Genomic DNA, 126,060 nt, shown 5'->3' on the forward strand with positions numbered 1-126,060 from the left:
TGTTTTTTCCTTTGAAGCATTAACATTTGGCACCTGAGAGAACAGCCCCGTTTCAACTCTCAGATAGTTCAGGGGAAGCACTGAACTCGGTCTCAAAACTGTAGGGTACAGCTGACAAGCTCTCTTGCACCACTTCACCTCCTGCTCTCAGAACAGCAATCAAGTGAGCCAGAGGGCAACTTTAGGAAAATATTTTCCTCTAGTAGCAGTAACATCTGTCTCCTTGGCAGCCTGCACTGGCAGTTGTGTTGGAAGCTGTGGGTTTGCCCCTGGCCCTGCCATGTATTTACATTGCTGAGAGGTTATCCTGAGCTCTGCTGGATCCTGTTACCTGATTTTCTTTTGTTCTGTCATTTTCCCTCCCTGATGCTTTGGCTGCTTAACTCTTTGTGGGTACATGTAAAGTGAAAATTACGTGTGCAATATGAGATCAAAGGTATTAATTAGGAAGTATTAAGCAGTACATTTCTCTTTGATTAGAGATTCAGCTTTTCTAAACTGTTTTAGCTGTATTTACTTGGCTTCAGCCTAGGAAATGTCACCATTGCTGTCTGAGCTTTTCAAGATCTTCTCTATCTACACTTGTGTCTTCCACATGTATCAAATCCTCTTTAGTGCTCATATTTCTCCTGCATTTTACTCTCCTCTTCTGAATAACTGATTTTTGACTGATACTTCATTTCAGTGAAATGATGGTATTATAAAGAAAATTATAAAGTAATCAGCACGGGCATATCAATATTTATTGAAATACTGAAAAAAATAATCCCATTGGTGATGAGAAACTCTTGGCAAGAACTGACATGACAATATGTATTTCACTGATACAGTAAGAGAACTTCAACTTCAACAAGTAACTCACTGCACATTCTAAGAGTTGCATGGATTTAAATCCAAGGCAGCTGCAGAACATCTGTAATACAAATAATCATACTTTACAGATTGTCTGTTTACAAACACAGAACAACTATAATAAACCAGCCAAAGCTAAACCTTTTGAATTTTAGTCTGCTTTTACTAATATATCCTGTAATCAATAAGGCAGTCAGAAGAAAATGCTTGGTTACAAAGTAGTTAACAATTAACGTGAGTGGGTTCTTTTTGTGGTTTGTTTTGGTTTGTTCGTGTACTTCGGGCAATACGATGGGATTCTTGGAACCCCAGATGTGGGCAAATATATGTTCGATTATCTGAAACCATTTTCATGAACCTAAATTGTTCCTTTCTTCTACATTCTTATTTTAATTCTTCTGTCATGTATATGGATAATGGTGCTATGAATAGTTAGCAGTATTTTTTTAGCTTTTTCCTTAATATTCAGTGAAGTTCACTGTAGCATTTCAATAGGAAAAAAAAAGAAAATACAGAATGCGAACACTTGAAATAATGCTTCACTTTTCTTTCTGAAAGGAAAGAGTGACCACACTTATCTTGTTCATGTATTTCACAGCCACCATCAATGGCACCTGCACTTTACTGTTAATTTTGTTTGTTTGAGGGAGGGCATTGGTATTTAAATAATGCTTCTGTCTGCCCTGGGGGATGCTGAGGGGCTGTGCGCGGTTTGCTCGCTGTCTGTAGGGCAGTACATGTGTGCTGTGGTACACGACAGGCATGTAGGAGTTGCAGACACTTGGCTTTGCTGTGTTGGTACCCTATGCATGGACAGAATATTAGAGCTGATTAATACAGGCAATTGAAATAGTGTGCTTCGTACTAATGCAGATGCAATAACTGATGTCTTTGGTATACAATATATGAATGGTTGGACAAAAGTGAGAGAAATGCACCTTTTCAAGTTCACATGAAACAGAAAAAGTTACAACTCACATAATTTACAATAGATTTAAATAAACTACATTTAGGATTATGAAGATTTACAGACATTTAATCAAGTGAATGATTTTAATTTGTAAAGACCCTTCTGTGTCCCTGAACTATGTTCCACTAACTTGAAGACATGCTACAGTAAACACATATATTTGGCTTCTTCATTCTGGCTATATCTTATATAAAGATGAAACCAAAGAACAATAAATTAGCATTATAATTGTCTACAGTGAAAACTATCATATACAATATAAATAAACTATTCAAAAGCCAGCAATCTTCATGAAAAAAATTAAAGTATTAGGATTTTATACAGTTTCTACAAGTGATTGTGCAGCCGATAATCTCAAAAATTAAAGTAAAAATGAAATACCCCTATTGATTTTAGTGTCTCACGACATACAGTAATTAAGTACTGGTAAAATAATTACCAATTTAAAAGAAATAATAAGGAAATCACTGCTCTGCAATTTTATCACAGTTTTTTCCCCACAGGACCTAAAGAATGTAAACACTATGTTTTTGTTAATGCTAGAGATTAATACTTTATTTTGAAATGTATCTTGATCTACACCTGCGCAGTTACCTTTAAGGGTAATGAAATAAGGCAAGACTTATAAATGTGGCACTACATGTTAATACTGATATCTTAATTTGGACAGAGAGAGAAGTGTTTGTTCTTTTCTAATATTTGTTCTGCAGCAGACTTTGGCCTACACAGACACAGCAGTATCACTCTTCTTTCTTTGTGTAAAATAGGTATATTACCTAACTTTGAAAACAGGAAGTTTCATTAGATATTGGATGTTTGAGTTGAAATTTAGTTTCCAAATTACTGGCAATTTTAAAGATTATTTCTTAATAAGCTCCATAGCGTCATCCAGTTGTACAGTTCACTTGTCACTTCTTTTATCACAAAATTATTATTATTTTGTTTTTTAGTTTTTTAACACCAGTATTTGGTGTTCTAATTTCTATTTTCTTGTCAAAGAAAGTATTGTTTGGGATGGCTGAAATATCTCTATTTTCTTAATTTGTAAACAGCCATGAATAAATAGTGGAGTCATCTTTTAGCAGCTGGTTGGTAAGCAGTTGAATTAGCTAATTTATTTTGGAGTATTTCCTTAGCTGCTTAACAGCTATCTGATAGGAGCAGTAGAAGAGGGATACTGCCTGGTAGAACAACATGAACACGTGACAAAACAAACTTCAGAACACAGTTAAGAATGCCAAGCTAACTGGATAAAGATTTCCTAGGAGCCTCGGAGGGTTTGGTGGCCACAGCACACAGCAGTGCCTAGGCCAGCTCTCTCTTACAGCTTGTTCAATGGATGCCACATCATTTAGCACAAAGTAAGTGTTGGGTCCCTGCAAGGATGACAGAAGATGCTGTAGATGCAGGTTTGCATCTGTTGTAACTGTTTTACGAGTCCTATGCAGTGAAGGAATTTAGTGCACTCAAATTCCCCACCATCTTAGCTCAATAATACAGATCAGGTTTTTTTTTTCACCTAGGTTTCTTCATGTTGGCAATCAGCAGAGTTAAATATACAACGATCATTCTGTCCTTTTTCTTGTTGACATTGGTGATGGTATCCACTTGGTAAGTTCACTCCAGTATAAAGTCCTATATAGATTCCTCTGGGGATGTGGAGCATATGATTCACAGTTTGCAATACAAATACCCTGATACATCACTTATTTACTATTAGTATTTGATTATTATACCATTTTGCAAAGTCTTAAAACCACGTTTTAATTAGTGTTGCTTGGAGCAGTTCAGAATAATTTCTTTTCCTTGAAAGCAGAAGCTCTAATGGGTATAATTTATGCTCTCTTTGCATGCAGCATCTCAATGAGAAGGTTATTACAGGGCACATCCCCGTTCAGGTGTTTGTAATAGAGGTATTCTTCGGCCTGCATACTGATGGCCCGGATTTCTGGCAGTCGCAGGAGAAGCTGCCCAAATTTGTCTGTTTGCTGTGGGTAATTACACATGGTGTAGTCCAGCAGAGCAGCATTCACTTGTTCCTGAACACCTTCCACAAGCTGGAAGTTCTCGAGATTTTTGACATCTGAATGATAATAATAAAAAAAAAACAGGTAACAATTCAGTTGCATTTTAATTCCTATTTATGAAGTCAGTGTTTCACTAAATGGATGGAGCTTTTTTTGCCTCCTGACAAAAGCATACTTTACAAGCTGCTGAATATTCAGTGAACCCTTTTGCCAACTTTCCTGGGAAAATGATCACAAAAGAGCTTTAGTGGAGTGTCTTGTTGAAATTCTGCATATACCTCAAATCAATTAGACACCAATGGAGTCTGAGCAAGGTCAGCTCTTTTCATAGCTAACAAAAAGAAAGGTTGAGGATTCCTAAAGTAGAAGACCATAATATATTGCTAGCAAATGAGTCCCAAGAGGAAGCCCTATCTTTAACCTACTATGTTACACAATTCATATAATTCTGTATTAATTTTTCTGACCCAAGGTGAAATCTGTGTCCAGGGTATGATGTAGTTAATTCTAATAAAAAGTGACAGTGCTCTTGTTTCTGTTTGACATTTTCAAAATGATTCTGAAAGCCTTTGACTTGTCTAGCCTATGTTAATGAACCATCTGGTACACTCCAGTGACTGCCAAAATAATATTCCCTACTAGAAACTCTCTAAAATATATATTTCACTGACTAATGATCTTTATAAAATGAAATCATTGTCCTTTGGGTGGAATACTAGATAAGAATGGTGCCCTTTAACCTGCATATGGTTTCTGAAATCCAACACTGATTTTTTTTTTCTGGTATTGGACAACGGGGCATTTACATCAGCACCCCAGGTACAGTTTGTTCACTCTGCCTCTATTTGATTATCTTCTGTTCCTATACAGCAAGTTCAAGCTCAGAAATGCTGGTCAGAGATAAATGCCAGTATATTATCTCCTCATTGTTTGCTCCCCTGTATAAAAAACACTCAGATGAAATTGTCTTTTAACATGTCTGGTGAATGCAGAAGTTATTCTAAAGCTTGTAAATTAGAGTGCTGCTCTAATGCAGGAAGAGGGAGCTGATTAGAGAGCACTTGCTGGGAGAGCTTGTTTTGGTTGTGTTTGATCATTTTTACCATTAGTAGAGTACTGTAGCACTTTCTTGTAAGGCTGAAGCGTGGTGCTACTGGGCACAACTATGCTGCTTATTGACTTTGTATAAAGACAAATCTGTTCATCTGTGGATATTCTTGGAGCCCAAGAGATGGAGAATTTTGCGGAATTTGGTTCATTGTAAATGCCAGCCTTTGATTGTGGGGAAATGAGTGTTTTCCTTTGCAAAACAGGAACACACGTTGGTCACCCGATCAGGAGCCTGGGAGGCTGTGTCAATTGAGTCTCACTGCAGCTTTTCCTACAAATGCTCTAAACAGAGCAAATACTGGCTTCTGCAATAACTTTGTGCTGGAACATGAGGGAAACGGTTGGAGGAGGACAACATTGTCTTTAGAGCAAGAGGGTAGGAAAAATGCCTAGATCCTGGTGGCAGCTGTGGCAGTGCGCACGGCCTCCAGAGCCTGAGTTCCAGGCTTTGAGCAGGAGCCCCTCTGGAATGTGCTGGCTGCCAGCTGCTCGTTGGATTCCCTCTTGCATGAACCGGGGCCAGTGTTTCCTGCTGGGGTTGTTATTGCCTGCCTCTTTCCTGTCCCAGTTTCACTGTGGAAATGAAGTGAGTGACTCCTGGATTTGTGCTGCTTGTTTGGGAACGGGGGATGTAACATCCACCAGAATTTTGCTAGTTGACTTAAGGAGCTTGCCAGTAATACAGAAATTGTGATGGCTGCCCAACAAGAATCATCTGAACTTTACATTATCCCAAGTGAAGAGGAAACTTCAAAGCTGCTACGCTTGGTCCCTTAGTTATTCAAACTCATTTATCCAAAGTCTTTTTGCCAGTGTCTCTGGAGATCTTTGGATAATCATGTTTTCCTGTATTACACTGGACATTTTCTTATACAAAATATAGCTGTTGATAATTTTATGTACCTACAGAAAACTCCCAAGATATTTTGTATCTAGTGTAACCTGGTTTAAAAATTGGGCATTCTAAGCATATTTTTATAGTTAAAAAAGAAACGGTATCACCTATCACAATTAGCTTAAATAGGTTGTTTCAGATGCAAAATATAAGCATGAATGAATTGCTAGAATACAAAAACTCCCACAGAAAACAGGGACTGTGCTGGAGATTAAACTGTTAAACAGCAAGGTAAAATGTATGATGATTTCAGAATCAGTATTTGGAACTTCTTCCCTCTGTAAAAATAACTTTAAAAGTCAGGAAGTTTTACAAACTGTTAGCTGATTCAACCCCTTTCAAATTCAAAGGGCATCTTTCTGTTGCTCTTGTCTATTTTGAGCCACAGTGTGTATGAGATTGTGCTGGCTTCTTGGAAAACCAGGTTCATTATTATTTTTACCCCCTGTTTAAATGTTATTGTATGGGTTATACATTTATTGAAAAATCACAAGATAAATTTTTACAGAGATAAAAAAGAAACAAAATCTGATAATTGCAAAATTTAAATATATTTCTACAAAAGTGGCAAATTTAATATGTGTTTTAGAGTCACATATTCTTCTGTTTTAGCTGTATTGATGCCATACTTCAAGTCAAGAGGAGGCATAATATTTTATGTATTATGTGTTAGCCCCAAACAGATGATCAGTGGATTCTGGTAGTGGGTTCACCAGTGCAGTGTGAGCATTGCAGAACTGCAGGGGAAGGTCTGCACTCTTTTCTTTCCTCATCTCAAGAGACAGTGATTTCAATACTCACATGTGGCAACATAAGCACTGCAGCCAGGATGTAAAAACAAGTCCAGTTGATACTAACAGTAAACAAAAAGTAGTTCTGGGCTCCTATGCCACATTCAGCCTGGGGAAATACTTTTAATGTCTTTCCTCTAAACAAATTCTTGCTATTTGGGGTGAAGCTCAGTGCTTGTAAACAAGATGTTATTAGTTAACCAGTGACAATATGTAGCTTTTCCTTACTTTCTATACTGAATCAGAGACAGTCCAAGTAATCACAGTTTAGGTCATCACTACACAATTTGTTTGTGTGTAGATCTCTTCAGGACTGCAATTACAATAGTAGGGATGTAGAGGCAACCTGATTTGGGATGAATCTCTGTGAAGTGATCAAGATCTCTGCATATGACTTTTGATATGTGTTCTTATCTCATATACATTAACAGTGAATGTTGCAGTGAAGCAAATGAGACAATCTGAACAGAGAGAAGTCAAAGGATATCTGCTGAGAGCACTGTGTAAAACTCCACTGTCACTCCACTGTCATGTCTAAGCTTTCCTGAGATACTTATATATAATCAAAAATAGGTTTGCTGAACACATAATTGCAATTAAAAAATACATGGGTTTTTTTGAGAGAGAATCATAAACTGTAGCTCTGGTTGCGATGAGTAATAACAAAGGAAACCTTGTGACTATTAAGTTATTTCCAGTAACTTCAAGTTATGTATGTAGAACAACATGGTACAGCTTTCACTGGTGGTACTTAGTGTTGGTTGGTAGTGAAAAAAATGAGATTAAATAATAACTTTGGGGTTTAAGTAGATGGTTTTCCTGTGGTTTGAGTTTGGTTTTGTGTTTGGTATTTATTATGTAACTCTGGCTAAACAGATTTAGTTTTACAAGTATTTCCTTTGACTGCTAAGGAGTTAACTTGGTGAGACACCAAGCAATGCTGGTGTAACTGCTGAAGGCAGTCGTGTACAATGAGCGTGAAATCTGCTACTGATGTGTACAGCACAACATCCCTTATGCTTTCACATAATTCCTCATTCCTGTTATTTTTTTTTTTAAACTGGAATGTCTCCTATCGATCTTTACATCGGTTAGTAACAATTTGAAGTACACATGTTTAAGCTTAATGCAAGAAATCATTTTCTGAAGTTTAGATGCTTGTAAATTAAATGAGTAGGAGTAGGTCCCCCCCTCCCACCCACACACCCTTTAAATCCTTAGCAGCTAGAAAATGTGTTTTGTGTTGCTACAGTAAGTATCAGTCTCTTAGCTCTTCTACTTTATTCACTCAGGGACTAATTACCAACTTTTTACATGAAACAGCCTTACTGTGAGCTCACAGTGGGGCGCGCATCTTTTTCTGTCCTTATTGAAAAGTAAACCCTTAGGTCTTCTGGAATATATTATATGTTTTACAAGAAATAGCAATTGCTTTTCTGTCAAACAAAGAATTTTTGTTCTCTATAGCTTACTTTTGACGATTAAGACAAAAACAGTATTATAGTGTGTCAGGATCTGCTCTGCAGTCACAGTAAAGATCTGCCAGTATTCCCAGATATCCCCCCATTTTGATTATTTTCCACAGCTGCCATAAAACCGTGCATTAAGCTGAAACTGCATACCACATTCAGCCCAAGGAAAACACTTTTGCATATTTTCCCCCAAAATGGGTCTGGTCTTTAGAGGGGAAAAATATTTAGGTTTCAGAGAGATTTTTCTCCCTCTCATATTCCAAACATGAAATACTGAAAATTTGGGGGTGTATTAATCTATAGAGAGTTCCCTTTGGTCTGGGAATTTTAAAAAGAAAAATGAAACAGAATGAGAGATTTAACTTTGAAAAACAGTAACTCCTTGGGAGCACTAAGTATTTCCCAGAGAAAGCTGGTTAAATTTTACTGCTCATATCTTTTATTTGATGCTATTTCTACATGAAGCAATGAAGAGGTGTGAACACAGCTCAGTTGCCTCTTTGCATTTTGCACCATTGCAAGGACAAAATAAGATTTCGGGCCTCTCCATGGGAAAGAGGATTTCTCCCTTTCACAAGGCTGCTTCCAGTCTCATGGATACTCTAGGCACCAGGGCTTGTTCCAGCCCTGGCCTGAGCTTCCTCACCCGAGGGGGCTGATGAGCCCCATCATTTAAGGCCTTTATTGAAACCCAATGTCTCTAACATTTAGCAGCTCTTTGGAAAGATTGATTAGCTCATTGATAAACTGTTCAACCTTCCAAACTCTGCTGAGGCTGGTTTGGCCAGGATGGCCTTCAGGCTTGCCCTCTGAGAGGTTTGCCTGGTTCTTTGCAGCCATGCTGCATGGCTTGAGAAGCAGCACTGCCTCTGCCTAGAAACATTCTGTTTTATCAGGGAAAGCAGCAACCTCACATGGCTGGGGTTCTCATCAGGGGCTTTAGTATGAAGGCAATTCCCATTTGAGCTTGAAGATAGAATATGTTAGATGAAGTTTTTTACCCCAAAATAGTTCAGAGAAGGGAAATTAAGCAGGACTGAGGTGATGTTACCGAACCTTCCTCTACTTGAACAGTTTTGTGCTATTTCCTACTTTCTGCTAGCACTACAAATTCTGTACATTACAGGACTTAAAACATGGGTAGATTTTTGACATGGGGCAAAAATTTTTTTGAAGGCAAGTATACTAATGGTTGATAAAGTGCCAGTCTCTGAAAATTACCCACAATTCTCCTTCATTGAAACTAAGGGCAACAGCAGCAGTTCCATATAGCACATCTGTCATGAAGGCAGATGCATGCCATTCTATAGCTAAGCCTTCTTGACAGACAAAATGCTATAATGAAGGAAGATTTATGGTAAAGATAAGCTCCTTACTGCAAAATTCCCCTCAATTTTATTACAGTAGGACTGTGCTGAATATTATTCACTTAGAAGTCATGGGAAACAATTCTTGATAGATGTTTTTCCAAACCTTGAAAAACCTCTACACTGTAAGAACAAAAAAAGCACTTTTAATTCTTAAGGCTCCCAAGTCCAAACTGAATGTGTAGAAAACATTTCCTGTCTTTGGGATTCTTTTTTGTCAGTGGTTAAGCTGTCTGTAACAGTGCAACAGTCGATCTCTGACTATTTATTAGGGTCATAATGTAATTTTCATTTTCAGTTGAACGTAACATCTGATAAAGGGCACATTGTTTTGAAAATATTAATTAAATTTTTTTATAGCAGATTGTTTTATTCATGCCCAAGTATTGGGCAAGACTATATATTTTTAAAGTGAGAAAAAGGTACTTAGGAGAACAAGTTGTAATTTCTAGTCTTGATCCTATTTCACTCCCTCAGTTTGCAATCTTGGTGGACTTCTGGTTTATTTCAGAAGAAGTATGGCTCAACTAAAACTTTTTTATATTGCTTTATAGTGGTAGGCTTCTTTCTAATGCTATTTAAAATATCGAAGCCTATTTTTCTGTTGTAAAAAAATTGTGAAATGATGGATTCTTACTGAGAAGCTCCTGATGTCTATTAAAAACCATGCTTATTGATTTTGTGAGTAATTTTAGAATTGCTTTTGCCACTGTTAGCTCTGCAATGGGAAGAGAGACATGGGGAAAAAAGGTGACTCCTCTCTGTGTGCAACTGTGGAAGTAGGTTACTACATTTCAGTTGTTTCTTTTCTTACAGTCCCAGTAAAGAGAAAGGGCAAAGCTTAATTCGATTTCTTGAATCTTTATGACTGGTGTAATTACTGAGTCATCACTCAGGAAAATAAAACAGCTTGACTTTCAGCAGCTCAGGCTACATTTACTCTCTTGGAAGTTAAGCAAACAAAATCTCCACTCACTTCTTGTCCTGACACCCCAGGAGCCAACATCCTTATTACTTGCACATGAGGCATACGTGATACGGTGGTCATTGAAACTCAATAAAACAAGATCTTGCTAGGCATCTGATGGAAGAGTTGCTCACAGATCCTGTCCCAAATTCCACAGCCAGTTACACCCTTAAATACAAAGTCCAGCATTTCTCAGTGCAGCTTGGGAGGGAAAAATACGTCCAGGTACAGCCACAAAGCCAGGGGTGGTAGATCCACACAGCCAGGGGTCTGGGGAGCCAGTGGGGATAAAACTATGCCCCAGCCCAGAAGATGTGGGGACAGACCACAGCCCCAAGCAGTGGTTTCACTGCTGGCATTTCAGCTTTGCTGTGATTAAACTCTACTACCACCTCACTTTCTTTCAGTTAGTGAAGCTCCCTCCCTGCCTGCAGTTCTTGCCCAGTTGAAGCCCCAGCCTGGCTCCTGCCCTGTGGGTCAGCAGTGAGACATGTTTGGTGTCTCTTGCTCATCTGGGACTGAGGGCAGCCCATCCATGGCCCAAAGGTTTAATCTGTAGGTATTTTAGTCCGTGCTTAAGCATTCACTGATAGGATTATGTTCCATATAAAAGAGTAGCTGCTGCTTTCTTTGAAGATGTGACAGAGGAACAAGAATTTAGAGAGCAGTTGCTGTGTTGAGTCTTCAAGGAAATTCCCCAAACAACTGGAGTCTCTCACCCTTCTAATGGGTGGTCTCTATAGCTATTGCTTGCTACAGGCTGTTCTCAGTGAAAATGTGCTTCAGGCTTCAGGCTGAAGCTCTGCTGGTGCATTGGAAAAATAAACCCAATGTGATTAAGCCCAAATTTACTGCCTGCCTTTGCAGGCTGGTAGAAAGGGAACCTGCCTGGGCTGATGTGGCTTTCTGGTTCCTGCTTCTAGGCTTGTTTGTGTGTTTGATCCAGTGACCGACCGCTTAAGGTAAGCAACAGATGAATTCTAGAAAAAAAGTCTCAATCTAAGTCTCTCTTTTCTAGGAAGAAAATCTGTAACCACTGTCTTCTGGAGGTGTGGTCATAGTTGTATGTGAGCACATGTTAGTAAACTAGGGCAGAAATGATTTAGGGAAGGTCTCACAGATAAACCATGAAAGAAAGAGTGTCAAAACTAATTTTTTTTTTCTGAACTCCTCAGCTCATCCCAGGGCCATAATATATGTTTTGGCAATATGTTTGTCTTTGAATATTCAGTTAGAATGAGCATTGGTAACAAAACTATTGTGCTAATTATCATACTATCACCAAGCTTTTATATATATATATATATATATATTCTTATATGTAGGCAAATCTGCCAGAGCAGTAGGATCACAGTATCAAATTTCATAAAGGCAGAAATTAGGCTTCTGATAAGTTAAAAATGAGTCTAAATAGGAAATTTATTGGACCAAAGAGTTTCCTCAGTTATTTTCTGCAACATCATTTTAATCGTCAATAGCACACAGAGTTGTTTGTGTTTTAAGGGAATTATCTGTCAATGCCTGCAATTTGTAGGGTGTGAATAGTTTAAGATGTTATAAATATTTATGAAGTTCCTGGGAATGGTGATAGGACATCATACAAAGTCCTTGAAGTTACGAACTGAGGCAGAAAAGGTGTCATATGCAAATTACAATAATAGTGTGGTATAGTTTTAAGAGGAGCAAAAACCAATGTATTATTTAGGTGGGAAGAAGCTGAATATTTAAAAAATAAGGAATAAATTTTTTTGAGAGATTTGCTTTTACCTAGAAAAATTTTGCTCTGCTTTTACCTAGACATTTGTAACTTTTTTGAATGTTTGCCTTTACTGGTCTCATGAGAAGCTGCATGTTATCTACTCTTTCCCTTTCTCTCCCTCTCTTGCTATTCAAGTACCATTTAAAGTAGGAATAATGGAACAGATTAATTTTGGGGGTATTTCTAGTGCTGCCACTAGAAGTTGACTGAGGGGTGATATAGTCCAAAAAGAAGAAATATAAATATTTTCTGGAAAAATATAGGCTATAAATTTCTACTGAGGTTAAAACACAGAAATGCAGCTGCCACTAAAACCCTTTTGAGTATCAGGCTCTATCCTTTTATAAAGCCCATCTGTCTCTGCAGATTATAAAAAATGCATGATCATAAAAAGCAGTACTCCTTAGGGGAAAAATCTCTCTGTACTAATCTTGTAGTCACTTCACAAAACAGTTTTTAATCCCAAATTTGCATTTGATTTTCAGTCAGGAACTTTTGTGGTTTTTGCAAAGTTTTCTTATTCCATTAGAATAAGATATTAGGTACAGTTTGTTCAGGTGGCAAGTCCAGACTATGAATAAACCAACGTTATCATATGAAAGAGAATTAAACAGGCAGATCCAAGTGGGGATATATTAGGCCAAATTTAAGCTCCAGTAGTTGAATTTAGCCTGTACTAGATGTCTGGTTTGCCTCAGGATATATTCAGCTTTCCAGCTAATCGACTGAGGAAAACTGCCTCAGGTATGATAAAATTTACAAGAGAGCTCAGTCGAATAGCTCTTGTTATAAATACTAGCTTAAAGGCATTCTTCTGGTCTTTGGGATCAGAACTGTATTTGCATTTAATTATTATATTTCAAACTTTTTCAACTTGGTTAAAAATATTAGACCAGCCAGTTTGGATTGTATCATTAAAGTGCTTTCCAGATAATGGTTGAACTTCATACCAGATTTTTATTACTGGAAGAATATTGTTTGGCTTTATTCTTTTGTTAAATCCAAATTCCCACAGGAGCAAAAATTATTATAATATATTCTCATTGAGAGAAGGAGAATTAAGCAAAGGTGTTTTAGTGATGTGCCAATCTAAGAGGTACAGCTCTCCACTATGATTTTCTGTCAACATAATTGACAAATAATTCAGAGTTTTAAGCCTCTTGCACTATTTTCAGACAAGGCTTAGTGTGAGAACTAATTGTCTTTTAGTAATTGATTTCAAACCCCTTTTTTTACCCTTTTCTGAGGCTTTTCAAGACATGGTTTTACTAGTTCTATGTGCCAATATTTGCACTAACAGTTTGAGGTTTTTTTTTCACTGAACCAAGCTGCATCAGTGGAAGCTGATTTTAGTTTAGAAAGAACATGAGAAAGACAATCACCTCTGCCTGTGTAACATATGAGAAGTGGAAATCAGTAACAGAACTATTTTCTTTTATAATTGGGCTGAAATAACATACAATTAAATGCTTTCATTTATTTGCTCAGTACTTAAAGCACTACAGTAGAAACAAATACATTATGCCTGTTTTCCAAACACTTGAATTCTACTATTTATTAAGAGGTTGACTCTACTTTAGGCAGTTACATTTATTTTCTGTGTAAATGTAGCTGCAGATGGCTCACAAGACGTTGATGGTACACTAAAGCTGGTGCTGTTTCAATCCCCTATCAAATAAGAACTGACAAAAAACCACACTGGCTTAGATGAAAGGAGCCAACAAGTTTGGTAATGTCATATACAGGAGTCACCAGATCACTGCCACACTTGACTGCAGCAGCCCATGAATTTGCTTAAATGTGCAAAGGAGTACTGCCAGTATTGCCTTCGTGGACAATGAACACAACTAAGGGAGATCATTTTCTGCTGCAGTATTTCAGAACATATTGTTTCTGACATTTGATCTGAGTGGGAGTTGCAAATTTCACTTTTTGCTGTCCCAGGTGTTTGAGCTTAGTTGTGGAAATGGTTTGGCAAATGGGATGACAGAAGCCCAAACAGGGACACCTACAACTACATTGCAAGTGTCAGTGCTGCCTGTAGGAAACACTGGAGAGGCACCCAGTGTGTGTCAAAGCAGCCTTTGGACTATTTTTCCAAAGACTTGGCTGTGTTCTTCATCCTTATTCCTTAAACTTTTAAGCATACAGATATGAAAGCTTAAGAAAAGCCCATTTTAAAGTCCCTCTGGCAGCATGGTTACTCGTCAATCAAACAGGGTAGGGAAGTGAGGAATAGAGCAAATATTCTTACACCTGCATTTCAGACATGCAGCTCTTAGGAGAGAGTTTTATTTTTCAGCTGCCTCTGATTTTGTGACAGGAAGTCCTGGTCAGAAGAGACTGGACACTCTCAGTAAGGTACTGCCTCAGCACATTTTTAACATTTCAATTGCTCAGTCAGGAACAGCAGCAGGAAAACTCCAGATTTGTGCTCACTGCTCAGCTCAGACTGCAATATTTTGTTCAGATATGGATGAGATGTTTCCATAGACAACACAGTCACAGGCTTAACAGAGGAGCATGAATTATGGGGCTCCAGATCCCCACTAGCCAAGAAATTGTGCTTTCCTGTAGCCTTGGAGCCACAGCAGACAGTGGGATAAGCATTTGGCAGGATACAATTAATGTGCATACACATGTGCATCCTCATGCTTTAGTTTCATGGAAATCCACAGGCTTTCATTTTAATTTTTCATCATAAAAATGAAAATTTTATATAATTTTTTTATAATATAAGGCTTTCAAATCTAAGATACTGAGCATCAACCACTGCATTTACAGCTGTAAATCACCAGTCTCAAAATGCCAAAGTTACCACTAATTCTGGCAGCAGAGTTGCCCACCTGCCCTGCAGGGACTCCTGCCCAGTTGCTGGGGAAATGACCTGAAACGCTGAATGGCCTGGGCTCCTTCAAGGCAATGCACTCACATGCTTACTCTTCTTGCCTTTCTTCATTTACATTCACTAATTGGAAGTTAATTTGTTCCCAGAGGCAGGCAAATATTTTTAAACCAAAAACTACACTGTTTTTTTCCAAAACTTGTGTTGAAAAGCAACTCAGTGCTTTTCCTAGTGCACAGTCCTAGGAGCACCTGTGAGTGTGTGGTAACACTGTACTGCCTCTTTCAGCTCTATCCTATTTGTGTTTAACACAGAGATTATTGGTCTCTTCACTAATCATCTTGCTTTGACTAATAAGATAGACTAGTTCAACAAAGATTAACACAATTCTTACTGTTCCTGTCCAATCAAGCACAGGCCAGAAATTTATTTTGGTATTAATTTCCTCTGTCAGCCTTATATTAAAAAAATGCACAGGTAAGAGTACAGAAAGTACAAATCAAGCCTGACACTTTAGGGAAAAAAATCTTATACTGGAAAACTTGATGTAGAATCCAGTGGTGTCAAAAATCTTAGATATTTGTTGTTTTCAATTCAGACAGTCTTCATTTAGACCAAAATAACAGATATCTGTAGTGTACCTTACTGCTGGTGACTATTTAAGAAGTAGGTGCTCTCACAGCATGGTACTCTTTATGTGCACAGTAATGAAAGTTCACTATTGATTTTTCTGTAGCTGCTTGTAACTATTATAGTTGATACATCAATAGAAAAGGAAAGCACAATGTTTCACAGGAGGCAGAAAATCAGAGAATACATGATGCTGTAACAGTAAATCATGGCATAATCTCAAGAATTGATAGATGGTTACTGCTAACTTGAAACCCATGGCTTTCTCTGAAAAGACTAACCTATAATCGTCCAATATGTTCTAACAGACTGACTGCCCATAATAGTGGTAAAGGACACAACACAATGTTTCATTTCCAGAAAAATGGTTTCCCAAACCAGGTTGTTGTGGTGGAATTAGTTTTGTGTGTTACCACAAAGGAGGGAGAAAGAGTGGTGGGAATGCCATTTAGACTAATAGTTACAGGTTGTAGGAAAAAGACATTTTTTTTCAGAAAACAGCACAGAAGGGTTTTGTTTAAAAAAATAAAAGAGGAAGAGAAGTTGTCATTAATTTTTAACTTGCAAAAGTCTGCAGTTAGTTGAAAAGGAAATGCAAAAAAGCTGATTATTCTTGGGATCAAAATATTGGAGGTGTTTTGTCAAGAAAGGCAAATGCAGAGAAAATACATTTACTGTAGCTGTTTCCAGTTCCACAGTATCCTGAAAGGGAGCCAAAGGCACGTAAGTAATGAAAGCTCTTTTAAGTGTCTGCTTCTCTCTGCTGTATTTTTGAGGGGAATAACAATCTCTGAATTTTACAGTATGCCTAGTGAATTTTTAACAGGAAAGTTCTTAATTGCTTTGTTCCCTCTTTACTCCCTGGTTCATCTCTGGTAGCTTCATCTATGGTTTTAATTAATTGTGAGGGTCTTTTTTCCTGTCTCAAAACAGAAAGCGGGGAAGTGCTGCCGGTAAGAGGCGGCCAGCTGGAGCACAGTGTGCAGTCTGGATGACACTGCTCCCACAGTCACCTCTCACAATGTTCCTCTCTGGAAGAGATTTTCATTGTGCAGCATTGTTTTCCAGCACCTGTTTAGGGCATGTAAGTTTGATACCTGCCTTTTTCATCTTTGCTGGTGACTCCATTCTCTAAAGACAAATGTGTCCCAAATAGGATGGTCCTGGACAAGAGGAGAGGACTTTCTCAGGCTACCACCCATCCAACCTGCCTCAACCAGGCCTGAAGGACACTTGTCCTACTTAGGCTGTAGGTTTTCCCCTGGTGAAGGACTGGATAATGTCGTCTGTCTTAACCTGAGCAGTTTGCTGATCTCTGTTTCCATTTTTGGCCTTGGGGAGGAAAGATGTTGTTTAGTCTCCTTCCCCATTCCGTTGTTGAAATCTTTCTCTTTCCTGAGAAGAGACTTTCCTTTACCTGGCAAGCAGAGTTGTTATATGTTTATATAGGTGTTATATGTAATATAATACTCATCAAATCCTCCCTGTACTGAAGATTATATTAAATACAGGATTTTCCTTAATAATCTTTGAATAACCTTATAAAGAAGACTCTTAAACTACCCTTAGGATGATGTGTAAATTAAAATTTTGCAAGCCACATGGACTGTTTTGGGGTTTACTCTTTCAGTTTGTTCCATGATAAATGGCTCTGAACAGGACCAGGCAATACTAGGAACTCCTGCTCTGAAAGGTTCATCCAATCTTGGTAGCAGCATTGCCAGAACCTAAGGAATTGCAATTTTCCACCCCTTTCCTGCCAGCAGAAATAATGTGGGACATGCTCCAAGCCACAAGCTTGGGAAAGAGTGTTTCTGCACAGTCCCCTTCTGTCACCCAGTTCAAGATTCCAGCTGTGTTCAAGGCTGGGCCATAAAGTTTGTTTCTGAATGTTCCTTCATTGTTTCATTCCTGTTTGGTTCTGTTTCCTCCCTTTCCACCTCTGGCTTGGCTTTGATCGCACTCCCATGGTTTCTCTTTCCTTCCTGGCCTTTTCCCCCTATTTTCATGACTCCTATCTCAAGCCCTCCAGTCTCTCTCTGTTCCTCTGATCTACACCATTGCTGTCCCTTGTTTTCATCAATCACTCCTGGTTCTTGATCTGCCCAGATATCCTCTTCTCTGCCACTCTTCTCCCATCTTTCTTGCAGAACCTTTTTTTCACCTGTGATTTCTTTTCATTGTTCCTTTGCAGCATTTCCCCTCTCTATTTTAATTCCCTTGTTCCTTTAGAGATTTCACCTCTCTATTTTAATTCCCTCAGAGGCAGACTTTGCTTTTGTTTCTCATTCAATGCTCAATCTTGCACAAGCAGCAAAGGGGTAGGAGAAAGAGGGAAATTTGCCATAGTCTACAGTGCATCTCCAATAAATGGCCAACACTACCCATGTATAAACTTTCAGGTAAGAGCCTCTGCAATGTGTTTTTTTAACCAGAAATACATGAGGCAGTTTTCAGGCTATGTATTTGAGTTTTAAAAGTATTTAATAAGTTGTCTGTTACTACTGCAAAGTTAATCTCATTCAGTGAAACATTTAAGATTATATTCAAATTAAGACTATATGGTAGTATACTGGCTCCAAGATTTAGGATATTCATTCATTATCTTTATTTTAATAGATAACTATTTTTTCCCATGTTATGCTAAGTACTTGATTAACAAAAGGAGTCACTGATGTTAAAGATTTCTGCCAACAGCAGCTGAAAAGATTCTGTGTAATACTGTATTTCCTTTGTTAACTATATAATACATTTAAACTTGCAGCTTAAGCATCTAAAATGGTAAGGAATTGTAGAAGGATTCCAAAAGTAGAGACACCTATAAATGTGGGTTACGTGCAGGTAATTTTTCCCTCTTACAGGAGATGTTTAAAAGCCATCCTTACTAGTATTCGATAAACATAATGGGAAAAAGTGCAGAGCATACTGATTGGGTTATTCTGAAATCCCCACTGTCTCCACACAAAGGCAACAGTACAGAATACAAATGTTGCCTGATACCCATGTTTCTAATTACTTGCAAGATTTGTATCTAACAAATATATGACCTAATTTTCTCTCAAGCATGTAATCCTATTGTTATTTCAAAACCTTGTTAAATATGCATTTTAGAAAAAAAAGGACATGAAAAGGAAAAGTACTTGCAGAAGACGGTTAATCTTTTTTCCATGGCTTGCAGCTGTCAGACAAGCAGACAACATAACCAAGTAATGAACAGATTGAATCAAATTCATGCCTCAAATAATGCCATTGTACTCAACAGTTACATGAGGTATGAATTTGCAGCATTCGTTGCATTTAATGAAATAAAATCAGGAACAAATCAACAGGAATTATTAACTTTCCTCTATAATTATGTGTAGTTTATTCAAAAAACTCAATCAGCCATGAAACAGAAGGCTTTCTCTGGATTCCTGGAAGAATTTTATCATTCACTACTCCTACGTACATGACTGAGATGAATGATTAAAATTTTATTTATTAAAAAACATTGGTTTAATTTTGAATTGTTCCTCATAACCCCATAATTTGTATTTCATTCCTTTTATATTACATGCTTTTTTTCACAAAAATATTAATTGTAGATTTCATTCAGACAGATACCTGGAAGATAGACACTGTCCTACTTTCTTTCGTGCTGCCTGCACTTGTGTGCAACCTGCAGAGGAGGATGGACTAAAACCTGTCAGCATACTGAAATAATGTTCTTAGGAGTGAAATATTGTCAAAGTCATGACTCTACATATCATTTAATGTCTTAAAGAAATGTAAGGATCGATTTTTAATTGTTTGGCTTTTCTATGGATTTTGACAGGTAAGAGAAATTAATATGTTTTTGTTTTTGTTTTTCCATAATGAAATAAAAACCAGGGCAAAAAAAGTCCAATTTTTCCTGCATGTGCTAAATACACTTCTAAAATAGTCCCTCAAAAGATGAATTGTCAAAGTTTTAGACCCTGAAAATGCATCAAGGAACTACTAAGTGATTTATAAAGGTAAGGATCAAATTTTCTCAAAATTTAATCAAGATATTGTAAATCAGATTAATTTAAAAATGTTGTTTGTTATAGAATCTGTTGAGATTTCAATCTGTGTTGTATCTTCACAACACAGTATCTTTACAAAGTATCTTTAATACTCTGGATTTCACCACTGTTTACAAAGATAGAAAACTATTCCTTTTGTTTACCAGATTGCATATAGTTGAGATATTATTTTAGGGACTTCAAAGTAATGAAGTGAGAAGCAGAATTAGAGACAAAAGGGTTGATTTCTCTGTTGAGCAATGCTGTATCCATGAAAGGAGAACATCCCTCATGAGATTATTCTGAAATGAGGTTTTGTCCATATTCATTTGCTTTACTTTCCCAGAGGGTTAAAGTAGAAAAGTGGAATAGCTCTTCTAGTAGCAGAGTGGAGTAGCCTGGCTGCTTTGCCTGAGATCCAGAGAAGAGTTAAATGTTCCAGGAGTAGACTGGCTGTTTAACTGTCCTGCTGGCCCTCATAATCTCTGGTAAGAAATGGATCCCTGATTTCCAGGGCAGTGTGGAACACCCAGCAGTGAGGGACTATGTGAGATTGCTGATAACTCTTCGCATGAAAAGCTACCAAATTTGAATTTTTCAAATGCAGAGATATTAGTAAAACTGAAATTAGAAGGCATGATAAATTTCAACTGATTGACTATTTTGGGACAAGAAAGGACCCCTATAATCATAATTGTTACCTCTTTCAGTCTTCTGCACACTGCAAGCCATAAGTTTCCATCCAATGGTTGGGCATCAAGTCTGTAACTTTGGACTGAGCTTTCTGTCATAATAATTTAGAGAAGCACCATCTTGACTTCATATTTAAAGAAGCAGAGTTTTCATTATATCCAGAGATGATATCTTCCAAAAGACAATGATCCTCACCTTGAAATTTGTGTATTCCGAATGCAGTTTATCCCAAACTGATATTAGAGAGTTAATCCTGCAAATGTATTCTCACTGACTTCCATGGGATGTGCTCAGGGGACATTGTTTAGTTGATTAAATTTTTAACAGACACACGTTGCTTCAGCAGATCACATCTCAGTGCCCCAGCATTTCATCCTTTGGCAGTGGCAAACGGTACTGCTAAGGTACCCTTCCTATTCATTGCTTCCCTGTCTTGGCAACTTTCCTTTCCCTGCCACATTCCTTTCTCTGCCACGTTCACTTTCAAGGCCTTGTGGCTGTTCCTGCCTTACCTGTCATCTGTCATTCAGTGTCACAAGGTCACCTTCTGCCCTGGACTTCCCTGGAATGCCATCTCCATTTCCCACCCACCACATTTCCAGACCAATTTCTTTTCCACTTTCTCCTTTCTGCCTCTCATGCTTAATATGCCAGGTCTATTTATCTACCTTCTTCATTCTCTTTCAAAATTTTTACAGTGACATCTGAAGGAAGCCTGGGCTGGGTGTGCTGGGACTATGCCTGTGATCCCTGCTTTGTCTGCCAGTCAATACCTGTTCATCAGCACATCTGGAAACTGTGTATTTTAAAGGAGCATTTTAAAATGTCACCTTTCATTAAGGATTCTTCATCATAAAATTAGGATATGTTCCTATTGGTAAGTTTGTCACAGTGAAAGGATGATCCTAGCTAGACGTCTCGTTCTCCAATTTTTTGGGTTCACTCCCAGGTACTTTGCATATGAGACAATAATTTCAAAAAGTCTATTTGAAATGATGCAAAAAACCACTCAGAATCCAAGAGAGCAATTTTTGTGTCAGAAATTGGTATGTGAAAGGTACTTAAATCTTGATTTTATTTATTATTAGCTGTCAGCTAATAATAAATTATGTTTAGTTCTTCCCTTGTTATAAATACATATTGATTAGTTTTAAACTCTGAACTTCAGAATGAGTTATAGATGGTCATTGCTAAACTGCTCTCTTCACTAAGAAAAATATCCCCAACACCTATTATACTGCACTTAATTAAGACAAGCATCAGCTTTATGTACCTTTATTTGCTTCTGCCAAGTCTCTCTGGTATAAATATTGAGCAGTTGCAACTCTTGAATACTAATCGGTCCTTCCTGAATTCCAAATTATTACACAAAGTTTAGGAAGTGTTTCTTTGCCAGTATTAGACTCCAGTACATACTTGGGGTGGACGTTAGGGTTGAGACAGCCTGAATCAGACACGTATGCAGTAAGTATTTTTCTAAATTCAGATGTAATGTCCTGAAAGCTGTGCCAGAGTACTTCCAGAACCCCTGGACTGCTGGTTTAGTGGTGTTTACTAGGTGCATTTGTACAGACATCCTTGGGTAACAGAATGGGTAATCTAAGAAAACTGCCAATGGTTAAAATAAAACCACCTCGTTATGACAGCCCAACTAAAACTAAACACGTGTGTTATAAACAACACATAAATAACAAGACCTATTGAGGTCTAACAAGACCTAACTATTTAGCTAAAAATAGCTGTATATTTACAAACTCCCAAAAGTAAAAACAGCGAGAGTGACCACTTTGAAGAAGGCATTAAACCCTAAGTACTGTTTGTCTCCGTGAGTGAGAAGTCATTTGTAATGACAAGTCCATGCCTGGATAAGCTCTCCACTAGTGACTTACACTGGCTTGCCAAGGAAGGCTGTCATGTAATGCTTCTCACTTCAAATTCACAGCAACTACTTCATCTTTATCTGTAATCAAGACTTACATGCAAAATTTGCCAGGTTATATCTTTATATATGTAGCACACTTAGTTAGCTGTAACTCTGCATGAATTGATTCTTGTCTAAGTTTCTGGTCTTCTTTCCTGTTTTTTCCCTTTTGTTTGATAAAACCCCTGCCTCACTAATTCCCTCATTTCATTCTCCTATTATATTTGTTTGTATGCTCTTAACTATCTTAATTAGTACAAAAATTTAGTCAACATTCCCTGTTATATTACCTCCAGCTGATGCTTATACTCTTATTTTCCTGTCTGTATAAGTATGATACTAAACCCTCAGCAAAAGTTACGGAAGTGAAGGTAAGAAAAAAAAAAAAAAATTCTGTGTATTTAGACTGCAAGCTCCCTGAGGCAGAGATTCTGCTGGTCTGTAAATCTAATAGAACAATTACTAGAACAACAGTATTACATAAAGTACATTAAAAAGTGCAATAGCTATTTTTTTCAGTGGTAAATTGTTGTGTAACTGCATTGATGTGAGTTACTGCACCAGGTGGAATGGAGCACAGGCAGGCTTTGTGCTTCTGTTCCCTGAGTGTGCATTTGAAGGGAACACCTTCTAGTCTTGTGAGCGCTGGGGGTAGAGTCTGCCTTGAATATGCTTCATTTCAGCCTTTTTCATCTGCATTAGGATCTTAACAGGCACATTTATTTTCTATATTTGCAGATGGTAGGGGCTAGGACTTCAAATACCTCCTCCCATCTCAGCTCTGAGACTAAAAGCTTTATGGAGGCTAAAAGCAAGCAAAGATTCCTTTTCTAATATTCCTCTTAACCTGCTAATATTCCTCTCATTTTAACAGAAATGAGAATGGAGTGTTGCAGATCTAGATGAACTTCTGCTGAATTTTCTGCTTAAGTAAGACTGTGGTTTGTTTAAAAGCTGAGTTCTTTTTTGCTAGTTTTATTTTTTTTCCCTGTTGCTTAAGCAAGAACCCATTGTTTGATGTCTACCACAATTAAATGTTTATTATTTTTACTGGACCCTCTTGTCTGACGTTAAGTGGGATGTGAGATCAATAGTTGCTCTGCAGTTATTTATCCATTGATAAAGCCCTCATTTCTCAAATGAAGTACATTTGTCTGCATCCTGACAGTGATAAGGGAGCAGTACCAGTCAGCTGCTCCCTAGTCCAGCATTTAGCTCTGCAGCCAACAAGTGCCTGGACATGGGTCAAACCATGTCTAACTTTTTATTGCTGTCATTTCACTTTACAAAGTGCTCTGATGGGAGTTTGAAAAATCATCCTTGCTGAGTTCACATAATAAAAACTAGCAGCACAAATGGGAAGTTTTTGTAAAGAGAAAACAATGACTGATTTCAGGTTAAATGATCAGCCCGTAAAGCTACTGGATGGTAAAATGAAGATGACAGAAAAGATCCCATTTAAGGCACTCACTTGGTTCTTTAAGCATCATTTAAATTTAGTCATTTGTCAAATTTAATTGATGAAAATTTCTTTTGAATTTTGTTTTGTGATAGGGAAACAAATTTTGACTCCAATAAAAAAAGAGTAAAGTTCTCTTGGCTTTAGCGAGGTCAAAATTGCATCTCCCAGTGGAGCATATAAATCTATTTCAGCCCCAGAATTAGACAATTCAACAGCACATGTGGGGCAATTTGTTGGTTTTGTTTATTTGTTTTATTTCTAATTCTGATTTATGACAAGGAAAGAGTTTCCCAGCTAATGTCAAATTGGTAATGAAAATTCAAAGAGCTTTATAAACTGACACATTTGCTTTTTCTATCCGTAATGTTTCTTGATTCAAGCCAGCAGTTATTAAAGACAAATAATTTGTATTTAGTTTCTGGTCTTCTTTTTGATAATGAGTACAGTGGGCTGTATTGGTTATAGGCTATAGAAAAATCCGGTGTATTTTTACTCTGGGATTAGGGCAAAGAATTCATATTATCCTCAATTTAGCCAACTTTGAGAAAGCTAGAAATGTTTATTGTATTTAGGGGTGAATCTGATAAACAGTTGCAGAACTGTGTGATCATCATCTTTCTCAGATGTTCACATTCCATGTGTTGGACATGAGCTCATCAAATACTATTTAAAGTAGGTTTAACACTCAAGTTGGTCAAAGATTGCTTTATTTTTTCCTATTTTTGCCTGGCCACTAACTTCCCATCAATGGTGTGACTACAGTTGCTGCATTATCATATCCATGTTGGTTCTTCTTCATTGGAGGAAACCTGTCAAATGCAACTAAGAAGTTGAGCTTTGTTTTGTTTGTTTGTTTTTTAATCCACCTATCTTTAGATTGCAAAAAAAATTGGCTGACATACCTGAATTAAATTGTGGTTTGACATATTGATTACTTCACTCTCTAAGGTGGAATTAAGGGGAGAAAATCTCCATATGTGAAATCAAAAAAATGATGCCCCAGAAAACAGACTTTCTTTGGGCTTTGCAAATATAATTTAAAAATCAGTCAAAGAAGGGTTGGCAAGGGGAACTGCAATGAAAAAATTTTATGTACAGAGAGGTAAGAACTAGCTACCTGTAAAGATACTTGCTTTTTACAACTGAGAGACGGAATTAAAAAATTATGTCGTTCTACATATTTAACTTTTCTATAGCACTGAACTAAAGAGCTATCACAGCTAAGAGACTATTTACCAAACTATTCTGGCTTATTGAACAATTGCTGAATCAACAGTACTATTATGTGGTTGGCAGTATTGGTCAGAGGGTCCCAGCCAGAGCAGGTGGCCCTGGAGGAAGGACTGGAGCTCCTGTGCCTGGGGTCCCGCTCAGCAGGATGGGGCTGTGCAGTGTGGCTGCAGGAGGAGTTGTGCACTGTCAGCCACAACAGCCCCACTTAATATGCATCTTGCTAAGACTCAGCAGCATCTTCTTTGATGCTGCCAAAAATCAAAAAGATTTTACTGTATAAACCCTTTAGAACTCCTTGCGAGTAGATAATGAACAATTACCTCTTTAATTTAAAATCTTGCAAGCAAAACTGATATAGTTCTATTTTGAAAAATTACTTTGGGTTTTGAACGTGGCTTTACTGTTAGTTTACTAAGATAATCACTTCTGAAATGTTAAGAAAAAAGGCAGAGACCAGATTCTTTGCCCTAAAGGAGATAGCTGTCTTTTAGAGAAACAGACAGGATGATACAGCCATGAATAACAAACAGCTTTACAAGGCAGTCTCATATCTATACAGTTATAAAAAAGCAAACACCTTCTTCTCAATAAATTAATTATGTGGATTAATGACTTCATATTGCCTTTGAGAGGCTTTATGGTAAACATTTATTTTTCAATCAAGTACTGGACTAAAGAACAAAAGTAAAAGGTTCCAATGGCTTGGTTAACACTCATATGAACAGCCTCAGGAACGTAAAAAGGCTATGTTATGAAGCACTTTTTATTCCATTAAACATTACAGGGCCAGATTGTCAACAGCTGAGGTTTTTGAAAAATATTTTTTATTAAGTGATACATTATTGGCATTAAGACCAGTTTTCTGTAGAGATGCCTAGGAGATGTAGGTATGTGCTAAATGAACCTAGATACTTAGGTAGAATAATTGCTCCTAGTTATTTATGTAGAATTTGATGCTTAGCTACTTCTGACAGCCCTGTTGAATGCCTACCAGCATTGTTAGACACTTCAATGTCTTCTAAATCTGACTTGCTCTTAGGCTGTGAGGTGTCTTATTAATTTCAGCTACATGATTCATTTGTTCTTTTGGGCAGAAACTTAAGTACTAAGCTGGAAAGGGTATCTGTGTTTTTCATTTCAATCTTGTAATTTCAATCATTTTAATTAAGTATTTGCCTCTCTCCTGTGGGTCAAGTGTAACGTCTTTACATTTTACTCTTTGCAGAGTAACATCTAGCTCTGACTACTAGTAAATGGAATTCTGCAGTATGCTAAATAATGAACGAATAGATTTCAAAGGTGTTGGACGGGTCTTAGCTACATCACTTTTACATGCAAGTGATGTGAATACAAGATTCCTATTAGCAGCAAAATTAGCTTGTTTTATAGTAGCATAAATGAGAGAAAAACTGGCTAACTTGGCTTGGTACAAGTTTGCAGGCTATTCCTACCCAAGTGCTTCAGAAGTTGAGCATAGTACCTGGCACAAATAGAAGAGCTAGAGGTGTGAGAATGATTCCTAAATCAGTGAAAAGTACCAGAACAGCTGATGAAAATCATTAAATAAAAACCCTCCTAAATGTGAGAATTTTCCAAATGCATTTCATTTATTCAGCTAATTTAAAATGTTTCTGAACTGACATGAATTTGCTAAATATTTTATAAGAAGAAAGCTACAGGCTTTATTTGTGCCACTGTATAATGACTGAAAAATCTACTTATGAGGAATTAGGAGATATAAATTCTTGTTATCCATCAGATTAATTAATAAAACATAATTTCTGCAACAGATGGTTTGCTTTCACTTCTCTGAATTTAAGATATTCAAGCAATGAAGCCCTGAATACAAAATGTTAATAGTTACCAAGGAAATCCATCATCTCTTTCTAGGATTCAAAATGGACATACCTCAGAATGATCTATTCCATTAGCATCATTCTAATTTCATTATAATTTGTAAAATCTTTTCTACATTCTTCGTGTTCTGTCCCCTATACCTCTGAAGTATTGGTCTTTTATCTTCCCTACATTTAAAGGGAGCTTTATCTAAAATTTTCTCAAGCAGGTTCAAATTCTGTAACACCTAGGAGGGATATATTTAAGACTGTAATTAAGACCTACAGTGTGAACAAAGTGTCTCTTTTAGTCTACTTGCAATTGTATCACAATAATTTATTTTTAGAACTTAATTTACAGAATTTTTTAAAAACTGAAAATGAAAGGAAAGCATTACTAAATGTCATCACTGCTGGTATCTTTCATTGTGTCCTTGGCTCACCTGATGTCTTTGTAGACAAAAACACCTTTTCAGTAAAACAGGAGGTTTTGCTATGGAGGCATGGCTGGGTCTGCCCTTATTTATAAGTTTCTCCTTTCAGCGGTCTGCCAGAAAAAAGCCACTCACTTGGGCAAAGTTCATTTAGACCAACTTTACAACAAAGTGCAAACCTGAGACAGAGGACAGGTAGAAAAATCTCTTCCCATGAAGTCAATAGGAATCCATCTCCCTAAGATCTTTTTTATTCTTGGCACCAGTGATTTTTCTCAACTGATTTATTGGAGGGCACTGGTTTAACTAATTTGTCTTGCATAGGTATCTTTCCCATTCTGTCCTCTCCACTAGTACAAAACAATCTTCCCTTTAAAGGTTATTTCCTAGCCAGATCTGTCCTAAAGCTATTATCATTAATTTGCACTTCAGGAGTTCCTTTCACTTTTAAAAAACTATGAGATACATTCCTGATTTATGGGTTACAGTGTGACAGCCATCATATGCAAAGAAGATTGTTTATACTTACCACAGATGCCCTTGAATAAGAGGAAAATTTCAACCATATCCCCACTCCATGTGCTTTACATAACTGTATTTGATATCCCAGAAGAACATGGCAATCTCTATTTTCCACTGTTCTCTAGGATGTCTAGTAGAATTTTATCCTTGTTCTGGAAAATTCAGTATTAACATACCAAAATACAGAAGGTTTATAATACTCCATAAAATTTTGTGGGTTTTAGGAGTAATTTCCATGGAATCACACTTTTAATCCTTATACAAAATTTTCCTGCAGCTGATAATTAAAACATTATTCTCAGATTACTGCGAACGTCATTAAACATATTTCAAAATCATGTGTTTCACAAAAAATTGAAGAAAAGCAAAATATTTTCAATGCTTTTTAGAAAAAACAATCAGTATGAAGATTAATGAGAGTGTACCTACCTAAACTAAACAGCACCAGGAATTTGAGACAGACAAATTCTCGTAGGTCAAACTGCAGCGAACGAAGCTTTGCTACCAGTTCTTGTGCATGGCTCATAAGATTGTTGAGGGTGGCTCCAGCTTGAGATGCTATTACAGAATAATCCACCTGTAAAAGAGAATTGTATTCCTATCTGGTTGTCATGCCCACACTTTGGGATGTTTCAAGCAATAACATACAACCAGGATACTCCTGAATATAGAAATCACTCTTAATTTAATTATGTTACCAAGTCTAGATGATTTTATATATAAACCAATTTTAACACAATGGTATATATTGAAAATAACATTAAGCCATCTATCTTAATGGTATATGACATCACAGTGCTGGTTTGTCTGTATTAGCTTTTTTTTAGAAGCTTTAAATAGCTATATATGACACTGGTAGCTGTCCACATCTAAGTTTTATTCACTTGGTGTCCCCTATTCTCATTGTAATAGTATGATCCTGCAGAGAACGACTGATGGAGTGAGCTTTGTGCCTACCCTGGCTGTACTGCTGCAGAGGGGCACGATGATATTCATGGGAAACAGTCCGTGTCCAGAACTTGGCCAGAAACATCTATTCAGGCCCTGAAATGTCGGTGTATTCCTACAGGAAACAGGTATTGTGTGGGTGGTTGCTGTTCTCAGCTACACAAAATCACTTGTTCAGGCAAGTGCTGCCCTGCAGGGAAGGAGGGGTGGCAGGTGTGTGACAGCCCAGCTGCCCTTGCACTGTCCCCAGCAGTGACCACAGTGCACAGAGCTCCTTCCCCTGGGCTAGGGACACTGGTGGTGCTGCTCTGGGCTCTGCTGCCTGTCGTGCTGCCCAATGTTCTCGGGGCAGGCTGACCTGCCTGGGAGCTTTCCTTGTATGCAGAGATCCAATGGAAAGCTGGAGTTAATAACACTTAATCAAACAGGGAAAATTCACAAGCACCGGAGACTTAAGGCCTGCCGTTGCTGACTCATCCTGGGGTGATCCTTGAACCTTGGGCAACCTCCCCAAGCCCAGCATGCTGAAACTGTTCTGGCTAATGCCAGCCCATTGCAGGGATGCTTCCATGCAGGAGACTGCCCCAGCCCTTGCCACTCTGAAGGTGTGCCTGCTTTGTCATGGGATGGTGACCAGTGGGGAAGGGCACAGCCTGTGGGAACGCTGTGATGGGAAGGTGAAAGGAGGTCTGGGGTGGGCTGGCTCCAGGACAGGGCAATGGCTTGGTGTGGAGCAGGGTGTAACTGCTGTATCAGAACTGAAGTGACCTGAACAGCAGCTTCAGCTTCAGTGCTCAGCCCACTTTTCATCAGAGTGCTCCACATCCCCTGCAAGTGCCACTGTGCCATGGACATGGCCTGCTGTGCTGCTTGCTGCCCACAGAACCACTCCTGGACAACTGGCTGAAACCTCAATGGGTCAGTGGCACATTTTCAAAATTACCATCACCTTTCTTTTGTAGGAGCCTCCAGAACAACAGGGAAATTGCTAATCATACTTCATCTAAGTGAAGTCTAGCTGTAAATTACGACTAACCAACACGGTAAGTACTTGCTTTGGATTAGTAATTTGTTTAATGGAATCAATGCTCTCAGCCTATCTCTAAGGTTTCCCATAATAAAGTATTTAATAAAGGAGATGTATCACGACAAGAAACAAGCCAATACTGCAAAATTTTGTTTTTCCAGGTTCTGATGCCTTAAAATCCTGTTTTAAAAAAAACTGTATTAAGTAACATGTATTTAGATTTTTAATTTTTTAAAAATTACTTTACTTTAAAACTACTGAATTGATTTCACTCAAGTATAAACAGCAATAAAACAAGAAAAAACCCCATACTTTTAACCTGACAAAATTTCAGCAAGGAAAGATAGAAAGATGATAAAATAAATGAAAATTAACTTTTCGTGGTAATGACCTTAATATAATTAATTAGTTACAGACTTTTAATAAGAGATTGTGTTTATACTACTCTTATTGCTCCCTATAAACTGGAGGTAACTGCACAAGAAAAATGAGGTTACACTTTTTGAATGGAGGTTAAGAATAACAACACTTTGCAGTGTTGGAGCAGTTAGAGTTGAGTTGATGCTTCAATTAAATCAGTGGATTATGCTGAAGAATCCTGTGAGGTAGATTATTGCTGTCTTTTACACCTGGGGAAACTTGAAGAAGTGAAGTTAAATTGCTTACTCAGGGCCAAAGAAATCTGTGGCAAAACTATGATCTGATCTTTAGAAACCCCAGTTTATCCATCTTTCAAAAAGTACTTGCTAGTTCATCTCTTATTTATCACTCTTTCTATAGATGCATTTAGGCATATTTCTTTATGTATATATATCTATATAATATGATATATATATATATATATATATATATATATATGAGATATATATATATATCTATATAATACCTCAAATATATTTTACTCAAAGATCAGTTTAATGTATTGCTATGGTTCAACTACTTTGTATTGAGAAACTGGTCACATATAAATATGAAATTTCATAACTTAATATCTCTTTTGTAATTGTTAAGAGGGAGGCAAAAAGCTCCAAATCCCTTACTGAGCTTCCAATTTGTGGGGAAAATATGCTACTCACTTCATAAGAAGAAGTTAAGATGTCTGAATGTCAAGAATATCAGTGGCCTTAGTGCATATGCCGATTATGCCATAATGGAAAAACCCAGTAGATGCCTGGATCTCCCAGCATCCCTCTACTGGAGAGCTCTCAGGCAACCTGCTCCTCTTTCAGGTGCATTTAATATTTGCAGCACCAGCAAATTTGTCTGGGAGGCAAGTCCTCATCTGCCACTCACCAGGAACAGGCTGTATTAAATTTTTATATTTATTGACATTTCATTACCATAATTGACTGCAGTTGGTTCTCTAGTAGAAGGCACAGGGCTGCCTCCTAAGCAGGAGAATTGGTCCCTTGAGTAGGATTTGCAATTAAAAACAACGCAGAATGGATTTTTTTTTTAATTGTGTAAATATGATGAGTTGAATTTTCAGCTTTAACTAGAGAATAGTAGGTGTGCAGAAGGCTTTTTTCAAGAGTGAGCAAAATTATGAGTCAGTGGAAAGACGACCCCCAAAGGTGTCAATCAGTTTATACAAAAGCAACTGTGCATGAAAAAGCCTCAGTTAATGTCTATTCTGAAAAAGTGGTCACATTAAAGACTACACTGTTCTGCTTGCTTGGTCCTTTATACAGAAATTGATACTAAAATGTGTATTAATTCTTTTACCTTCTGACATGATTAAAAGCAATTTTAAAATACAAAGATTAAACCAGCTCGGATTTTGTGCAAAATGCTTAATTGCATAATGAAGTCTTAGCATTTACTTTATATTGTACATTTTACTTCATATTGTATATTGATTTCATTTAATAAAATCAAATCCATTACTAAAATAGTCTTGCATCCCAATTAATACTACTACATTTCACATTGATTTTGATGTTGAGGTTGTTATTTGGCTTTTTTGAAAACGGCAGCTTTGTCAGAGCTTCCACATAACCTAATTTGGAAGTACAACAATGGGCTGAAGTTATGGCTGAACAAACAGAAGTGGGAATTCCTCCTGTACCCTGGGCTAAATAAATGCTGTGGCTGAAGGCCAAAAATAAAGGGAGCACCTGTGGTTTTTTGTTTTGCAAATGATGTTTCATGGTAATTAAAGAAGTTTGAAGACAAATTACTGGGCTCAGTAATTTTTCTGGTGGAATCAGGTGGTGGCTTCAGGTATCACCTCTGTGCTTGTAAAACAGTCGAAAGTTAATGGTGGAATAAAGTTCCCTTTTTCTTCTAAAATTAAGGAGTGTTTGATTTCTAGAATATGACTGTGGTATCATGGGGAAATATTGTGTGGAACTGCACCATCCCTTTCAATGCTTCAACAAGCTTGAAATTATATCCAGAATATGATTAGAGTGATTTTACTTTTTCATGGTGGTGCCAGGTGCTAAGTACCCCTGAATGCCATTCCTTTCAGCCAGATAGGAATTGCACAAGTAAAGAATAAAGCCCCTGCTGTAGCTCTATTCAGTATAACCTAGCAGACTAAGGCAGTCCAAGTTAATAAAAGATTGATTTCATATTGGATTTAGTAAATTAGACTACTGTGAGCTTGGGGTCCGAAGGCAGAGGCAGTGGGTGCCCAGGGGCAGCAAAGGGAGCGTCCTGCTCCTCCTGGTCTACAGGGTGCAACCCTGGCCAGCACCTCTGGCTGCTGGGAGCTGCTCCCCCAGTGCCCCCGCCTTGGCTGGCCCACACTGACCTGCCCTGGGTCCCTGAGCCCTGACCCTGCTCCAGTGGATGCTCAGTGGGTGGATGAGTCTCTTCTCAGAAGCATACAAGCAAACATACAGCAAACAAGCTCATTTGCTATTGCAACCGTTCCATTGTTTCCTGAGAGACAGGTTTCACTGGAAACTGCTGTGGTTATTAAACTCATTTTTAACATTTCAAATAATTCTTCCATTAAAAACAACATTTCTGTTACATTTCTAAGCAAATAAGCATGGAAAACACTTTGAAGAGGTGCCTACATACAAAAATTGAGAAGGTTTCAGAATGGACAAAACCCACAGATATGTGTGTATCTGCTGGTTATCAGGTTTGGATATATTAATTAAAATTTTGTTGACTTATGCAGCATAAGATGCTTGTCATTTTAATGTGAGACACAATAATAGAAGATAATGAATTAAGTTGCCAGTGGCTCTTTCCCCTAGGATGATATGGTGCTTGATAATTAACTATAATATGCAAATAGTAACACTCCAAAGTACTGCAGAGTAAAGTAGAATCCATTTCTTAACCAAAGTGTTATAATATACTTTTATGGTTTTTTTTTAAATATTGAGATGACAGAAAAATCACTGCTGTGTTTGATATTCTGTAAAGTTTATCAGAAGACAGAGAACCACTGGAAAAATTTTTGTGAATGTCTGGGTAACATCTCACAAGGCTGTGTTAACTCAAACTGCTTCTTCAGGATCTTTGAAACATGTAAATCAATTCTCCCTTCAAGACCCTCTTATTTTACCCAAATTTCTGCTCTATTGTTTTAAATCCTTTCCCACCTATGTGTAGTCAAGGCTGGATATGCTCACCTTGGATCCCATCACTATCACTACTCCAGTAGGCAGTTGGGACAGACTCATGTGCTGCTTTCTTCAAATAGATTTTCTGAACAACTTTGTCTTTCATGCTGGGCAAGCTTAAAATCAGCTATGGGATTTTACATGAGTTTGTTTTGACAGATTAGTTCACTAGCATGGGACTGGTTTGAAGAACTAACAGGCTTGAAGAAATGCTGCCAGATTCCAGGCAAATAACTTTAGTTTTCTTTCCTGCAGATGGGACCCATGTGTATGAAATACAAAAGAAATGTGTTTCCCATGAAGACAACAGAGTTAGCGTGTGGAAAATGGAAGAGTTCTGGTGTTCAAGGATTTGTGTCAGGTGCTCTCTCCATGAACTTTTACTGGAACAGGGATTTTAGATTAAAGATGTAGTGCTATGATGGTTTCATGGAAACACAGCAAAGTACATGTGAATTAGGATCAGGTTGTTCATAGGTATGTTCACAGCTACATGAAAGGCTCAAAATATGTAACAAATATTCGGAAAAACATGAATTCAGGGCCTTTCATGGTTATAAATGAATTTTGATGTGTTTTACCCAGTTTAACTGAGCACATCTAGTTCATCCCTAAGGAGCAGCCAGCATAATATCTTCATATCTTCATAAGGCCATTTTAGCAACTACCACAACCTTACTTTCCTTTAGGCAGAAACCACTAGAATAAGGAACTGTGAAAAAAAGCTAATACTATACTGAATAGTGAAATAATGATTGTTTGACCTCATTTGTATCCTCCTTGAATCAAATCCTGTGTTTATTTACTGATGTAAGTACTTCTAGATTTGGCCCTCAAATGCCAATACCTCTTTTGTGCTCGCCACAACTATGAAGCCTCACTGACCACAACACAAATTGAATGGGAAAAAGATACTAATTTCCAAAAATATAAGAAGTAATAGGTTTCCACTAGGTATCCATGAGCTTTCTATACCTATGACTTGTGGATGTCCTTTGCAGCCACTCCTCTAACACTCTTGTGCTTTTGTACTTCAGTGATACTTCTGCAAGGGTGATCTTTCTTGACAACACCAGCAAGATCTCATGCTCTTTCTCTGATGCTATGCTTTAGAATAGAAATCCAGATGTAAAGATGCGTTTGTGTGATGACTTCAACTAAATCAATAGTTTCAACAATCTCAAAAATGTCTGAGATTTAGACACATGATTGGATGGCCTTTTTAATTGGAAAGGCTTTGGCCAAGCTCAGCAGAGAGAATATTTGGCAACCGTGAGCAGAGTTTAGGTATGAACAAAGGGAGCAGATGAGGCTACAATTCATGTGTTGTGCATTGACTGTTGCAGGAAGGTGCACAAGCAACAATATTCTGTGCAGAGCTTTAGCTTATGTGTGCTGGGTCTTGGAAGCTGGCAGTGTATTGCACATGTAGAAGACACAAGGAGAAAGTGCTCAAGTTGGAGGAATTAGAATTCTATAATTAGAAATGGTCTGTTAAAATTACATGCTACATGGCAAGCCTACAAAACTCAGCATGTGGAGAGCATATTGGCAATGATTTACAATTAACCACCACATTGCAAATCACTCCTTAGCTGTTTTCTATTATGAAATTTTGAGAGTTGTAAAATGCATTTGTGCTACTTTATTTCCTTTTGAAATGGTAATTGCTACTGCTGAGGGGCAGTACTTAGTGCAGAAAATGAAGTGTGCAGCACAGGGAGGAACTTGTTTCTGACGAACTGCTGAGGAATTGTAATGATCTGAAAAAAGTGCTTTCTTGAAACACATACAGACAAAAGAGCTTCATTTATGAAACCCCAAATAAATAACAAAATACAATAAAAAAACCCACAGTCTCTTTTTATGCAAGGGCCAGAGCTTACTAGTTTGTTGCTGACTGCACCTTTTCCCCATCAAAGTGGGAACAGTGGATTGACACTGAGTAAAACCCATAAGTCAGTGGCTTGAAGGAAATGCAGATATATGGAAATGTGATAGGAGTGCCCTAAAGTAATGGGTTTTGAGCCAGTGTGTTTGAAAATTATCAAGTGTTCTTCTAACTACTAGCCCCTTTTAGATACCTAGTACAGCACTGACAGTGGTACCACCCTGGGGACCTGGATAAAGTTTGGCTTTTGTGTCTGAGGAACAGAGGCTGTGCAGTCTATAAGTGGAGAGAGCAGGTATATTCTAATTAAGTGATGGCAAGTTCCCCCTTTACAGCTTCCACCTTGATGGTGATTTGTAAAGAGGACAGTGTTTATGAGTAGCTTTTATGGTGGGATATATTAAAGAAAGCAAGGAGTGAGGCTTCTCAGGTCTTAAATTTGCTAACTTGTGTCAATAATCTTGATCTCTCAGGTAATAAAGTTGGCAATCTAGCTCAGGTCCTCAGTTTAAAGTTATTATCTTTGAAAGCCAGGTGATTGACTGTAATTTTGCTCATAGTGCTTTGCTGGTAGCAGAAATAAAAACATCTACAGCACTTTTCATCAGAAGTGTCAGAGTGCTTTCCACACCTTAATCAACTAATTTTTATGAAATGGTGGCATGATTTTTCCCTGTCTCTTCTGTGGGAACTGAAAGGATCAGGACAGTAATCAGAAAGTATGCAGGAATGGTGCACTAGCAAAGACTCATAATGCCCAGGTCTGGAAGGGTGGCTTCCCAGAATTATTTTACAGTTGTTACAGAGTATACAGACACAGTTGTAATTGTCCTTTCATAAATACATTTGAACAGATGTTGTGTCTAAGAGTGCAACAGTCTGAGTCAATGCTTCCAAGATGGACCACCTTGATAGTTAGGAAAAGAGACAGTTGTGTTGGATCAACTTGTCTTAAAAAGTAACTCACTACTGAACAGGGATGTGCAAAAGCAGAGCACAGCAGCTGAAGCTGAAGGAATGGCTCAGGATGGGTGATGTAGAAGTACCGTCCATGTCTACTGCCACGGAGTGATAATGTTAAAAAGGGGTTAAAGCTGTAGTTGAAGCTTGCAAGGAATGTTAAATTGCTATTCTGGGATAAACCAGGAAAATGTGGTACTGCAGCTGCATTCAGATGGTGGTTTTGTGGCAGCAAGCACAGACCAGGCTGAGGTTCTCAGTGCCCCCTTTACCTCAGTCTGTCCTAACAAGATCTCCTGGGATCTGCATTGCATCAGGGCTCAAGGAAGAGGAGAGTTATAAGCACTGGGTGTAAGTTGGGAAAAAAAAAAAAACCAACAAAAAAACCAAAAACTTCATAGGAGAACTAAGGAAAAAGGAAAAACTTTCTCCCCATGGAGATTGTCAGGCAGTGGTACTGGCTGCACACAAAATTTTCACAAAATTTTGCAGTTTCCATTCTTGGATGTTTTCAAAGCCCAACTGGGCAAAACCCTGAGAAACCTGGTTTGAGTAGGGGTTTGGACTGGGGACTCCTTAAAATTCCTTCCAGTCTGGATTATCCTATGATTTTAAGATTTGTAGCTTTGGCAATTCTAGATATTTTAAAACTTCTGGTTAGCTCACCCAGCCTTGTCCATAAAAGAGTTTCTTCAAGGAATGATTTTTACCCATGAAAATAATTTGAAAAGATGCTGGTTTGAAGTAAGTGCTTTTGATGCAGAAATTGCCTACAAGTCATGTAGTGGCACAACACTGGCACTGCTGCAGCACCTCGATTGCCAGCAGCCTTTGTGTGAAGCACATGCCATGCACAGCCCAGCAGGGCAGGTGCTGCTCCTGGAAACAATCTGCCTTTGCACCGAGGATCCACTGCAGCCAGAGCTGAGTGACACTGGGACAGAACAGGGGCATTACAGGGAGATTTCAGAAACAGCGGCCAGACTCTGTAATTCAGGTCTAGTGTCTCCCTGTTTCTCAAAGAGAATCTGTGATACATCCATGGCAGTATGTTCTGCAGCTGTTAGGAGTTGTGAAATGGGAAAAAGGACTGACTGTAGAGTTCTTGTTGCTGTTGTAATCATACTACTCCTGCTCTTAGCCTAAGTGCAAAGAGGAAAGTAAAGAGGGTGTTAGGAGACTCTGGGGGTGCTTGCACCAACTTCAAAAGGACAAATTTTGACATAGGAAAGGGAAGCTGGATTCAAAGAAGGATGTATTAAGACTAGTTTACAAAAATGGGAAAAATTAATGCAGTCATTCCAATATAGGCAGGTTTTAACCTAGTTGGAGACTGCCTGGAAATGCACAGCTTCCCAGTTCAGCTGCTGATTTGCAAGCAGTACATTTAATAAGCATCCTGCTACCTGTTGTCCAACAGTGAAGAAACATTCTGCTTTGCCTTGAGATCATGTGCAGCTGGGGTTTTTATTTTCAAGAAAAGATAAAAGTGGCTAATGAGGTAAAAATTACTACTGTGGGAAAATGGGGACAATGGCTGGAATTTAAGGGTAGTTAGATACCTCTAATGATTTCAGTGGGACTTAGGCACTCAGTACCTTTAAAACAGTGCTAATCACATAACAAAGGAGACACTAATTTAGCAGTTCTCTCAGGAACAGAAACCTGTCAATGTACTTATAGCTTTATAAACAAGCAACCTATGTGGTAAATGAAATAATTTCCAGTAAAATTGTCTGTCTTGCAAAGCATGAATTGGAAAGGGAATCAGTCATCATCTCAATTGCACTAATAGAAATCAAGAGTAATGCAACTAAACTAACTTTTGCTGATGCTGATATTTGAGATAGGTTAGTGTCTTTCCATGAAATGCAGGAGTCAGTTCTATAGACAGAATTTGAGTTTTCCCAATTCCTTTCTTTAACAAGTGAGTAATTTCTCCCTTCTACTGTAGACTTCTTAATCACAAATGCAAACAGGAGAATCAGAATCCTTCTGATTCTTACAAGTATTTCTTCTTAGTGTTGAGAAATAGCTGTAGCTTTAAAATTGTAGCTAAAGCTGTAAGCAGATTCCACAACATGCAGACACAAATGGTGTAGCATAGGAAAAGAAGCTCTTTCCCATGTGTGTATAAATTGAGGCAGTTAAGTTTGCAGCTACTTAAATACCAAAGAGACATAATTTGTTTTCACTTCAAGACAGAAACATAATGTACAGGCACACTTTGATTTTCTTTGATACTCTCTCTTATTTTTTCTTTGTGTTAAAAGCAGAATAACAATCTGAGGAATAAGGTTCTTGTTTTACTGTTAAGATTGTTGTGCTTTGGAAAGCATAGTGGAGACAAAACTTTCTATTTCTTTTGTATTTTCTCACAATTTCCCTAATATTTACTACATTATAGCTCTTGCATTTTGGGAGATCCTTGTATCTGACACATGAAGAAAATTATCCCTTGATAGCTGTGCAGAAACTGCACACTGCATACCCTGAGACAGTTTCTTAGACACTATCTGCTTTTATAGCCTATGGACAGAATAATTTTCCTGTGATTAGATATCTCAGCAGTCCAGTTTCTCACACGTCTCTAAAATCAAGGTATTTCTGAGGTAGTAAGCAGCAGGTTCTCTAGATTTCTGACCCAGCCAGTGCTTCTTTTCAGTAAGTCACAATTCTGAAGGGAAGAAAACAATACATGCTTAAACCTAAAGCATTAGGTTTGGCAGGGTTGTTGTCAGAAACCATTTAGCCCTACTACTTCTTGAGAAACACAATTACTGAAGTATTTGAAAAGCAAAGTGCTGATGATTATATCTGCTTTTTTACATTTATCTGTGATCAGCAGACTAGAAACAGAGTGCACAACTGATTTTACCTACACTACTTATGAAGGATCTCTGAGAACACAGTAGTGCTTCTGACCTAGTGAAACTCCTGCTGTTTTGCAAATGATTATAAAAACAAGACATGGCTATTTCTGTCTGACCACACACTCACTTGTTGCCCGGTAACCAGAAGGATGGAGCCTTCTTTCCCATGTACCACTTGCCGGTAAATGTGATCCAGAATTAAGAGCTCGCTCCAGCAGTTCTGAAGCAACTTCATTTGGTCATCAACCTGTAAAGAAAACAAACACAAACATTGGTGACATGGGAGTCAGTGGTGACTCTGGGAGCAAGTCTGACATCACACTAGGGAGGCACCTCTCCACACAGCTGGCTGACATCAGGAGAATAGAGATGCTGTCTAGAACTATTCATGCCCAAAATTGCTGTTTGCAGTCAAATAAACAGAGCACTGCTGTAGCCTTTACCTGTGAAATGTACAGAATGCTTACTCCTGATTAGATTCTAGGAAAGCAAAACTAGAAATTAGATTCTAGGAAAGCAGAATTTTGCATTGTTATGCCAAGTAGTAATAACTGTATATTTATGGCAATGGGTTTTTATTTCTACCCAAAACAAGAACAGCAAGAAATAATGCTGATGTGAACTTTCTCCTATTCCTCATTTTAAACCTTAGCTTCTGGAAATAATAAGGAATCTGCAGATTCACAAGTGTTATTGCTTCCAGAGGCCCAAGTCAGAGACCAGTCCCTTGCAAATTAAAATGTGAAGAGAGGTTAAAAAACTCTCTACAAATGGCTCTGGTGCTATGAAAAGAGAACATTTCTTAATGAACAGAAGCTGAGCAGCTTTGGATGTCACTCGTAGGGCAAGAAAGGGCAACGCACAAGTCAGTGGTGAGCAGCAAGACACATGTGTGAGTGGATTTCGAAACAGAAGGAACATACTGGGCACCCAGCACAAGGAACCTACATTAAGATTTTCTGTAATTATTTGGGATCTATGTCTTAGAGGACAAAGAAATTTATCACTAAACTGACTCTAAATGCAACTAGATTGCATTCAGTCTTCTTCACTTAAAGACTGAAAAAAATTTAGGATTTCCAAGGAAGTGGGAGGAAAAAAAAATCACAAATTATTGGAAGATAGACTATGAAATTAAGTCATGGTAGACATCAATATCCTCTGAACCTATTCTTACTGAGCTTCCTGATTTCTTTTAAAAATCGAAATTTTTGACTTTAAATGGGTGCCCTGAAAGGGTTGATAGGTGCATACATTAGCCTTGCTACAATTCAGAGTGGTAATAGCACCTATGCAGTTGAAAGGACTCTTAAGAACCTGCACAGATAGTAATTGCTGAACAAATGAAAAATGCTGTAGATGCTATAAATCTAGTTTTAATTGCTCTAGAACTAGATTTTGTCATACACAGGAAACCACACTACAAGGAGTAATCCTGCATGAGCTGGATTAGATAATGCACTAGATGTTTTCAAGTTTTATCAAATATGACCAAATGAAATTTAGAACTTTATTCTTTCAGGCTTGTTTTCTAGTTGTGTAGTAGAGAAGGAAGTAACTTTTCTTCGTAATAGATTTTTGTAATGTCACCTTGAAAGTTACCTACTATTGTCTCTCTCTTTCCAGTCATTTGCCACATAGCTCAGACTTTAACATCTGAAACATTGAAATCTTTACTTCTTCCATTTGTCTTCCCTTTCAAAGGCACAAGAGGCTGTGTGCTGCCGTTCATGTTTTCCACACAGATACAGAGCAAGGCTGATTTGGTATTAAAAATCTCTTGTTCTGCCTACAACATGTATTTGACTACAAAACTATTTCAACTAAATGATTTGTTGGCTCAAGAGAGGACAGTAAATCACCACATGAATACACTTGGGCCAGGTTTAAATTATTTGAAAAATATATTTGAAATATACAGATTCTGTTAATCTTGCTTTTTACATGAAACAATTATTTGATCATTTTCTCCTCTGAACAAAAAGGAGTTGAAAAAAATCACAAAAATCAAAGATATCATGATAACAGGATAATTTAACCCAAATTACCATTTCACACAAAGCTATCACAGATTACATCCAAAGAAACCAAATTTTGAGAGACTTTAAACCTTCAGCATCCATATTGTAACACCTAATACCTGAGTAAGAGGTCAAGCACTTGACTGTACCATAAATGACTCTGTATTTCCCATGTAAGCCAGCTGTCTCAGCCACAGGCTTTTGAAAACAAACTACACTTTACAGGTCTGCCTTTCTGAAGATCCTAACAGCAGCTACTCCACAATCAAAGCTTACCTCCCAAGCTTTATCCTGTCATTATCGAGCCAGTGCTGTGAGAACAGTGCGAGATGGCAAAATCACAAAAAATTATTTTGCACATAGTCTGTTCCTGCTGTTTTACAAGCCTCACAAAACTAGCACAGTGAACATCTGCTAGTGGTTCAGAAAGTCTGCTCCTCTGTATTCACTGTAATTTAACCAGTGAAAGCCCATAAAATGGATAGCATAACCAGCTCTATACACAACCCAAACACCGTGTTGCCTGCAGAAGATTTTTAGATGCAGCTACTATTTCCATTTTAAGAAAGATGGTGGGGCAGCAGATGCTACCAGTTTGCACTAGGAAGAAAGAAACATGACTTTAATGAGGATTGTGTATAACTAAAAGGTAACACAAATGACCAGTTCCAGCCTACTTCTGAAAGACATGTAGATGAGGAAAAGCATTTAGATCACATTGAACAAAACCAGTAATGCACCACTTCTTATGTTGGAAGGAGCTGGTAAAGTTTATGACATGTGTAAGTGCAGCAGAACACAAACACCATTGTGTTTCCATGGCACGTCAAGAAATGTGTTGCAGAAGCATGTTATCTGTCAAAATGAGAAAATCAGCCTTTGACCAAAACAATTATGTGCCTTAAACTGAATGTGGCTGAAACTAATCCCGAAGGCAAAGACACACAAGTTTGCTTCTGAAGAGGAAGATCCTCCCACAGGAGAATGCCCTTATTGACTTCAGTCTTCTGACTCCAAAGCTGGAGAAGGCTGCTCTGCCATTAGCAGTGTAAGCAGGAGAAAAGGTAAGATTCTGTCACCAAAACACTTAAGTCCAGTCTGGGACTACACCTAATCAACAACATTTTCAATTGTGGTATAAAATAAATTAAAACAAGCTCACAAGCTTTTACTGCTGGCTAAGTTTTGAGGGTTTTTTCAGTTTGTGGGGATCTTTAAGAGTATTATCAATGTTTTAACAACAAGAAAAAGCTCCTGTTGTCCTAACTACTAGGAATGCTTATAAATAAAAGCTAAACATCATGTGGCCAACACCTCCCTGCTGCAAGAGCATTCCCCAAATCTGCTGCTGTCATAACAGAACACTGACATGAGGATAATGTAACCTGGGTCTTACCTAATCAAGTTGTCAAATGAGAAGCCCATTTGACAGCTATCAAGCCTCAAGCAAAAGTGTCAGTGAATACTGTGCCCAGATGGTTACATTTCAGCCCTCTCTGGCCAGTGGCACTCAGATAAAGACACACCAGTGGGGATAGCATAACTGTAAATTGTTGCTGAAGAAATAGCTTTTAAAAATAGATGTGGAAAAAGGTAAAGAGAGCTCTGTGACTTAAAAGAAGTAGGAGATCATTTCCAGCAGGCAGGGTGGCAGTAAAGAGGAATAATGTTACAAGTATGAAATGAGTAAAACATCACACATGCAAAACTGCTCTTAAGTGACAAGAGAAGCAACAGGAGTGCTTAGGAGGCTGCTTCAAAGGAAGAGAGAAGGTTGTGGGAGAAGAAGAGGGGAGCTGTATATTGGGTAAAACCTTGAAGGTGAGGAGGACAAGCTGCAGACTAAAAGGGTTTGTGTGACTGCAAGGGATGCTGCTGGGGCAGAGAAGGAGCAAGTTCTGTTTGTTAGAGAAGCAGAGAATGGTGGTTGACAACAGTACAGGTGTAGTATTGTTCATCTGCACAGTGAACTCAATTCTGTCAAATGTCTGAATACAGGTTTGAAGACAGAACTCTCTGGTGGCATGTCAGAGTTCTACGCTGCCAGCTGGAATTATAACGTGACTTTAAAGAATTTTTTTTCTGAATTTTCCACTAACAAGGATTGGAAAACAGGCATGCCTGAGAATACATTTAGATGCGTCTATTAGTCTGCATAATTTATCTTGTCAGTATAATGCAAGTTACATAGAGTATTTCCAGGAGTGGAGGAAATTAATTCTCAATTTGAAGAGGAAAGGTCTAACCCTGAGCACAGTGGTGACACATTATCTCTTGAGAGGAGAAGAAGATAGGAATGGGAGTGTCACATCTGCCTGCTAAACCCTGGCCTTTCCTCTGCTGGGCCCTGAGCTTTTGATATGGGATTCAATGGAAGTTTGTAAGTCTCTCTGAGGCCTCTGTTGACACTGAAATACACAATCACACCTTATCAATTATAGTTAAAGGGAGGACTTATCTCAGAAATGCTGGTTACTCATCTGAAAAACTATTTGTGCTGATGTTATAGATGAGGAAAGCTAGTGTGACACAAGAGTAGTATTGTTGTAGAGTGTATGCTTCCCACAGCACAGAATGTTAATCATTATAAACTTTTGTTTTTTCTGAAGAACAACGCTGAAATAGCCAAATAGTAGAATGAAGAATAATGTGTATGCTTTGCTGAAATTCACCTTAATCTTATCAAAACCACACTGTGTCTTTCTTTTAGGGAAGTGTTTCACAATATTTTGCACTGTAACAAACAACTGCAGATTCATTGCAATTTTTCTTCTGAAGAGATATTTTCAGCTTGAAACTTGATGAATTACCTGTTAAAAATTTCAGGGTCATGGGTTTTTTGTGTTGTTCTAAGTTAAATATTTTCCTTATAATTATTGCTGCAGATTCAGTTAAACAATGTGCTCACCTTTTACCCAGTTTACACCTGCTTTTCTCAGAAGCTGAAGAATCCTTTTTCATCTCTGTTCATTTACATCAACTTGCCACAGTAGCTTTGGGCTTTTCTGCTACTAAAAATTTAAAAGGGAATCTAATGATTTCAAAAAAACACAGTAATTGAAATTTATGTGATAAAACTGTGCTGGATTCAGCTGAATTATTTTTACTTATGATTCTAAGAGGGAATGCAAATATGGAATAACATGAAGCATTCATCTCATAGTGCCACTTTTAAATTCTATGGCCATTGAATAGCCATTTCCTAGTGAATATGAAGTGATTAAACATCTGTCTGAACTGTTCAGCTTGAAGCACATCGGTTCAAGGAATGGTTGAACTTTCTTTCAAATGCAGTTAGGAGATCACTCACAAGTCATTGCAGACATATAGTTTGAGTTGTTACTCCATTTTCTTATGCTATAGTGGTGCAAATCACCCCAAATCAAAGTTTTATAAGACAAGTGCACTCCAGAGACTATTTTTTACTCCTGAATGCACGCATGGTTTCCAAATCATTATACAGGTAAGGAAGGATTTGGACTCTCCAGATGGCTTGCTGCTAACAGTGGGAAACCTCCTGTGCAAGGTTGCTGTCAAAAAGCAGCACGTAACAGCCAATATGATTTTAGAAGTGAATGCACATAACTTTCAGAATCAGTGAATGCCCTAATAAAATCTGATTGCTGCCTATAACCTCAGTAATAAAATGCTACAAAGTTCAAGAAGAAATGATTTAATATTAACTATGATTGTTCCACCTCTTTACTAGAAAACTGTGGGTTATAAAAATTTCTAGGTGAAGGCAGGGAGAGATCTTTACAAGTCTGTGTTTGGTTAAATTACTGTCCTGTTTCCATCGAGCTCTAGCATGAAGGGAGTAAAAATCTATTCAAGTTTGGTACCGCTTTACATTTGTCTTGTTTTAAAAATGAAAAGAAATACAGAAATACTTCAGTGTGTGCCTTTTCCTGCTCCTTTACAGCCTGTACAGAGGCTGTTACACAAGTGCAGTTGTAATTGGAATGTACCTCTGTGTCTATGTGTAACTGTTTCTCTAGTAACTTCTGAATCCACCAGTCAGAGTCAGAATATTTCAACAGGAAGTTTTTCTATTCAAGATACTAAGTTTCTATATGCTTTGTTTGAATCAGTGTCCACACAGAGGAAAGTAAATGCTGAATACCATGCTGAAAGAAAGGTTAATGTGCCCATCCTTTATTCAACGGCAGGGAAGTGAGAAAGAGGAAGAGAGAAGGACTAAAATGCTTCATTAACTCCTTGCTCATGGAACCATTAATATTTGGAATATCAAACTACTTTGGAATTTTTTAAAGGACATAGATAAGGAATTTATAGCACAAAGCAGCATTTGAAAAGTCCCATGCTTTTTCACCCTTCCAAGCTGTGGAGGAGGGGTGCATGTGTGGTGCCCATGCTCCGGAAGGCATGTGGTGTTTCCAGCTTAGGAAATGCAGGCAGGGAGAGCAATGGCTTTGCCACAGCTTCTCCACTCACATGCCCCTGGACAGCTCCCTGTGAGATCACTGGGAAAGAGGGGATGAAGGCAGCACTGCCCAGCCATTTTCGTTTCTGTGCTGATCTTCCAGAGAGTCAAAATACTTCAACAAAGCAGCCTTGAGCATCAGTTCACACTCATCCTGTTTTCTTGCAGGAATAGAGCACAGGGTACCTGAGTCTGGGGGCCTCAGATTGCTGAAGGAGTAGGGGCAGGCAGCAGATGGTCATCCTACTAAAGAATAAGATCTCTCTTATGGATCTTTGGGCTCCATTTAGGAATTATTCCCATCTGTTAAGGAGAAGGTAAATGATCAATCTCATTTCTACAAGCATCAGGTGAAAAGGCTGTTAGAATAAGTTTTCTGTGTATATAAATCTATTATATAGGGCATCAAATGCGACAAATAGCACTCCTATTTCTTCTCCTTTTCCTCACATCTATCTCTGTGCAAACTGCATGAAAATGACTTGGTGTTTCACAGTCAGCATTATTTCTGATGAATTATGAATGTGTTTTTCTTAGGTTCTCTTTTGGGTGGTTGTGGGTTTGTGTTTTTTATTTTATTTAACTGAAAATAAGAGAAGTATTTCTTTATAGTCCCAACTGAAAATTTTGCTTACAATGCAGTGTTTCTTGCCTCTCAAAGTGAATAGAAAGATAAGGAAAAGGGAAAATTAATTATTTTTGCCATCTGTTTCACAGAGTGGAGGTACCTTCTTTAGTACTGGACCCATAGAATTTACTTTCAAAATTCTACTCCTGTATAGATGTTAGTTCAGCCTAAGCTTATGCATGGTTGGGTCTAGAATTTTAAAATAATTAGATAAAGCTATGTAGTTTATGTAACAATTTTGGTACTAGAGCTTTGTGATCCCTTGAATTTCTCTGGAAATACACCTATTTTTTTCTGATGTCAAAAAACTAACTACAAAATTGTGTTGGACCATATTCTTAACTCTTAACTTGTGTGGATATAATTTCATTGACTTGCAATAAAATCTGAATTAGCCCCACCTGATGAACTGTTAGCCTTGCAGGTCTGATCTGCTTTTTAGGCTGCACAGTGATGTCCCTCAGGGAATTAGAAGATAAAACTGAGTCCAGGAAACTTTGTGGTACTGCTGGTGGATTAATTCTTAATATATTCAATCAGCAGTTTCACTCTATTGTAGAGCAGCCTGTGATTAAAGTTTTTGTGATCTTCTCCAAGTCACATCTTTTCTGAGAGGATTTCTAATGTCTATATAATGTTTCATGTCTAATTTGTATATATTGTTCCTTTCCTGTCTGGTGATGAATTGGTTAAATTATGTTTTTATTTTTCTTCTAATTAGTGTATTGCTCCAGATGAAACTTATTCTGAGTCTGCAAGTAAACTCCAATATTAGCTCTCATTTTTAAAATTCTAGATATCACAAACATCAAATCTCAACAGAGATCAACACAATATATAGGGTACATTATTAAAATTAAAAGACAAAGTTCTAATAAGAACTAATGTTATTTTTGACAAAATAAATACTCTATTAAAATTCAATCAAGTAGGCATCGTATAGAAAATGTTTTTAACTTGTGACTAAAGACACATGCTAATTTCAGAAAGCAATCTTTAATATGGTAACAGGCAATCAGAGTAATTTCTCAACACACTTTGTGTCCCATTCTTTCAAGGGCTGCATGCCCCAGAACACTGTTTTTTGGCATGAGTTTTTAACAAGAGTTACTTAAATCTGCTCTTATTTAAATTACACTATGTGGTTATTCTTCTGTTTAACAGGGTTAGCATTTATTTCCAGTACAGCTGTTAAGTGGGTGTGGAGTATGGGAAAAAGGCAAGTCATATGTGAAGAATAATCTTACTGCCTTTTAACAGGTGACACCTACAAATGCTGGTTTGTTTACACTGTGGGACTGTATTCATGATTACACCAATGGGAATATGCAAATAATCTTCTGAAGTCATGGCTAAAAAGAAGTTACTTTAATGGTAGAGCACCATAAATGAGAGAAGGACAATTTGCCAGGTGAGTTTTAGTGACAGTCAGGGTTGGACACTGACAAACCACACCAAGAATCCAATATATCTAATGTTTCATACCATTTGTAGTTATCAGCAAATCAGTAGTTCTTTATTTTAAAATAAACTTTATCTTTTGATTGCAGGGCACTGCAATATTTCTCCGGAATTAAAGTATGTTGGTTTATATTTTACATTTCAAAGTCCTCTTAAAACTTTTGGCAGACATCCAACTACAGAAAGGTAAGTATTTCCTTCTGCCCATACTTGAATCAGGGAAACATAAGGATGTAGAGTCTCCAGACTGAGAGCTGGCCACAGAGTCACCTGTAATACACTATGGCAGTAGAGGCTGGTGTTACTGCACTTGCCACACAAATATATTCCACTATGTTTTCCTCTGATTTGTAGTAGAACAGCCAGAAAAAGCCACAGCAAAAGCAGTAAGAAATCATGAGAAACGGTATCTTCAGTCAAGATGTGAAAGGAGATGGTATACTGATGAAGAAAAAATACAGAAATGTTGTCTTACATCCTGAGAGCTGTAGCAGTAACAGTAAGTCACTGGGGCAGAGATTAAATGAGGAAGAAGACCGAATGCTAACGGAGAAAATGAAAGAAAAATCAGCCTTATGAATGGGTGTTGTCATGTATTAAACCAGTATCCATCTGACTTGATAGAAACAATTGCTTAAAAACACCGCCAAAGGAAGCTGAAGCCATACAAGAAGGTTGTGGAGGTGTAGTGATGCATGATCCAACAAGGTACACAGCAATGATCTGTAAAACTTACTACTTCTCTTTTTATCTTAAAAGCATTGCAGGAGGCTCTCAGCATGCAGCTACTACCATCTAGCTAAATCCTTTCAACTAGGAACATCGTCTTCAAAATATTTCCTCCTTTCCCAACACAGTCAAGTGTGAAAGAGCAGACAGAGAGCCATGTTATTAAAAATCACAGGAAGTCCTGATTGAATGAATGTTTAGGGAACAGGCAAGTGTGTATTAAAATGTTTTTTTTTTTCCATTCATCCTTTCATTTGGCTTTGTTTCATTTATTCCTACTTCCTGTTTCCTGTAGTCTAATTTGGAAATCTCTGAAGCATCATTAAAATACAATTGTCGCAGCTCTGCTCAGGTCCCATATTGTCATTAGCTCTGCAATTAAGATTAATATTAATTTTAAAAAATACCTTTGAATATGTTGATGAGAGGAACTTTTGCAGTACGGAACACAGAATGAGTAGGAACCTTATAGGCAAAAATGAAGGTAGACTGTCACACAAATCAGTCAGCCTCTGACTTTCGCTGCTGTCACAGCTGGACAGAGGTCTTTGAGTCTCTCAATTGGGTTCCTACATGTCTGCATGCAATAGAAGATTAGCTGGGTGTTTAGGAAAAATGGAGAGAGTATGTACATCTAACTTACTGGGTTGTTCTTAGCTTGTTTCTGAATGACAGTGATTAGATGCCCAAAATGATGAACAACAAAATCAGGATGCTCTAATTACTTCCTGTTCACCCATGAGTGCACCACACACCTCAACTGCAGGAGCTGAGTTTCAGACTGGTAGAGACATAGCCAATGGGCAACAGCTTCCAATAAAATGGAAACATTCTCTTCAAAAAATAATTTTTTGCATTTCTTACGTGCAAGTATCTGGCAATCTACTACGAATCTAGGCCTAAGAACCAATTACTTTGGTTTGTAATGAGGTTTAATATTAATTTTATTACTGAAGGTTTGACATGACTAAAAGATTACCATAACACCCAAATGTAAGAAGTTTTGTTGTTTAATCCGAGGTTTATCCTTTTTTTACCAAAGTAGAGTTCATGATGACTCTGCCTCTAATGAGTTTTTTTGAGCTGTATTAAAACTTTTTAAAATATGGCTACTTAAATCTATATCAGGTAATTTTCCTGATACATAGAATAGCTTGAATGATGCTATTTGCAAAATTATGCAAATATTCAGCATTGTGTCACTGACAGGTAATAGACTGAATTCTGTCTTTGGCTAATCTGCCTGAGAGTCTGTTTCTTTTAGAGTATAAGGTCTTTAGGGATGGACTGACTATTACTGTCTTTGGGCAGTATCTATCTATGTTACCATAAATCAAATAGCAGAAAAAGGTTGCCTGACTGCATAGAGCATACATGGACACTTCTCTTTAAATGAAATTATCAGTCTTTCAATCTAAACTGCCAGCCTGCTAAACAAACACAGAATGTCCAGTTAAATAATACAACAAGATATTACTGGTGAAACTCACTGACTCCTTACATAAATATGACCATCAGCTTGGCAACACCATGAGAATATTTTGCTCAGTAATTTTTGCACTGCAACATAATCATTTAACCTGACATCCCATGTAACCATGAAATACCAACAGTTGTGGCATTATACAGAATCCTGATCTTGGATGGTGCACAAGAAATTCTTACATTAGGAATGTCTTCAAGACTGATTATACAATTCATATGCAGACAGAAATACAAAAATGCCTGGGTTTCAACAAAAGGCTTCAAGGAGCCGGTCCGTACTTTAATTGCTTTGTATCTGTAAAGCCTTTGATAATGCACACGTTTTTAAAGTACACCCTAACATAAGCCAACTTCTAAATTCAGCTTCATGAGACAGGTCCTTTTGAATTTCCTCTTGCATGAGCACACACTGCACCAAAATCCAATATACTATATCAAATTTATTCATTTTGCAAATATATGACTATTTGATAAATGGAGTTGAATGTGGGGTGGTTTTTTTCTTACTTTTAGCAAATGAAGAATGTGCCTAGTTTAGTTTGTAGCTAACATGTTGCATTCAAATTTCTTCTTTCTACAGTGCATTCTGCACTGCAATGAAGTTCTCTGAGATGTCTGAACTAGATTCACTGTAAGTACTTATCCAGAATATGCAATTAAAATGTAATTCATTTCTAGATATCATCAATATTCTGTCATTGCATAAGGGGAATGGACTAGGTGACCCATGAAGTCTATTCCTACCCTCATATCTGTTATGATTACTTTATATTAGTAAAATTGTTTTTTAAGGTCACTTTTATGTCATGGTTCCCCTTACACAAATATTTGGTACATTTAGCCACTTACGTGTATTTTTTCCAGTTCTGCTTTAGAATGGATTCAGTACAGGCAGATCACCAAATGAAGGAAAAACATGATATTTTGTTGTAAATAATTCATAAAACAACGTTATGACCCTTATTCCTCATGAGGCACCCAGATAATGAGCCACCCAAATGAAGCAGTGAAAACATGCACTTCCCCTGCCATGGGTGTGCCCCTGACAGACTCCTCAGGGTCACAAACCCATCAATCTCTTTTCACACATGAGCTAATCAATTCAAAGAGGGAAGTGCCAATGAGCTATTAGATCAATATGGTGAAGTATGGAGATTGATCTTATCCCAGAGTGACTACATTAACAGACTCGTCAGTGTGACCTCTGCCCTGCGGCGCACATTATACAGGATTGCAAGTCTGAGATCTGAATGAAGACCTCAGGTCATTGCTTTTAATAATCTGCTTTGCTGAAAGAATTAAAAGTAAATCTGTAAAGGGATGACTAATGAAAATATGAAGAGATTTCTGCTCCTCTAGTCTTGGTATGCTTGCAGAAATCACACCAGCTTTTCACAGCAGCCTGCAGCATCGGCTGTCTCCCACAGGCACCTGCTCGGCCGTGCCGGGCTATTGGCACTTGAGAGAACAGTTTAATACAGCCACTGAGAGAGCGTGCTCTCCAGAAACCAAATACAAAATGATAAGAAGTACTAGCTCTGTCAAAATCACTTAAAGTCTTGGCTGAGCTGCCAGACTGAGAGCTGGACTGGAGTCCTGGTGGTCTGAATTATTTAGCTGGTGTAAGTGGGATGGCAGGAGCTGCGGCTGCTGTGGAAGTTGCTCAGAGTGCTGCCATGCACTGAGTGTTCCTTCACCAAGCAAAATGTTCCCCATACTTGCATTAACTCAAGGTCCAGCCCTGGGAGCCAGTCCGCTTTCAGTTAGGCCAGAGGCCAGTGACTTTGGGGAGAATTGATCTGATCAGAGGAGCCTGGTTCACAGAATTTATAAGCAATATGTGCATGCATTCTATAATGCTCTGCTGTCCCTCAATCAACCTGTGCTGGTAAACATCACCAACTCTGCAGGAAGTCTGTACATGAAGTGACCACATGTAATACTATAAGCAACCATTTCAGGCATCTAATTTTAAAGACTCATTCTTTTAATATATAATTTCAGAGATGCTGAAAAAAGGGTACACTTTTTTGTCTCAGAGCATATTAGTATTGTTAATATTTTTAAACTCTGAATAATTTCACTGCAATGAAATATTTATGTATATAACACACTTTTAATACTGTATTTTTATTATACCAAACATTTTTATTGTTCATTGTATAATTGAATCAATGAATTAGGAAAAGGTTACTAAAAAAGGATTAATGCATTTTTAATGAAACTAAATGATATAACTTCTGTTAGTCACTGAGAATAATGGCAGATCTATCAGGTTTATACAGATAAGAGCTTTGTGAGTTTATCTGAAAGCCCACATAATGGCCCTCATTTAGCTGTAACCTAGAAAAACAGCTCTAGCAATCCTATTCAGGATTTTAATTCATTGTTTATGTATATGATCTCTCTTCCGCCTTGTGATCAGAACACCTGTCTAATGATGCAAATATGAATCTCTTTAGCAGACGCATCTATTTCCACTTGTAAAACACTTACTGAAAACAATGCTCTTTCAAAGTCTAAATGGAAGAACCAAGCAATGCAATACCACTGGGAAATGTTTCTGAACTCAGGGTAACAGACAGGGAAACCAGTGAGACCTCTGCACATTAATAGTGAGAATGTGAACATTTCAATACTCACATACCTCAAATCCTTAAATTAGTAGACCAGTCTAAATTATAAACACTTTGCAGGTAGAAACTACTATGCTTAAAGATACTCCAGTAGAAAATCCTTATATTGGTATAACACTGATTGAAATGTGAACACTGTACAAATGTCATGTAGAAAACTGTACAGCAGTTGCAAAGTTGATTTTGACTCCTACAGAGACACTAAATATGTGATCTTTGCAACCTAGCATTTAATTTTTGATTTTTTTGGAATGGATATAAAAATAGATAACAGAAGGTTATATTAGTACAGGATGTACTGAAGAGGAGGGACTTTATAATGACACCCTTAGAAATATATTTGCATTTTTTCAATTGGAGGTATGTAACCAAACCTCAAAAGAATGATTTTGGTACTTTTCTACCTTCCAATAGAAACTTAGAATATGCAGAACATGTATGGTGCACAAGATGCTGCAGTATTCCTCAAGAACTCGTCTGAATTCTGTGAGACCACATAATTCATAGTGGTGAGGCACAGTTACATAAATCTCACAACCAAAATGGGCATATTTTTTCCTACCACTAAACTGTGGTTTTTACATCATGTCCTTTCCAAACAAACTAAAATCTATTCTATAATAGAAGTGTTTTAGATCTAGAAGGGGTTTAAAATTCTGATATTATATTTGTACATTTCCACTTATAACGCAAGGAACCTAATACACATCCAAGAGTACAGGTCTCAGAAGGATTTTGATTCAGGAAAGTTCTTGTCCTTACCTCACTGATGGGAAGCTGGTGATTAAATATTTTCACTAAGATGAGGGTGGTTCTCCTGAACAGGGCCAAGGGCAAGTAAGGTTATAGCATATACAGAATAAAAACACCTTTTTGAGAAATAATAGTAACACTATCTTTTTAAGACTCAGTGCCTCACACTCAACAAGTGCTAGAAGTAAATGCTGCCTCCCAATGGAAATATATAGTTTGTTTCCCAATAAAACAACCATAGAATTTCTGATCTGATTGTTTTAACCTACCTCTAGTAAGAAAATAACAATTTTCATTCTAGATTTCACAATCAGATGTTTTGGTTTATGAATTTCATACCAATGGGCTCACAGTGTACTTCTGGAGTAAGGCTATGTCTTTTCCCTTTAAAAATAACCACTTGAAAACTGATCAGAAATATGAGGAAGCAAAACTGGAATAGTGGTTGAGTTCAAACAAGGTCATGAAGTTAATGAGAAATATATTTTATCTTATGATCCTGCCATTTACCATACAGCCTCACAACTCATAATTGCAATATCACTGTCACACTTGTGCTATCAACAGATGCCCCTGTCTGGTCACAGAATCTGTAGCTGCATTAGGAATATCTGCTAGTAGCATCTATTTAGATGCTTATTATGTATCTGAGTGCAAATAAATAATACACATAATGTTACAGTCAGCAAGACATGTCACTAAGTTCTTTGTAACACAGGAATGGATTTTAAAAAAACAACTCAAATTTCCACTGTAAGCAAGAGCTTATAGGCAGAGAACATTTCTGAAAACTTTCAGAACAGAAAAATAATCTTCTGGGGAAGTTACAATAGATTCTAAATACATGTCTAGAATCTAAATGATTCCTTAGCCTCGATAGAATAAATAATGCTTTCTAGGTAAGTACTGCAGCTCTTTTGATAACATATATATTAATAAATTAAAAATGTCTGTAGATTGACAAGTGCTTTGTGGGCTTATACTGAAAAGCCAATAGCTAATTATGAAAGCCTGACTTGACTAATTAATTATTCAGATGAACATTAGGTGCCTATTATATGCGTAAACATGGGAATTATATTTCCCCTAAGTAACTTTCTAAAATAACAAACCCAAAACATGTAAATTTGAAACAGACAGAAATGGCACTATTATGCCCTTATTGCACATGCAGAACTCCCACTGAATTATTCAGGGAACAGTGAATCGGGAGCCTCGATCTTCTGACTCTGAGCAGCACAGCAATAGCAGCACATGCCATGTAGTATTTGTTATGCATGTAATATTGATTTAGCTCATTCTTGCTGGTCATGTTTCAAATTCATTTCATGTTTGGAAGATAGGAAAAAGGAGTAGCATCAATCTCTGGATTGATATTTGCAATATATTTTTATGCCTGTTGAACACAAGATTATCTGATAAATTAGTAACACCATGTCTTTTGATTGCAGGAAGAACAAGCCTTTGAAAATGAGCACCAGTGAGATAATGAATTGTGCTTTGGAAAGGTTTATACTTGCTATGTTCCCCACCTCCTGTACGTAAAGACTGGGAGAGCGCTCGTACTACGGAATGGATTAGCTTATGTTTCTTTAAGGCACAAACCACAACAAAGTAATGCATAATTGTCCTTTGCATTTAAAAAAGACCATGCTCTTAAACAGGATACAGCAACAGGGAAACCAGAAATAGATGTGACCAGACACCTGCTGACAAACAGTGACAAATCCCACTGACACTGCAATGACCCCCAGTTAGTCAAGATTTAATTAAAGAGTATAATTAAGTCAGTGGAACAGAACTCTAATGAGTGGTGTTTTTTTATATGGGTAATTACACATAAGAATACAAAGTAAGCTAGACCCTGACATATATCATTAAAATGAACAGTATAGAAGGACAACCAGGGCTTAAATATTTTTGATTTTCTCCACAATAATGCAGGTTGTAACACCGCATCTTGCCAAGCGTATGTAACATGCTAACAAATGCCCCTGGCCCAGCAAAGCATGTGTCTAAGCATGATGGTAACATGACCTTGGTGGCACAATGCACATCACCAGGGCTACACATGCATGGGTCTGCCAGGCTTTGTCTGTCACTGTGTTTGCCTGTGTTTGTTCTGGGCAGGGGTCACTTGGGCTCCTTTTCTAACAAATGACATTCTGTTGCTATTCTCTTACAAGTAACATAGCCTCTGGATTTCATTTATCACGAGTGTTGATTACAAGAAAGACATAGGTTACAAATTGTTCCTATGATTATCTGCATGTTTGGCACAATATACCTTTACAATCAAATGACAGAGATTTTTTACAGCACATCGAGATCCAGTTCTCTGGAATTTATTCTGGGAATCTTCAGGCAGTTGAATGAAATAGCTGAAATATCTCTGACTACGTGGTATTTGCTGATATTTGCTTATATTTCAAACATAAAAGTATTGTAAGGTAGATTTACTAGACCAACATTTTAAATTAGGGTAGAAAACATCATCATGAATAATGATGACAATGGTAGGGGAAAAATAACTTTCCTATGGTCTTGAAGATTTAAAAGAATGCTTGTGTAGTTTGGGGCCAGTCCTCTGCTGGGATTACTCTATCTGCTCCCAGCTGGTAGCCTGCAGTTCATGACAGCCTTTTATCCGTTATCAAAGCAACAAGTGGAAAAGCAGATCCTCCTGCCTGCTAACACTCTGTTCTGTTCTCTCTGTAGAATTTCTGCTTCTAAATCTTTCCTTTTAACAACTCAGATTTCCTTCCTATGGCTGCAGGAGACACTAAATATCTCTCAAGTTTCTAGCTCACTTGTCTAACTTAAACTCTGCAGAACACTAAAGGAAGAAAGAATAATTGCACTGCACCAACAAGTTTTCTACAGGAACTGACTGAAATGCAGAATGAGCCCGATCTTCTCACACTGGAGAGTTTAGCAACTGAATTCAGTGACAGCAAAAGAAGAACCTAATTACGCAAACAACATGGTACTAATATAATGCTTTAAAATTTATGTTAGTACAAGTTTTACTGTTGCAAAAACAAAGCAATCAAACTGCATTGAAACTTTTGTCATATATCCTGCATTTACTTTGCATTTTTAGTAGCATAGGAAAAATAAAAAAAGGTAGAACTATGAGATATTTAAGTATATTTAATGCAAATTCTTTCAAGCAAAATTTGTCCACTGAAACGGAACAGTTATTTGTTATTAAAGCAAATATAAATTAATATATTTTATATTGTAAAAATATATATCCCACTTTCCTTAAAATCATGCTGCCATGAAGTAATAGGCCTTAGATACACAATCCTGTAACAGTAACTACAATCAGGTAAAAATTAAGAGAATTTACTAAGCTGTTATGTAAGCTATGTTAAACAAAAATATACATTAAGATTTTGGGGGCTTTTGCTAAACACTTTGGTTTTCAAACAGATTTTCCCACAATTTATGACAGTCATGCAATGACAGAAGATGCCATGGGAATGCCATCGTGGCAGTAAATTTGGCTTCCTCTCTGGACCCAGGCCTTTGCCACCAGGCTCCTCTGTGCATGCCAAGGTGCCCCTCTGTGCTGGCCACAAGTGATGGGGCAGGGCCAGGTCCCAAAAGCACTGTGCCCTGCCCACAGCACAGTCCTGTCATACTGAGGAGAACCAGCCCTGGGGCCTCTGGTGCTTTGCTGAGATGTGGGCATAGCATCTCATTTTCATGAGGTGCCTGAGGTAAACATTCTGGAGAAGGACACAAAAATTTTAAGATAAGAAATTTCTATCCTAGTTTTATTCCCGTAAGCTGAAGCACATGCAAAAATCCTATGCAAAAACAAACCCAAAAAACTTTAATACAATAAAACAAGGGAAGTAATGAAAATTATGCAAATTATTTCCCCATTTTCATTTTTCTGCAGGCATGTGCCAGAATAAAATAGGGGTCAGCAGGAGTGACTTCTGCATGGGCTGCAGACACACGAGTGCATAATGGGTCCCTGACGTCGTCTTCTGCCCCATGTGTGTCCCCGCGAGGCTGCCCCTGCCCGGCCGCGTATGAATGAACAGAAGTGCCTTTCATCCCCCACTTGCCTGGCGCTTCAAAAGGAATTACAAAAATAGCAGCAACAAAAATCCAGCTGCCTGCCAAAAGGCCCGCACACGTCCCATTCTCACAGGCATGCGAAAGGTTGGAGAGCTCAGCAGAATTTTTATGTACGGGAGCAGGCCCAAGGAAAACTCACACGCCATAACCAATTGTGGACAGAGGATCATCTATCAGCAGACAAATGCAGGAACTCCAGAATGTCTCTCCTCAAATGAAATAATATATCTTTGAAAGCCAATGCCCGTTTTAGGCCTGAGGCCCATATATCAAGCCTGAGAGGCTTGTGGATACGCTCCAGGGCCATTAACCTTCCACCTGTTTCCCCTTGTCCTTCAGGATGAGACCCTGCCCTTGATTTTACTCCCTTCCCCTGTTCATCTTCCGACAGAGTGTAAATGTAAAGCAGAGGGCCTGCGAAATAATTCAAAGGCAATGGACCAGGGACATGGTTACAAATCTCTGCCACTGGCACTGTGACTTATGCAGGCAGTTTGTCACACATGAGCCAGGTGACCTCTGTGACATAACAGAGAAAAATATCGCCGGAGATCAAAAGATGAGATTCAGAGCAGTCTAAGTAACTCTGGTGTACACAACCACGCTATGCAGTGGCCAAGGGTTTCCTCTCCTCCCAGTGCTGCTCGCTCTACTCACTAGTGGGTGAGACACACTGCTGCTAATTTCAGTAACCTCTTTTTCTCTCATCTCTTTGGAAATTTTTCCTATAACCTGAACATCAACATTTGTCTCCTTCTGAAGCCTCTCTTTTTCAAAAAAGATAATTAGTTTGACAAAGAGGGACAGCAAAGTGTTGTTCAGCAGATAAAAATTAATGAAAAAAATGCATCATGATTGAAAAGGGTGGATTAGTCACCTTTGTAAACATGTCTATTTTAATAAAGTAATTTTTGAAATTTTAAGTAATATGAGCTCTACTATATATCTAGTATATGTCTCTAGTATTGCAATAAAAAGTGTTCAAAGTTCAAAGTTTTATTGGGATTCAACCCTCGTGATGGGAAAAATGAGAGTAGAGTTAGTATTAAAAATGATGTAATAGACCCAGATAGCACACTTCTGTACCTATTAATATTTTACAAAGAGATATACTACAGAATCAGAATAACAGTCACTTGAAATAAACCAAATCAGATTAAATTTTAAAAAATCTTGAATTCATTTTTCAAGCTGTGTGCTACATAGGAAGTTTCCCAGCTGTTTTGTACATTCAGAACTCTGCTGGGTGCAGACAAAAGAGTAAGGACTAATGCAGTGCTTCTCTTTCACTCCCTGTAACCTAATGGTATGTCTGGTATGGACATTTAATTTTGTCTATTTCATAAATTAAAGAAACCTCACAACTGTCACAGTATCCCTGGCATGATGATGAAATGAGAAATACAACTGTAGCTAAATCAGCCTAAATCCCATTCTAATCCTAAATCACTTTGGCACTTGCCAACATCTACTTGATGAAAAACTCAGTTTAACCCATGAATGTATCTAAAAATATACTTGCACAGACACACACACACACAGAGAAATTCAGCACATTGATTACAAGTGTGCTAAGTGTTACCTTATCAGCTATTTCATCCTGCTTCGTCTCATGCTGACTTGGAAAATTTTGCAATGTTCAAGCTCTTTCTCAAAATCACCTCGTGTTCCACTATGGAAATATATCTAAATTCACTACATCTAAAAGCATAAAAAAACTGGGCAATAGATAGGTTTTGAGGCTAAATCGTGCAGCAGTTACAAAGAAATGCACAGCTGAAAATCATTTCATGTTTCCCGTTGACTAAAACCTGATGTACAGCATAAACCACTCTGTTGCAGAATGCTGCAACGGTAAACACAGTAAATGCAAAATTAGTATTACAAAAAGATTACTGTGAAGTGTTGCCACATGCATTTGTAAAAATAAGACAGCTGTTTGATTTTATAGTGCTAAAATCTTTTGCTTTTGTTCAGGCCATATGATTAAACACACATTTTCTTCTTTTTAGTATCTCTAAAAAAGTCTGTCAGAGACACAACAGTCAGCAATTACAGGTCACTTTTGTCACCAGTTTCAACTGAACTCCAAGTCAAATTCCAGATGTCTTCATTTTTGAAAATATCTAGTGTTCCTTTTCATGTAAAATATAGGTGTTATAACCAAATTTTTGGCAATCAGATCTTTAGCTCTTTTGCACTCCTACAGAATATATTAATTAATTTTTATTTCATTTTGGTTTTGCTTAGGCTTTCTGCATTTTTTCATATATTTGATGTATCGCTGAAAAAAAATTAATATTTAATTTCAAAAGCACCTAACCCAATCCATTTCCTTTTACAGTAAGTATGATCTAGTGCATCTGCTTTTGTAATATTCATGAAATCTGGAAATCAAGGCTAGGCATCATATGCTACCATCATATGCTAATAGAGGGTTTTGCTCATTTGAGTGTTTGATCTGTTTTGAATGCCCAAATGGCCTATTAGAATTTCCAAGACATAAACTACTGTAAATGTTATTATATGTATAAAAATACTATTATGTGGATATAATAAATTTTAATTTTTATAGATACACACTCAGATTCACATGAAATAATTTGTCGTTTACCTCCTGCCATGTGTTTTTTGTGTAAATAGCTGCTGAGCTATTTTATAAAACTGAATGTTAAATTATGCTGATTCTAAAGAAGAGAATTTGACTCTTGGTTATAATATAACACAATATTTTGTCTTGAGGAAAAAAGCCTTAAAATAATTGGACTACATAGTACACGCATGCTACAAGCCCAGTTAATTGTATTTTTGAGTGGATATGCCTCTCTAATTCAGGCATTTGAAACAAAATAAAGCAAGGAGTATTTATCATTAGCAGTAATATAAAAAATAGTAATAATTTGGGGCATGAATCATTCCTTACATTCCTTTCCAACTACAGACAATTTCTGTTGGGAAAAGTGCCATATAGTATCGACAGTGACAACAAATTGTATTGTCCGCTGAACATCTGTTTCCGACTCCCACACTGATATTGCAGGTTGGCTACTTCTGATTTAGTCTTCACAGGCTGCCCAGCCACAGAGGAACTGGAAATTACTGGTACATTCAACTTTTATTATTGGAACACAGGAAAACTTTATCATCATGCTGGGAAGGTCTATGTCTTTTGAAATATTGGAAGGAGGATTATGTGAGCACAGAAAGTCACATGCGACAATTCTTAGGAAGAAGAAGAAAAGTGACTCCTGTTTATTGTGTCTGTCCATACACACGGGTATGAATGTCTGAGATTAAAATCTCAAAATGGAACAGCATTTCTATTTGCAAGATGTGATGTTTAATGGCAAGGGTTTGATGGGGCCTGTTTATTCTTAATAAAACCAGCAGCATTGCAAAAAAGGACTGGGTTCTCCCAGTCTTCTCCCAGGTAGCAGTGCCCCTATACAAAAGACCTCTGGAGCTCAAAGCAGTTTCTGAGGTTTAGTTTGAATTGCAGGCTCTAGCCCCAGAGAACTGAGCTGTTCTAATTTGCGTTTACTGCACCAATTTACCATGACGGCAATTGAAAAGGTAAGGCTGTGTTAACTAGCTGAAAATACACCTGTTAAAAAAATCAAAGCCAATACTAAGCAATTTTATCAAAACTAAGGGGAGTTTGTTAGAATCATCAATGTCATTTTTCTCATAGTTACGCCACCATTGTTAGAAAAATGTTAAGTTCCACTTTGGCTGGGGAAAAGAAAAGAAGATACATTCTTGATAGGCACTGTGTATCAGTTTGATAAAGCTCCAACACCTGATCTGTAAACTCTTTTGCAGAGAAAGAAGAGCAAGAAACTCCACTGAACTCCTGTTAACACTAATTAGAGTTGCCAGCATGCAGCGGAATCAAAGGCAAAACATGTGGAGCTCCCACTGAAGTCAAGAGGAGAAGGGTATGACTTAAAGGAGAGGCATGCAAATTAAAAATAAATGTGGTTTAACTTTACCAAATGAGCTACTCATGTAAATACACACTTTGAGGTCTAACCCTTCCTATTGGGAACACTCTCCCTGCAAGTTCATTCCTAATCAGGAGACAGTATTGTCCTTGACCACACTTGCCAAATAAGAACCTATCTTGTAAATGATGGGTCCAAGCCATGGACCAAGCAAAGCAATTGCCATGTGTTTCTTTCTCTTTGAAATTGTTACTGTTGTTGCTGTTGTTAATATTCTTGTTGTTTATTCACTGTATTATAAATAAGAACTATTAGTTTCCAAGCCCTGCCACCAGAAAGGTAGTGCTACTTTTTACAGCAATTTTAGATTTCTCAGACTTGAAATTCTAGGTAAAATCTTAGCAATATGGCAAATATTCCAAATAGTGTTAGGACAACCCACATCTTGGCCTCAGATGCAGAAAATTGCCTGTTCTTGTTTTTCATGAGTATGATATGTACTAACCAAAACAACAATCAGTAGAATTTGTTTGTGAGCAGCTGTGTTTCTATGTCCTGCTCTTCTCTCCATGTGTAGATTAAAGATACCTCAGTGACTGTGGGGTTGTCAAAAAAGAAAATGAAACTGTTTTATGCTATAGTGACCTGGGTACAAGCTACACATTAGTTTTGGTTCCACTTGCACATCAGACTTATTTGCACCACCTAATTTAGTCTCATGTCTCCTAGCAGCCACTCTGATACATCCCTGCCATTTCCCACAGTTCTAAGGACAGGGTTGTTATTGCCCTAAAACCACTCCACAGACAGGAGCAGAAACAGAAACGTTGGGCAATTGTCATCTGTTATTCTTTCTACATGTTTTAGCTGTTACATGAAGGAAAGATAATACTTAGGATTAAATAACTTTGTGGTCTTATTGTGATTTTTACTGAGCTCTAGAAAGATCAATATGATGACTGCTGGCCTTTATGATCCACATACCATGAAACTTTTTCTCAAATATTTCCACCTTTTCCAAAAAGGGTACACAAAGATTTTGAGGGCTTGTCAATGAAACCACTGACTGATTGAAGCAATGTCAGTGGAACCCAAAGCCACAAATAATTGCAGTTACTGCTGCCTATGTAGTGGCCATGGCACTAGCACAATTTCCAAGAAAGAGAAAGGAAAAGAAGATAAAGTAGATAACAAGGAATTTAGAAGTAGCATGTGGCAAATGAAACTTAAATGCTTGACACAGGCAGCTTTACAGAAGAAAACAGAAAACTGGCACATGCTATGAGTGAAAATGGAAATACAGTATTCAAGATCTTAACTTGCACTTTTTATTTGGACAAAATTCTCATTGGTTACAGTAAAGATTTTTCTGATATGCAGTACCAGACTGGGTCCATAAGCACAGCCTGACTTGCTCTGAAAAATTCCATATACAAGGCTGATTTGTTCAGCTCTCTATTTAGGAGAGCAAGCAGTTACAGGCACATATTTATTTTTTTACACAGTGAATTCTGGCCATAGCATGGAGATGAGGAAGGTTCCCATCACTGTTAGTCTTTTCTGCCCATACCTTGGAGAGGGATGAAGCAGATGAGCGTGTGATCAGACAGCCCTGTCTCTTCCTCCCCTGAAGTGCTGGATCATCCCTCAGACTAATCAGTTGCCTAAGAGATGCAGAAAGCTGCTTCTTGAGTGGTGAGGGATTATGACTCAGCACCACCAGTGTGCTCATTACTCAGGATAAACTGAGAGACTGCAGTAAGCATTCCCCAATAAATACCAAAAGGTCTCCAGATGAAACAAAAAAGAGACAGTATTGACTGTAACATCAGAATAAAGATACAATTCTTCCTCACATTCAGTGTCACTTAGTCAGGATGATGTTTCCTGTACTCAGTGAACACGCCAGTAAAAGAATTTCCTTGGCATAGAGACAACATGGAAATGTCCTTTTAAAATCAGTTAATACCAATAGAACTCATGAGCTAGCTGGAAGCATTTCCTATGCTATGGAAAGAACACTCAAATAAGGTTAACCAAGACATTTCACCCTCCCAGCCTCCCCCCCCCCCCATCTATTTCTGGATGTCTTCTTTTGTTCACCCTTTGCTAATTATAGTGGCCTTGCTTAGGTGATATTTATAGTCTTAAAAGAGTTGCCTGACTTTTAGAACACTTTATTCATGTATATTTCCTGTGTTTATTGTTGCCTTAACTAATTTTTTAAAATTAATTTTACTTGATCCAAGATTTTATTTAGCAACAAAAATCAAAGTAACTTTTCTTTCAACAAATGCAAGAGCTGTATTTAGATGTGAAAAGCATTTTTCTATTTCTGAATTTCCGAACACAGATTTTAGTTTCTTTCCCTCTCCAAATGATGATTATGACAGAAACCTCCAGAATCAGATAAAATGAAATTTCTTTTTTCACTGCAGTATGGTTACTTGGTATTTTATTTTACTAATTTATGCTTTTTTGTCAGTATGGTTGCTTTAATGAGGGGTGTTTTCAAGACACGGTGGTTTTTTTTTTGGTTTTTTTTTTTTTTTTTTTTTTTTTTTTTTTTTTTTGTGGACTACCCTAATGTTTTCCTAATCACCTGTAACTGAAATTCCACAGGTTACAGAAGTGGAAAAAAGTCACTGAGAACATCTACATGAAATTACATCTTCACTTTCCCACCTCCACCATATTTCATCACTTTTGTAGTTTTTCTTCATTCCTTCTTAAATCTGCCCTTTTGTTTCTTCTGCGGTTGCACTGAAAATGTGCCTGTAGTGATGCCAATAGCAACAACTTTCAGTCCCTATTTCAAAACAGCAAATAAAGAACATTTTAGGGAAAATTTTGATGCGCGCCTTTCAGCTTTCTTGAGAGCAGTTGGATTTGGGGAATGTCAGAGCCAAACCGGTGTCTCCCCTTTCAGCCGAAAGGCTCTCCCGTCCCCGGCCGCGGCCGCGCAGTCGGCGCGGGCGGCCGAGGCGAGGCGGCGGCGCTGCGGAGCGCGCCCGTGGGCGCGTCCCGCCTCACGGGGAGCCCTGCCCGGGCTGCAGCCGCTCGGGGCCACAGGGAAGCGAGCGGCCCCTTCCCTGCGAGCCCTGCCCGGGCTGCAGCCGCTCGGGGCCACAGGGAAGCGAGCGGCCCCTTCCCTGCGAGCCCTGCCCGGGCTGCAGCCGCTCGGGGCCACAGGGAAGCGAGCGGCCCCTTCCCTGCGAGCCCTGCCCGGGCTGCAGCCGCTCGGGGGCACAGGGAAGCGAGCGGCCCCTTCCCTGGGAGCCCTGCCCGGGCTGCAGCCGCTCGGGGGCACAGGGAAGCGAGCGGCCCCTTCCCCGGGAGCCCTGCCCGGGCTGCAGCCGCTCGGGGGCACAGGGAAGCGAGCGGCCCCTTCCCCGGGAGCCCTGCCCGGGCTGCAGCCGCTCGGGGGCACAGGGAAGCGAGCGGCCCCTTCCCCGGGAGCCCGCGGGAGCCCCTCGAGGCTGGAGCCCGGGCTGGGCACGGACCCCGCCACAAGCCCGGCCCGGCCCTCACCTGCCAGCGGGCGGCACCTCGGGCTGCCAGCCCCGACCCTCCACTCGGTCCAGAGGCAGCCCCAGAGAAGCAGAGCCGTGGCTCGAGTTAGCCGCTTCCTTTCGGCTTTTCTCCCGTGTTTTTTGCTGGGCACAGCCCCTCGCCTCGGCTGCCAGCCCCAGCACCCTCACGGCCCCGCCTGGGCGTCCCCCCGGCGCCGCTCAAGCTCCGGCCTGGCCCCGGGCTCCTCGCTGCCGGTACGTGTCCTGGTCTCGTCCCTTCCAATGCTGCCACGTCCCTGGGGCCCCCAAGGCTCCCTGTGAGGGAGGAGGGCTGGGATAGTCCTGTGGGGATGGCGGCTCTGCCCCTCAGTGAGGCTGGGGTGATGCTGCTGCTCTGCCCCGCGGTTTCTGTGGCACACGGAGAGCGAATGTTTCAAACCCATTTTGCCATGGGCTAAGATGGTGTGTTGTGATTTACCCGACATTAGCTCTAAAACTGTGCTGGGATGGAAAATACTTAAATCCTTTAGTATGTTCCTGTGCTGAATAAGGTGTCCAGCCTGTTCTGAGTGATCCTACAATTTGCAGCACAGTTTGGAAGCTCTCAGCTTTAGGCCTTCTCTCCAATAATGAGTCTGACGACTCAGTGCTGTGAAAAATGTATTTGTGGTGCTACTAGAGACAGCACCAGTAACATTCATGATGAGGAGCTACACAGTTTCTCACTCTCCTAGGTATGTTGTGTTCAGATGTTGTACTTCTACAAGGCTGTATAGAACATCCATTTATACGATGCAGCTTCAGCAGGGCTTAATAGGAAGTCTGTAAGTGACTTCAGTATGGCTGGGATTTCATCCTTACTGCATGTAATCTAAAGGCTACAGGTTGATAGAAAAACATCCTTAAATCTGACTAGTTTTGATAAATTTATAGAGGCAAACTTCCACTGTAACTGGGAGCCATTCCATAGATCAGAAATATGATACAGATATTGTATACAAGTGCTAGTTCTGAATGACACAGATACCATGCAAAAATTTTGGATTAGAATGAAATAAGCTCTCTTCCTGCTCTAAGATCTACAGCTGGTTATACAAAATAACTTACAGATGAAAAAACAGGTCTTTTTGGGATTTGTTTTTTGGGCAAAAACTTGCAAAAACTGGAGATCTTTGCAAATGAGGCTCTGTCATTCTGACAATAAAAATGTGACGTTACTAAGTGAAATCACACAATATATCTATTTTTCCAAGAGATTGGAATTGTTTCATTTTCAATGTGTAAATTTCTCCATCATTTGGCAAATGATCAGGCCTTCACAGCAGAAAGCAACAGCTAAAAATTGTGTGAAAATACAACAGATTGTCAACATGGCTAAGCATTCCCTGTTCAGTTTCTTAGTACAAGAGTTATTGTTGGAGTTAACTTTAACATGCCTTTGGACTACTCAGCATGCAAGATCTAAAGAGCACTGGTTTTTCATCTCGCCCTACAGCAATGTGATACACATTTGCTAACACACCCAAGTAATCTTTCTATGTCACTGCTGGCAATTGTCAAACTTGGAAGCTTACATTTTGAAGGAAAACAATTAAACTGTAATATTAAACTTCTGTTTTGTGTAACCAATACCTCAAACTCAGATTAACTCAGTGTCTGCTTCAGGACTTGTAGCAGGGGTGGCTGTAGCTATGCAACTCAGTGTGTCCATAAATCAGTCTGTTACTTCTCTACTTAGGGGCTGGCAGCTTTTTGGATTGTTACTTGCTCAAATTTTCTCTGTAAGTAACAAAACTTTGTTAGTGCACCACGGCTGTTCACGGTTACTTTGCTGGTGAAGTGCTGCGGGCAGGTGCACTCAGGTGCAGAAGTGGCAGTGCTTCCAAAAACACCTACACAGAACATGGTTCTTAGTCACAGCATGATGCTTAACTGGGTATTAGATAGAAAATTACTGAATCCAGAGAGACTAAACTCAGTCTCTTGCTATCAGGGGTGATAACATCCTACACCAGAGTGAAACTAAAGTACCAGCTCTGGCATGGAAGGGCATAAGAGAATGCCATCTTTCTCTTTATGCCTAAAAAATGTGCCAGCACTGAAGAAACTTTATAGAAAGGCTGCAGAATCACTATGCCCTCATGCTGAAACACAGTGTTTAATTTGCCTTTGTCCAGAGAAGAGCCAGATCATAATGAAATTTATTCTAACAATGTGTTCCTCTACATTTTTAAGTGTTTGAAGAATATTTTTCTTAGCTCCAGATACACTGAAACTGATCAGACTAAAAATCAACAGTTACACATGATAACATATTAACTAATCTGATTACTGATATCAAGTGTATTCCTGCACCTCAGTTTCTGGCAGCTTCTGTGACTGAAAGAACACTGCAGAAATTTTATTTCATCCGCTATGTGAGTTGCATTTCCTGTCCTGATAAACACACACTACAAAGTCCAAAGGCACTTCAAGTTATCAAATTTCACTTGATTACTTAAATCTTAATCATATATCAATCTTTCATAATCCTGAAGATTTTTAAGGTATTTCACTGCTGATCTTTTTCTCAAAAAACAAAACCCCAGCAGAAGCCAAAACTATTTTTTGCTGTTCTGTCCTAATTCCATTAAATTATTTAATTTCTGTTGTATAATTCATTACTTTCTATGCATTCATTGATTCTCAACCACATGTGGACTGAAATTTGAAATTAAAGCTGGTATGTAAGTATTACATTATTACATCTATCTAAATTGATTTCACAGAAGAAATTAGGAGCCTCCAGGAGTTTGGTTAATCCTATTCAGATTAAGTTTCCACTTACAGAAATAAATTGAAACACTGATAATATAGTTTCACTTCTGGGGAATATGTAACACAAAGCTAGGCCTTTGTTAGTTTATGAGCTGCCAAAATATCTGTGATGCCACGTACAGTGCAAGCTCTATAGACAGGGTCCTTTGGAGATATGTGCTTAAACCACTGTTTCTTTGAGGGCTACAGCTAATGTAAGGATGAGCAAATTTACACTTACAGCAAGAAATCTGGCTTGGGACTGATACAATCTGACATCAATGAATGGTTTAAATTTGCAAACTCAGTGAATAATTGTAGGATGAGTTTCTTTACCATGAAGTGCACTGGTTCTTCCTGCAATCATTCACTACAAGGTTTGTGCTCACATGGTACTTTGACCTACGACATCCTCACTAAAACAGCCAAATAAGGAAAGGTAGGGTTTTTTGTGAGTCACCATTCTTTTAGTGCCTTTTGTAACTATTAACATACAGTTGATTTTTTCTGATCTTCAGCCAGAAGAAAGTATCCTGAGGATTGTTTTACAATGCAGGCCCTGTGTTTCTCCTGCTCTAGGCAAAGACTGTTTCTTTTATGGGTTCAGTAATAGTTAGCTCTGGAAGCAGTCTTTGAATTTCCTGATGTGGGCTGATGAGGAAAGACCAGTCCAGAGAAGATGTCTGCATCATTCCTTGGGGCCAGGCAGCCTTTGGACTCTAGAAACTCTTGCAATATTTTCTTTTTAGCTTTGTACAAAGACCTTTCACCTGACTAAGACAGCTGGCGACAAATCTAGCATCCCCAGGGCATTCCTGAGTTTTCTTAGCTGAGGATAAGTTGGATATATCTTACTTTTATATTTACTGAGCTTTCAACAACCCCAGAATAGCAAACAAATGCCTTCTTTACTATTACTATTACTATTACTATTACTATTACTATTACTATTACTATTACTATTACTATTACTATTACTATTACTATTACTATTACTACTATTATTATTAATTATCCCAAGTCTCTTGGGATGTAACCTCTGTATTATTTCATCTGTGTATAAAGACAGAAATATATCTCATTATGAATAAAAAAGTAATATGTAACATCAACCCCCAGAATTTATGGCTTAGTTATTCCTTACAAAGTATTCTGACTTCACAAGATGTGTAGGGATGTTTGAGATTTTAGCAGGTGTTCAATTCAAATTTACTGGATTGCAATTGGCTGCCTTGGATCTTACTCTGACATTATTATTAATCCTGACTAGTTGGCTTCTTTAATTTTACCATTAGTTTCTGATATCCTGCATGAAGATGAGAGGATCTGCTCCTCAGCAAGTGTGAAAATTACCCTTAAATTACATACTTAAATCCACACATAGGTGATATTCAAATGCAGTGCATGCTGTGGGTAGTTCTACAGTGCATGCTGTGGGCAGTCCATACTTTTCCCTTTTACATCCTCAAATTGTGACATATTCCAAAAAGGTGACAAAAATTTGTAAATAACAAGTGAGAAGGTTGTGATAAGCTTGTAAAAGCTTCAGAAATTAAAGTTTTAAAACAGAATTTTTCATTTTCATTTCTTAAAAAAAACCCCAACTCTGCAACCAGAAGGAAAGAAATAAGGGAAACTTTAAAGCTGTAGCTTGGTGGTGGGATTTTGTTATTATCTCTAGGGTAAATGTGGCCTAAACCACTGCTGGACTGGTACAGCATTTTTTATCATATCCTTCCGCTGAATTCTGCTAACTACAAATCTGTACATTTAGCAGAAAGGAATATGATTGATCCTTTATGTTAATTGAAGAGATGAGGGTATAAGACAAAATTTACAGTTAAAAGATACAATAAATAATTGTAGACATGCTCCTAGTAACTAACAGCCAGCTGTGCAAGGCACCGCTTATCATGACAAAGCCAAGATGAATTGCATACAAAACACATTTACAATTTCGTGCTGTTTAATTATTTGAGTAATTTAAATTTTTAGTCCCAGAAATCTGGTAATGCACCTGTCTTGTCTGAAAGACATATCAATATTCAGTTGTTTAGACAGGTAGTAATAAAACTAAAATATCTTTTTGAGCAAATACATACTTCTCAGCTGTGACTGGATAGGGAACAAAGTTAGCTGTTCTGAAAATCTAATTGCATCTTTATCACAATTGCCTCCCTTTCCTTCTGCATTTAAAATACATCATATTCTTAGGTGGCTTTTTTTTTTTTACCCTCTTCCACAGGTATTCATGTCCTGTGGAGCAATCTGAAGTATCTGTTTTTGCTACCTTGATCAGAAGAACCTGAAATCATGGATGGATAGAAGAGAACTGCATTCAGGAAAGGTTTGGAAATCTTTTGTTTAATATTGTTCTTGTCCTCTCAGCTGTAAAGAGAGATATTGTTACCCAGTGCTGTTAAAAAAGTAGGGTCTGATCTTTTGAAACAAAAAAGCATAAAGTTCTTAGCATTATATATAGTCTGGTCCCTAGATTTTGGATGTAGGTGGATTTCTTAATGAATTGTTGTTGTTCTGGAATGTTGTGCAATTTTGTTGATCTTGTCCAGCTAAAAAAAATAATCGGGATATGCCAGGAGGTATGAAACTGTCTGACCTCGAAACTTCCAAGATACAAAGGGTACAAACACTAAGGTGAAAGCAATGCCTCCTACAAATGTGTGAAAATTAGTTCATAAGCCAAAGGCTCTATGTAGCAAATTTTTAGAATATGTGTATTTCTAGAAGCCCGTGTGGACATGGTAATGTTATAATATATCCAGAACCAGGAGAAGTTGGTCAGCATTTTCATAAACAAATTTCTGCATCTTTTGTGTCCATTCTACTAAACACAGGTTGGTTGAAGAACATAATCCAGGCTGAGGTTGGAGGTGAAGGCCATCTTTGAAACTGTTCCCAGTATAGCATGTTGAATGCTTATAAAATTTGTGACTTAAATCATAAATGAAATTTTAGGGCAGATTGTAACTTAAAAGTTTTTACACTGAAAGGTATATGCAAGTCAGTAATTTTTAACTCCAGAATACTTTACTCTTGACTAAAGTACTCTCCAGTGTATGGATAGAAAGATCTGGTCTCAGATATTTGCCACATAGTCTATTGGAAATATAACTTGTTCTCAATTTCAATTTTTAAATTATTTAAAATGAGTAGCATGACTTATGGCTGACTACAAAATTGTAGACAACTGAGATAGCAAAAATGTGACAATCTTTTACTGTCTTTAGTGTAATTTGGTTTTCCTCTCTAAGTAAACCTCCTCTCTTTTTTCTCTTTCAATAGACTGAGCTTTCAATGATTCCTGCAATCATTCTCACAAAAAAATGGAGTGAAGCTGGAGTTGCATATGCAGCATAGACAGCTTGCTTTTCTTGTAATGTGGCTTTATGTTATATGTCCATGTCCTTATGGTCATGACAGACATACTGTTGTGGCAAGCACTCCGAGTGCAGCTTTTCAGTGGATCTCCCTTTCATGCTCTTAACTCATGTAGATTCAATTCTCAGTGAACTTCTACAGTAATTATTATATTTGGAAGCTGAGTTAATTTATATTAGTTTGAAAGTAGTCAGAAATTACAGGCAGTCACAAAACTTTAGAGATTTCAGTAGCAAATACTTGTGGCAAAAACATCTCTCTGTAGCAGACAAACACAGTAACTAGCAACGTAACAGGGAAACTCAGATGTGAGTTGAGTTCACCATCTTGAGGGTGTTTTGAGACTGAAGATTATTCTTTCCAAAGCTGATTTTTGTGTCAAGACAGTGGTTAAAAATGGTAGTTCATATCTATTGTCTGATCTCAAATTTCTGGCTTAAAATTTCAGACTTGAAATTCCAGACATGCTCATAGCAGACCACAAAGCTGCTTTAACAGTAAGTCTGAAAAACATAAGTGGGTGAATTTCTGTCCACCAGAAAGCTGTGCATGAGGATTTCCCTGGTGTTCCAGCAAAAATAAGAGCATAGAGGTTATTGTAGCAGCCTGAGTAAAGGAATCCCCCATGTATCAATGATGATGAGAACCAAAAAGAGTCCTTGAGGTATCTACCTCCTCATTGCTTTCTGTTCCATGTATATCCTGCTTAGTTTTCAGACTGCACAGTTAGTTAGACACACAGGAATGCATAAAATAATATCCCATTGAGAAACTGAATATTCCAAATATGGACTTATACAAAGTGTGAATGGAGGTGGACAGAAATGGCATTCTCCCAAATGTTAAGTAAGGTAATGAAATAGTTACATAAATGAATGTGGAATGGTGTAACAGGTGTGCTTACAACCCTGAGTACAAGTCAGACAGTGAGTGATGCTGACAGGGAAGGAGTAAGATTATGTGAGGCTCTGAGGATGTTAACAATGGTTATGATAAATACTGAAGTACAGAAATTTGAACTGGATATTGAATCACTTTGCTACACTAATTACAGGCTCAGGTGGAAGTCAGCGGCCAGTTTCCCCTTCTAATAGTCTGCCTACTTCAAGCCAAATAAATAAAGAATGAGATGCTTGGGAGGGAGAAAACAAAATTCATGCTTTCCTGATTGAAATACAAGATTGTAAGAAATAGTATTTTTTTTCTTGACTGAATGATAATATAGCATAAAATTGTTACCTACCTTAAGTTCTCTAAAGAAGATGCTACTCCTTGCCCACTCAACAATGGAGAAGAGGGTTTGGTCAGCCATTTTACACATAAGCCCGAATGTGTTGAGCTTCTCATGTTTGCTTCTGTTGGCTTGCTCTTGCTGCAGATATGCCATGATTTTAGCTTGGACTTGTGGCTCATCAGGCTCACATTTCAGGAGTTCCAATATCAGATGTGGAATACTTGCTGGTGAGCTTGTTTGATAACTATCCATGTATGAGTAGCCCATTATTGACTCTGGTGAGCTAGTGTAAGGGTCAGGGTACTCGGACTTGATAGCACGGCTTGGAAAATGGCCATAGGTTTGGTAGCCTTGCAAACTGCCGTGGGGCGGCATTGTCATGCTGATCGGGGAGGTCACAAAGGGACTCCTGTCATAGTCTGTAGGAGGCAAGGCAGTATGGTTCAGAGGTAGGCCTTTAGAAGCTGAATGGATGTTCTGGATTGCAGAGGATATTGTCAGGTCGGTTGGCATTGCTTGGATCACCTGAGTCATGGCTTCCAGTTTCAGTCCGTTTGCTCGGATAAGAGCTTTCTTCTGCTGCTTCAATGCCCTGTCTCTCTTGTACATTGGTCCAAACTTGTTTCGACCGCCACGCATTCGGTCAGCTCGCACAGCTGTCAGGGGAAAGGAGGAAGTAAATCATTACTAACACTTGGAATTGACACTCGTAATCAAACATACATTAGGAAGAAGCAGAAATATAAAAATTTAACTCTTTTTTTTTTTTTTTTTACAAATTCAGAGTTGCACTTTTATTCCTAAGGAAAAGGATTTATTTTGACTTAACAAATGTCACTTTTTTCTAGTGATTTAAATGTCACATGCATATATTACTAACAAAGAAGGACTTCTTTCTACATTGATTAGGACACAGGGACAAACACAATGGATGGCTACAGGAATTTCACACCTGCTATGGGATCATGTGGAAATCTCAATGTACATTTGGGTTTTTATCAAGCTACTATGTCATTAAGAAACAAGGGCTGAAGTCCAGAATTTGTCTGAGACGTATCCAGCAGACCACATGTCTCATTATAATCATTCCATTACTGCCTTCCACCGCAGCAAAACATCTGAAATGTAAATTGTGAAATGTTCAGTAGTCACAAAGAGGAATACATTTCTCTTGGCAAAAAGGAAGCATTTCCTTTTGATGATTCTGTCCAGGTTGGTGTAAAACTTTGAGATTTCTAGTTAGTTGAGCTCTATGGTAATGTTTAGCTGCAGTTGGAATGTGCAGAGAGAAAGCTGTCAGCTTGCTGCCTTCTATGTGGAAAATAGAAGTGAAACAGAAACTATTGACACTGTTCTGGCTTATAATATCTCTGGAATTAGAAATAATTAAAACAAATCCTACTCAACAGCTGCCTTGGGAGTCATACTGGTGGTCTCTGTCACTGAAGTGTCTGTCACCATGGGATATATGTGATGGACTAGTGAGAAGCTTTCACCAAGCCCACCTTGCCCAACGGCAATTAGATTGAAAGAGGAACCTTTGACAGCCTGGTGACATGTTGAGACTGCTGAGATTGCTGGAGGTTAAGTTCTTGAGCTTTTTATCTTAGGGATTAGTAGGACATTAAAAATTTATTATGAATGCTAGATACGCATAATACTGTACCTTCTCACGTAAGGACTTTAACATTTAATGATTTTTTTGGTCCATGGTAATTTATGAACTCAACTTTTAAGGCTATATATATCACTATCAGAGAAATACACATATAAATGTCACCAGTATTTACAATTAAGAGAACACATGTTCTTCCAATTTTCTAAACGGGAAAATAAGTTGTATGGATGTGTAGATAAGAAAGCTAAAGTACATTTTTCTGCAGTACCTTTAAAACTACAGGTGTTTTGCTTGAATTTGTAGGAAAAATGAGCTGCCAATATTACTGATGAATGTTGACTTATAACAAAATGAATTAAATTAATTTTATCACTAGTAAATGCAATTAATTTAAAATCTGTATACACAGTATCCTCACAGGTACTCTGCAATTTAAAACTGTAAGCCAAATTGAATTAGCAAGTGCTTTTGTATACATCCCACTTAAATTTAAGTTGAACTTTGTGTAATGACAGAAGACAAAGTTTAGTCCTGTATCACTGTCAGCAAGTGAGAGGAGTTAAAAGTAGGAGTAGACAAATGTATTTTATCCTCCTTCTTAATGCCAACAATGACAAAATGATTCCACATGTCCTGTAATTGTACTGTTTGAATTTGGAAGCACATGCAATGATTCAGGATGTTTAGTGCAATGTGTCAATGCTGGCTCAGTCTTGTGGGCAAATACGACACTATTGAATCAATCAAACTGCAGGAGGCTGATTTTCTGTTTATCTTCAGTTATATCAACAGCTTCCCTTTGCCAGAACCTAGTGACTGCTTCTTGTCCTTTCTGGTTCCTTTCATGGCTTACAATTTTCAGTTTTCCTCCTTGGCCTGATTTTTTTCTAGTTAAGCATCTAGGGTGAATGTAATTTCATACAGTTGTAACAGTAAGGAATTTAAGAGCTTGTCCTTGGTCAAGGAAAAATGTAATCTGCTATGAAATCTGAATTTTAATATTTGATATATCAAAGTTAGAATGAACCATGCATGATTCACAAATTTAAGTTACTGATATTTTTGCATTTGGTTATCTCAAAGGGTATTGTACACTTTTCATCTCTGTAGATAAGAAAGTGAAATGAAGTCAAGAAGTGTACTTCAAAATGCCTTATCTGCTTTCAATTGCAATGGCCTTGCAGGTGTAGCATCACAAAAATATAGGACACAACTTTAGAGATTATTTGGTTCCTTAATCTCAAAGGCCAGTCAGCGTGAGAAAAACCCTTATTTTATCTGTTTCTTTTTGTTCTGCCTTGTTGTCAGGAGAATATATGTAAAAAAAACCAAAACAACCCTAGATGAAATACAAATAAAATCAGATCACTCTCCATAGCAAAAGAAATTTTTTTTCTAATCTGGTCAGTTGTTTTATGTTTAATCTAAATTAAGTCTGTTTTAAAAGCTGCAAAACTATTCAATCTATATCCATGAATTCACAAACTTTAAAAGCCTGAAATATCAAACTATATACTTATATGACAAAATGCATCATGGTTTTGACTGGTTTCTAAATGATAGTGATCTACCATTTATGTATTAGGTTTTTTAATAAAGCAACAATTTCACTGACCATACAAAGTAACCTTTTATTAACATTTCAAAGCCATTATTGTATAACTTTTTAATATAAAATACAATGTATTAACATCTTCTCCTATAATTTTATAGTATAGTTGAAGACATCAACAAGACTATAGCTCTTACCTTCCAATTTCATTCCAACACTTAGACATTTTTGAAATCGACAGTAAGGACATCGTTTTCGCTGTGTTTTGTCAATCTGGCAATTCTGATTTTCTATACATGTGTACCTTTTGTTATTCTGGACTGTTCGCTTAAAGAATCCCTGTATGATAGACACAAAAATTAGCCTGTTTTGCTTGAACGAGTGTTTCATTCAACATTTTATCATTGTAAGATAATTTTCAGATGCCATTCAAGCACTTACAAAGTTACATAGTTTATTTTAAATTAGCTAGCTGAACCCAGGAGATAGCCACGAGATTCCAGAGGAGTTTCTCTCATGTTAGTGCTATGTTTTATAGACTTAAAGCTTGGTGAGACTTTAAGGAGGCTGTAGCCTTCTGTGCTTCTAACACTGGTGGCAGAAATAGTGACACTGACCACTTCCTTTTGTATTCTTAAATCATTGCAGAATTATTAAAGTCTTCCTTTTCAAGTAGTTTTACATTAAATAAATAGTTGCAAAGATAAGAGCAGTACAGAATACCTCTGGCTATTTTACATCCCAGTGGGGCATGCTGGAGGCATAGTAAGTGCTTGTCATTCACTTCTCATTGATTATTTTTTTAGTGAAAATATAGTGGGCTTAGTTAATCTTTCCTTGCAACTAAGTGTTTTAAATGGCATTGTTCTGGCAAAGGAGCTTCACTTACAGTGCACTGCTTAAATAACTGTAAAAACCCTTAAAATTTTTACATGAAAAATCTGACATAAATTCACTATTATTTAAACCTTATAGCACAATAGAACAACACAGGTATATTCATCTTTCTATGTTATTTGGTTACTTGACTTTGTGTGTCAAAGTGACAGTTACAGTTTGCATTAAAAAAGTGCATGGTCATTATAATCACAGAGATCTACATTGCAATATTGAAGAATGAAAATAAAAATCTTAAGAAAGCTGCATTAGATTTTGCAAAGCTGGTCTGCATTAAGGATAATCTTCCTACTTTATCCTCCAGAAAAATAAATATAAATCAATTAGAACCAGTATTTAGCACAGTTAGCAAGGAAAGTTGTTCTAGAGCTACATCACAACAGCAAAATACTAAAAAAGCAGTACAATGCAAAACTACAATGTAAAACAAGTTGTTTGCATTTGTGTAGATGTCCCTCTCAAAGAGAATTCTACATCCTAAACCTTTTTGGTGGTTAATAATTTTATGTGAATATATTAAGAAACATATGAGTAATAACCTAAAATATTATACATCTGGTTTATTTATTATCCTTTTTTTTCTGCTTGTATTTGAAACATTTTTGCTGTACTTGTGTTTTTATGGACTGATTAGTACAGAACCTTGCAGCTTTCACAGGTGAGAAGTCCATAATGGTACCCAGACACTTTGTCTCCACAGACTGGACACAGCTCTTCAAGATCTTCATCATAAGAGTAATTCACCATTTTAAACTGAGACACTAGGGGAAAGGAGAAATAGCATATTCAATTAGAATTTACATTACTAACTCAAATATTCTGCAACTCTCTCATCTAGAGAGAGAGCTTACCTAAACAAGCACATCACTGAAAATAGGGAGGAAAAAGTTTTATTTAAAACATCAAACTGCATGGAGACATGCAACTTCCCATCATCACTGCACGAATCTGTGTATTACCTTAGCAAGTGTAATAAAATGCATCAGCTTCTAAGTTTTATGTTCTAAATATCTATACTTATAGAGTGCCTTTAGCCTAGTCCTTATTTTGTGGAATCACAAACTGAAAGAATTCCTTTAAATCTGAAAATGATCAGGGGCAAACTTTAAAAAAGCAGAACGAAAATATTGTCACTTGTATATTGAAAGTAATTATTTTCCGTTAAAGTTTTCTTTCAACATCAGCCCGCAAATTTTTAGCTAGACTAAAGCTTTATCTCACAGATCCAGCACTTTTGCACCGTGTGAAATCCAAGTTAGTTACTCGCAAAACCAGGTTAAAACGACGTACTCCGCGCCTCCCAAGCCCGCCGTCTCGGTGTGACCGCCACCCTTGCGGGCCAGGGCAAGCGCTCCGTGCCGGCACCCCTGGCTGTCGCAGCCAGCAGCTCCGCGGCCACTGGGGAGATGCTTTTTAGCTGTTCACGTGTCGGCAGAGAGACACGAGCCGGGGCCGCCGTGCTCGGGGGATGCGCTCAGGATCTGCCCGGCCGGCGGACCCGGCATCCCCCGCTACCGGGGGCTGGCGTGAAACCTGCGCGCCGGCGCCGCCTGAAGTTTCTGCCGCTCGGGGAAAACCAGGGGAGAAGCCGGCGGTCAGGAGGGAACGGGGGGCTAAAATATGCGGAATGAATGCCCGGAGCGTGCCCACTCGAGCCGGGCTATCCTCACAAGGAGTCCAGTAAGCCGCTCCGGTTACTCCTATGAAGAAACCCTGCTGATCAGCGCAGGGCCGGTTTCCTTCCCCTTCCCTGCCGCTAACCCTCCGACCTGTTCGGCAAGCACTGTGGCAGCGGAGGACTCCCGAACACGGCGAGAGGCGCTGGGCATCGCCGCTGGACTGCTTAGGATGTCGCTTCTTTGTCTTTTAACTCTGAGGCTGCCACAGTTCGGGGGCAGCGGGGCGGTCAGACTCCGCCCGAAGCGCCCGATTCGGGCGCCCGGCTTGCCAAGGCAGGGGGCTGCAGCCCGGCGCTCGAGGGAGCTGCCGGGGAGTGCGGGAGCATTATCCCACCATCACACTGCCGGCAAAACGTTTCCTGAGCCGCCTCGGCACGGCCGGGGATCGCCGCCTGTCAGCGGAGCGGGGCGGACACGGGGCGGCCGCAGGCGGAGGAGGAGGAGGGCCGGCCCTCCCCTCTGCTCCCGCGGTTGCGGCTCCAGGGTCCGGCTCTGGCACGAAGTTGTCCTCCCCGTAGGAAAAAGTGGGAAAGCAGGGGTTTTCCGAGCGCCGCGCCCTTCACGGAGCCTCCTCCACAGGAGAAAAAAGGGGCGGTCGGGTCGCCTCCAGCACCTCCGAAGTCCCCGGGCCACCCTGCCCCTACTTCCCAGCAGGCTCCCAAGAGGAGAGGGGACAGTTTCTAAAGAGCAGCCGGGACGGGAGTTTCTGCCCCGGGAGAGTCGCGCGGGGCGGGGCGGCCATACCGGGCTGCCGGTTCCAAGGCAGGGAGCCGACCCTCGGCGGGGTCTGCGCCACCTCCCTCTGCCCCCGAGTATGGGACCGCGAACAGCCCGGTCCCGGTACCCGACATAGATATTTCCGGCGCCATCCCATCTGGGGCATCCCTCTGCCTTCCTGGGTATCCCGCAAATCGCCACGGAGCTCTGTCCTGCAAAGTTTCGCGACACCGCCTCTGCCCACCTGCACGGTACCTACGGGCGCCGCACCCGCGGAGCAGAGCTTTCGGGTCCCGTTTCGGGACGGTGTGTGATACACGGGGTCCTCGCCAGAACTTCCACGCGTACCTCCACCTGCCATAAACTTCGAGGCAGTTTTGCGCGGAACGGGAATTAGACCGAGATCCCCTGGATCTGCAGCGGGGCCGGGCAGCGTCCGACGGGACGTCTGCACCCCAGGGTAGGCTCGCGCCGGCCGGATGCTTGGCGGCTTCTCGGCCCCGTTTGCACCTTCTAAACAGGGCCTTGTCGTCGCCTCGGCCCTGGCACCCCGGCCCCCGGTACCCGCTCAAGCCACCCTGAAAGCTGGCCCGCGAATGCAGGGGCTCGGCGGGGCGCGGAGCGGGCGGTGACGGGGCAGCTCGCAAGCAACTGCCGCAAACTTTTTTGGCAGGACGAAGGGGCGCTTTGCCGAGGGAAACCCGAGCGTGCGCGGAGGGGGAGCGCCCTGCGTCTCCCCCCTTACCTTGCATGTTTTCCGGCATCTGCCCCTGTTCCCCATTCGACCGGGCGAGTCCCAGGGCCTCCGTTTCCACTTTGGGTAGCATGACAAGGCGGCTGCGGGCCGGGCTGGGGGCTCCGTGTCCGTCCGCGACACCAGCACCTGGACACGGCAGCACAGATTTAGCTGGAGCAAGGGGCGCTCGGCGGCTGCTGCCTTTTCCCCCTCTTCCTGTTTTTCCCTCCCTCTGCTCCGCGCCAGCCCTTGCCCAGTTGCAGCGGGAGCACCGAGCGGCCCCGGCCGCCGGGAGGAGCCGCCGGGTGCCCGCGGCTAGGGGAGCCGCGGAGCGGTAGTCGAGCTGCAGGCGGCGCGGGGCGGAGGAGAGAGAAGGAGGAGGAGGAAGACCGGGGGTGCTGGGGAGGAAGGAGGAACCCCGGGAGCCCGCAGCAGCTCCGCCCGGGGCTCAGCACGGCGGCGGCCCGGAGCCCCGATCCATGCGGAGCGGCACAGTGCACAGGAGCACTCTGCCGCCGCTGGTGCTGCTGGACAGGGTTCCCACCCCCGTCCCCCTCCTCCCTTCCTCCCTCCTCCTCCTCCTCCCTCTCCTCCTCCCCCTTTTCCCCCCGGTACAAGTGCGGAGGTGCCGAGTCGGGACCTCTAGCCCCGGGCCCGCGGGGAGGCGCTCCGGGAGCCCGGGGGCTGCAAGGGAGCGAGGTCTCCGGCGGAGGGGGGCCCCGACACCGCCGCTGCAGCCAATAAGGCAGAGGCGGGATGAGCAACACCCCCAGCGCACACACACGCACAGAGCACACACAGTGGCTGAGTGCAGTCACCCCTACCCGGTTCTTAAACGGGGCTGCGGTGTGAAGGTCTGGGCTGTTGCCTCCCCTCCCAGCCCCAGAGGAGCCCGACGGGCCACCAGCCCCGCCAAGCCGGGCTATGCCTGCACTGCCTTCAGCGGCCGTGCCTCTTTCACTTGGGGCCGGTGGGGCAATGCCTCCGCCCGGCCAGCGCCGGCTGCGGAGACCCCGGCCCTCGCTTTCCCTCTCGGCGGGCGGGGGTGGACAGCGGAAAGCGCTGCCCTTGCGGACACGTTGCCGCCGCGCAGCCCCGGAGTCTGAAACAAGCAAGCGGGAACCGCGTTGGAGCTCGCTTTACCTATTTAGGCTTTTTGGGTCTCCATTCCCTAAGCGTCTTGCGAAATCGGTCAGTGCCAGTCGCATCCTTTGCACAGAGCCCAAAGCCCTGGCAGAGTCATCGCTTGAGCCCCCTTTCCCCAGCTCACAGTGCAGCAAGCGGCACTATTTTAAGCGGCACTATTTTCCTAGTTGTCCTAAAGAACTCGTTTCTCGCAAGTGTGTGCCCCAGCAGTGAGAGCCGAGCGGCCCCGCGGCAAGAAGTTGTGGAGGCTCCGGAGGCAACTGGGTGCCGACTCCCCGGCGAGCCGTGCCGGAGGTCTGCCTGCCCTCGTTGGCCTTTCCGCCCCTCTCTCCGGGAGGGCCCGGGGCGTTCCGCGCCGCATAGGTTTGATGGTGTGGGATGAGCGATATTTGCACCTTGGAAAGCATCCGAGCCCCTCGTGCGAGCGCTCGGTTGCCCGTTCTCCTCTGACTCTTTAATCTGTATAAAGTGTTGGAGGAGCTGAATATATTTGGCGGTGAAAACTGCTTCCGATGGAAAGTGAGGCGCGGAAGTGGCTCCATCGCGGAGTATGGCATTTCCCATCGGCTGGGAGAGCGATAGTGAAATCTGGCGGTTGTTGTAACTTATTCAGTAGTGCTGATGATCGCAGGGTGAACCCCAGCGCCACATGCAGAGAGCGAAGTCGGCTATGCTCTTAACTTTTTGCATCCAGTAACTGGGACACCTTTGCTAACTCAACTCAGATTCCAACCGAACACCGGCACCACCGGAGTAGAAGTCTATTTTCCCTTCTCTTGCAGCGTTTGATATTTGGGGGATGGATCCAACGCTCAGAGAGGCCCGGACCTCTCTGTCTCTTTCCATTCTCACCTTTCTCCATTCGCCTTTGGGCGGGAGCGTGAGCACGAAACCAACACGTACTTTCTCAAGTTATAATTTCACAATTAAACAGGTTGTCTGCGACTAAATTTTAGGACAGCATTATAGCGAGATGCGGGACCGAGTAGTTCGATGGCTAAGACGAATTGGCTGAAAACCGTCTAGGGAGAATGACCCCGTTTCTCGGCAGAAGTAGCTCGGGTTGAGACCCTGTCTCGGCCCTTGGGAAGTTATTCCCAAGTGCACTGGCTACAAACAATCCCTCTGTCAGGCGCCACCGTGTAGCAGCATCGCCTTTCGCTGATCCCGGGCGGCTCAACACTGGCGGCGACAGCAGCACAGCGCCGATTCCGCTCCCTCCCTCGGGCGTCCGCCGAGAGGGATGCGGGTCGGGGGCCTCTGCTTCGCGGCGGGGCCGCGGCCCTCCGGCCTTCCGAGGCTGCGGCCGGGCCGGCCGCCCGGGCCCGACGGGCGGCCACAGCTCTCCGGGGGCGGCTCGCAGAGGAGCGGCGCCTCCTCTCAGCCCTTTCACTCAGGAGAAGAGTCCTCAGGGAACAACTCCAAGCGCATTTACAACAGACCATCAGGACACCTGCGGACCTGGGTCATGCAGCCCGCTGGGCTCCATGGGGGACAACCGGTCCCCTCCCTCTCGCTCGCCGCCGGGTGTGTCACGCCGCTTGGCGATTCACCGACGGGGCGCTCCGTGCTGCCACTCCCGTTACTGCTGCTCCGGGAAGGCAGCCGCGTTTTGGGGAAAAGCCGGGAAAGGAAACGCCGCATCCGGGCAGGCGAAACCAGCCCGAGTGCTGCCGGGGTCAGGCGGGCTGCGGCCCCCGCGGGCACCGCGGCTAAGTGCCCCAGCGGGCGGGTGGCCCGCGCGGGGCCGGCTCTCCCTGGACAACATTTCCCCGCGGGCACGGCCTTTGCGGCCCCCGCGGGCACCGCGGCTAAGTGCCCCAGCGGGCGGGTGGCCCGCGCGGGGCCGGCTCTCCCTGGACAACATTTCCCCGCGGGCACGGCCTTAGCATCAGTCCCGGACTCTTCCCTCCTACTGGGGGGCTTAATGTCATTCTGCCAGGGAATTGTTTGGAGCGAGTTCCAGTTGTGCATAGCAAAGTAACTCTGCGAGCTATCGCTGTGGATGAAAATACTTTGGAGTGGTTATTATACATCCACATTTCTCCGAAGTAACAGTTTAGGGCAGTACATATTATAAATGATACCTGGTCCCTTGTGGCTACATTTAATTTAACATGGAGTTCTAGCTCTCACGATTGCCTTGAGCAACCTTAATTACCCTTTCTTCTAATCTCCATTCCTTACCAAGTTCTCCAAACTTTTTTTTTTTTTTTTTTTTTTTTTTTCTTAATGCGATTTCTCTCCTGAGTTTGCCTGCCTTGTTCTGACTTTGCCTGAAGGTCTTGATTGACGCGTGTAATTATAATTATAAAAGATGATGGCTCGGGGAGCTTCCAGCAGCCTTGATTAGTACAAGGAGCAAGACCTGGAATACTTTATACTTCTCTATTTAAATGTATGTACATTTACATTAAAAAACCCCACTCTAATGTTAAATAATCTGAAGCTTTTCCATCTCTTTGTTTCCAAGGTAGAGGCTTCTGTGTGATGATATTTCAAGGCAAACTCTCATTGCTTACAGCTTCCAAGAGGCCATAGAACCTGAGCAAATGTCAAAGTCTTTTTCCCTAAGCAGAGACATTTCCAACTTGTAGTGAGTGGTCTGCTCGATGAGAAACAAATAGCATACTCTCTTCGAGCTTTGTGTCGGGAGGTGTACCGGAGAAGATTTCGTTTACCTTCCCAGCAAAGTAGCGAAAGAGAACGTTTGTGGGGTGGGATGAGGGGGGGAGGCGGGACGTAGATGTTAAAGAAAAACTTCCCAGAAACAAATGAAATAAATAAATCAGCGGAGGACTGAAACTCTTCTGCTGGGAAGTCTAAATCCAAAACCGATCAAAAAGACTTAAAGGAAAATACTTAAGGAGGGAAATCTTCATCCTGTTTCTCCCGCTGAACATTCCTGTTTGCCGCCAGCGCAGAGCCGCTCTGAGGGTCGAGGGAGTCAGCATCACGCATCCTGTCCTCGGCATAGGGATGAAGCCTCGGACTCAGGCTGTCACTGCCACGGGCACGCAGTGGCGCTGCCTCGAGAAGTGCCCCGGCGAAGGCAGCGTGCAGCAGTGCGGCCGGCACGGGATCCCTGTGCAGCTGGGAAGGTTCAGATCGCGATTTTGCTGCTTGACCTCACACACCTGTCACGCCCAACTTTACGAGACTGTTTACACCAGGAAAAGCATGGCCAATATAGTTCTCTCCTCTCCTCTCCTCTCCTCTCCTCTCCTCTCCTCTCCTCTCCTCTCCTCTCCTCTCCTCTCCTCTCCTCTCCTCTCCTCTCCTCTCCTCTCCTCTCCTCTCCTCTCCTCTCCTCTCCTCTCCTCTCCTCTCCTCTCCTCTCCTCTCCTCTCCTCTCCTCTCCTCTCCTCTCCTCTCCTCTCCTCTCCTCTCCTCTCCTCTCCTCTCCTCTCCTCTCCTCTCCTCTCCTCTCCTCTCCTCGCCATAAGCAGATCATCCCTACAGTACAAAGAGCAGACTACCTCAAAACCTTCCAAACCCCGTAGCCAGCGGTCTCCTTTCATCATTTTACCGAGGCGATATTGCATTCAGTTCCCAGGGATTCATTAAATGGAGATTGCTAGTGCCTCCAACTCGGGCTTTGGGAAAGAAACTGTCCTTTCTAGAAAAAAACCAACAGACAACCCAGAACAAGTGTCTCTAACTTACAAAATCAACCCACTACGAACACAAAAATATATTTCCCACTTCCCCCCATTTTTTCTTTTTCTTATTTTTTTTTTTAATATTTTTTTGTTTGTTTGTTTTGGTTTGTTTTTGATCCACTCTCAGCAAAACAGAGTGGATGCCTCAGACTGAAATACTTATGTAGTAAAACGCACACCACAGAGGATCACGTCTGTGCCTGTTGCCTTTTTTTTTCATGCAACTAATAATTCATTCTTGCTTCACGGAGACGTCGTTCCTCTCTGGTTCGGCATAGAGAGCCATTTCCAAACGGTCAATTATTGACTGAAAAGCTATTTTTCAAGCTCGGCCAAGACTCCTGCTGTCCGCTGGAATGCACTGCTCTCTTATGAGCGCCTGGCAGCACCGTGATGCAGAATGACAGGAGACTTCGGAGTGAGCAGGGCCAAGTGGGTGGTAAAGCATCGCTCTGATTGCCTTTCCTTTATTGGTAAGTGAGTCATCAGCGAGGTGTCGTAACACTTCAGCGCATCCCGCCGACGTCTGCTCCGTCCCGCCCGGGTCGGGGCCCCGCCGTGCCCCGCGAGCATCGCCCGCTCGGGGCGCGCTCCCTCCCGCTCCCGCTCCCTGCCCGCACGGGTGTGGGCAGGGACGGCCGCGCACTTGTTGCTGCAAGGCATTCCGACCGGCATTCTGCTGAGCTAACTGGAAGGCGTGGAAGGGCTAAGGCATGCCCGGGCACCCTTGGGGACGGGGCTAGCCGTGCCCAGGGCTGGCGGCACGGCTTCCCTGGATCGATCACATCATCAGGTCTGTTGCACTCAACACTTAAAGATCCAGTTTTGCAAGCAGGCCCTCTATTAGAAATTCCCCCATCCCTTTCTCGCCCCGAAATTCCATGAATTCTGCATGGAAAACGGCTTCTAGTTCCGCACTGCCTGGACCTGTTGCCGCTAATGGTGGGACGGGGAAACGCGCTCGCTCTGATCGCTGCTGTCTGCCGCGGGGGCGGCGGCTGCCCCAGCAGCCGGAGGCGGGGAGGCGGATCCATCACCGGGGCTCCTTTCCGCGCCCGGGAGCGGAGCCGCTGCCCCGCGGCGGCCGAGGGACTGCCCGGATCATCCCGACTTTCTCCTCCGCCGCCCTCCCATCGCCCCTTCCCAGCACTGATAATTACTGTTCTGATGAGGCTACTTTGTTTCTGTCTGTGCTGCCCTTTTGGAGCCGAGTGTGGAACCTCTAGTTAAAAAGCCAGAGCTTAGTCTAGGAATAGAACTCCAAATATATTTGTATATACCGCAAGTCTCCTGTCAGGGCTGAGCGCCGGTCTCTGTATCATAAGAGATAATTGATTTCTATCCTGCACAGACAGGCTTAAAAATGAAATTTCTTTTGCTGAGGCAATTGACCTTGATCTGCTGGTGGAAAAAAGAGATGGTTTAGGTCTGCTTCTTCCCTCCCCCTCCCTCCATGTTTCAAAGCTTGGAAAACTTTATTTTAAAATAATTTTTATAGCTGATCTTTATAATGAAAAAAGTTTAAGCTCATACATAGCTATCTGTCCCAAGATTTATCCATAAACAATGTAAAACAATAACTATGAGAAGATAAACTAGGCATAGTTTACACTGAGAAATCCTGATAAGGATTGTGTACATTTGCATGTCTGCTCATTGCACATAAGACTCTATTAATATATATTAATACATAAGATTGCATATCTATGTAACATATATATGTACTCATGTAATATGTGAGTAAACTCTAGACATTAATAATGATCTCTCATGAGAAGTTTTAATGGGTTTCCCCACAAGACAGATGCACACAAATCCTCCTGCAGACACATTTATTTTCACCCCATATATATAAGACTAGTTTGAGAGCTGACCTTTTAATTACCCACAGAGACAAGTAGCTTGGGGCGTTTTGTCAGTAGTGGAGACAGCTCTCAGAAGACCGCAGGCATCATCTTTGCCTCATGTATTGTGGTGTTTAAAATCAGACTAACAGAAAAAAATGGATGTAAATGTAAATGCTGCCCCTTTGTAGATAGCTCATTTGCAGTATAAGCAAATGAGAACAGGAAAAGTGGGAAGAAAATTGATAAAAGAGTAACAGCAAAAGTCCAATGATATAAGAAAATAATCTGTGGCATGTCTTACAGTCCTCACACAGCTCTGTTCACTTCTGTGAAAGTTTTGCCTGCATAAATGCTGGCCAAAATCCTGGTCCAAACTTTTAAAGATAGTATATGTTGTCTTTGTTAATCATATGAAAATGCTACTATTCCTATTACTACTAAACATAAAAACTAACTTTGCTGAACTCACAAGGCCTAATTTTAATACTATTAATTGCCTGAGGACATACATTAAAATGAAGATGGCAGTAAGTATTCTACAAGCTGAAAAATGTCACAGTTGGAAACTACAATTAGATTGTTTTTTCTCTTATAGAACCATTTTTAAAAGTAGATGAAACAGTTATTTCTGTTAAATAATCATAGCTAATGCAAAAAATTGCATAGTGTCCCTGATGTTGCTAAGACAAGAGGCTGATTAGAAGAAAAATCATACTAGTCAAGTATCTTTGTATTGCCTCAGAATCTGGTAGAAGAAAAAAATCATTGCACTTCCATAAAAAAACATTTATAAATCCATATGGTGTTCATCATCTGGAAGATAGGATGTGCTATTAAGATTTTGTGAATTCTGGTTGCCTGTTTGATCGTATGACTATAAACCTAAAAGCAGGTGTCAACAACCGGTAGTGCCCACTCACACCCCAGCTCCAGGCTGGTTGTGTTTGCTCTCCAAGGGAGAGGTCCACTGCTATTTATATCAGTGGAGTCTGATTTGCATTCATGGGAGCTGGAAGATTCCCTCCTTGCTGGGAGGAAGATGGGACATGTCAGTGGTTGATAACAAAAACAAACTTATAGCCAGGTGCTGGAATGCAGAGGGCTCCCTGACAAGGGCAGCTAAGCCTCTATAGTGGAAAGCAGCAAGTGTCCTGTCCTGAGGGGCTGGTGGGATGAGGGTGCAGAGGCTGTGATAGCCTCTCACAAACACCCACTCTGCCTTGGTTAGAAAGGGAAAAGTGAAGGAGAATGCCAGGAGGGACGAGACAAAAGCAAAAGTCTAGGGATATGATTTACTCTTATGAGCATATGACCCTGTTGCTGATTGTACTTCTATCCTGGGAGGAGAGCTTTTTCTCCTAAAGAATCACTCTTCAGTGCAAATAAGAACAGAATCTGACTACTTCCTATTTGGTTCCCCCAGCTCCAAGCATAGGCCCTCAGGTTGGTGCAGATTCCATTTAACTCTTACAGGTACATGGTGATAAGTTCACAAGGCTGAGTTAGGTGAGCTTTTCAGGGCTGCTACCATGGGTTCTGGCTCAGCAGTGCCCTGGAAGGACAGAATCCTTCCTCTGACTTGGACTACACAGGATTTTGGAAAGTTTCACAAGATTTAGGCCTGATTATTTCTGGGCCATGCTTTGTGAATCTGTCCTGGTATATTTGTGACACAGCACATGTATAAGTGGTATGGTGACAAGAGTCTCTGCTACTCCCTGTAGCAATCTGTTTTCTCATATCCACATGATTTTGGGAACTGAGACCTGCCAGACTCCTGGAAACCATGAAAATTGTATTTAATTGTTCTAAATATCACAGGTGAGTTTCTTATTTTCCCTTCTCCTAGGATTTTATCCTTTCACCTTAAGAAACCTTATCTGAGCTACCATTGCTCAAATACATGAGATGTATAATTATTTTACTATTCCTCAAGAGAGAGAACCAGAGGGTCTCTCTGTGCCAACCAGAAAGAGGAACAGTTAGAGAAGGTCCTGGAGGGGAAGCTGGACTTGCCACCTTTTCAATGTATTTCTGGGGGCAGAGCTGTGCAGAAGAGTACCCCACACCTGTAGGGAAGAACAGGGACTCTGAGGTGACATCTGGCTGAAGCATAGTCACTCCATGGTGGGAGCCTTTCTCTAGGAGAAGCAGCAGCTCTACCCAGAAGATAAAGATCAGTCATGTTTGAGGCTCTTTCCTGCAGCTGTTGCTGTGCCCTCCGTCCCCACAGTCCCAAAGCTTCCCCTGATGGCGAGGTGCCCACGTCACACCCAGCATCAGGGTGAACTCCTCACCTGCCATGTGATGACGCACTTTGGGGCAAGAGGAGGGAGGCATGCTCTGATTCTGCTTGTGGCCAAAGATCCCTTCTTTCATCCCTGCTGGGAAATGCTGTGCTGAGGTACAACCTTGCAAAACCCTGGGCTGTGGAGCCTGTGGAGACAGGGGATGTTTGCCCTGGCAATGGAGAGACACCTCACTCCAGGTGTGTGGTGAGAGACAGAATGGCCTGAGACAGGAACTGTGTGGAGAAGGGCAGGGAGGTGGTGGGGACATGCACCCACAGGGGCTCGGCCACAGCCACCACAGCCTGGGACAGCCTGGGACATCTGGCTGTGCAATGGCCCTTGCTCCTGCAAGCCAGAGCAACCTGTGCCTGCAGGCTTTCTGACAGGGAGTGGGTACTGTTCCCATATGCCACTGAAAGTATTCACTTCTTTGCTGCTCTGAAGTCTTAACTGACTTCTATTACCCAGCCCACTCCCACTGAATGACGTATCTTAATTTCAACTGTAAGAAAGAATCTACATTTGACAGAAACTACAGTACTACTAAAAAGACAAAACCATTTCTGTGGTTTTCTTCAATATGAATTATCAGGCCAGAAGCAATTTAAATCTAATTTTTACAAAAGTTTCTACATGCGCACACACAATTTCACAGCTATTATCAATCATAATAGATAAAAATATTGTTCAATGATATATATTTGATGATTGCATTATCTCTAGAGAAAATTGTTACTCTATATATCATAATCTGTTTCCTTATATTTTTACACGGTATTGTAAAATTATTTCTAGCCTAAGTATATGTGCAAATTAATCATAGGCTCACCCAATTGTAGTGTTTTTTTCAGTTTGGATACCCAGAAATCGAATATATTTACTCAGAGTCTTCAAAACAGTTAGAAAACTGTTACTTACCAGCTGATGTAGGTCCATGTTTTATAGATTCCTGTATGATGGCTGCGTGAGAACCAGAAGACATTATTAGGTGTAAATATACCGTACCCTTGGGTACAAGGGGTACAGCATTGAGTACAGGAGAGGTGCAGCCTGTAAACTTTTCTGGCCTTGAGACCCAGGGTATGATAGCCTTCAGTGAAAGTCGGCGTGATGAACAACAACAACAAAAAAAAAATATCCAAGAATTCAGAAAGTAACAAGCATGTCTTTGAGTGGACTCTGTACTTTTTCCAGCATTAGTGACCTGCTGTAAACCATGTATCCCATTTCATGATAGTCTCTAATCAGAAGAATTGCAACTTGTGATAGGTTTGGCACCATCACGTGATTTAGTACACCTTGATAAGAGACCCTGTTATAAAGTGACAGCAAAAGAGATAAGAACTGTTGGCAGATAATGGCAGAGAAATGATTAACCTGGAGTGGAGAGGTGCTATGAAGCCCAGAGAGGGGAAGGTTGTAAAGTTGTGGGGTCATAAGATCATACTGAGTGGATGAAAAGCCATACCAACATGAGTGTAATGTCTATAAACTCAGACTTGTGACCTGTCTTCTTGATGTCATCACCTCTTTGCACAGTGGACAGCAAGCATGGTTGTTTTGGCTTCTGTAAACACTCTTTGGATGGCAAAACAATCAAGCATTAATTCCTTAAGGGAGGCTTCTGAATGCACTGGGGATTCTACGCTCTGACTAACAGCACCAGCAAATCTCTCTTGATAGTTTGTCACACAAAACCATTTTATTGCCCCAGTCTTCAGGCTGGAGAGTAGCTCCGGTTGTAGTCATTTAGTTGAAAGCATATACTACTTTCTCACTAAAGAGCTTTACAACATGGTTAAACATTGATATCCCAGGATTATGATACGTAGAGTATTGCACTCACCCCTAAGGCTGTGAGGCACAAACCCTACCCACAGCATGTCAAATGCTGTCAAGTGTTTGGCTTTAAACAGTTTTTACGAAAGTGGGCAGCTGTGCAGATGACTGGGTGATGCTTCAACTTAGCTGGGGTGGGTCAGGTTCTGCTTTCACCCTGTCCAGAGCAAGGGCAGGGGCATGGCAGCTCCCAGCCTGAGCACAGTGTGCCTTGCTCTGCAGTGCCACCGACAGCCTCTGCAGCTCCAGCCCAATAGATTAGGTCTGCATACACTTTGTGAGATCAGACTCAAGCCTGAATAATCAGATGGTATTTTATATTTAATTTCTCTTGAAAAATAGAGTGAAGCTGTTCCACTGTGGACTAGATCTGAAGCCTCTTGAAGTCAGTGAGAGTTTTTTTTCTCTTTAATCTTGCAGAGGGCTGTAAAGCAGCATGTGCCTTTTTATATACTTTGTCATGGTGGTTAGATTTTGGTGATACAGTGGCAAACAGATTAGCTCATGCACAAACTGAACTGCTTCTCTTGGCTAGGATGAGAGCTTGAGAGCTGGTCTGAAGATGGGGCTTGTGTGGCAAACCAAGCAGTGACAGGGCCTTACTGCCAGGAGCCCTGAATTATCACTTGGTGTGTGCAGTACTGCCCTCCTGTAGAGGCTCTGTTAGTAAGGAGAACAGGCTGTAGAGGGAAGGTCTGATTTCCCAAATTATTTTCTTAATATTTGTCACTGGAAAAAATTAATTTACAAATCTTCTTAAACAGGTACTGTATCTTTTAAGGATCACTGGTATTTTTTATCTGTTTAGACTGAGTGAAAGCTGGAAGCCAGCTTTTAAAACAGATTTCATATAAACCTAAATAATTGGACTCTGTCTCTTTTAATTCATTTGGTTATCAAATAGATTTTAAATTCTATTCATAAAAAGTGGAAAGAAACATTTATTCATCAGAAAAGGCATGTCTTTGGGGACTGGGGATAAAATAAATGAGAAATGCTGCAAATGATACTGTGGTTAGAAACTTTCCATTGTATCATCAGAGACATTGCTGGAGCACTGTTGGCCCATCTTCAAGAGCTTTTATAAAGGAATCTGCCGTATGTGGGGGAGAGAGATATTAAATCATAGGAAATATAGAGAAACTTCATGCTTTTGGCTTCAAACACTGTAATTCCTTTCCTTTTTTGCATCAGTATCAAATGTCAGGGTCACTGAAAAATGTTCTATTTTTCCCTTTCTGATACTTTGTCTCCACAGACAGAGGAATGTATGCCAGGTGCATAACCAGACAGATTTTCTTTGCCTTTCTTTATACCTAGTTTAGTAGGGGAAAACAAACTCCTAGGGAAACTCCAGAACAACCTATATCAGCCTGTGATCCAGCAGCTCAATGTGTTTAGCAGTGATCCATTTGGAGTCCAAGTGAAATGAATCCATAATGAGCCTTACGAGTTGTGCCACTGAAGTACCTGAGTTCATGGCTCATTACTTTGCTTGATCAGGAATTTGGAACTGTAACTTTTCGCAAATAAGTCCCTGGTAAGGCAGCCACCAGCCTCACTCAGACAGTTTTTCCTTGCTGTGCTTGTATTTCTCTGTTTTTCAGTACTCCCCTCTGCTTTTCTTTCCTTCCCGTTTTCGTCCTGACAAAGTGAGATGAGTTAATTTTGTTATTTCAAACACACTTTTCTGTCTCAGATCTTTCAGGAAGATAATTAATTGATAAACATTTAGTTTCTTTTTTGTTTAGCCAATTCCTGTGTGATGAAATTGTCCCTTGTTTGTCCCTCTGACAAATGTCCCTCAAAGAAACTGTTCCTGATTTCAAAAGCTTGGCAACAATCCCTTCTTTGACTCTTGCACATCAAATTATTTTGCAACCATTTACCACAAAAATGTAGCCAAAAGGAGTTTCTCCTCTCGTGGGCATTTCCATATGTTGTGGTTCGTTTGGGCACATAAGAATATAAAGAAATAAGCCTTGAGAATGGACTGACTGAAATTAAAAATGACCTTTTCAAAGAGCTTTAATCCCTGACTTGTATATCTTGGTGTAAATTTAGTGAGCTTAGTCATGATTTTGTAATTTTCCTGTAACGTTTTGGATATTGCTTATCTAAATTCAGCATGTTCCTTGTCATTTTCCTATGCCATCTCTATGTATTGTTGTTTTTATTATCTATACAACTCAGAAAAGATATGTGCTCAGCACAGCACACATCAAATGAGGAACATGATTCTCATTCTACTGGAAGTTCAGGGCAAACGTGGCATTGATCTTGGCATGGCTCCCTCCAGGCATGAGCTCTCTGGTCTTGAGAATAGTTCAGTTGGTTTCAGCTGGAGCTTTGCATAGGTGGGAAAAGATTTGCAAACTGTTCTTTGATCTAGAAATCACTCTTTTAAAACTTTTCTCTATTTCAGTCATTTTAGTCATATTTCAGTCAACGTTGGTTCCTCCTGATCTATCACAGACATTTAAAATTCTTTTGGATGCTTCAATGTATTTTCTCCACCTTCATGAATTTTATTTCAAATATGCAAAACCAAGTCATTAAAATAGTTTTATGCCTTTTCCCTAATAGTTCTGTAAAAGAAATTGTGAGAATCTGATATATCTGATAATCTCTACCCTTTGGATTTTTCAGTGGTTATAGTACTGAAATAGAAGGTTTACTTTATTAAGGAATTTCCATCAGTTGATCCTTAATTCCTGTTTGGTCTTATGGTACAATTGCACTATTAAAATTTCTTGTTAGTTTTGTTTTTTTTACTTGTATGTATTTTACACATTATGCTTATCATCCCAGTAGAATGCAATTGCATTAAAATACATTTCAGCATCTGCTACTCCTGTACTCAGGATTTTCAGCTTATTGGAAAGGAACTCTGGAGAGCAGAAGCTTCTACATGGTATCTTCTCTATGGGTGTCTAAATAGAAACTTTTTTACATTTATCAGAATATATTAGTCTCTCATGTTTCTGTTCCCTGTTTAGATGAATGCAATTTAATATAAACCATATTTGGAGATGAATAATGAAATGTAGGAATTATAGAATTGCTTCCTGTGACTTTTCCTTAATATTTACAAATATATTTAAGTTAATATTTCTGATGATAAATTAATGTCTAGAGGAGGAGGTAAGTACAGACATTTGTAAACACTTTTTTTTAGGTTAATTGAGCAATCAGATAACCTCCAGGATTGCTTAAAAGGAAAACTCAGTTCTGTGCAAATGGAAGCATACAGTTGTGGATCACAAAAGTTCTCATTTAGCTTTAATTATAGGAATAGCATGAGCTTCGTTGGGACCCACATTTAGTGCTAACTCTTCACTGAAAGATAAAACTTTTTCATGGAGTGAGGAGTTTCATCTGCTGGTCTGTCTTCAATTTTAATTTCTTGTACACCTTTTTCCCCCCACTAATCTATCTTATTGGTGTACAAAGAGAAAGTTATTAAATAGTTATGGACCTTTACAAAGCTTATCTATGAGATATTTACTGGTAATGGGAGCAGAGTGTTTGTGAGAAAAGAACAGATTTCAGTGAAACAGGCAGGGGGAAATTACTTGTACATATGTAGCAGTAACAGGTGTTGTGTACTCATCCATCATCTCACACAGCACTCAGGAGCAGACAACAGTTTCTTCATAGAACACTATTAATAATATATCAGGAATTTATTACTTTGAAAGGAAGAGAGGAGAAAGAGGTGTGAGGGAATCTTGAAGTGAATCTGAAGTGGAACTTAAAACTTTCTGAACTTGGTGTCTAGATTTTTTTTTACGATACATACATAGGATGTAGGGATTACTTTGTTTCCACCCCTGTCCCCCCACCACAAAAACCTTCCAAAATCATAGCTGGAGGCAGGATGGAAATACTCAGTCTTACATCAGGAAACTAGTTTGTGAAAGACCCTGAGTGCTCTGATGAGTTTATGATTAATGTCTACTCCTGAAGGAAGCTGCACATGTACTACACCACACAGACTGGCTTTTCTTGAGACCGTGAAGTACGTACAAGTTGAACGCTACTGAAAGGTGAAAGACTGGTAGAAGAGAGCAATTCAGTGGCATTTCATGTCTAAGCAGAGGGTGTCTCCTTGCTGAAGCTCATTTATTGCACCAGGAGCAGAAGGATGTCAGGAGGCTGATGAACTGCAGAACCACATGTAACACACTTGACAGACCACATTCCAGCTGGAGGGAGGAGAAATCAAGGCTTAGTGCTCCAGTGGCTGCTCAGATCTGGTGTACGGGAGCACTCCCACTTCTTTCTGTATTCCCAGTGAGCACGTGCAGAATTTGTTCCAATTTCCAAGCTGGCTTTCATCAGGAAGGACACTGGGCAGGAGAGAAAACTGGGGTAAAGGCCATTCAGAAGTAAGGATTTCTGATCATTTTATTAATAACTGTGAGAAATGTAGCAACTGGCAGGAGAGATAAGTGCATTTTCCTAAGCTCTGTTATAGGCAGGTAAATATTGTTCTGGTTTATGGCACTAATAATTAAACAGAACACTAGTCTGTCTCTTGGCAATTTAAAACTTAAGGGGGTTGGTTTCTGGAGGTATGTGCTGAAATCTGAACAAAAACTACTTTACATGAAAACTTCATAATAGAAGGCTGTATATATTCTGTCCAGTGGATATATTTCAGGAGTGTATATAGCACTGAAATAACACATTTTTTTTTCATTGTCTTTCAAGTCATCTAGGCACCACTCTTGATAAATATTGCAGTTCTTAAAAAACAGACCAAGTAGACTTAAGATCTGAGAAATACTAATTCCTTCAAGAACATCATCTCCATAGTGCTGTTACATGAATAATAGATTAGTATAACATTATACTATTTATATATATAGCAAGATATTTTTGTATCTTTTATACAACGTGCCCACAGTTTGTTAGACAGTATACTTATTTTGTGTGCTTAGATCACAGTAAAAAAACGCAGATGGCCCTGGGTTTGGAGCACCTGTAATCCTGGGGAAAGCAGTAGCACCTGGGACTTCTGAGAAGTCCTGACTTTCAGAAACCAGCTTTAAATTAGACTGCTAATGAGTTTACAATGGCATGCAAATCTTGTTTATAGTGCCCAAAGCAAGTTCTGTTTTTAAGACTGGGGCTTCTGGGCACTTCTACCTCAGAAAGGAAAATAAAGATATGTCCAGGTACCCTTAACCACAAACTTACATTATTCTCATTCTAAAATCATTACTCTTTTCTCTGGTCACCCCTGCCAACAATCTAATTAGACTGAAAAGCTTTTCAGTGGTCCAGACAACACTGTGTATGGCTAAAATGGAGAACTGCTCACAACCTCTGGAAAATACTGTTTTACAGAGATTTTTATTCACTTGAGAGATCTTTACTAAAGCAACAGTAGTGTGATAAAACAGGAAGCTTTTGTCAAGGCCCCAGGTTTTAATGGGCCTTAATGGCCCTGATCACTGTCACCTGGGTCCCCCTCATAGCTCCTGGCCACTGGGCCACCTGCTCATTTAAGCTCTAGCTGGGAACATAGCCCCCTCCCTGAGCTGTGCTGGATGGGGACATGTTCTCAAATTATTCTGTGGATTTTCTGGTGTGTCTTCAAACTTTGGCTGCTTTTATTGCTTCTACACAATGACCATGGGAACACCAATAGGACTTGGTGCTGCTCTGCTTGTCTGCTGTGGGACTGTGCTCTGTTGGTGAGTTCCCTGCCCAGTCTATGTTCTGACTGCCTTTAGCTCCAAGTTTGCCTCCTCTTAGGGTGCAACTGCCTCTTGCTTTCTTTCCCCTGAAGCTTTTTGTAGGTGCTTTCCACATCTCTTCCTACAATCTGGCAGTAAGTACTCCTATAAAGTAGCACAGGGGCTTGTGGGGGCCTTGAAGTGATTTTCAGTTAGAATGTGGAGGCTTTTCAGAACAGTCTGATTGTCTTTGGTGTCTCCCTATAGTTATATAGTTATGTTGTGGGTTTTTTTTCTGTTTAATTTATTGTTTTTCTTTTATAAGGGGGGAAGCTTTTTGCTCTGATTGCTCACAATGAGAGGCATTTAAGAAGACTGTGCTGTTTCCCTCTGGTGAAACCTGGGCAGGACACTTACTGACCCTCACAAGATATTGCCTAGGAAAAGCTTGCAGTAGCTCCAGGCCAGGTGGTTGCTGTGTGGATGCATAGCCCGTCCTAGCTGCTCACTAGTGTCCCAAGAGGGGACAGAGCACTTGGTAGGTGAGAAGCTAGGGCCAGGACATCTGTAATGTGCAGCTCAATCATGCTTCTGAACTGCAACCTCTGTACCTTGTTTTACCATTAACCCACTGCCATGTCTGACACTCGGGCATCAGTTGATGGGAGATAGTGGCTGAACAATAGCTATTGATTTCTCATTTCATATTAACGCCATGGCAAGCTCTGAGTCTGATAGTGAAGGTAGGATGCTAGTGTAGACATTCCTATTTGGCTGTGAAAGGAGTCTCCTTGCCTTCCCTGGACCCTTACCTTGTATAGGATTTTCTCATTAAAGCATCAAACTATAGTATAGATGTATGTTTCTGCTGTTTTTTTGTCTTGGAGCAAGTATCTGTTAAGCTTAAAATAAATAAATATTTATCAATTATTTAGCCAAAGCACACTGAGGGAAATGGCAAGCAATGACTAACAGAAGAGGGATGGAATAGAGTGGAAGCTGTTTCTTATTGGACATCAGTGTTTAGGCAAGTACGGAGAGACACTGGCTTCATTTGGTGGAGCATTCAACAAGCTCTGTGGTTTTCTTTATAAGAAGAAATATTGACCTAGAATCCTTTCCTAATTTATCCTGGTAAGATCTGTTTTAGTCGAGTCACTGGCACTAGTATAAAATGTTGAGAAGAGATGAGATATTATTTTGAGATTTCAAAAGTTTGCAAAATTTTTATAATTTTGCAACAGGTCCTAGGATTTTGGCAGCAAGTTAAGTGGAATGCTTATATCACTTCAGAAGTATCAGCAGACTTAAGACTAGCAGAATTCAAGTGAAATAGTTTTAGCTAACAATGTTTCCACAGCATGAATAAAAAGCACAGGTTGTTACTTTAAGCACAAACATTTTAATGCTTTGCTTTTTTATTCTGTTGCTGTTTGATTTTATTCACCCTCCCTTTTGGCTGTAGATGTTTGGTTTTTTTTTCTCTCCTTGCCTAGCCTGTCTCTGCTCATGGACAGCTTTTCTCTGGCTGCTGATTCCCTGAAATCTTGGTACCTGCACAGAGAATCACCTGCTATATAGATGTTGAGGATGTTTCTATGTTAGATTTTTTTGCTGCTTGTAGGAATAGAACTGCTGCTGTTAATAGAAATGATTATATAAAAAAAGAGTGCAGTAAATAGTCTTTATATGCAATACTACAATAGGCAGTACAAGCAGTCTAAATCTGAGCTCTTGCACTGTAGTCTGGAAAAGTAAGGATTGCTTTTAACCTTTGAATTTATAGTATATTCCTTTACTTCCTGTGATAGTGTTTGTCTTAATTGCAGTATGGCATTTGGTTCTGCTGGAAAATTTAAATTCACAATATTTTGGTTTTCAAGTCCCTCTGACTACTCTGGATGCTGGGGGTGTTGAGACCCCATTCCTGGTCTGGGCTATGTGAGCAGAACAATTTGCGAAGCTACAGCCTGAGTGCTTTGCAATGTGGAAAGGTCCTGTTTAAAAAAAAAAAAAAAAAACTCAAAAAGAATCAACAACTCTTTTGGTTGGTAAAACTGCAAACTCCACAGTAATGCTAGAAAGCTTTAGCTCTGGGGCTTTATAATAGATTGTTAAGGGATCTGAAACTAATCCTGATTCTTTACAAAAGGTCGTTGAGAAGGTCTTCAACTCAGACAACCATGACAGTACGTCTAATGACCTATATTGCAGTTTGAGTAACCTGTGCAAAACCTAAGCACCCCAGAAATACCACAGCTGTTTTTTGATTCTGCCAAATAATCTTTGAGATGAGCTAATTAGAAAATAGAAATTACACATGTTAAAATGAAACCTTCAAGAAAATGGAGCCTTTCATACAAGGCCTCTGCATATACCAGGAACCTCTGAGACCTGACAGTGTTTCCGAGCTTGGACCTGAAAGCCTGCAACTTTCTGCTTGTGGAAGGTAAAAAGAGCCATCCTTAAAGCAGACAGACTCAGGTGGCTGGTGAGTGAAAGAGGTGATCCTCACTTTATCTTGTTTGATTTCGTTACTCACAATGTTGAAAGCTGTCTGCAATGTGTGGTATTTTGTGCTTCTCCTTAAGCCTCAAATGGTTTTATGCCATTGTTCTTAGAAGCTATTTAATTGTTCTGAAAGGCCATTTAGAGAATTTTGAACCACTGTGATGATATGATTCAGCCTTAGAGTCACTCTGAAGCACAAAGGTCCTATTGTCCTACCATGTTACTGAAGTGTTGTAAAGGAGAGCTTGCCACTTGTAGTTTTGGTATGGTTTCTCATGTTTCAAGCATGCCAGCCAAGAGGAGAATCCTTACTAAACTATATGACTTCGAGATGCAACCTCCTTGGGACCTTCCCCAGACAGTGTGCACGTGCCTTTGCACCACCAGGACATGCTGCATTTCTTCACAGCCAAGAGTCTGATTTCCAGGGCTGTCTACCTGCTTCATAAGTGGGTACGTATATTCACTAATAAGGAACTAGACTTTGTTAAATGCTTTTATTAGGGTTTAACAGTCTTCAGAATTTAACACGTTTCACAAAAGTGTGGTGCAGTGAATTGTTGTCTTCCCGGCTAACCTATTATTGTGGAATTGTACTGATCTATCAACATTTACCAAATGCTTTAGCAACATCAGCTTAAGTTGTATCCATCCTAAAATTGCATTTAAACAGGACAGCTACTACAACAGAAGGGGAAATTCGAAATCCACTGAAATAATACACAGATCTTCATAATCAGAACAATGTTTTGGAGACTAATAGAATTGGTCTAGCTAATTTAGTTTCTGTTGGATGTATGACTGCCTTATTTCCCCATTTAAAATGGAATAAAATGTTAGCTGTAATTCAGCAGATATCTACTAGGGTGAAGTTGTGGTGGTGTGTGGGAGAAGATAAAGCCCCTTCCTTCTTCCCTCAGAAATCTGAATGTCAGCAGGGCACAACTGCCTCGTGCTTCCTGGCTGACTGGGCAGAGATCCCTGGAGTACCTAAGGAGGCAGTCATATTCCTACAGTGTCGTGTGTCTTTACAGGCAATTACATCACATTCTCTGGACTCTTACAGTTCTTATTCTTAACTTTCTGTGGACTTTCTTTTTACCTTGCATTACTTTATTTCTCCTTTTTTTTTTTATTTAGAAATGAATTCAATCAAATCTTTATTGGTGTTCAGGAAAGACAATAGTGTGAGGCAGTGGTGTTTTCATTAATATAAACAATTTCTATACAAAAATAATTCAGCTCTTTTAATAGGAGCTATTCTGTAGCAGGGTTTCCTGTACATCTGTGCTAAAGTGGAGCACATCTCATCCCACTGAGGGAAGTGCAACATATGAAGCTATTAGAGAGAACCTATAATATGGAATAGAAAAGATGGCCAGATGAATGCATTAAAATCCCTTTATCATACTGGAATTTGTGTTGAAGTGAACAATTTTATGACCTGGGCTGCCCTACCAGCATGAACACAATGAGAAGGCAGAGTAGTGTAGTTGGTTTGTCTTTATTGTATAGTGTATATATAAAATGCAATGGAGTTAATCTCAAAAGTGCATTTTTTACTGTGTGACATGATTTGATTCAATGGAAAACACCCCAGATGAGCCATAAGTTATAGTCTTTAAAATCCACAAAGTTGTTAATTACTTCTGGTGAACTTTAATCAATTTTCATGTTCTAAAAGTTTTAAGTTTAAAACATTTAAAGTTTTAAGTTTTAAAATTGCAATTCAACAGGATGTTTTTATAAAATATTCATAACCTCATGCCCGAGACCTGCTGCTTTAATGTCATGCTATTGTGATATGTCCCTTCTCTGTCTACAGGATGGTGCAATATCAGTTAATCACTCTACAGATAGCATGATTTAAAACACTTTTATGAAAATCAGGATTGAGCTACAGTGATTCACACTTGCTGAAGATCTAGCCCAAGGTTCATAAAGTACATTGAAATAAGAGATGGCAGGTATCACAAAAATGTATAGTATTCCATCATTGAGATAAATAGAAGACAATTGTCTTCAATTTTTAACAATGGAAAACACAGAAGTCTGAAAGAAAATACTATGTACATCATCAGTGTGCAATGATTTCTGTTTGTCTGGTGTCAGTTCTGTAATTTGTTATAAACAGTAAATTATGATGCTTGAATTTAATCTGTTTCCTCCACTCCAGATTAACAATAGACTAACTTGTTATCTTGGAATTACAGTTACTAGATTTTGGGCATTAATAGAGGTTTTTAAAATCCTTTTTCCTCAGTCTAATAATTAGAAGTATTTCAGATGCAAAGTGAGAAACTGTTTGAAATGCTATTTGTACTTTCCAAATGCTTGGTCAGAAAAGCTGGTTTTTTAATCCTTGGTTTTCCTGGGGAAAATTAACCTTATGATAGCAATTGGATTGATTCCTCTACAGGCTCTCATGACACTAATCATTGAGAAGAGGGAGGCGTCTCAGTGCCACCCATGGTGAGTTCTGTCAGTCTTGAAAGTTGACTATTTACTTTTGTAAATAAAAGTAAATAGTTTTAATAAAATGAACTTTATTAATAAAATAAAAAACTTTAATAAAAGTTTGCTTTTACCCTAGTGAGGTACCTGGGAATTTAATTTGGAAACCTTGGCCAGGGGTCTTGGGACCCAAATCTGGAATGATGTCTATTTAAACTGGCAGAGATTGAATGACTGATGTTGAGCTTAAGTAATCTATGTTGTGAAACTTTAAGGTGCCATTAGTTTTGAAACAGTACTTGCTGTCATTACTGCTGAAATACGAACTTTTTGAGACATAGAGGTATGTCCTTTTGAATATTCTTGAATAAAGCATAAGGTAATCCCTCTTGTAGGCATTATGCATGTGCATCCCATGGTGAAAAATGTGTGTCCTTGGATCTGGTGGGACAAATTCTTCCCTTGGTTAACTGAGAGAAAATGCAGAGTAAAGTTATTGCTATTGCTGATTTCTCCAGTACTCGGTGATGCAAATGAGGGCTGAATTCATTCCACTGCCTGTATCTATTATTTTGCATAGAAGTGCTCACTGTGCTGAAACTTACTCACATTTGCAAGAATGTGTCTGTGCAGTTTACATTTCCAATTTTAATTTTTGAGCCATGTGTAAGAGACTCCAGGGAACAGTGTGTACTGTCAGCAGAAGTTATCTTTTTGATGAATCAGGCACATTGTTTGTTACTGTGCATTTGATAGGCATGTTGTAATAAGGTCCTGAACTGCTTACTGTGTCTTTATGTACCTTCCCCCTCAGCAGTTGTAACTATTGTGCTGCTTGACCTATATTAATGGTACTACAAACAACAAGTTTAACCATTAACTTGTGGGCCCTGTTTAAATGGATTTTACCAAGAGATGAGAACTGAAGATTTAAGGAGGTAAAAATTAAAAAAAAGGGCTACCCAATATGATGATTTTTAGTGCTTACTGATCTGATATACAGGGTAGGAAGGAGTTCAAAGGCCCAGGAATAAAGGCTAAAATCATATTATTATAGTCTGAATGACTAGTGCAATTAAAGGTATGGACAACCCTTCCTTAGATGTTTTGTTTATTAAATAACTTGTGAATTTATCTATGTGGTTATTCCAATGAGGTTTGCTTGCTGTATTTTCTAGTCTATACACGCTGGAGCAAGAAGAGGCTGAGAGGGTTACACTGATGAGGTTTAAATGTTGCCTGCTTGTGCTGTCTGGGAAAAGGAAAACTGGCTTTTGGGTAATGTGTGAGGAGACAGTGAAAGCTAGAAAGAGTCCATGTGGAAGGAGCCAGTGTCAGAATAATGCTTTAGATATGAAAAGAGCTGAGCAACTTTGCTTGATTTATGTGGACTGCATTTCAGGAGCTTAAGTTCACTGTGCAGAACTTGCATTTTAGACCATTAAATGAAAGCCAAATCTCTGATTTCTGACATATATGATTCCATAACCTCAAGAACAAGCAAATTGTAACATCTGATCTATGCTAAGTGACTCATGTGTGCACAAAGCCAACAGCAAACCTGTGGTGGTTCAGTATCTGATGTGATTTGATCCTTCATGGAAAAGTAATTCTCTGTTTCTAATTTATTGACATTGGTGATCTTTGACTGGGGTCCTTAAAGGGTAGGCATGCAGAAGTTAAACTGGGGAATGAGGGGGTGGGAAGTGCTGTGCTCTGGGATGTCCTGGCAAAAAGCTCAGTTTTTCCTGATAAAGCTGCCTCATCGTATGCAGGCAGGGCTTTAAATGTGCTACTGTTTCCATTCGGTGGTTATCTCTGTCTGTGGGATTTCATCATTCTGGCTGCACAGGGCATGTGCAGGTGTCTTGTGCAATCCAAGTGTGTCCTGCTGGGTTTTGGTGATTGACAGTGGCAGAAATTGTGCCCTAGCTAAAAGTAGCAGCTGATATTCGTAGGTGGAAATGTCTGTGGCTCATTGCACCTGAGCTGTTGATAGGCTTTGTTAGAGCATGGAACAAGCATTAAGTAACCCTGTGCATACAGTCAGAACAGAATCTGAGTGAAAATCCCTCACACTGACTTGAGGCTCTTGCAGAAATACAGAATTGCTCGTTTTACATAAGGTGTGCTAAAACCTGCAGTTAGAAACATGCTCTGGAAATGTATGGTATTTATATATATGATCCTTCTTTCAATGTAGTTGAAGCAAGCTGAGTGGAAATGTACCTGTCTTGTCACTGATGTAGTTTGTTATTGAAACAAATCCTTGTCAACCCTGACCATTAAGAATTGTTACCAGAAATCTTTGGGCCTTGATTTGAAAATTGTAAACAGCTTGGTAAATACTTAATTAAATCACTAAAAACTTCATAATAGGAAGGGAAGCAGTGAACAAGACTGTCAAACATTAAGTGATGTATAAGACAAGTTGGGGAAGGAAGCCCATGATTTTAATTGCCAGACTTCTCTTACCAGGGACTTCCTTGTCTTTTTTGGATTCCTAAAGACAAAGAGGCACCAAGTCACCCTTACGAGGAAGTGATCTCAATTAGAGTCAAAGGGAAAAAGCCAGAAATACTGGGGAAAACTTACTGTGAGCAAACAGAAATGCAATTGTGCCAACAAATTTTTCATGCCCCTAAGTTTCTGTAGTTGCACTTTTCTCTCGTGCCAGTATTTCCCATGGTTTCTGTATAAGTAAATTAAACTGATAAAAGTTGGTGTGTATGGAATTTCTGAGGATTATTTCTGCTTTCAATAGTTATTCCTAAAATTCTACAGGAATAAATTTAGCTGAGGAAAGTCTGTTTTCAAATTTGTCCATAAGTTTAGTGGCATTAATTTCTTTAATCTGGATTAGCAGGCACAGTTTTGCTTCATCCAGAGCAAAGGTAGGAGCAGGGCAGGCCCCAGTGGTTACTCTTGACTTTTTTTTTTTTGTCTATCTATTCCTTCAATTCAGAAAGGGCCATGTTCAGAATGAGGTCACAGCACTGTGATTTTGTTCTGAACGTTAACTTTTGTTCTAGCAGCTGTGCTGGCTGGCACCCATGCAAGGAAATTTAGCATTTCCCACTGTATTGGTACAACAGTATGATTTTTATTTTGCTCTAATGGGCACGTTCCGGCTCGTAATCATGAGAGGGCCTGGCAGATGAGCTTTTGAGAAGATTGTGAACAACTCTGGTGAGAAGCTCCTCACAGTTTTGTGTGTTTAAACTGGCTTGCAAGTCTTAAGATTTTTCTCCTGATGACTCCAGGTGGGAATACTTGTTTACTTACCAGTTTAAAGCACCTTGCATAGGTTCATGTGCTGCCCTGATGGGAAGGAAGGAAGAAATCTAATTTAATAAACTGTTTGTTTTTTGCCAGTTCTCAGGTATGTGGGGAAAAATAGGCAATTTAGTCACAGAATGTGACCTGTGCAAATATGAGCAAGACAGGTTAAATTAAAACAGCAGTTTTAAGTTTGTGTCTTGTTATAGATTGTAAAACAGTTGTCTGCCAAGAAGAGTATTCTGTGACCCAGTGACAATAAACTGACACAACAGTGTCACAGTTCAGTTACTTTTTGCTCATTTAGTCAGTCTCTCTACCTTGTAGTAAGTAAGCCCCTCTATCCTGCATGGTAAGACTGCATCTTTTAATGTCTTGATATTTCTGTGCTAAAAGTTTAGTGTGAGCTGTTTGAGAGAATTTTGTCTTGTATCAGAGCTATAAACCTTATCTCAGTAAATAGAATAAAGCTGGCTAATGATCACCAACTCTTTTAGGGGATAGGCTTGAAAAGGTAGTAATTTCTTTTGACAATGTAGAAAGCTTCATAGAGAAAATAGTCTTCATGGCATATCAGTAAAGATAAGCAGCCTTTTTCAGGCTGCATATTCCCGTGAAGAGTACAGGCATGGTGTGTATGTAACTCGCTTGATGCTCTCTGTTCCTGAGAATCTGGGTCTCAAGCCATAGTCTTACACAGAACTTAGGCTGGAAATCAGTGGAAGTTGTGCACGTCTAAGGATTGTGTGATTTTATTTATTGCTATATATATATTTGATTTTTAGTTGAAGACATCTCATATTAACTCATTAAAACCATTGGGGGAAATGAAAATAACTTGTTTGATTGTGTGGCTCTTCTGAAATGGAGGGTTGCCAGCTGGAGGCAGCCATATGTATGTAAAAGATTGCAGCTGGGACTGCAATCAAAATTCCATAAAAAACTAGATGGTGCTTGCATTCATTGCAAATAGTGTAAGGTAAAGCTCAGGAGCAGGGAAGTACATTGTGGAATGGCGAAAAAGGTTCATGTTTGCAAACATCTTCATTAGAAGTAAGTAGCAGGACAAAGTGAGATCTCATGAGACACCTTAGGATCCCCATGAGCATGTTAAGCCCAGTTAGATAGAAAAAAGCCATACAGGACCACAATGTCTCAATTTGTGTCCAAAAGACTGAGGTACTGTTATCCAGCAAAAATTGGTTTTTCTCTAGCTCTGTGTATTTGGACTTCTAATGTTTGAATTGACACACAGAAGCAGGTCTTTTAGCCCAAGAATCTTTTCTTTCTTAGTCTCACTTAATTGCTTTAGCTCTGGGCTTCTCAGTGCTTGCTTTACTCGTTTTATCACTTGCTCTGTCAGAGTATCTTTTTATGTAAGTTTCAGCTGTGCTATTAATATTCCAAAGGATGTACTGGTTTCTAAATGAAATAATTCCGTTTCATTTCTTTCCTTGTGCCCATATCTGTTACCTTATGAACTCTGCAGTACTACACACAGGTTATCAAAAGTTGTTCTATTAAATGATGCATTAACCAGCACTATATATTTACACTGTGCATGTTTAATGTCATCTTACTACAAATACTGCACAATATAAGGACAGCAGCTTAGTAAAAAATATATTATGAGGTGAAAACCAGAACTAATCAGGGTTTGAAACGCTGTGAAATGAGAAGCTTGGATGGACCAGCTCTGGGAGTTTACACACTATAAAATGTACTCAGCGCGGATTGTTTCCCCTTTCTCTGTGGGGAACACCTTGAGCTCTGCAGGAGCTTTACCAGTGTAGGGTTGGAGGATTGTAGGGCTAGAGCTCAGCTGCAGCACTATGGAATTTTACCTGGGCCAAGTTATGTATTTTGGAATGATTTGAACATTTTTACAACTGTTGATGTTTGAAGAATATTTTGGTGCTTTTTGGAGCAAGCATCACAATAAAGGGGTGCTGAAAGCAGGTGATGACTCTTATATGACTGAATATTACAAACCTCTGAGAAATACAACTAAACTGTTCTTGATAGATACATAAGAGGATGTTCATGAGAAAATAATGCATTTACTGGCAAGCTGCATCAGGAAATAGAGATGTATGTCTGCCTCTGGTGTCCTCTGTTGGTTTTGGTTGCGCAGAACTGGCATCCAGGCATGCAAACCAGTCTCTCTCTGTTCTGATAGCTATTAGTGTGTAAAGGGAATATTAGTATTTTCTCTGAGGTTTTTGTGATCCTTGGACACAAAGGTAAAAGCAAGGGCTATATTGCTGTAAATTTTGGATAGGTCTAGGTACAAAGTGATTAAGTAATTTACCAAGACCATATGAGATGGGAAGCTGACAGGTCTTTTGATTGTGGTTCTGTGTTTTCATCTTCATAACAAAGGGTACACTGCTTTGTAGTGGAGGTATTTTTTTGCCTTTTAAATAAGATTCTTGCTAGACAGCATAAATTTTGTCACAAACATTGGTTTTTGTCACAGCTGGTCTAACTGGTATATATGATATATATGGTATATATGACCCAAACCTCCTAGTTTTGGCCAAACACTGGCTTGCTTCCTGGCCATTCTTGTATTCCTATAAAATATATACTCCATAGTATTCACATTGCAAGACTTAATACTTTGAGAGTAAAGATAAGAAATTAAATGCTGTCAGTGTGATGGCTATACTCTACACAGAGGACATTGGTGGATTCTGCATTAGAGTACTGTGGATGCTGAATGCCTCTCAAATGTAATTTTTTTTATAGTCTCTGGTCCAGGGCTGCTTGTGACTGCCCTTGAGTTGCCAGTTGTGGTGTCTTCCAGTGTAGTGTTCCTCAGCATGTACTGTGGGAAGCAGGCACTGTGCAGTTCTGCTGTAATAATAATTTCTTTCCTTATTCTAGTCAAATTGAGTTTACCATTTGGGTAGCTGCAGCTGGGACAAGGTTTGGGGGACTGAGGATTTGGGTTTTTCTCATAACCGAAAGAAGTCTTAGTGTCTTTGACATTGCATGGGACTGGCATCCCAAGACCCTTGTGTTATCCAAACCCATTGGAAAAAAGTCTTCCTGGAGACACAGGAGGACTAGAAAGGTGAATTTTACTGGATAATAATCCTGAGTTGCCCCTGTGGTCCAGATATTTGGTATGTGATAGAAATACCCTTTCAGCTCACTTGTATTTTGGCAGATATTGTTTCACTACTTCCACCCAAAGTCTTTAATTCACATTCAGGCCAACTACTTTTTCATGATCCTCACTTAAAAAAAAATGTGACATCTCTTATTATGAAAGACTCACTGGTGCTTTTAATAATGTTTTTAATACTTTATTTTTTGGCAAGTAGCCTGGACATGTTGCATATTATGAAATGAGCCAAATGGCTCTTCACAATAGCTGTGGTAAATGCACAAGTGATTTTGCTGCTTTGAAAACAGGAAAAAACCTCGTGTTGCATCATTCTGGCTGGGAAGTGTTCAAAGTTATTGTGACAGGACTGTATTTTGAGCAATTGTTGGTGATTTGTTTTTTAGCACACAAAGAAAGTAATAAATCTGTCACCCTGAAAAATCAGGTTGTGACCTAAAGGAAGGAGAAAATTGTGGCTTTAGGTAAAAAAGAGTGACCTGTCTATGAGGGTCATTTATCATTATAACAAAATTGCTGGTGCTCTCCTAGCTGACCAGGAAGAAAGGCTGTGGTAAGCAGAATTGAGGGATGCAAGCGTCCGAATATTTTTAACGGATCAATATTTTCAGGATTTACAAGCAGCCAAAAACCTGTCAGCATGCAGAGTAAGTTCACTGTGCATCTGTTCTAAGAAAGAAAACAAGGGAAAAAGAGTTTATTTTGGCCATTAAAAATTAAATGTGTTTTAGATTTGTCATCAGTAGTTCAATTCACAACTGTATCTTAGTACAGATGCCTTTAACAGCATGAATGTCTTGTAGTGATACAGAAAATATATATGAAACTTAACTCCCAAGAAGGTTGAAAGCAATAAAACCCATACATTTAGGGTGGAGTTGGCAGCACTGAGTGTCCCAGAACTCACTTGGGGTACGTGGTTTCATTGTTTGAAAGTAATGGGACAAAAGTGGTTTTGGTTAAAAAAGGAAACAATCCCCAAATTTTCATTCTTAGCTCACCCTCACTTATTCTGCATTATCCTATATATAAATAGATATGCATGTATCTTATTAATTAAAAAAGGTAAGTTCAGTGCTACAACTGAGGTTATTAGAGATTGGATCCATTGCAAAGGGTATGTTCAATGAGTTCATGTGACTTGCATGGAATAACAGCTGAACATGTCTTATACAATATTGACAAGAATTCTTTTTGTCATTATTCTTAGGTATCAAACATATCTCAAAATGTAAAATACTTCTGGTTAATTCTGGAAAATAGTTTCCTACTGTTCCATCAGTCCTAGTTGTGAATTTTCACTTTAATCTGTTTTTATAGAGTTCACAAAGGCATAATGAGAGAGCAGGGAGAAAAACCCAACACAATTTCTTGTTCAGTAATTTTCATGCCAATTGCTAATTTCCACTGATTGCCTTAGTGTAGGAGTGTCTTATGAGACCAGAACATCCAATGCTAAAAATAAATTCTAACATGTTTAGAAAAGCATTTATGATTCAGGCTATAACTTATCATTTGGCATTACCAGCATTATATGGTACTAGGAATGCTTAACAAACCTATTTTAATACAATTTATGAGGGCATTTTAGTGTATCGAAGCTGGTAAAGTACTGTACACTTTACAGGCATTATGAAGGCATTAAGATAAAAATCACGTAGAAGGTAAAATAGGAATTTAAAATATGAAATTTTTTTAATGCACTTTGATAATAATGCTTTTATTGGGGCTTTATTAAGGAAATTACTTTAACATAATTATTTTAAAAATATAAATTATATTGCTTGATTCACTTGACTGATTGATGGCAATGCCAAATTCTGGTGTAATTCTGTACCAAAGTGCCCTGTCAGATTTTACCACTGTGGAGGACGAGGCTCGACTAGAGGCATTTAAGTTTCACCACTTCATAACTGAAATTTTCATGCTCTAAAACTGATTAGGGTCTCTTTTAATCATTTCTTCCACTTTGAAGAATCAACAAAGTTGGCCCAAAAAAAGGGTAAAAAACTTGTTATGAAATATTAACATTTTCATCTCACTCTTTCCCGAGAATGTTGAAAGTGATTTTTATAGTGATAGTAGGATTTCCCCCCCCATACTTCTAATTTTAAAAGAATGAGAAAGTTCTGTCACCAGTATATCTCAGATATACTGTATTCAAATATGGCTTGAAAATTTCATACAAAATTTTGTCAATCTGTGCTCAGACATGTTTGTTATTTATATATGTGTGTATATATATATGTATATGTATATTATTGACTGAGGTCAGACTTTCAGAAAAGCCTTTGCCTATTATTTGCATTTATTATATTATATATTGTGGCTTGGGGTTTTTATTTCCATTAAGCCTATATTTACAAGGTCATGTTGTGATAGGACAGAGCGAATGGGAGTATGCACAACTTTGATGTACAATTCAGGTTCAGAACTATTTGGACTCTAGATTATTATCAAATGTGTGGATAATTCTTCCTTTCCAATATATCGAGGTTAATACTATTAACTATCTGTGAAACTTCCAGTCAGAGACTTTTACTTTAGCAGATCAAACGAGGATGTGTTAAGTGTTCTGATTTTCTAATGCCTTGTTAGTACAGAAATCATTGAATAGTATCTGGAACATCCCTGTTGTTGTTTTGCTCCTATTTATTAATGAAATTCTAAATTGCAACACTTTTTCCTTGCATCTTTTTTATTGTTCCTGATAGGACTCATAGCTGTTGCTAGAGAGTTCTTTTTATCCTATTATTTTTGAAGAAGTTCCTGATTATGATGTGAAGTGTTATTAGGACAAAGATGACAGGTTTTATCTGGGTAAATTTTCTTGCTATTTTAGGAACAAATGTGATTGTATTGGGCACCACAGATTGGCACTTAGATGAGCCTGGGGCAAGCAGCTAATCAATCATATCTGGGTAATAGACATCAGTGATATTGCATTGCAAGGTTTACCCTCTTTGATTTATACTAGGGGATTGTTTTTTATGGGACTTTTAGAATATTTGTCACTGAGTAATGTTTTCATGATCAAGCCACAAACACAAAGCCAATATTTCTTTTAAAGCTGTCGATCAAGAGTTTGATTAAATTTGTACATATTTTGAGAGCATTCAGACTGGATGCCATCAAGTGCGATGAACAGAAGATGCTTCTAAAGCAATAGTGATGCTCAGCCTGAATTGCTATTGACCATCACCTTGTAGAGTCATTTACAACAGGAGGATGTGAAAATACAACTAAGTCAAAATGCCAGCACTTAATAGGCAGCCTGTATTCTGCTTTTGTTGATCTAAAGCTCTGCCATTGTCCATTAAGCATCACAAAATATTCAGCCAAAACACTTTGACCTATTTCATTGATTCTGAAAGGTTTAAAATCTTTACTATAACTCAGTGCAAAGAAATAGAAGCTATGGCTATCTTTATGAGCAGCTCATAATTTCATCTACTTTTGGGTCCTGCCCAGTACAGGAAAGAAGGGATTGAACTGGGGTGAGTTCAGTGGAGGTCATCAAGCTTCCTGGGTGCTGTGGCCCTGTGGAGAAAGGCTGAATACCCAGAACTTGCTCAGACTGGAGAGAAGGCAGGATGGAAGCAGGGCGAAACCCAACAGCAGAAATGGACCCAGGCTCTCACTGAACTACATGGCAAGAAAACAAAAGACTGGTTGGAAATTGAATCTGGATGGTTGTATGGGGAAAAAGAAGTCACTAGGAGCGTAATGAGGCAGTGGAACAAGTGCAATCAGTCCTGGAGATTTTCTGGAATTGGAAAAGCCCTGGGAAACCTGCTCTGGATTCACTGCTGAAGCTGCTCTGAGTGGGAGGCTGGACAGAGGTGTCCTGAGATTCCAGTTGGAATGATTTAGTGTTTTTCTTTTGTCCTCTCAGGACTAGGTGTGGGGACTTGTGGAGTGGTTCAGGGCATCTGGATCCTCCAGAGGACTTACCAGAATGCATGCAAAAGGGTTTGGAGCATAAGTGGGCTGTCTTCCCAGAGGTGAATGGTTAGAGAGGGCTGCACCCTTGGGAAACTGTTCTTATCTCCACCTTCATTTATCTGAAAGATTTCAGTGATTAATGTGAACTCATTGAAGTATACACAGAGCAAGTACTCTGCCATGTGATGGCAGTGAGGCAATTGAGGTAAAATCTGTCAAAATCTGCTGGGTAGGTAATTAGGGAAAAATGTATTTGGGCACTAGGGAGATCAAGTTCTCTTTAAATCACTATCTGAGACTTGGCTACACTGATAAGATAAAACTAAGACATTACAAGTGAAGCAGTGGAGATTTAGCTTGTAGCTTACAGTCAAAATTAAATGCCGTTTTAACTGTATCCTTGAGGGAAATTACAATGTAAAATGATGAGAACTACATGTTCCTCTATGCTATGCAGAGGAGGCATCACAATGAACAAATTTTATCTCCCTGTTTGTAAACTAGTACTTTGTCTTTAATCTACCAGTGGACAAAACTATTCTGATGCCCTTCTGTTTTTCGTTATGGTCACTCTGGTCCCCATGTGCTCAGCTTGATTCAGCTCCAAAGCATCCTTTCTAACCAAGACATTCTTATTAGAAGAACAACATATTTCTGATATTTTGTTAAGAAAGACTGATATTATTCAGCAAAACAGATTGCAGTTTTACAGTGCTTGGTCTGATCAAATACATTTGCAGCAGATTATGGCCAGTCAGGGCAGGGGAGAGGAACTGCATCCTCATTCCCCAAAGACGAGTCTATCAGAAATGCCACATGCTTCCTCTTCAAAACACTTGCATTTTAACACATGAGCTAGTATTTCCTCCTGCTGTCTCACACTCTGTATCCCTGGGCTTAGGACTCCACAGAACAAGAACTTTATTGGGATAGAGCTTTCTATATAAGATTGTCCTTAGATGTTGTAAAAATGCTTGTTCCAATTTTCCATCTTCCCCTCATTTGTTTGTTATGCTACATGAATGGAAGGTCAGGCAGAAAGTAACTAGAGGAGTCTTATTTTGGAGCTATGTAAATAAATGCAATAATTACTGCAAAATAAAGGACAGCAAGGAACAATGCTGGCAATACTCCCTCTATTACCTGGATTTCAGGAGCTCTGCACTTGGATGTGACACAGCTTCAACCATCACCAGAAGGGTGTGGAGAGATTTGCGGTATGGGTCATTGGTGTGATGAGATGTGCCTACTCAGGATGGCAGCAAAATTTTAACCAGAATAGCATGGCAAACCTCAAGTATCTAGCTTAGGGATCAGTTTTTCAAGAACAGTTATGTTTCCAACCTTGTTCCTTAGCACATGGCATTCTTGTGAAGGTTTGGCTTTCACCAATCAAATCACCATTCCTTCCTGCATTTCTTTAGCTGTGAATGCTGCTACTTAATGAGGTTTAGTTTCCTTCAATGGAAGTTTGTAGTTTGTGGATTACTTTTGCTGTCACACTTTTTGCTGTCTCTTGTTTGAGAGCATATATATATATATATATATATATATATATATATATAAAAGCATCTCTGGTTTGAGAGGACATAAAAAGAAGTGGCTTTATGATTATCTGCTGGTTTTTAGCTGCACATTGATTTTGTATGGTGTTGCAGAGCATATACAGGTGACTGTGATGGAATGGGGCAAAACAAAAGAACAGAAAATGTATCTCAACACATAAGCACCCACTAAGCCCAAGGCGGGGCTCACAATTTTCAAAAACACTATTGACAGGAATTTCTTGTGACAATACACTTTTGAAAATACACTTTTTGTGTAGTTATTACTGTGAACTCTGAGTTGGGTTTTTTTTTTGGGGGGGGGATTGATGATGGTTGTTTGTGGGTTTTTTTTTTTGGCAATATGAGAATTAGGGAATTTTGAGAAGGAAGGAAAAGAATAAGTTAGAATATCCTAGACAGTTTGGTTGTTATGGAGCACTGTCCTGTTTGGCTTTTCCATGCATGCTCCTTCCGTGTTGAATACCAACTTGAAAAAGACAGATCTGAGAGTACACATGTATGAGGTTATATGCCAGCTGCATACCAGACACTTAAGACATAAAAGAAAACTCCTGACTCAGACAATGCTTTTAAAGCTGTTGAGATAAGAAACTGAAATTCCTAAAATGCAGGATGTCCTGCTGCAGGAGGGGCCATTGAGAAGGAAGTGGAAGGAAGCTGGACAATCCCAAAGAGAACCATTCATAGAAACTTATTTTCAAGACCAAATCCAAAACACAGCCATGCAAGTTAACTTACATAAGAAAAATGGTTGCAGCAAACAAACATTCTGCCACCTGTTGCCTTAAGGTGATATTGGCAGTGTTGGTAGTTTTAATCAAGAAGCCGAACTTATTCTTAGTAATTCAAAAAGTTTTAATGAAATGAAGGTATGTGATTCAGCTCCCCGAAATGAGAGAAACATACCTCTTCCCATATATTTTAATAAGGTTTTCTGTGGTATGTAAATATACAAAAACTTTAGCCATACAAAGTAGTCTAGAAAGAAGCTTAGGATCTGTTCCTAATCCCTCTAACTCATTCAATAAATCTTGGTAATGTGCTTTAGGTCAAGTCTTAACACTCAGGAATTTGTTTTTACTTATTAAGCTATTTACTTGTTTCACTTTTGCTAATTGTCTTATAGCCATGGAACTTTGGAAAGAGAATTTTATTAACAAAATTTTTAGCTAGATATTGACATTAAATCCAAATGTGTAACAGTAATTGTTCTGTACATGTCTGTATAGATATGAAAATGAATTTAATATATATAAAATTCAGTATTGATATATGTAAACATATGTGTATGGATATGAAAAATATATGTACAAAAATGTAAAAACGCTATCGCTACTTGCTCTTGGTAGTTATTTTTTGAGAGAAAAGAGGTTTGGAAACAAAGGATCTATCCAATAAAATTGAATTACTTCATTTAGTTAGGTGGAGATTTTTGCAAGAAGCAGGAGGACACATACTTGACAACAGAAAACAGTATCAGAAGACTGCAGTTTGACATAGAACACAGAATCAATTTGTTTTAATTCATTAAGATGCATAAGAAAATGTGAGAGAATATTTTTGGGTTTTTTTACATTTTGATTAATATACATACATTTTAAGTGCTCTCCCCGGTTACATTTTTAATTGTGTTGGAGAAATGTGCAATGTAGATTTTTCCTTCTCAGATGAAGTGTAATATTATAGAAATATATTAAACTAAAGAAAATATAATCCTGGAATGTTCTCACCTGCATCCACGAATGTGGTTCTCAAATATAAAATGGATGTACATGACAATTAGCTCAGGCTTTGCCTTGGAGAAGCACAGAACAGGATGCCAAAGTTCCTATCCTATGATGCAATAAGTTCTTTTCTATTAGCAGAGCTTCAGTTTTCAGTTAAAAAACAACCTAAACTTGCACTGTGTGCTTTATTCTCTGTGATGTGACTTAGTGCTCCTTCATGGAATAACTGTTCCCACTCTTCACAGCAATTCCTTACAAGAGAACTGTTAGCAAAAACTGACTGGAAATTCAAATACTTTGAGTGCAGTTAAGATTGATTTACACTTGCAAGAAAATATTTCAAACTATCATATTGCTGGTTACATTTTTTCCTATGTATTCTACACACATGGAAAAGTAATATCATATGTGGAACATCAGTCATTCAATAGACTGTTTCTTCTGAATTAGTAGTGAATGCTACTTCTCTTAGATTTTTCCATGCAACTGCACTTTAGGCAGATAATAGTGTTTAATGCACTTGCTCATTAAGCCAAAAGTAGCAATAATTTTGCAGCTATATTCCCTCAACATATGGAATATTCTCCCATGTTTTAAAAAGTGTAATGCACCTCTGTGGCATACAAAAGCATGTTCTTTAGGTAGATAAATGTTTTGGAGGATTAGGACACTTGCCCTAATCAGGTTAAATGTCAAATCATTGCCCATTAGACACAAAATGAACTATGGACACTCTTACAAAATTTAACTCTCTATCAGTCTCAGAAATTATTAGTTTTTAACTAGACCTGACACAAGAGCTGATGGCAGAACTTGGATTCTGCTAAGGTTCTGTTTTGCTGGTACTGTAGAAGAGTTTGTTAATGATCAAAAATTTTCCAAGTCATTCTCATTTTGGAAGCATACATATTTAGTGTGTTTATACTACAAAAGCAATTACACATGGTTTCCCTGATTTGCCTTGAGATTACGAAGATGAGAATTCAGCCTTAAACTCTGACAACCCTTCAAAATGTGCTTACATACTGTCTACATGAGCATGCTATGTCTCATTTTAATGCAGTTCTTGGAGAATTTATTGCAGTTCAACTTCACTAAAACCCATGGCTTTTCATCCCTGAAACACCACTTCTGTTCAGAAATGTGTCCTATTTAGACTGTCCTGGCACCAGTTTGGGGTAAATCTTACCTAGCAAGGAAGTCTAGCTTTAGGTCACATTTTTTCCTATGGCTACTTTAATCATGTGACATGGTTTCCAATAGGAAAAGTTACCTTGATCCATGTCTTTGTAGACTGATACAGCAAAATCCTGAAGTTTGTACTGAACCTTAAAAGTCACAAGAAGTCCTAAGTACAGGGAGCCCATGTTTTAAATTCAAAACAATTAAAATCAATCAAAACATTGTGCCAGTGTAACTCTTTGGCACTATTGTTTTGGCATGACTTCAGCATGTTTTGCTGCCCTATCATCTTTATTTGGGTAAAAGATTAATTTTGTCTTATAGCTCATGAAGCAGGGTTTTCCAGTCCTCCATGAAAGAGCTGAATGCCTCAAATGGTGAATAAAAATACACAGGTGTTGGTTATATGGGGACTACCTGACAGTGGTGCATACTGAAAAATCTTGTCTGCATATTCTGTGTATCCCATGTGAGCTCTGAAAACATTTTCCTTACAAGACAGACTTTATTTTTCCTGTAGGGCCATTAAGTTGCCGAAGGACTGATGGCTTTCTTTACTTCTGTTTCAGATCAGCTTCCTTACTTCCTCTCATCAGGTGTCAGGGGAGACTGCACATCACAGACTGATATGTCTGTCATGGCTTGGTCATGTCTCTGCTTTGCCTCCTGCGTTTTTCAAATGCCAAGCACACCAAGTGTTGCACACCAAATGCCAGGCTTTCCTTCAGTGTTGCTGGTGGGGTGTGATTTCCCCTCTCCATGAGAATGAGTAGCTGATATAGGAGCTGTTGGCCAGTGTCTCTCTCTCAGGCTGTGGTCAATACCTGTGCTCCCCAAAGGAGTGCAGCAAACTCTACCTTGGCTAGTTCCTGATTTCTACTCCTTAAGGTAAAGATTTTCCTGAAAGCCACTGGAGATTTGCATATGCTCCAGGCCAAGAGGGTAATTGCTGCTATCAGTCACATGAGAATAATATGCACTCTGGTGTGCTAGAGATGAAAAATATATATTGATATTTCAGAATTAGTGTACAGAAGAAGAAGCTAGGAATTTTACTGCCCCGGGGCAGCTGAGCATTGCAGAGTCATTACTGAGCTGTACCAATATTTTTTCAACTGAAGAAGAACCCTGGAAGCATTATCAGGATTATAATGATTTTCTGAAGTTATACAGTACTTTTTGGTGGGGTAGAGGAGAGAGAGGAGAGGGAAAGGCACATGGTGAAACAATGCTCAGGCTTGCTGGGTGTAGATGTTTCCTGCAGACCTGCCAGCTGGTTTCTGCAAGTGCTCTTATGTAACACTGCTGGACAAAACCATGTAGGTGGACAAGTCCCAGTTATTTTAAACCTTTTCTGCATGTCTTTGGAAAGGCTCATACATTTATCTATTACTCTGGTTTATTTAGTGCAAGAATTTTGCTATAACTTGTTCTTTGCTAGCTCAGCTTCACACCCATGTGGCAGCTTGAACTGTGCAATGTGCAGGCATTTTATAAATTGACCAATAATGCAAAAGCAATAATAAAAAATGAGTGAAAGAACTAGTGTGGGAGAGCTTTTTTCCTGGAAATATAAACTCAAATGTGAGATTAATATAGAAACACGTCACAGCTTTTGTACTTTTTTCTGCTGGCAGCTCCATGTTTGGGGATCAGCTTGCCCCCATGCAGGCTGTACAACTTGGGGAGCCTGACTGCAGCCTTGGTTGAGTTGGCTTGGGAGGCATGTAGCGTTTCAGAGGATGGGAGGAGATGAAAAGTTGTCCTGCCTCTGTAAGCACCATATGACTTCTGCTGTCTTATCTGTAGTGGCAAAACAACTCAAGTTACAGACCTAAAGGGGAATCCAGTAAACTAGTGAAAGATTTTATGTCCTTCCTTTCAAGCAGCTATAGGACGCCAACATAATATTTTTTTCCTGAAATAAGCCACTAAACCAATTTTATACCATTTTGTGTATTCTGAGGCATATGTATTTAAAATAGAATTTTAAAAGGAAAATCAATGTGAGCTTTGGTGTTAAATTTAAAGTACCTGCTTTCCTTCCAACCTCATATAATCACTATTACCTGATAATTTTGGTTTTTATTTATATGTGCTGGTGTGTTCATAAGTAGATGCTTATGCTGCCACCTGCATACAATAATCAGTTTGTGCAACTTCAGGGATGAACTCAGCTGGTGGCATAAGCAGAAGTGCTTTAACCAGGATATGTACTGATACATAATCTTCTATGCCTTGATAAAAGTAGATCTGAGGCATTGAGATACATAGCATGGCCAAAACTAGATGGGAAATCACCCCTGCTTGGGAAAATCAGAAAGTTAGGCCAAAAGTGAGGTGGGAAATAGTCAAATGCTTTGAATTTCTAATGCAGTAAAGAGCCGCACAGGCTGCCTGACTCCAGGGTAGTGCCACTTAGGTCTTCTGCTGCCTCCTTGTGCTGGGCTGGGTGCTGGCCTAGATCTCTTGCACTTTACAGTCACCTGGCAGCAAAAGGGGGAGGTTTCCTGTAGGACAGAGAAATCTGCCTTAGCTGCAGAATAAGAAACTTCATCAGGTCAGAGAACATATTAAAGTTTCGGGGTGGTGTGTATGAGAAGCAGAAGTGAACCTATGGTTTAATGAAAGATCACTGAGTCCCATGTGAATGATTGCTAGATAAGGAAAAACACAGTCCAGGGAACACCATAATGTTACTAGAATCTATTCACTGCAGCACAGTACATGGCCATAAATTTCATATGAAGGTTATAACAGTTTTCTCTTCAACAATTACACACTGAATGACTCTGAAAATGATAGTGGGCTCATCTGGCATGTTTTTATAATAAAATATTTTTAAAAAAGGGAAAATCAGAATGAGAAAAATAAGGCGACTATTTGTATTTTGCCTTCTTTTGGGGTATCAGAGAGCTATATGCAAGGGTGCTCCGTAAAGTCATATGGGGGACAAATATGGGGAGAAGTGAGGATTTTGTTTCTCATGGCCACATACACAAAGGCAGAGACTGGCACTTTGTCTAAGATCTGTGCCAAGAGAAGCAGAAAACAGCACCAAAATTTGGAGACTGATACTCTCCATTACCTGGGTATTCTGGAATGCTTTTCTTCCTGCAGTCTGTGCAGGGGTGTTGCAGTAGCTGGCATGTTCCTGTTACAGAGTCTCACTTTTCTGTTCTACTTCCCGTCCCCTACCCTCAAGAGTCTCCTTCAGCATTCAAAGGTTCTGGGTCCCAGCTGCTCCAGGATCAGAACCATCTCTCCTAGGTAAAGCCAGTAGCTTCAGCAGCATCTGGCAGGACTCAAGGCCCTGTTCTTTTCCTTGTTCTCTCCTAATCTCAATTAATGGAAAGCTCTACTTCAGAATGCATTTGTCTTTTTTCTTTCCTATTCTTAGTAAATGGTTTTATCTGCATTTTCATCAATTTAATGCATCAGACAAAATCCTGAATCAATTTTCACCCAGGAATCTTATAAAATCAATTAAGAATGTTTAAAATTTGAATACATAAATATTTTTTTATAGACCACATTTCATAACATGAGCAACCTGATGACTGAGTGGTGCTCCAGGGATAGGCAGTATTCTACAACACTGCAGAAAACACTGGTGTTAAAAGTTGGTGCAGTTTTACTGTAAACATTGTTGAGAAAATAAAAGAAGCTGCAATCTACCTTTGGTGGAAGTGAATTAACTGGCAGTATCTTCATTGGCAGTTTGTCAGTTTTACACCAAAGCCTAATCTAGTTCTGTAAGAACAATCTCAACACAAAGATACTGTAGTAGGAAGCTGCAAACAATGACTTCTCTCTAAGTTCTTCTATCCCTTAAACTTTTACCAGGGATGATTTGGCCAGGTTTCATGTAGTGTAGTTAAACTTCCTTCTTTGGTATTGCACTTTTTTTCCCCTTTTCCCTTTTTGAACACGTGTTTTTTCTCTCCCTCTCGTACTAGCAGATGGTCTCCAGTAATATGCAGGAGCTTCTGTTCCCTGGGTTGCTATGCAACAAAAGGCATCCTATCTGCATCCTTTCTGCACTGTATCCCGTTTCCGTTCAACAACTCAAAATAACCAGCTTAGTGCTTCAACATGCTGCTTCCTCTTTTCTACAGAGTTGAATATCTATCAAGTATCTTCCTGGGCTTCCTATCTCTTCCTGTTACAGCCTTGAAAAAAAATGTGTTTGCCCTGAATTGATTTTCCTCATCACTTCCTATTTACATCAGTCCACTTAGTGCTAAGGCAGGCAAAACATACATAAATGAGTCACGCAGCTGCTAGCCCATAAAAAAATAGTGTCAGCCAATTGTGTGATGTTTGAAAGCAAGATTCTTCATTGTTGTCAGGTGTGGAGTTCCTGTTTGTCCTTTTTATCATGGCTTTGTTTCCCTACTGATACCAGAAAGTTGAAAACAAACTTTTTCTTTTTCTTTTTTTTTCTGCTGGACTGGTGAAAAGGAAAATATTAATCTCCAGCAAAGCAAGGGAGAAGATGTGACAGAATTAGTAGCATGGTGTTCCCTGACTGATAATGAGGGAAACTTTTTGATGGGGCTCATTTTGTATTAGTGGACATTGACCACTATGGTTAATGTCCAGTAATGGTTGCAATTGCAAGTGTTATTAAGTACTTGTTTAGCATTCACTGCTAACACTAAGTTTTGCATGTTCTAAAGCATCTACACTGCTTTTTAATGCTCATCAGGCTAAATAAAACTTACTTTGCACTTCTAATACTTTATAGATTGATTAATTCCCATTTTGATCATATGTTGACTTTCTCCACAGCAGGGAATGTAAGCCCTGGAAGACCTTTTGTTGCTTGCTTTATAGATAATTTAGTAGGTTAAAGGATACAGAGATTTCTTTTTTGTAACTTGAGCAGTCTAAAATCATGCATGTGGTATGTCCTCTGCACCTACACTCCCTCTCTAGTCAATGGAGAAAGAAACACCTTCAGTAAATGAATTACAGTAATTCAGTCATTCACTAAGATAGGTGGGATGAATCATTGAGACACAGGATTTCTGTCTCTTTAGCGACATTCAAAAGAATTTGGCTGGCAGCTTGAAATATCTGATTTGCAAATTGCTGAAGTGAATCTGGATGTTAGCAGTCTGTTTTTGTATAATTACAGAATATTTTTCTGTTTCTCAAAAATAATTTCCATTTGTTGGTATCTTGTGCCATAATTTCCTGGTACAAATAATTTGATCAGTGTTAAAACTATGAATATGAGTAACCTCTCTGCCAGTTTGGCTTTTTATAATTGTTCTTCAGGGGTAATAGATACAACTAAATATCTGGGTTTTTTTGTAGCCTGAGCTCAGCCTATGTTACACAAAATCCATTCTTACATTTCTGGAGCAGAAGTGTGCCTAAAAACCCTCTTGTTGCCGATAGCAGTGCCTATGCTCAGATAAGGACTAGGTTAGACCAGCTGAATTTCAGTGCCTGAATCTGTCCAGCTTACAGTTGAAATAAAGCTTTTGGTGAGAGATTATTTAAGGCACTTAGACAATGCTTATACAGAGCACTGTGGTAAACTATGTAGAACAATTTTCCACATTGCCTAAAAACAGAATTTTAACAACCATTACCTTTCTGAAGGAATCCAACAAGTTCTTTTATTAGATATCATTAGTTTTCTACAGATCAAGTGGACTTTATAAATCTGTGCTTCCTGCATGGTTATTGACTTTTTATTTTATTTTTCCTAGAGCTATTCATCAGTCATTCTGGTTTTGACTCTCTGGCATGACCCTCCTCCAGGAGCTGGAGGTGCTGGCCAAGGCTTGTGCTTCTGAGGCTGCTGGGCTCCTGCTGTCCTCACTGCCAGTGCTTCTCTCAGCCCTCTGGCCGTGGTTCTTGGCTTTCACCTTCCCTCCCAGAGCCCAGGATAGGCTTTGGCAGGGACAGGCAGATTTCTGCAGCTTGTGAGGGCTGCCTCTGCGTTGCCTCTCTCCCTGGAACCTTCTTGGCTGGCATGAGGCGCATGAAGCAGAGCAATTGAATTCAAAGAATTCCAGGCAGAGGTACAGCACTTTGGAGTACAGCATTTATTGGGGCTGGGGATCCTCTGCTCATTCTCTTTCTAGCTCTGCAGCAAAACCTGGGCACTGCCAGAGGATGTCCTGGGAGCAGCTTTTCCTTCAGGAAGCCCAACCCCCCACTGCCACTTCCTTACTCTGTGGTGGCAGCCTGTGCATGGGTATGTCCCTGTCAGAGCCCAGTCTCAGGGCTTCTCCTTTTCTTCCACCTCCCCAATGTGCTGTAAAGTTGAGGATTACCAGTTTTGCTGCTCCCTCTCTACTCTGCACCAAGGTCTTGGTTTAGAGGCTCCCACTCTGCCTTCAGGAGCAACACAACTGATTCTAGCCACCAGGTTATAGTTGTCCTCAATCTGAGACAAACTAAATGGATTCCAGCTTGCTGCAGAAGTAGCAGTAGATAATAAACAGTATATTTATTTAGAAAGTGCCAGTTTCAAACTGACTTTAATAATACAATAAAATTAATACACAGAGGAATTTTTCCCTGTTGGATATTCAGAAAACCTTTACATTAGCAGAGGAGGAGAATGAGTGCTGTAGTTCAGCAAGGTGTGGGAGTTGTTGGATGTTATCTAAAGAAATCTATGTGTGGAAAGAGCCTTGGGTGTTCATGCTTTGCTCTAGCTTTAATGTTTTGGAAGCTGTGCATTCAAAGGATAAGCAATGAAGGAGGATGGCTCTAGAGAGACTGTTATGGATCATCCTTTTAAGTAATGTGAGCCATTTTCTAATATGAGATAGGAGAGGTGTTAAATTCAGGAGGGGTAAGGGAGGTAAAGGAGTTCTACCCAGTAGGGACTTTTACAGCAAAGGGTAAGATGGGTTTTGTTATGAGAAATGATGGAAGGATCCCTCTAGACAGATAGTGTCTCTTAATGAGACAGGATGTGAACTGGAATTTGGATTGTAGCCCACAAAATTTAAGAATCAAAAAAAAATAAAGGGCAAGGCTAATCTATACTTTATTCCTTCATTCTGATTAGTACTCCCACAGCCAAATATCTCAGATGTCCCAGGATGTGTGCACAGGGGGACATTTGAAAGCTTAGGTCCCACATTCAGCATATGTCAAATACAGAGCAGTGGCAGATGTGCTGATTGGTGTTGCTATTTTATCCATGTATATTGAAATCTGTACCACTGTTTAAAGTCTATACTAATATTTCTGGACTCAGGGCTTACTTTTGCTAGCATGGGATATGTATAAATTAAAGCACAATTGGTTCTTTTTGTAGATCTTTTTGTAGATCTTTCCTTTTAATAAAGCAAATGCCACTATAACCACAGAATAATAGGAAATGCTTGCTGTGGCCAAGTTATTTCACAGTCAAGTTTTTATTGTGAAAATGATACTTCCTTTTAAATGAGCTCAATGGTTATTGCTTCTCAGTATAGAATTTGAAGTAACATATAAGAAAAATATATCCTCAAGACATTACTGCTCTTTAGGAGATATAGAGAATACATATATTGGATTATGACTTGGCAAACTTCTCTTTAAAAGGGAGCTCTGTGCCCTGTTGATGTCTGTCATAGAAACATGCAAATTTGACACAGAAAAATCAGCATAGACTAACACATCTTCAGTTCTTTTAAAGCAATGGAAGTCCCGGTTTCATGGAGTAAAAAGTTTGCTTGCAATCTTCCCTAGGAACCTGATGCAATTTGTTCCTATCTGAACTTTAAATTTAGCAGGCACTTTTCCTGAGTGTTGGCATGGCTTTTTTAAATTGTAGTAAGAGGTAGGTTTAGTCCCTTTTAAAATATATTCTGCCACACATAGTATGATAAGATCTTTTCTAGCTCTGCCTAGTAGCAATATAATGAGGGAGTTGGAGAAACAGATGAATTCATATTTTGTATGACAAAAATTTGATGAAAAATGTTAGGAAAAATCTCCTGGGCCAAATCGTTGTACTTTCTTTGTTTCATCATCCAATAACAAACAGGAACTCCTGGAAGAAATTGACTTCACTATGATTTTTGTTTATTTGTTTTAAAAAGTCAACAGGGCTAATCCCTGAGAATTAGAGGCCAGTCAGTGGGAGGTCAGAGTGGAAAGAAGTGCAAAGCTGCAACTCATTTAACAAGAGATGAAATTATGTCCATGTGTTTCTCTAATAAGCAATTTGCATTAATCACTTTCTGGTAGCTTCACTAGTGTGTGTCCATGGAGGCATGTTCTTTCCCAGGCATTGATTGCTATTATACATTTGAGTTGCTTTCAACGTATTTTCTGATTATATTCAGTATGCACATAGAAGGGTTTGCAAGAGGAATATTGTAAACCAGATTTTAACAAATATGACAATTACAGCAAAATGTTTCAACCCCAGCTCTTTGTTATTGACACAGTAACACAGAAGAGAGGTAAACACAGTAATTAACAAAGCAATCAATTCCAGTGTTATGCAGATTATCTGCAAAGGAAAAGAGACTGTTCTGTTCACACATCATGGATTCTTTGCTTTTTGCTGTCTTATTTCTTCATGTAGCATGGTCAATAGAACCCATTTAAGAAAGTCTGGGAATTCATAATGAGTTTACAATCTGACTATATGAAATCAATAATATGTCAATAAGCAACAGTTGTTATATGTAAGCAAGCTATGACCAATATATTGATAGGGATAGGCCAAGTTCTAGCTTTCCCTACAGAAATCTGTATCTGAAATTCATGCTGAGAATGAGCCCCATTTAGAAAAAAATAAGAAATGGTATTCTCATGCCTCTTCAGAAAGACGGGGGTAGCATTGTGCTGCAGGTTTAGATTTCATATGTAATAATGTGTTATGGCAAGTGCCCTTGCAGACTCCTGCTCCTAACCAGCTCCTGGCAGTGGTGGAGCTGCATCCTTCATCCCATGCAGGTCACTGTCACTTCAGGACTGGGAATTCAGCTGGCACTAGCTGTGTGGGCAGGTGGAGTCAAGCTCATCAGCACAGTGTCAGGGTCCAGGCAGGGCCACAGTGGCCTCTGAAAGCTGTAAGGGAGCTTCAGACTCTGGGTGGGGTAATGTACACGGTATATCCCATGGTATGACCTTTACAGCATCATGGCTGTCCTTGAATGTAATTGTTTCAATGATATATAATTGCTTTGATTGTCTAGCTTTGGTTACGAGTGATTTGTCCCATTGAAGGAGTTATTTCTTTTTTAAAGCAGACTCAGTAACTAAACTAAACAAATTGAGAAACAGTTTGGTTATATAAGTATATTACCTCTGAGCCCAGAGTGGTCCTTTTCAGTCTGTTAAGTTTAAAAAATATTTCTAATGCTAACTCTGTAGAAGGTGTTCACAAGGGACAAATAGCTTAATATTGACATATCCTTAAATATATTGAAAATACATAAATCAGAATAATGAGATTCATAAATATGTTAATATTAATGGAGAAACCTTTTGGGAAATGTAGTCTAAAATCAAAGAAAAAGATGAACTTGAGATGTAAGCAATGATTCTAGTTAAATGAATAAAAGATTGGATATTTTGTTCCTCAAGTCAGAAAAAGACATTACATCCTTTTGAAATTGTGCTTATGTCTTTAATACTGTCATAAACAGACTGCAAAAAAGCAGTAGGGGAAAAACCTAAAGGTATTTGTAAAAGCCTGATAATAAATTAAAACACTGGAATGATTTGTTTTTCGCATCATGGAAGGAGGAAAGCACCATGAAGCCTTTCTTTCAAAAATTCTCCCTAGAATCGATGGACTAATTCTACACTGAATTTCAAGGCCATAAAACTTTATTAGCAAGAAGAATATGTATATTGTTATTCATTTGTTCACACTGCAATGGTTAAGGTCCTGTCAGCATTTCCATTAAAACCCCCTATAATTTAACAGGAAACTCCAACACACATAAAAATACATTCAGCCTACATTTGACAAAAGCCTACTCTAACCAGATTGTCAAAATTAATTCTATTAAGATGTTTTATAGCTCGAAAATAAATGAGTCATATTCTTAGAGGTACATACAATCTCATACCTTCTGCAAAGTACCACCAATGTCAGCAGCTGCCAAACCAGAGCTCTTTATCCCCCCTTTCCTGGCTGACCCCCACTGTCCACCCACTGCCGTACAAGGAAGTCCATACCTCCTGTCCTGCTTCCAGTTACTGTGCCACGTTTGACTTTCTGTGTTGGGCTGTGTGATTTTTGTCTTGCAAATTCTTTCATGGAACTTGGCACTGTCCAGGGCATGGGACAGATGCTGTATGCAAAGATCCTGTGTTGTCTGGACTGAGCTTCTGATGTAGCCTTCTAGGGCAGCTGCACTGTCTGTGGATG

The 126,060-nt window shown here is 39.5% G+C and overlaps 1 protein-coding gene and 1 long non-coding RNA gene across 3 annotated transcripts; one reads left to right on the forward strand and one right to left on the reverse strand.

Annotated features, from left to right (window-relative positions):
* Positions 1–723: 723 nt before the first annotated feature.
* On the reverse strand, positions 724–89,593 carry NR5A2 (nuclear receptor subfamily 5 group A member 2). 2 transcript variants are annotated; one of them, XM_021547288.2, is made up of 8 exons: positions 89,300–89,564; positions 79,445–79,582; positions 76,946–77,064; positions 75,604–75,745; positions 72,246–72,892; positions 39,224–39,343; positions 28,240–28,387; positions 724–3,905 (listed from the first exon to the last, which is right to left on the reverse strand). In XM_021547288.2, the coding sequence occupies exons 1-8, from the start codon at positions 89,361–89,363 to the stop codon at positions 3,658–3,660; spliced, it is 1,626 nt and encodes a 541-aa protein (XP_021402963.1). In that variant the 5' UTR covers positions 89,364–89,564; the 3' UTR covers positions 724–3,657. The 2 variants fall into 2 exon arrangements, with proteins under 2 accessions (XP_021402963.1, XP_021402971.1); XM_021547296.2 differs by lacking the exon at positions 79,445–79,582 and having other exon boundaries at positions 89,300–89,593.
* On the forward strand, positions 50,468–56,102 carry LOC110479802 (uncharacterized). The gene is made up of 3 exons (XR_002466989.3): positions 50,468–50,495; positions 54,705–54,790; positions 56,086–56,102. It is a non-coding gene; the product is annotated as an uncharacterized LOC110479802 (long non-coding RNA).
* Positions 89,594–126,060: the final 36,467 nt, after the last annotated feature.

This window comes from Lonchura striata, chromosome 9 (assembly GCF_046129695.1).
Source record: "Lonchura striata isolate bLonStr1 chromosome 9, bLonStr1.mat, whole genome shotgun sequence".
Classification (NCBI taxonomy): domain Eukaryota; kingdom Metazoa; phylum Chordata; class Aves; order Passeriformes; family Estrildidae; genus Lonchura; species Lonchura striata.

Excerpts from the sequence above, each read along its gene's own strand:
- NR5A2 (XM_021547288.2), bottom strand. The coding sequence starts at position 89,363 with ATGTCTTCTGGTTCTCACGCAGCCATCATACAGGAATCTATAAAACAT. Across the intron at positions 79,583-89,299 it reads ACATGGACCTACATCAGCTG|GTGCTGGTGTCGCGGACGGA; the intron begins GTAAGTAACAGT and ends TGCCGTGTCCAG. Across the intron at positions 28,388-39,223 it reads TTCTGGTTACCGGGCAACAA|GTGGATTATTCTGTAATAGC; the intron begins GTGAGTGTGTGG and ends TCTCTTTTACAG.